This window comes from Oncorhynchus clarkii, chromosome 17, assembly GCF_045791955.1.
Source record: "Oncorhynchus clarkii lewisi isolate Uvic-CL-2024 chromosome 17, UVic_Ocla_1.0, whole genome shotgun sequence".
In the NCBI taxonomy this organism is placed as follows: domain Eukaryota; kingdom Metazoa; phylum Chordata; class Actinopteri; order Salmoniformes; family Salmonidae; genus Oncorhynchus; species Oncorhynchus clarkii.
This window is the reverse complement of record NC_092163.1, coordinates 11,225,487-11,369,665: the sequence shown is the minus strand read 5'-3', so window position 1 is coordinate 11,369,665 and position 144,179 is coordinate 11,225,487. Positions and strand designations below refer to the sequence as shown.

The 144,179-nt window shown below is 44.0% G+C and overlaps 3 protein-coding genes across 8 annotated transcripts in view; all 3 read right to left on the bottom strand.

The window, feature by feature from the left end:
* LOC139369571 (glutamate receptor ionotropic, NMDA 2B-like) overlaps positions 1 to 8,758 on the bottom strand; it is a 103,488-nt gene extending 94,730 nt beyond the window's left edge. Inside the window, exon 1 of the mRNA XM_071108821.1 lies at positions 8,433 to 8,758. Within this exon, the coding sequence (XP_070964922.1) occupies positions 8,433 to 8,627 (195 nt within the window). The 5' untranslated portion in view covers positions 8,628 to 8,758. The remainder of the gene's footprint in view (positions 1 to 8,432) is intronic.
* Positions 8,759 to 40,923: 32,165 nt separating this feature from the next.
* On the bottom strand, positions 40,924 to 97,520 carry LOC139370264 (activating transcription factor 7-interacting protein 1-like). 3 transcript variants are annotated; one of them, XM_071109632.1, is made up of 14 exons: positions 97,262 to 97,520; positions 65,441 to 65,486; positions 63,962 to 64,507; positions 63,253 to 63,763; positions 62,788 to 62,975; positions 62,480 to 62,617; positions 62,205 to 62,276; positions 61,630 to 61,688; positions 59,278 to 59,336; positions 58,482 to 59,102; positions 57,431 to 57,535; positions 57,146 to 57,241; positions 48,785 to 48,858; positions 40,924 to 41,941 (listed from the first exon to the last, which is right to left on the bottom strand). In XM_071109632.1, the coding sequence occupies exons 2-14, from the start codon at positions 65,456 to 65,458 to the stop codon at positions 41,459 to 41,461; spliced, it is 2,970 nt and encodes a 989-aa protein (XP_070965733.1). In that variant the 5' UTR covers positions 65,459 to 65,486; positions 97,262 to 97,520; the 3' UTR covers positions 40,924 to 41,458. The 3 variants fall into 3 exon arrangements, with proteins under 3 accessions (XP_070965733.1, XP_070965736.1, XP_070965734.1); XM_071109635.1 differs by lacking the exon at positions 63,962 to 64,507 and having other exon boundaries at positions 97,262 to 97,483; XM_071109633.1 differs by lacking the exons at positions 65,441 to 65,486; positions 97,262 to 97,520 and adding an exon at positions 64,600 to 65,056.
* A 46,415-nt stretch (positions 97,521 to 143,935) lies between these two features.
* LOC139370263 (neuronal-specific septin-3-like) overlaps positions 143,936 to 144,179 on the bottom strand; it is a 23,639-nt gene continuing 23,395 nt past the window's right edge. For all 4 annotated transcript variants that reach the window (XM_071109628.1, XM_071109630.1, XM_071109631.1 and 1 more), the window contains exon 10: positions 143,936 to 144,179. This exon is cut by the window's right edge and continues 1,720 nt beyond it. The gene's annotated coding sequence lies outside the window, so the exon portion shown is untranslated.

The following is a 144,179-nucleotide window of genomic DNA, read 5'->3' as shown; positions in this document are numbered from 1 at the left end:
TTTTCATATTTACATATCTGGTGCAGTAATGTGCACCAAATCCCTTATTTCCAAAACATCTATCACAATAACTTCTCATCTATTCTCCATCAGTCCCCCATCCCTCCATCTCTCTTTCTCCATCCCTCCCTCCATCTCTCCAGTCAGTTCCATCCCCCCATCCCTGTGTTCCAGGTTTAGCCTGTACACAACCTCACAATACCTACCCCCATGACCAGAGCGTTTTGGCTTCATCCGTCTATTCTATCCCTTCCCTTTTTTCAGGGGCTCAGAAAATAAACATGCCTACCTCCCTCTGTAGTTGTCCTTATATATATATAGAAATGTATAAGCATGGGGTTTCCATGCCAACCGTATCAGCCTCATTCAGACTACAGTTCTGTGTTCACTGTGTGTGTGTGTGTGTGGTGGGGGGGGGGGGCAAGTGAGAAGTAATTACTAAGAAAAGAGAGAAAACAGTCCTATATGTCTTCAGTTTTCATCTCTTCACATCTCTCTCTCTCTCTCTCTCTCTCTCTCTCTCTCTCTCTCTCTCTCTCTCTCTCTCTCTCTCTCTCTCTCTCTCTCTCTCTCTCTCTCTCTCTCTCTCTCTCTCTCGCTCTCTCGCTCTCTCTCTCTCTCTCGCTCTCTCTCTCTCTCCTTCCCTCTCTCTCCTTCCCTCTCTCTAATAGGCCTTTAACATGTATTTTTCCCCTCCTGACTTGTATTGTTGTCCTGGGCATGTGTCTCATCGTCCCTGTCAGTCCCTGTCAGTTCCTGTCAGTCTCAGTGTTGGTGCCCTCTGTCTATCTGTCAGTTTTTAAATAGGGTAATTATATGTTGAGTAGAATCCTCTTCCTCCCTCACACCCACACACATATTCTGGATAATTTCATAACCCTATCTCTCTGTGTGTTACACATTCTCTCTCGCCATCTTTCTATTTCTGACTCTCTATTCCTCTCTGCCTCTATTTACTATATTTTCTGTGGTTCTTTTTGAAGTGTGCCTATTGCTGTGGTCTTGCCTTTCTCTCTTTTTCAGAGAACCATTTTCAGTGAATTACCTTTTTTTTTCTCTCTCTCTCAGTTTCTCTCCCTTTCCTCTGAGAGGCTTGTTTCTCAGATTAATGTCTGTTTGCAAACCCCAAGCTGACCTTTGCTAACAGCCTCAGACCTTTGTAAAAGACCATCTCACAGTCAGTGGTTGTTTGAATTCAATCCTGTTGGATTCTAGTTGTTTTCATGTGATCCATTAAACCGAGTTCAGGGGGTTCACAGAGACACAGATGTATTGTAGTCTCCCTCTGATTTTGGTCACAGTACCAAACAGGTACATAGAAGACATCGATATCTTCTAAGGACGTTTGAAGTCTTCAAAACTGTTTTTAATTGTTACCTGACTAAATCCATCATGTAACAATGAACTCATTTTTAAATTTTTATTTTATTTTACCTTTATTTATACAGGTTTTTTCTCATTGAGATAACATCTCTTTTCCAACTCATTAGGATCTGAGAGAGAGGTTCTTTAAAGAGTTATCATCTCCCGAATTAAACTCTAAAAGGTCTTTACCAATCACATTTGTATAAACAGTCAACTTATTAATCATAACCTTGTATTATATCAACATTGTGAACAGTCGTAACCTCCTTGCATCTGCAAAAACCTGGACCTGACTTATGATTCAATACTTCACAAATTGGTTTAATTATTTATTTACTAGCTAATTAAATGGGAACACAGAATAAACATACACGCTTTGCACCGGTTATTGACTGGAGACGTAATACGCTGAAAACAGCTCCCTAGCGGAACGTCAACAACATTGATGCTTGTTAAAGAAGAGATGGAGAGGGAGAGAGAGAGGGACAGTGTCACATTCTTATCTGTTTCACGTGTCTTTGTGCTTGTCTCCTATTTCCCCCCATTATCCCTTGTGTATTTTTTACCTGCCTTTTCTGTTTGTCTGTTGCCAGTTTGTCTTGTCCCGCCAAGTCCTACCAGTGTGTTCCCTGTGCTCTAGTTTTGTTTTTCCTAGTCTTCTCAGTTCTGACTTTTCTGCCTGTCTTGACCCTGATCCTGCCCGCCGTCCTGTACCTGCCTGTTTCTGACTTGGATTCTGACTCTTTGCCTGCCTTGACTTCCGTTTTGCCTGCCGCATGTACTATAATAAACTCTGAGACTCGTACTATCTCGTACTGAGACTCGTACGCCTCCTGTGTCTGCATCTGGGTCTTAGCCTGAGCCGTGATAGTACGAACTGGCCATGACTGACCCAGCAGGCTCGGACCAGCTCCGCAAGGCTCTCTACTTCCAAGGAGCCACCATTGGAAGACATGGGGAGTTGCAATGCCTTATGGATAGACTCCATACCATGGCAGAACACCATGACCATGTGTTCGACACATTGCTGGAGCACTGCAGATTCCCAACTAGGCAGCAAGTCACTACAGTAATTCCCCAGACTCTGAGCAACCCCGCCACCAGCGGCATTTCTTCCCAGCCTACCCCGGTGTCCCAAGAACCTCGCTTACCTCCTCCAGAGGCACTACACTGGAGATTCTGGAACCTGCCGTGCGTTTCTCTCCCAGTGCTCCCTCATCTTCAACCCGCAGCCTTCTTCGTTCCCCTCGGACCGCTCAAAGACAGTATATTTGATAACGCTGATGTCCGGGAGGGCACACGCCTGGGCTAAGTCGGTGTGGTAGTAACAGTCCACCATTTGCCTCAGTCTGGAGGAGTTTGTGGCGGAGGTAGGTGAATTGTTCAATTCTCCGATGTCCGGGAGAGAGGCTGCTCGTAAGCTGCTCCAACTACGGCAAGACTCCGCAGTGGATTTTTGCAAGTTGGCGGCTGAGATTCCCTCAAACCCGGGAGCCCTGCTAGACGAGTTCCTTCAAAGATTATCAGTGATTAATGACAAGCTTGCTGCCCGGGAGCTGCCCATGGACCTAGACTCCCTCATCTCCTTGACCAGAGCCCAAGCTACTGGGAAAGGCTAGATTGTCTCCAGATGAAAGTTTATGCAGGTTGAGCACCAGGAGCTGTATGTATTGCGAGACTACAGAACACAATATTTCCACCTGTCCATTAAAAAGACCCGGCTCATCAGTAAGTACGAGTTCTCTGGTGAGCCATACAGGGATTTTCCAATCTCCCATCACTCGTACGCATCTCCATACCACCCTGTTATGGGGTGACCAGGCCAAATCTTTCCAGGTGCTCATTAGCACTGTGGCCGACGAGAGCTTTATCGACACTCCCTTGGTGTCAGAGCTGGGAATATCCAATCAACTCCTCTCAATTCCCATGGACTTCAGAGCGCTGGATGGGCGCTCTATTGGCAGAGTTACCCGCAATACAGTTCTTATCAACCTACGAGTATCAGGAAATGTATACAGTTCCTGCTCATAGAATCTGTTGACGTGGTTTTGGGGTATTCGTGGCTCCAGAAGCACAATCCCCTGATCGACTGTGCTACTGGGTCTATCGTTGTTTGGAGCCGGTTCTGCCATGCACAGTATCTTAAGTTGGCAAAGTCTGCCCCGGGACGTCTTCCTGCAGGCTTGGGAGAAGCCTTGGATATCTCAGCCATTCCTGCAGAGTACTTGGAGTACCTGGTCCGGGAGGTCTTCAACAAGGACCGCGCTACGTCTCTCCCCCACATTGACCCTATGACCGTGCCATTGACCTTCTCCCAGGCACTACACTACCTCGGGGATGGCTTTACTCCCTGTCGAGTCCGGAGACCATGGAGACCATGGCTATGGAGGAGTACATTGAGGACTCTCTCACTGCAGAGGGTATTTGTCCATCTGCCTCACCCGCAGCCCGTGTATCAACGACCGGGGCATAAATGACATTGTGGTTAAAAACCGTTACCCTCACTCATCTCCTCGGCTTTCAAACCTCTTCAGGGAGCGACCATCTTCTCTAAGTTGGACCTTCAGAACGCCTACTATATGGTTTGCATACACGAAGGAAATGAGTGGAAGACTGCAATTAACATGGCTAGCGGGCACTATGAGTACTCGGTTGTGCCATTCGGACAAACCAACGCTCACCCTGTGTTCCAGGCCCTGGTCAACGATGTGCTCCGGAACATGCAGAACCGGTTCGTGTCTGTCTACGACATCCTTGTCTTTTCCCATTCAGCTCAAGAGCATGTCCTCCACATCCGACAGGTCCTTCAGCGTCTCCTGGAGAACCAGCTTTTCGTTAGAGCAGAGAAGTGTGAATTCCATTGCTCCACCATTTCCTTCCTAGGATATGTCAGCGCTGCAGGACATATACAGATGGACGCAGACAAGGTAAGAGCAGTGGATTGGCCTCAACCACATCCAGAGTGCATCAGCAATGTTTCCTGGGGTTTGCAAACTTCTACCGCCGCTTCATCTGTGGTTACAGCACCCTGGCTTCCCCCCTCTCAACACTCACCTCTCCCAAGGTTCCATTCATGTGGTCTCCAGCAGCTGACCGGGCTTTCTCAGACCTCAAACATCGATTCACCACAGCCCCCATCTTAATCCATCTGGACCCGTCCTGTCAGTTTGTGGTGGAGTTCGACGCCTCGGATGTCGGGGTGGGGGCCGTCCTGTCCCTCGCGTTCTGACCAAGACCAAATTCTGCACCCCTGCGCTTTTGTCTCCCATTGTCTTACCCCTGCTGATAGGAACTATGATGTGGAAAATCGAGAACTCCTCGCCTTCAAGATGGTGTTGGAAGAGTGGAGGTATTGGTTGGAGGGCGCAAAATATTATATCAGAATGTCTGATGCACTCTCACATTTGTATAGCTCTGCTGCTACTCCGTCTGACCCCGAGTCCATACTCCCTATCTCCTGTCTAACGCCTGCAGTCATCTGACGTATAGAGAGCCTTGTCCGTAAGGCACAGCATTCCCAGGGGGGTCCGGCTAACTGGATGTTTGTCCCAGACTCTGCTGTTCCCCAGTCCTGGAGTGGGCACATTCCTTGAGACTGACCTGCCACCCAGGCTCCCGTCGGACCCTGGCTTTCATCCGACTACGCTTTTGGTGGCCTTCCATGGTTCCTGATGTCTCCGCATTTGTTGCCGCCTGCACTGTCTGTGCACAAAATAAGACTCCGCAGTAAGCTCCAGCTGGCCTTCTTCAACCACTCCCTGTTCCTCACTGCCCCTGCTCCCATATATCCCTGGACTTTGTTAGTGGTCTTCCTCCGTCAGATGGCAACACCACGATCCTGACAGGGGTGGATAGGTTTTCTAAAGCCGCCCATTTTATTCCCCTTCCCAAGTTTCCCTCAGTCAAGGAGACGGCTCAGCTCATGGTACAGCACGTCTTCCGGATCCATGGACTTCCTGTCAACATGGTCTCCGATCGTGGTCCTCAGTTCTCGTCCCGGTTCTGGAATGCGTTCTGCACCCTCATTCAGTCGTCGGCCAGCCTGTCCTTTTTACCCCAAATCTAATGGCCAGTCGGAGCGAGCCAATCAGGACCTTGAGGTGGCTCTTCGTTGCCTCATCCCTGCCAATCCCACCACCTGGAGCCAGCAAATCATGTGGGTGTAATACACCTTTAACACCCTTCCCTGCTCGGCCACTGGGATATCAGCCCCTGGAAGAAGTCAGAATACCCTCTGCCCAGACATTCATTGGCCTCTGTCGCGGTACCTGAGCCTCTCTTCTGAAGACCACATCCAAGTATCGGCGACAGGCGGATTGCCACCGGACCCTGATCCCTGCTGTCGGCTCGGTCAGAGGGTATGGCTTTCCACTCGGGACCTGCTCCTTAGCCCCTCTGCTGTTCATCTTTTGTTGCCCCGCACCCTCCATATACATCTCACTTTTCATGTGTCTCAGATGAAACTTCTGTCTCATAGCCCTTTGTCTCCTGTTTCATTCTTAACCCATCATTTATACAGCTTGCTCAAAAGGGGCAGTTCCGGCAGGCTGGCTGTATGTTAGATCGTTCCAGTATTCGTTTGGGAACGTGTTAGAGTTTCAGCGGGGAAAAGTCTGTTGAAACAGAGCATTCATTTGGTGAATCTTGAGAGCGCAGACCTTGTTAACACCAGGGTGAGAAGGGGTCTGATTGAAGTCATTCATTGCAAACCTGATCTGACCTATTTGGATTTTCATGGACGGTCATGACACTGTCCAACTAACTCACACAACCCAGACAGAAAAGCCACTGCCTCGGTGGCGCCATTTTGATGCTGAAGTAAACAAAGTAGATGAGAACTGATGCAGACTCTCCAAAAGCAAGTCAAAACATCCTGAAAGAAAGACAAATCACCCCCTAACACTCAGAGACTTCTACAAGACTTCCCATTATGTTCAGTGGCCTAATCTCATCAATAATTTCTAAGCCTGGATAGATAAATCACATTCACTAAAGTATTTATATGGTTCATTGGTCTGTTATTACTGGGTACGTTACAATTCAAAAGTAGGTTTCACCACATCATCAAAATACATAATTACAGCTGGTATGATGCATTTAGCTTCATATTATGCAAAACGCAGCATCATATGATAAAAAAAATTTAACGATGTGTGCTATAGTTGCGAAGTAAGTTCAGGGAGTGAGTGTTTTAATAAATAAACAGAATATAATACAAAACAAGACACACAAACACAGACATGAAACAGAAAGAGAAACAATGACGCCTGGGGAAGAAACCAAAGGGAGTGACATATATAGGGCAGGTAATCAAGAAGGTGATGGAGTCCAGGTGAGTCTGATGACGCACAGGTGCGCGTAACGATGGGGACAGGTGTGCGCCATAACGAGCAGCCTGGTAACCTAGAGGCCGGAGAGGGAGCACACGTGACAAAAATGCATCCTACCAGCTGTATTTATCTATTTAGAAAGTTATATATCTTGAAAACTTGACTGCTGACATGCAAAACATTTTGGGACTAAATCAACAATGGACTAATAAAACAAATGCCAAAATATAGTTTTAGGTGGAGTTTTCCTTTAAGTCACATCTGACAAAGCTCTTATTTGACTTGCCAAACCTCTCATTGTCTCAAACAGCGAGTCTTTTCAAGGTTGAGTAGCCTCGCTGTCACCCTATTCCCTATGTCGTCCACTACCTCTGACCAGGGCCCATAGGGCACTATCTAGGGAATGGTTCCATTTGAGAAGCAGCCATGGACGTGACGTCAGATTCATACGCTGTAGGAGGCCAATTAACAGCTGAATCAATCATTGAGAGACGGGCCTGGAATAAGATGCTGTAGCGTTCACAGTCGGACCCAGTGCCGCTCAGAATAGAGGGGCTAAAACATGTTTTTTAATGGATCTACTGTACCTATTGAATATTGAAAGTAACACTGCCTTGATCGGTTGTACAGCATAACAACGCAGCTTGAGGAAGACTTATTGAGTTGAAACATGTTGCAGTTATGCGCCCTGGTGTATTGTAATGTGTAGGCTGATGTGCTCCTACTTACATGTGTTTGTCACTTGTAAATCGTCTCTCTAACGTTTTTGCAACGCGTTGGCCGCCTACTTGTCTTCTTTTCTGCGTCTGTATAGCTGCCATTCGATAGAAACATTCTGTGTCCTTCTATTTCTGTGGTCTTGCCCAGCTGTGCCTTAATGCGCTTCAGGAGGTTGGTCGCCCCTCATACAGGAACATAGATATAGATAGATATAGATATAGATATAGATAGCATAGATATAGTACAGTATGCCTGTTGCTAGGTGATGAGAAACCTTGTTTGAGATATACAAAAGTCAACTAGTTGATGAGAAACCTTGTTTGAGATATACAATAGTCAACTAGTTGATGAGAAACCTTGTTTGAGATATACAATAGTCAACTAGTTGATGAGAAACCTTGTTTGAGATATACAAAAGTCAACTAGTTGATGAGAAACCTTGTTTGAGATATACAATAGTCAACTAGTTGATGAGAAACCTTGTTTGAGATATAGAAAAGTCAACTAGTTGATGAAAAACCTTGTTTGAGACATACAATAGTCAACTAGTTGATGAGAAACCTTGTTTGAGATATACAAAAGTCAACTATCAACCTTGGACCAGGAGCTAGCTTTCAGTCGAGTAGTTGGTGTGACTAAAAACCAGGGCTCAACACCAGCACTTGGCTAGAGAATGCATGCATGTACCCAATGTATAGAGAACTATAACAACTAGTGTCAGGACCCTGAGCATTTAGTGAGCTTCACAGAGTTATTTCTACCTACTGTCCTGCATTGTACTAGTGGTGGTGTCATCATATCAAATCAAAGTTGATTTGTCATATGCTCCAAATACAAAGAGAAATGCTGACTTACAAGCCCTTAACCAACAGTGCATTTTGTCATTACACTGTATACATGTGTATCCAACCAGCTGTAACTATTATATGAACGGCATCACACTATTCAATAGATAGGTGTCTGAGGTTGTGTGTACCACAGTGGAAATAGATGTGCATTAAAGGTGGTGTTCCATACCTTGGCAGCCATGACCATGGAGGAGCCTCCTCGGATGCCCAGGATGGGGATGTGTGTCTGGGCAGAGATGAAGTCCAGGATCTGGGCGATGGCCTCCTGGTCCGTGTCGTCCCCGAACACCACCCCCTGCAGCCAGGTGTTGGTCATCAGGGTGCAGATGCGGTTGATGATACTCTTGGGGTCCGTGTCGTTCATGGTCTCCAGTTGGACTTTGGTAGGGTGGGGAACATGGAGGAACTCCTCTTTCTCCACGTAGGTGGACGACACCTCGCTAGAGTTGCCCACCAGGATGACGGCGATGCTAAGAGAGGAGGCCACTTTGGGAGGTAAGGGGGGTGCAGGGGGCCGGGCGGGGGATACTGGGGGGTAGTAAGGGGAGTAGTGAGGGGGGATGAGGTTTGTGCCCCTCTGGCCTCCTTTCTCGCCTCCTGCTCCTCCCGTCCCGGGTGCACCTCCTGGTGCTCCTCCGCCCTGTCCAGCTCCGCCCCTCCCAGGCGACCGCGCAGACTCGCAGATGGGCAGAAGGAATAGGGAGAGGAGGAGGAGAGAGAGAGAGAGAGGGAGGGAGAGGGAGGGAAGGGCCAGGCGAGGTTGCTGATGAGGGGAAGAGCTGTGTTCGGGAGGCGGAGGGGGGAAGGAGGAGGTGACACGCCTGTCCTGGAGTGAGGAGGGGGAGAGGAGGCTGACAAGCATCGTGGAGGAGTGTAAATGCAGTACCTGGAGGGAGGGAGGTAGGGAGGGAGAGAGAGAGGATTAATACCATGTACAGTAAATATGATAATACCAGCAGGAGATGGGACTGAAAAGAGGTACTGTATCATAATAGTAGCATGACTGCTACAACCGCACACAAAGAAAACAGGATCAAATGACGCACATAGAGTATTGTTCACATGGTGAAATGGTATAAATTTAGATAAAATGTCTAGTGACGCTCAACAATGCTTAATCCACCACTCTATTCTAGTGATTTCCTTAGAGGGACCTTGTGGCAGACATCAAAGACAGTTTGGAGTGTGTGTGTGTGTGTGTGTGTGTGTGTGTGTGTGTGTGTGTGTGTGTGTGTGTGTGTGTGTGTGTGTGTGTGTGTGTGTGTGTGTGTGTGTGTGTGTGTGTGTGTGTGTGTGTGTGTGTGTGTGTGTGTGTGTGTGTGTGTGTGTGTGTGTGCGTGAGTGCGTGCGTGCGTGCGTGCGTGTTTGTGTGTGTGTGTGTGTGTGTGTGTGTGTGTGTGTGTGGTGAGGAGACCGACAGCGCCGGGTGTGTTTTGACAGATTGACGGGTTCTGAGCTTCATGGACTGGCTGCCAGGTTAAGTGACCATCAGACACTCACAGACTGAGACTGATGCTTATTCTCACCCCTGTGCTCTCTAGCTCTCTCCATCTCTCCTTCTGTCTCTCTCAGTCTATCACTCTCTCTCTTTCTCTCCTGCTCTCTTTCTCTTCCGCTCTCTCCCTCTTTCTATCTATCTATCTCTATATCTTTCTTTTTTTTTGTTCCTTTGAGCAGTATCTGCCTCTCATTGCCATTAACCCCTCTTCCCACCAGTCTTATTCCCTCCCTCCCTCCCTCCCTCCCTCCCTCCCTCCCTCCCTCCCTCCCATCCCCCTTTAGCCTCTTTGAAGTCAATTGCAGACCTATTATTTCCTGCTCCTTTTATTAACAGCAATGCAGAGAGAAATAGGGAGAGAGAGAATAGAAAGAGAGGGAGGGGACAGTCAGGGAGAAACACAATTAGTCACAGCTTGATGTGAAACATTTGGTTTCTGACTCTGTGTGTGTGTGTGTGTGTGTGTGTGTGTGTGTGTGTGTGTGTGTGTGTGTGTGTGTGTGTGTGTGTGTGTGTGTGTGTGTGTGTGTGTGTGTGTGTGTGGATGGATGGGAAGAAGTTAAATGGCAACGACAGAGCATTTTCGTTTATATAAAGATAGAAATGGGTATCCTTAATGTAGCTATACTTTAATGCTTTTTAAGAGGCAGATGGAGAGAGGAGGAGAGAAACACAAAGAGAAAGAAAGAGAGATAGGGATTGGGAGACAAAGAGATAGAGAGACAGAGAGAGTTAGGGACTGGGAGACAAAGAGATAGAGAGACAGAGAGAGATAGGGACTGGGAGACAAAGAGATAGAGATAGAGAGACAGAGAGAGATAGGGACTGGGAGACAAAGAGATAGAGAGACAGAGAGAGATAGGGACTGGGAGACAAAGAGATATAGATAGAGAGACAGAGAGAGATAGGGACTGGGAGACAAAGAGATAGAGATAGAGAGACAGAGAGAGATAGGGACTGGGAGACAAAGAGATAGAGAGACAGAGAGAGATAGGGACTGGGAGACAAAGAGATAGAGAGACAGAGAGAGATAGGGACTGGGAGACAAAGAGATAGAGAGACAGAGAGAGATAGGGACTGGGAGACAAAGAGATAGAGAGACAGAGAGAGGGACATGCAAAGGGGGGCACAGAAGAGGGAGATGAGAGTGAAAACAGGGAGAAAACAACTAGGGAGAAGTAAGGGAGTAGAAAGCAGAGAAAGGAGGAATGAACATGGAGAGCGAGAAAGACGAGAAAAACCGGGGAGAAAGGGAGGAGAGAGAAAACAGAGAAATGGGGAGAGAAATAGGCAAAGAGATATCAAAGGGGCCAGAGGGAGAGCAAAGCAGAGGGGTGGAGGGAGAAGTAGCAGAGGAAAAGGGGGTAGCTAATGTAGTCTGTTACTACAAATGTCCCATCTAAAAGCATAATTAGTGGAGGTTTGTCAGGCCTAATTGCAGGTACACATGCTAATTGTAAACGGGCTCAATCCTCAGTGAGGTTGGACACTGCTGGGAGGAGAGGAGAGGGGGAGGAGGAGGAAGAGAGTGGGAGGAAAGCAGAGAGAGGAGAGGGGGAGGAGGGAGAGGAGGAGGAGGAGGAGGAGAGTGGGGGGAAAGCAGAGATAGGAGAGGAGGAGGAGGAAGAGAGTGGGATGAAAGCAGAGAAAGGAGAAGGGAGGAGGAGAGTGGGATGAAAGCAGAGAGGGGAGGAGGAGGAGTAGAGTGGGATGAAAGCAGAGGAAGGAGAAGGGAGGAGGAGAGTGGGACGAGAGCAGGGAGAGGAGAAGGGGAGGAGGAGAGTGGGATGAAAGCAGAGAGGGGAGGAGGAGGAGGAGAGTGGGATGAAACAGAGAGAGGGGAGGAGGAGGAGAGTGGGATGAAAGCAGAGAAAGGAGAGGAGGAGGAGGAGAGTGGGACGAAAGCAGGGAGAGGAGAAGGGGAGGAGGAGAGTGGGATGAAAGCAGAGAGGGGAGGAGGAGGAGGAGAGTGGGATGAAACAGAGAGAGGAGAGGGGGAGGAGAGTGGGATGAAAGCAGAGAGAGGAGAGGAGGAGTAGAGTGGGATGAAAACAGAAGCGAGAGGAGGAGGAGGATGAGAATGGGATGAAAGCAGAGAGAGGAGAGGAGGAGAGTGGGATGAAAGCAGAGAGAGGATGAGGGGGAGTAGAGTGGGATGAAAGCAGAGAGAGGAGAGGAGGAGTAGAGTGGGATGAAAACAGAGAGAGGAGAGTGGAGGAGTAGAGTGGGATGAAAGCAGAGAGAGGAGAGGGGGAGTAGAGTGGGATGAAAGCAGAGAGAGGAGGAGGAGGAGTAGAGTGGGATGAAAACAGAGAGAGGAGAGTGGAGGAGTAGAGTGGGATGAAAGCAGAGAGAGGAGAGGAGGAGTAGAGTGGGATGAAAGCAGAGAGATGAGAGGGGGAGGAATGTAGAGAGAGGTGTGGAAGGGGGGGAAGAGAGTGGGATGAAAGCAGAGAGAGGAGGAGGAGGAAGAGAGTGGGAGGAAAGCAGAGAAAGGAGGAAGAGAGTGGGAGGACCGTAGAGAGAGGTGAGGAAGAGCAGGAAGAGAGTGGGAGGAAAGCAGAGAGAGGAGGAGGAGGAAGAGAGTGGGAGGAAATCAGAGAGGGGAGGAGCAGTAAGAGAGTGGGAGGAATGTAGAGAGAGGTGAGGAGGAGGAGGAAGAGAGTGGGATGAACATATAGAGAGGTGAGGAGGAGGAGGAAGAGAGTGGGAGGAAAGCAGAGAGAGGAGGAGGAAGGAGAGAGTGGGAGGAACGTAGAGAGAGGAGGAGGAAGAAGAGAGTGGGAGGAACATAAAGAGAGGAGGAGGAAGAAGATAGTGGGAGGAGCGTAGAGAGAGGAGGAGGAAGAATATAGTGGGAGGAACGTAGAGAGAAGAGGAGGAAAAAGATAGTGGGAGGAACGTAGAGAGAAGAGGAGGAAGAGAGTGGGAGGAAAGTAGATAGAAGAGGAGGAAGAGAGTGGGAGGAACTTAGAGAGAGGAGGAAGAAGAGAGTGGAAGAGAGTGGGAGGAACATAGAGAGAAGAGGAGGAAGAAGATAGTGTGAGGAATGTAGAGAGAGGAGGAGGAAGAGAGTGGGAGGAACGTAGAGAGAGGAGGAGGAAGAGAGTGTGAGGAACGTAGAGAGAGGTGAGGAGGAGGAGGAAGAGAGTGGGAGGAAAGCATAGAGAGGAGGAGGAAGGAGAGAGTGGGAGGAACGTAGAGAGAGGAGGAGGAAGAAGATAGTGGGAGGAGCGTAGAGAGAGGAGGAGGAAGAAGATAGTGGGAGGAACGTAGAGAGAAGAGGAGGAAGAAGATAGTGGGAGGAACGTAGAGAGAAGAGGAGGAAGAGAGTGGGAGGAACTTAGAGAGAGGAGGAGGAAGAGAGTGGAAGAGAGTGGGAGGAACATAGAGAGAAGAGGAGGAAGAAGATAGTGTGAGGAATGTAGAGAGAGGAGGAGGAAGAGAGTGGGAGGAACGTAGAGAGAGGAGGAGGAAGAGATTGTGAGGAACGTAGAGAGAGGAGGAGGAAGAGAGTGGAAGAGAGTGGGAGGAACGTAGAGAGAGGAGGAGGAAGAGGAGGAAGAGAGTGGGAGGAACGTAGAGAGAGGAGGAGGAAGAGGAGGAAGAGAGTGGGAGGAATGTAGAGAGAGGAGGAGGAAGAGGAGGAATGTAGAGAGAGGAGGAGGAGGGACGTAGAGAGAGGAGGAGGAGGAAGAGGATGGGAGGGAAAATAAATGGAGGTATACACAACACAGATGGAGCTGGTTGGAGGAAGAAGAACAGCAGCAACAAGAAGATATCCAGCGAGGGGGAGGAGGATGGGTGCTGAGAAGATGGAAGGATGATTAGGATGATAAAAGAAGAGCTGAAGATGAAGGGAGAAGAAGAAAGAGTGATGAAGCACACAATGAGAAGGAAGGTTAGAGAAGATGGCCAGTGAGAGAAGTCGGAGAGGAAAGTATGGGAGAAAAGAGTGAGATAGTGAGAATGACAGAGACAGAGGCAGGGCAAGGATGAAGAAAGAGGGAGATAGAGAGATAGGGAGAGGGAGAGAGAGAGAGAGTCAGAGAGGGAGAGACAGAGAGAGAGTTTCCATGGCAACAATTCAAATATGCCTCCATGTAGCACCCTGATGGACAAGGAGATACACACAATGTTCGCTTCGTACGCTGATACACACACACTATACACACACACACTGATACACACAGCGTTCAAATACATGTGTATTTTATCATTAGTCATTTAAATACTTATTTTCTGTGTATTTGAGTATTTTTAAATAATGTGGCCAGAATCAACTACTTACTGTATATTGGACGTATTTGAAAGTATTCCCAATTAAATTCCTAGCTTACTATTTGAAAGTACTTTAATTAAATACGTATTTCAAATAATATACATAATATACATGCTAATACTTTCCAAGTGCATTTCCAAATGCATTCCAATATTCAACAACAGGACTTGTCTTTTCAAATACAAAATATTTGAATACTTACTTCAAAATGTATGTGAAGGTAATTGAGATATTTGAAATAGTATTGTAACCCAGGTCTGCACACACACGCGCGCACACGCACGCGCGCACACACACACACACACACAAAAATTTACTTGACACTCTGGCGGAGAGAGATGAACCAATGCTTCTACCTGACCTTAAAACTAAGCGCTATAAAAAGGCTGAAGCAGGGAAAACAACAACAACACACACACACACACACACACACACACACACACACACACACACACAGAGCAACCAGTTTGACTAAGAGAGAGAGAAGAGAGAACTACCCTGCCATTTAGGGTAATCAGCCCTACACAAAAGCTCAACCGTCATTAATAACTCCAAATTAATTACAAGAAACGGAGAATGTCAAGAGCCATCCAACGCAATGGATCATTTGCTTTCCTCACAGACTGCAGACAAATCTAGACTGAGCACTTAAATATGCTGTCGTATGTCCTTTACATACTACTTAACACTGCAATTACAGTAACAGAGACATTAACGTGGAAGGACAACTGTTTACGTGATTGTTCCATCCACATCCATTCCCACACAGAGGATTTAACACACAAAGATACACACAGACATACACACAGCAAGGCTTGTACACGTATGAACACAAAGGTACTCAGGTATTCGGTAGCATGTATTTAGTACACAGCATGGACAGGTCCAGTGATGCTTAGCTATAGAGCATCAGTCTCCACCACACACACGTCTACACTGAGCCCCTCTGTAAATCAGCTCCCTGACTCTCTGCCCAATGAGATGGCACACACTCATGAGCGCCAACACACATACACACACACACACACAAAGATAGAGAGAGAGAGAGAGAGAGAGAGAGAGAGACATGTTTCATTGGGCGTGTAGTCACAGTGCAGGGCCTTGGGGTGAACTGGCCCGTGTCAATAAGACTAGCGGCCGCGGCGTGTTTGCTCGGACTCGCCTGTTACTGTCATCACACTTAACATTTACAAAGAGCATTGATCGAGGAACTCACCCCGCCTCAAACAGCCCAAACGACCAGAAGATTTACCAGGACCCCGCCCCCTCCCCCTCGTCTCTCCCATGTGCCAATAGACGTTCTTTGTGATCAGTCAAGACATTCAACCCCTATTGGGTATTTGTGCTCTCTCAGAGCTCAGGCCCCACCGGTCTCTTGTTCACACTGTAATGAGTGTGTTCGTGTGTGTGTGTGTGTGTGTGTGTGTGTGTGTGTGTGTGTGTGTGTGTGTGTGTGTGTGTGTGTGTGTGTGTGTGCGTGCGTGTGAATGGTGGTTAGATAGAGACAGTGTTGTGTAAGGTATGTTAAATACACACTGCTTGTCCTGAATACTGGGGGGATTAGGAGTTTGTATGTTGCAGTCTCTGGAGCTCAGCTTCAGGAAGGAAGGAGGGCTAGCTGCTCCGCGGTGAATGCAACAGTCTCTTTATACAATCAGAAACACATCCGTTTCCACAGTAACCAGAACACATGCTGGAGTCATACAGCACATTAGCTGCAATCAGAAACACATCCGTGTAACGGTATAGACAGAAACCTTCCTGAAAGACATTGCATAAGTAGTCAAAACCGACATTTCCACACAAACATCCCCAGAATCACGCAACATTTGAAAGACATTGAGGATGACATACTGAAAGCTGATATATTTCCCATCATGATTTACAGGTAGTAGCCAAGGAACCCAACAGATATTTTTGAGAGCATTACTCCTACACGGTGCATTTTCTACATGCAAATCATTCAGAGGCACACGCATAATTCATAGGTATCTTTTTATGTAAATGGTTGGACATCAATGGCTCTTCACCAGCATGCGGATGGGCAATGACATCCACTTCAGTCATTGTTCTCAGTGGCATCTTGATCTCTGGGTTCAGAGATGCATCTCTTTATCTCTGCATGTCGCTATTGTGCTGTTGTCATCAGATAATCAGACTTCAAGCTGTTTTAATTAGCCTCATGCAGGAGCGTCATGACATAGGTTGTTATTCTTTTCAGCATTATCCAGTAATTAATTAATTCTATCCCTCCAGGGGAAATGTCAGTTAATTCACTGATGTCACTGATGTCTTGCAATGTATTGTATTGCACGCTGATTCGGATTGTATTTGCATATCGTTGGACAGTCAAGGATTGGTTAGCGAGCGTCTTCTTATCCATATGTCTACAATTTATGACTGTAAATGGTAGTAATCCATGTCCTTCGAGAAGGAGCAGCACACACATTATGAGAATAAATGGAATTTGCTTTAGCCTGACAGTAATGTTGAGTAGATGGTGATGTCCCTATTTAAATCACAGCCATGCAGCCGAATGCTCTGGATACTCTATGATTTTAATTAACATTGAGAAATGGAAAGAGAGAGAGATGGAGGGGAGAGGTAGAGAGAGAGAGAGACAGAGAGAGAGAGAGAGAGAGAGAGATGGAGGGAAGGAGAGGTAACGAGAGAGAGAGAGAGAGAGAGAGAGAGAGAGAGAAGAGAGAGAGAGAGAGAGAGATGGAGGGAAGGAGAGGTAGAGAGAGAGAGAGAGATAGTGAGTGAGTGAGTGAAAGCAGAGGCAGAGAGAGAGAGAGAGAGAGAGAGAAAGCGAAAGAGAGAGAGAGAAAGCGAGAGAAAGAGAGAGAGAGAAAGAGAGAGAGAGAGAGAGAGAGAGAGAGAGATGGAGGGAAGGAGAGGTAGAGAGAGAGAGAGAGAGAGAGAGAGAGAGAGAGAGAGAGAGAGAGAGAGAGAGAGAGAGAGAGATGGAGGGAAGGAGAGGTAGAGAGAGAGAGAGAGAAATAGCAAAAGAGAGAGAGAGATAGTGAGTGAGTGAAAGCAGAGGCAGAGAGAGAGAGAGAGAGAGAAAGCGAAAGAGAGAGAGAAAGAGAGAGAAAGAGAGTGAGAAAGAGAGAGAGAGAGTGAAAGAGAGAGAAAGAGAGAGTGAAAGGGAGAGAGAGAGAGAGAGAGGTGGAGAGAGAGAGAGAGAGGTGGAGAGAGAGAGAGAGAGAGAGAGAGGCGGAGAGAGAGAAAGGGAACGAGAGAGAGCGAGAAAGATAGAGATGGAAAGAGCGTTGGGAGCATCTGGGCATGAGGCAGTGAAGAAGGGAGACAGTTGGTTGAAATAGGGAGGCAGATACAGAGAAGCTGAACATGAACAGTGGGAATAAGAGAGAAGAGAGGAGATAAAGGGGTAGAGGAAGTGACCATGTCTGGAGGAGACAGTCTCATCACCCTATTCATCCCCAGAAGTGGGGCCAAGATGATGTAATCATCAGTATGAGGCACTTGAGCTATCAGTGGTGAGTAGTAGTCATCAATCTGTTGCTTCTCTATGGCCTAAAAAGGGAAGGAAAGTCACTATTTTACAGAAGAGGGTCTTAGGTGTTTGAATAAGTGTGCTTGAGCTCAGTCGAGAGGCTTTTCAATGTTAATTGTGCTTAAGTGCCACAGACATGCATGCCTGCATACACACACACACATTCCCAGCCTGAAACACACACACACCAAGCCCTAAAAAAAACTACTGATAGTAGGAGGGTTCCTCTATCCCCTGGGTCTGCATTACCTCATTGAAGCCATTTCTTCCATATCTCCAGGATTTGATTGACCACGCTCCTCTGGCTGCTCCTTACGGCAGCAGTACACAGCAGAGTAGAAGGGTCTCTATGTGGGCTGGAGTCTGTGGCCCGCTTCACAGTGACTGAACATCCACTGGATTAGAGCTGGATGGCCTCTATGACTGGACCACCACTGGATTGGAGATAGATGGCATCTATGACTGGACCACCACTGGATTAGAACTATAAAGCCTCTACGACTGGACCACCACTGGATTAGAACTATAAAGCCTCTACGACTGGACCACCACTGGATTAGAACTATAAAGCCTCTATGACTGGACCACCACTGGATTAGAACTATAAAGCCTCTACGACTGGACCACCACTGGATTAGAACTATAAAGCCTCTACGACTGGACCACCACTGGATTAGAACTATAAAGCCTCTACGACTGGACCACCACTGGATTAGAACTATAAAGCCTCTATGACTGGACCACCACTGGATTAGAACTATAAAGCCTCTACGACTGGACCACCACTGGATTAGAACTATAAAGCCTCTACGACTGGACCACCACTGGATTAGAACTATAAAGCCTCTATGACTGGACCACCACTGGATTAGAACTATAAAGCCTCTACGACTGGACCACCACTGGATTAGAACTATAAAGCCTCTATGACTGGACCACCACTGGATTAGAACTATAAAGCCTCTATGACTGGACCACCACTGGATTAAAACTATAAATCCTCTATGACTGGACCACCACTGGATTAGAACTATAAAGCCTCTATGTCTGGACCACCACTGGATTAGAACTATAAAGCCTCTATGACTGGACCACCACTGGATTAGAACTATAAAGCCTCTATGACTGGACCACCACTGGATTAGAACTATAAAGCCTCTATGACTGGACCACCACTGGATTAAAACTATAAATCCTCTATGACTGGACCACCACTGGATTAGAACTATAAAGCCTCTATGTCTGGACCACCACTGGATTAGAACTATAAAGCCTCTATGACTGGACCACCACTGGATTAGAACTATAAAGCCTCTATGACTGGACCTCCACTGGATTAGAACTATAAAGCCTCTATGACTGGACCACCACTGGATTAGAACTATAAAGCCTCTATGACTGGACCACCACTGGATTAGAACTATAAAGCCTCTATGACTGGACCACCACTGGATTAGAACTATAAAGCCTCTATGACTGGACCACCACTGGATTAGAACTATAAAGCCTCTATGACTGGACCACCACTGGATTAGAACTAAAAAGCCTCTATGACTGGACCACCACTGGATTAGAACTATAAAGCCTCTATGACTGGACAACCACTGGATTAGAACTATAAAGCCTCTATGACTGGACCACCACTGGATTAGAACTATAAAGCCTCTATGACTGGACCACCACTGGATTAGAACTATAAAGCCTCTATGACTGGACCACCACTGGATTAGAACTATAAAGCCTCTATGACTGGACCACCACTGGATTAAAACTATAAAGCCTCTATGACTGGACCACCACTGGATTAGAACTATAAAGCCTCTATGACTGGACCACCACTGGATTAAAACTATAAAGCCTCTATGACTGGACCACCACTGGATTAGAACTATAAAGCCTCTATGACTGGACCACCACTGGATTAAAACTATAAAGCCTCTATGACTGGACCACCACTGGATTAGAACTATAAAGCCTCTATGTCTGGACCACCACTGGATTAGAACTATAAAGCCTCTATGTCTGGACCTCCACTGGATTAGAACTATAAAGCCTCTATGACTGGACCACCACTGGATTAGAACTATAAAGCCTCTATGTCTGGACCACCACTGGATTAGAACTATAAAGCCTCTATGACTGGACCACCACTGGATTAGAACTATAAAGCCTCTATGTCTGGACCACCACTGGATTAGAACTATAAAGCCTCTATGACTGGACCACCACTGGATTAGAACTATAAAGCCTCTATGACTGGACCACCACTGGATTAGAACTATAAAGCCTCTATGACTGGACCACCACTGGATTAGAACTATAAAGCCTCTATGACTGGACCACCACTGGATTAGAACTATAAAGCCTCTACGACTGGACCTCCACTGGATTAGAACTATAAAGCCTCTATGACTGGACCACCACTGGATTAGAACTATAAAGCCTCTATGACTGGACCACCACTGGATTAAAACTATAAAGCCTCTATGACTGGACCACCACTGGATAGCCATGAGGTTATATGTTCTATACAGTCTGGCACCTCCTGGTCATCACTCATTTCTATACTGCACCTATATATCTCTGTCTATGTATTCTCAGTTTGACAGCTAATGTTAACAGCCATGCAAAAAACAACACTTGATACAGATAACTTTTCCTCATTCAAACCCAGAGACAGACTGTACTACTTTTGTCTGGCAAGATGTCTTTCTGGCAAGGTGGAGGGATGGGGGGGTGATTAATTTTAGCCTACCCCCTGAGGACACTAGTTATGACCTGCTTCCCCCTCACCACCACCCTCCCAGTCTCGTTACCCTCCAACCCCACCCAACCCCTCCCCACCTCAGTGGTCATGGGTAATTAATTAGCAAGCTGTTCCCAGCAGAGGGCCAAATGAAAGCAAGCTCAGTGATACAGTCAGGGGGGGGACACTCAGACTCAGGAGGCAGGTTCACTTCACACAGTAGTTAGGGACACTCAGACTCAGGAGTCTCCTGCACTGTGAGCCGCAATAATATTTTAGCCCACTGAGCTAAATCCTTGGAATTAGCATGGGGGATCGATCCAAATGTTCAGGTTTCAACCAAAGGGACTTATCACACAAGCCAGCTCTGATACACTAATTACAATATTATCTTTCTGGAAACAAATGTATTTTTTATCCATGAAGACCAGGAAAGTATTTCAAAAACAAGGGTTAGAACTGGTTCAGGGAACAGAACCGAAAACCGTAAAATAACCAAATCATTTGAAGAGCAGAACCCATACCGAAAAAGAAAGTGATCTATAGTGTTGGGGACCGGTTAATAACGTTCTTTCATGTTCCAGGTATTTTTTACCCGTCCCCAAAAATCACAACAAAGCGCCTATGCAAAGCCCTCACTCTCACTCAGAAACCTATTCCAGTGTCTGCCTGCCAGCTGATTTTTTTTTTACAGTGGGTGTGTATGTAGGCTACCTGCCCCTCCCTTCTGAAGCATAGGTTACTGTAGCCTTCTGATGACGTTACATAGGTTACTGTAGTCTAGTGACAACATTACATAGGTTACTGTAGTCTACTGACAACATTACATAGGTTACTGTAGTCTACTGACGACATTACATAGGTTACTGTATTCTACTGACAACATTACATAGGTTACTGTAGCCTACTGACAACATTACATAGGTTACTGTAGCCTACTGACATAGTTACATAGATCACTGTAGCCTACTGACGACATTACAAGCGTAATTCAGAAATTAGGGAGAGATGGTTAATTAGAGAAGAATGGATGGATTTTTCAATGCCAGTTAAGGATACAATAGTTATCACTTTTCACGTTGGATTTAGTAAATACAATAGATATGACGTGTTTTTAATTCTAGTGCTGCTCTGAACACACAAGCTTCAAGGCAAGCTTCCTACATCCTCCTTCCTCACCCTGAAAACGTCAGTTGCATCTCCCGCCCTACACTGTGACTGGCAGCACAGTGTGTGTTCGTCTTTCATTATGATTTAACCATACTGTTACGGCAAAATACAATTTGTTATTGACGACTTTCCTATACAGATGTAATCGCCTACCCGCTCCACAGCAAGCTATTCTATATGCACTGATTGGTGAAGTAATATAATGTCGAGCTAAATGTAAAATAAAATGGATGATTCAGAGGTTTAAAAAGGAACCGAAAGGAACAATATAAACCGTTGCTTTTTGGGGGTTCAAACTGGTTCAGAACTTTATTTTGCTAGTGGGAACAGTGGAACAGAATGAACAAATAATGGTTCTGTTCACAACAAAACAATTGAAAAATAACTTTGGTTCCAACCCCTGATTTCAAGTGTTTTATAAATTAGCGATACTCCTGGTTTGGTTAGTAAACCTCTTGTATATGGTCACCACAGTGCACTGCTAACTTGAATACAATGGAATCACCCACAGCATACTAACGGTCACATTGGTTCTTTGTGTTCTTTTCTGGATAGGTCCCTTGGGGAAAGAGTTTGTCACGGAGGTTTGAAACTACAAAGGAGTATCATGCTTTATCTTCATGGCATGTACTCTACTGTAGCCTGGTTAGATCACACTCCATCTACGAATCTCTTTCACCCTCTTTATCTCCTACGTTAAATGTATCATTATCCTCTCACTATCGTTCCTTCTCTGAAGAGTCACCTGCACAACACATGATGATCCCAATTCTTCTCTTTTCTCTCTCTCTCATTTGTAATTCATCAAATGTTACTTCCCTTATTCCTTCAACCTGTTCTGGTATCATAACCTCCCTCCGTCACTCTTTCTCTCTCATCTCCATACCGCCACCCCTCTCTCGACGAGCCACACTCCCCTTGTGTTCTGCCTCCCTGTCTCTGAAAAACCTGACTCTCTCTACCCCCTCTCCATTTCTCTTTCTCTCCCTCTTCACCTCTCTCTCTCCCTTCTCTTTCTCTCTCTCTCTCCCTTCTCTTTCTCTCCCTCTTCACCTCTCTCTCTCCCAGCTCTTTCTCTCTCTCTCCCTTCTCGCTGTAACTCTGTCTGCCTGTCAAAAAGCGGCTTCAAAAGAGGTTCCGTCGGCGTGACAGGGAACAGTGACAACTTCAACAACAAGAAATGTTCGCACAGCATCTACACATTCTGATCATATAACCAACGAGACTCTCAGTGTGCTGCATTGACTCAAGTCAAAAGAAGCCAAGATATTTCAATGGAGACATTTCTCTATTCAAAAGCAGTATACACCCTAGCCTATCAATTTTATCCAAGCACCTAGACTAGGGTTGTGTCTCAAATGACACCATATTCCCTGTTTAGTGCACTTCCTTTTGGTCAAAAGTAGTGCATTACATAGGGAATAGAATGCCATTTGGAACACGGTGGAGGATGAGGATATCAGGTAGCCTATTAAGGGGAATAGGTATCGAAGGGGCAATTCAAGGCATGCTGATGAGTTGAGCTGATATGGCACTCTAAGAATCTACGACGACCAAGACATTCCGATCATGTCATTTACAGAACAAACCGCCAAAGAGAGGGGATCAGTAACCAACCGATTAGACTCTCACTGTGCTGCATTGACTCAAGTCAAAAGAAGTGGTCCTCTGTAGCACAGTTGGTAGAGCATGGACAGTGGGTTCGATTCCCAGGGCCACCTGTACGTAAAATGTATGCAAGCATGACTAAGTCGCTTTGGATAAACGTGTCTGCTAAACGGCATATATTATTATATTAAGAAGCCAGGATATTTCAGTGAAGATGCATTTTTTTCTATTCAAAGTCCCTATCCTATAAATTGTATCAAAACACCTACACTAGAAGTATATTCGGTTGCCTGTTAAGAGGGATACGTGTTGAAGGAATGCTGATATGAGTGAGAGCGTGAGAAAGAATGGCCCTCTAAGAAGCTACAGTATGTGGGCTGCAGCAGTATCACAGTGATGGGGACCATCCATGCTATTCTTAGACCTTCCATCCTACCTTCAAAGACAGTCACACATGACTGGCAGTGGTGGTGGGGAAAAAAAGAGAGAGAGGTAGAAAAAGAGAGACATTTGGAATGCTTATTTTCATCACAGAGAAGCAAACGGTGGGTGGGTGGGAGTCAGATGATTGTCACTTATTAGAGCGACAGTTAGTGAGGGCATACATTTTCGTCATCGACGATGGGTCAGTACACTGATGGTCGTTCGGGAAAAGTCTATACTTGGGAGATGGTGATGCATTACAGGTTCAACGAGGAATGAGAAGAGGACCAGAAAAAGTCTAGAGTAAGAAAATAACTATTTAAATGTTTTTAACTTTGACCACAAGGAATACTGTACATCTCTCTCTCTCTCTCACAAACAAACCGACACGCACACTGTCCGATACATTCAGTACGCACAAAAACCTGTCAGCCTGCACTTCGAGTCCCCTTAATCCTTTAATGACTCCATCAATATTTGTAAAGCCAGTCAAATGAAGCCAGAAGCCAATAGAGTTGCCTGCCAGGTCGTCAGTCTGTGGCCATGATGCACTGCTACCACTCTCTCAACAAACACACACGCACGCACACACACACACACACACGCACGCACGCATGCACACACGCACACACACACTCTGGTCACAATCTACTGCTCACAGAAGGGGGCTGCCACACCACTAAGCCCGGCAAGAGAACAAGAGAACACGTAATCCACCACAAACCAAACCAGCTCCACAAACAAGCTCCTTCTGGGTCGCAGCTCCCGTTCCCAATCTATCTGTCTGTGTCCCAAATGGCACCCTATTCCCTATTTAGTGCAATATTTTTGCCCCATAGGGCTCTGGTCAAAAGAGGTGCCCATTATAAGGACTAGGATGTCATTTGAGACGTAACCTCTGTCTGAGATCTCCATCCTCAGTCAGATAAATGACCCTTTCACTCGCTCTGGGTTTCATTCAGTCTGTCTGTCTCTCCCTGCCCCTCTCAAGTCAAGGGCTTCATTGGCATGGGAAACATACTGTATGTTAACATTGCCAAAGCATGTGAACTAGATAATAAACAAAAGTGAAATAAACAACAAAAATGAACATTAAACAGTTCCAAAAGTTCCAAAAGACATTTCAAATGAATTCATATTATGTCTATATATAGTGTTGTAACGATGTGCAAATGGTTAAAGTACAAAAGGGAAAATAAATAAACATAAATATGGGTTGTATTTACAATGGTGTTGGCTCTTCACTGGTTGCCCTTTTCTTGTGGCAACAGGTCACAAATCTTGCTGCTGTGATGGCACACTGTGGAATTTCACCCAGTAGATATCAGAGTTGATCAAAATTGGGCCTCTCTCTCTCTCTCTCTCTCTCTCTCTCTCTCTCTCTCTCTCTCTCTCTTTGCCTGTCTGTCTGTCTGTCTGTCTGTCTGTCTGTCTGTCTGTCTGTCTGTCTGTGTCTGTCTGTCTGTCTGTCTGTCTGTCTGTCTGTCTGTCTGTCTGTGTCTGTCTCTCTGTGTCTGTCTCTCTGTGTCTGTCTCTCTGTCTGTCTGTCTGTCTGTCTGTCTGTCTGATTACCTTTCTGCTTCCCTGTCCATCTCTCTCCTGCGCTCTGTCTCACTTCCAGTCTCTACATCCACTATTAGATAAACCTGTCTCTGTGTCTCACTTCCAGTCTCTACATCCACTATTAGATAAACCTGTCTCTGTGTCTCACTTCCAGTCTCTACATCCACTATTAGATAAACCTGTCTCTGTGTCTCACTTCCAGTCTCTACATCCACTATTAGATAAACCTGTCTCTGTGTCTCACCTCCAGTCTCTACATCCACTATTAGATACACCTGTCTCTCTGTCTCACTTTCAGTCTCTACATCCACTATTAGATAAACCTGTCTCTGTGTCTCACTTCCAGTCTCTACATCCACTATTAGATAAACCTGTCTCTGTGTCTCACTTCCAGTCTCTACATCCACTATTAGATAAACCTGTCTCTGTGTCTCACTTCCAGTCTCTACATCCACTATTAGATACACCTGTCTCTCTGTCTCACTTCCAGTCTCTACATCCACTATTAGATAAACCTGTCTCTGTGTCTCACCCCCCCCAGCTCCCTTTCACTTCCAGTTTTCCATCCACTTTTAGTTCCCTCTACGCCCCCCCCAGGGAGAGAGAGAGGAAGACAATTAGTCCTTTCTTCCTCTACGCTCTCCTAACTCTTTCTTCCTTCATCCTCCATTCTCACCCTTTATCCGTTTCTAGTTTCATTCTCTATTTCATGTTTTTCTCTCGATCTCGCTGGTACTGAAAACAAATGGTTCTCGATTTAAATAACAAACCCGAAAATGTGCAATGACTGTCTGTGCGTACTAAATGGAGTACAAAAAGGAACAACATTGGTTACTAACGGCCAAAAGAGGGGACTTTGGTTTTACTGGTCACATTAGATCATTACTGTTCACAAAAGACATGTAAAGAAGCCCTTTCAAAGGCAGACAGTTACACATTCAGCCTCATGTGGATATTGTATCACACATAAAGAAACGGAAGGCTTTTCAATCGAACCTGCATTGTGATATTTAGGCAGTAGCTCTTTTTCTTCAAAAACCCCCACTACTACCAGGTACATTCCGCTCATGGGTGGATGCGTCCAGTTCTCACAATAACAAGTGTGTACGTTCACGGATAATAGTTTATTATCGAAAACACTTCACATGTGTTTTTATTTGTTTTAAAATGCATTTTTGTGAACTAACACTCGCACTTGGCTTTTTCTCCTCCCCCTTGCCAGCTGACTTTGCTGATCGCTACTTTATAGGGCGGAAATGTACTGGTTGTCCCACCTAGCTAGCTTAAGATGAATGGATAAGAGCATCTGCCAAATGACTACAATGTACATGTAATAAATATTGCAGGTTTGATTGAATTTGGGGCCTAAGACTGATGGACTGCATCTGTGAAACAGAGAGAAAAGGTCAAGCGTAAAAGGCCTTGGGGGTCCTACCTTGTACATTGCCAGCCCAGATCTCCTCTCTACTCTTCAGAACTGGCATGGTGGTGTGGTCTGGGACCCAACTACTCCTCTCATAGCACCGGGTGGAGGGAAGGATGAACAGATGAAGCCGTGCAGAGAGGAGTAGACGTGAAGAGGGCTTATGGAGTGAGGGATGAGCACCGGGATTGAACAAGTGTGCGTGTGTCAAGTTTGAGTGTGTAAGGAGAACTCAAAAAATAAATGGATAAATGACGAATGGAGAAAGAGATGGAGAGGGGCGAGGCGCTCTCTCAATCGTCTCTTGTCGTCTGACTCATCCTCCCGTCTTCTTCCACTGGATGATACAGCGCGACGAGGTTTCCTCTGACAACTCCGTGTGTGTGTGAACAACGGTTGCCGTGGCAATGCGGAGATTAGAGCGTGTCTTCCTCCTTCCCTTCTTCTGTTTCTTCTGTCGCTCCCCTCGTTTATTTAGTCACCATCATCGGTCTGTACGTTGGGTCTTTGTCAAGACTGGGGGAGAGAGGAGAGGAGGGAGACAGAGAGATGGTCAATAACCAGACATGATCTGTTAGGGCGAATGTTTCTCTGCTTAATGGTGAATGCTTTTGTGTCGTTTGTATACACAAGTCAATTGCTTCAGAGGTTCAAGGCTTTTAACACAGCTTTTCACCTTTCACTTCACAATCTGAATTCAAATCCATTCTGACTTATGGATTGGCTCTTGGCCAACACACAATTATGCAGTGTGACTTATCTCCTTATCACATATCATAAAAGTTCCATATTATACATTGACAGACAGTACAAAATGTGTGCAACAGAAAAATGGTAGTTCATTTTGTCTGGTAGTTGGATTCAACTCTGGCCTAACATTAAATACCACTTTTTAAAATCATATTTCAGAAAATATCCCATATCTTACATTGACAGACATACGAAATGTGTAAAACATATAGTAACCACTTTGCCAATGTTGACATTAAAGGCCCAGTGAAGTCAAAAACTTGATTATCCTGTGTTTTATGTATATTTCCACAGTATGAGGTTGGAATAACACTGAGAAATTGTGACAATTACAATACTGCCCTTTAAGTGTAAGAGCTTTTTGAAAGGCCGTCTGTTTTGGTGGGATGGAGTTTTGGCCTGCCTATCACCAGGCAGTAAATTAGTTATTAGACAAATAAGAAAAATTGTTCCAAACCTCTCTGCCAATAACAGTCCTAGCAAAATTCTTGCTTGAGAAATGTATATTTGCTAAAAAGCTATTTTTGTTTAGTTTTTTGCTATTTTAATTCATAACAATCACAGTAAGGTACTAGATTGCTACGAATAAATGATTTAATATTGAAAAACAAACGGCTGCTTTCGACCTTTGAGTATTCAAGGTTTGTAATGGGTAGGTTTAACTTGAGCCTAACATTCAATACATTCAACATTAGATTTCTGGAAAAAGTTCCATACATAATAGACATATAAAATGGGTTAAACAAATAGGAAGCACTTTGCCAGTTTTGATAAGTATTCAAGAAGTAACTTTGGCCTAACACCCACTAGTCTCTGATCTTGTCCGTGTAATATATGCATCATTCTCTCATGTTCTCTTCCTGCCTTCATCCCTTCCCACTTTTGTTGATGGGTTGTGTCCTGCATTTCCCCGCTGAATTTTACCATGTTGCCCTCTAGGAAGTGTGTGTGTGTGTGCATGTGTGTGTGTGTACACACATTTTAGCCCTGGGAAAAATGTCAAAGGATATCACTGTGTAAGGAATTTTTATCCTGTCTGGCAGAGTGATAAATTATGTATTCAACACATTTTATTTCCAAAACCCATCTTTCGCTCGGACTCTTTCCAACTGTAATTATCTCAAACTCCTTCAGTAGTATTTAAATTACATTAATAGTGCAAATGATGTATTGGGCTCAAGGAAACATACACACACTTCGGCAATTAAATACTGTACCACATGCAAGTAAGCCGGCCAGCCCCAGCCTCACTACAATCAAACAACTATAGCCTACATATAGTAAATGCAAGCCATTATCATGTCTTTACAGAATTGACCAAAAATGTCACAAATTGAACATATAGGCTAGGCTAGCCATGTCTCTCAAATGCAGCAACATAATCTCACCATGCGTCACGGCTTTGATATAGCATTAATCCTTTGGAACTGAGATGGAGGGCTGGATGGATGCCCTTTGTGAGTTAGAGACAGGAAGACATTGTCTGAGTCCCGAATGGCACCATATCACCTATACAGTGTACTACTTTCGGCCAAACCCCTGTGGGCCCTCGTCAGAGGTAGTGTACTATATAGGGAACAGGGTGCCATTTGAGACGGAGACATTGTCAAAAAATGTACCTGGGAGGAACATTGTGTATTATAAATAGTAATAAGAGCTCACTCTCCAAGCGTAGTGACATCCCTCCTCACTGTGCTGGGTTAAAAGCCTACCTAAATCATTCAGACTGCTTGGGTCTACAGTACACTATACTCAATTAACATCAACGCACTGTAACTTTGAGAGACTACTTGTACTCTAATGATTGAGATGGAGGACTAGGAAGGAGAATTGGTTCAAAAAGCTTCATCCAAGGCCTTCGTAAAGGAAAGTGTAGACTTAAAATGATATCTCACATCTGACATTGACTTAAACTTTGCAACTGATTGACTTCAACCTCTTAAGATAAGAATCAGATATGACATTTTGTAGAATTGTAGATAACTTGAAAGTTAGTTGATCAATACTTAGGTCTTGGGTAATGACTAAGTAGGAGCTGTGGTAGTTATATATGCTGCCTCTAATATCAAAATAAACAAAAGCAAGCCAAGAATTTCACATTTTGGGGGAATATGAATTACATTCACAAGCACAGTTTTCACCATGCACCAACCTCCATTTTAGACCCCATCTCCATTAGAAGCTAAAGTGAATTTCTCCGAAATGACTAATAGGCATATGGGGTAGTGCCTGTCATCTTTCTATGGAAAAGAAAAACAACAAACGGCATTAGGACACTCAAGCCTGCAGTGAACCACCACGGGAATCCTATGATGCAGCCTGAAATCAACACTTCAGGGGGCCTCAAAGAGGACCAAGCATGCCCTGGCTGGTGTACGATTCACTGTATCACTCATTTAAACAGATTCATCACACAGACAGTTGAATGTAAGGGGAAACATGGGAGGAAATATAGCTAAGTATCTGAAAATATCATAATAAGATAGAGATACTGAATTAAAACCAAATCGAAACAAGCCATAATGCAGCCACAACGGACACAATTGCAAAAGGACAGTCAAATGACCTGTACACTCTGTATTGTACATAACAGATATAGGCTAGGCTATATGGGCCCGATTCCAACTTAGGAAATGACGTATTCGTTAAGCACGCCTTTCCTATGCACTTGGTATTCAGACTTACCTTATGAAGGTGCGTAACGGGCTTTGCAAGCGTGGTTCCCTTGCGCACACTCAATAAATGTAATTCAACTGCTGAAAACCCTCCCACTTGCTGGCCAACAGAGTTTCTTGTATAGTTTTTATTCAATAGGGTTGTCAGTACCTTTATCTTAAGCCTTTAAATACGGCGTGGCTTTAAGTTAGAATTTTGTTGACGGACACAACAGAATATATTGAACGGGTTTAGAATATTAGGGATCAATGAAGGAAAGCCATCTGAATATATGCAATTTGTAGATTTAAAAATGCTCTGATATTGTATATTATTTAACTTAAGAAAGTATTTATGAATCATTCAAAAAAATGGTTTGGAGAGCCTTCATGAGCGAAAGAAAGAAAACGGTGGTTGGATTCATTCTGAAAATTGTCACATTCAGTTCTTCAACCCATGGTAATGTTGGAAGATTACTGTACATAGAATTATAATAGGGAGAACACTGCACAATAGTAGGTTATACCCTCATCTACTGCCTGCACTAACCATGGAACTGTGTGATGACAATGCGTCGGGTTCAAAATGTCGAGGCTTGGTCTGCCCGCTCCATAACGATTTAATTAGCCTACATGTCATTTATTATATACAGAACCAGTCAAAAGTTTGGACACACCTACTCATTCAAGGGTTTTTCTTTATTTTTACTATTTTCTACATTGTAGAATAATAGTGAAGACATCAAACTATGAAATAATACATATGGAATCATGTAGTAACCAAAAAAGTGTTAAACAATTCAAAATAGATTTAATATTTAAGATTCTTCAAAGTAGCCATCCTTTGCCTTGATGACAACTTTGCACACTCCTTGCATTATTTTGGGGCTCCCGAGTGGCACAGCGGTCTAAGGCACTGCATCTCAGTGTTTGAGGCGTCACTACAGACGTCCTGGTTCAAATCCAGGCTGTATCACAACCGGCCGTGATTGGGAGACCCATAGAGCGGCACACAATTGTCCCCAACGTCGTCTGGGTTTGGCCGGTGTAGGCCGTCAATGTAAATAAGAATTTGTTCTTAACTGACTTGCCTAGTTAAATAAAGGCACCATTTTCTCAACCAGCATCACCTGGAATGCTTTTCCAAAAGTCTTGAAGGAGTTCCCATATATGTTAAGTACTTGTTTGCTGCTTTTCCTTCACTCTGCAGTCCAACTCATCCCAAACCAACCAATGTTATTTCATAGTTTTGATGTCTTCACTATTATTCTACAATGTAGAAAATAGTCAAAATAAAGGAAAACCCTTGAATGAGTAGGTGTGTCCAAACTTTTGACTGGTACTAATATATATATATATATATATATATATATATATATATATATATATTATTAACTTAACTTTACAGAGGATTCAAATGTAGGTAAACAAAACAATGTAATTAAATGGAATGATAATGTAGTCTATACCATCAGAAGGGAACTAACACTAAATTGGCAGTTGAATATGTGTTGTTATTCGGCTTACAGAAAGTTGATAATGATAGTGGCTAATATTTTACATTATAAAAATATGGGCATATATTTAAGACTTTGTCTTAATTATAGGCCTAAAAATGTATCAGTCAGACTCCTTGACTTTTTACACATTGAGTTATTTATTTTATTGAAACCTATATTTAACTAGGCAAGTAAGTTACTATGACGGCCTACCAAAAGGCAAAAGGCCTCCAGCGGGGACGGGGGCTAGGATAAAAAAAAATTAAAAACACACATCACGACAAGAGAGACAACACAACACTACATAAAGAGAGACCCAAGACAACAACATAGCATGGCAGCAACACAACATGACAACAACATGGTAGCAACACAACCTGGCAGCAACACAACATGGCAGCAGCACAACATGACAACAACATGGTAGCAACACAACATGGCAGCAGCACAACATGACAACAACATGGTAGCAACACAACATGGCAGCAGCACAACATGACAACAACATGGTAGCAACACAACATGGCAGCAGCACAACATGGTAGCAGCACAGTTACGTTACAGCCTTATTTTCTTTATTCTTGTTATTCTAAAAAACAGTTTTGCAATGTCATTATGCGGTATTGTGTGTAGATTGATGAGGGGGGAAAACAACTCTATCCATTTTAGAATAAGGCTGTAATTTAACAAAATGTGGAAAAAGTCAAGGTGCTTTTTTTGTTTGTTACCTTTATTTAACTATTCAAGTCAGTTAAGAACAAATTCTTATTTACAATGACGGCCTGCACCACGCCCTGACCCGGACGATGCTGGGCCAATTTTGTGCAGCACTATGGGACTCCCAATCACGGCCTTTTGTTATACAGACTGGAATTGAACCAGGGTCTGTAGTGACGCCTCTATCACTGAGATGCAGTGCCTTAGACCGCTGCGCCACTCGGGAGCCCCCCAAATGTACTGTACATAGCTCTTATCAATAGATTTGATCAAATTGTAAATTACAGTGCATGAAGAATGGTGTTATTTCTATCGGGGGGGAAATGAAGTAGATGCTTTTTCCACTTGGAACCGATAGGTTCGCTAGACCTTATTCATGGTTTCCTTATGCGTAAAGGTGGTGGAATTATTAGGGAATTAAATCAAGGTCAGAATACGGTGTATCTGTAGACACCTTCCATCTCCATCCAAAATGAACAGCAGGTAAACAGCACACTATTCTCATGCTTAATAGAGAGAAAGGTACATAAAAATGGAATTACGTTAATTTACACGCACTTAACTCGGGTGAAGATGAAGATACATAGATCAAACCAACAAGACAATGCAGCCATACTAGACCAGGGATCTTAATTTGACCTATATTGCCACAGCAAAATAATCCTACAGCAACAGGATTTGAACGTTTAGTCCATAATGTTGCTTGACCGGTGGTTAGGCTATTAAACTGGCCAAAAGCAGGCTACATGAAAAGTACAATAGCACAAAAGTATATAACTTTGTGTTAGTGTGGGTTATCAGTGAATTGATGTAAATCACAGAGCTCAATACTTCTCAGCAACAAAAGTGATCAAATTAGGATCCTACATCTAAACATGAACAGTATCACTCTGTATTGTAGCCTACTGTGCATGTGACCAATAACATTTGATTTGATGTACAATTGAGTGAGTTATATATAGACACAAAACAATGTGTTTAGATGGAGAGAGGAGAGGAGAGGAGGGGCAGGCCTAAAGACCACATCAGTGATCATCAACTAGATCCAGCCGTGGGACGATTCTTGAGCGGATGGCATAATTACAAATCATTCCTAGACAGCAAATTGACCGCAAGAAGCTCAAACAGATATAATATTTGACTAAAACATAATATTTTCAAACCTTGCTTACATTTATATATGATCACGTGTCTCTCTATGCGTGGGAAATGCGTTCCAAAATACTGTTTTTACAGTCTTTTATGTGTTTTTGCTCAAATCAAACCACTTGGGAGGCCAAACTTGGGAGGCCAAATTCGGCCTGCAGGCTACCAATTGGGCAACCCTGGACGACACAATGAGCTGTTCTATACAGTACAGTTCATGTAGAGGGTAAATGTATAGAACACTTATTAAGATCAGAAGCTGTGATAAGACAGTGTGGTGAGGATAGATCTAAAAGGGAGATCTAGATACTGTACACCCCGTTAGAACGCAACCTACTAATCAAAGTTCATCCGGAATACACACACAGACAACCCTGCATGCTAGTGCGCACATGCGCACGCACACACACACACGCACACACGCACACACACACACGCACACACGCACACACACACACACACACACACACACACACACACACACACACACACTTATACTCTCTCTCACACGCCTGCAAGCACACACACTTATACTATTTCTCACATGCATGCAAGCACACGCACCATACATGCAAGCAGAGGCACGTACACACACAGTTCAAGCCACTACTCACCTATTTAACTCTTGTCTGTAACTCATTATTAATTTAGTGGTGATCAGAGGAGTGAGACAACAGTAAAGACAGAGCTGCCACTTGAAAACACAAAATGTGGTGTGGGTTCCTTAGTCCTTCATGGTGAAATCCCGCTCAAAGCAATAAACATGGGGTGTTTGTTTGAATTGAACCCCCTTTTCAATCCACAAGAAGAAGAAAAAAGACAAAAGTTGAAAATGTAAATGCTATTAATTGAAATTGTTTGTCATAAACTGTGTGTGTGTGTGTGTGTGTGTGTGTGTGTGTGTGTGTGTGTGTGTGTGTGTGTGTGTGTGTTTCCTATGGACACACAAGGGCTACATTAATAACTTATTTTGGATGAACTGGTGATGTTGATGATTGAAAAGGGATCTCCCATAAGCCATACAACTCAGATGCTGAGAAGAACCATCATAAAAAAAGAGGGGAATTTGACAGAGAGAGATGGAGAGCAGAGATGAACAACATTCTTCTCCTACTGATTTCTATTCTTATCTGTCTATCAGTCTGTCACTATTTCAAACCTACACACACACTGTGAACAGTGTTCTTCAGATGTGTCGCAAGCCAAGGCTTTACAAGCTTTTTAATCTACTTTTCAACAACTAAGCCCGGAAGTCTTTCCTGATTTACGTGCCTTTTGAGATACAGGAGAGGTGAAATACAAGGAAGGGGAAGAAACAGCTCCAGAGACAATTCATGGAGAATTGTCCATTCTAGTTGAAAAAACATCAAACCGAAATAATTAGGGGGCCGCTAAATGAAAGATGCAGAAACAAATGGAATTGAAATTGGTATGGGACGTTTATTACTTTTGGGTAATGTGTGCGTGTCAATAATTCATGGAGAGAGAGAGAGAAGGGGAGAGAGAGAGAGAGAGAGAGAGAGAGAGAGAGAGAGAGAGAGAGAGAGAGAGAGAGAGAGAGAGAGAGAGAAGGAGAGAGAGAGAGAGAGAGAGAGAGAGAGAAGGAGAGAGAGAGAGAGAGAGAGAGAGAGGGGGGGGGGCAAGTGGGTGGGTGGGTGGGTGGGTGGGTGGGCGAGAAAGCTAAATACAGGTGATGGACCAGCTGAATGAAAGAAATGGATACCTTACCCAACACTGGCAGTTTTCAAGTTTACTGTTCAAATACACAGTTTGCTAAATCACAAGTCAAAACTTCAGGCAAAACGTAATCATTTTGTGCTAATGTTCCAATTAAGTCTCAAAATGGCATCAGGTACATATGAGAAATGCAATGTATAAGGCGAGACAGAGAAAACGCCAAGATAGATAACTGTATTCCTCAAAGACAACAATTAAAAATGGATGAAGTTTGACTGAACTGACACGGCGAAAGAATGGGCATGGGAGAATTGTGAGACCAACATCAACTGACTATGAGTACCAGATATAATCTCTCTCCTTTTCGCCATAGTTTAGTGTGTGAGTGTGTGTGTATGTGTGTTTTATGTATACGTAAAGCACACACAAATACACACACAGACAGACAGATAGACAGACACTAAACAATAGTAAACCTACCTAGAGTTACCAATTTAAGAACCCCGCAAAATTGTGATGCATAGGATGTGGGTGAGGAAGGACCAGAGGAGGAAGAGAAGGAAAATGGGGGAAAAGGAGTCATTGAAGAAGAGTTGTTGTTTAGTTGTCTCTTTCTTTAAAAAAAATTCAGTCCAAGTTAATTTACATCTGAGTTTAAAGACAGAGAAAGAGAGGGAGAGGAAAGTGCTCTGGAGAACTGGTGGAAAAGGGTAGAGGAGAGAAGGAAAGGAATAAGCATGGAAAGGGATGGAATGGTGAGGAGGGAGAGAGGAAAGAGACAAGGGAAAGAAAAAAAGTCTCAAATAGAAAATAAAAACTCCCCCTCCTCTCTCTCTCACTCATAAATAGAGGAAATTGTACAGCAGGTAGATGGAGAAATAAATGAGGAGGCAAATGATGGAGAGAGCGAATATATGAATAGATGAAGCACCTCCCAGCACCACGATAAGGAAGAGAAAAAACATACAACGAAAAAAAAAATTAAATACTCCAAAGCCTTCCGTTTCGGCAGTTTGTGTGAGCTGAGAGGAGGGTTATCAGTAAATTCTCCAACTGTTACAAATCTCCTTCATCTCTTCCTTTTCCGCCAAAAACCAGGAGCCTTCCAGTTATTTAAGATGTAAAGCCTTCTCCGGAACAACTGTTAAACGTGTCAAACAGGCGGCATGCTGAGGTACTACCCAGAGCTAGAGACAACGTACAACTGGCACCTCCATCTGCCTTAGAATGTAGAACTCAAAGTGCGCTGACTCTCTGTCCACCCCCTCCTCTACCAGAGAGGGGGAGAGGGAGAGGGAGGGAGGGATGGAGGGGGGGAGAGAGAGAGAGAGAGAGAGAGAGAGAGAGAGAGAGAGAGAGAGAGAGAGAGAGAGAGAGAGAGAGAGAGAGAGAGAGACAGAGAGAGAGAGAGAGAGAGAGAGAGGTATGTGGAGGTGGGTCCCTCTATAGGATTTTGAATTTAAGGGATGCAGGTTCTCATTTGCAACAAATGTCTATGAAAATCGAATATAATAAGGAGAATGGCTCCCCCTATTGTCAATAATGAACACATGCTACCTGACATTTTTTTTAGCTAACATCGTGTTCAGGGGTGTCATGCACCCCTAAAAATCTGTGTGGGCACGAAGTACGTGAGGAAGGCTGTTTCTCACACCTGAAAAAGCATTTTCCTGCAATCTAGAGTTCTAATCATGATGCTTAATTCTATGTGAAAAAAACATGTACACTGCTCAAAAAAATAAAGGGAACACTAAATTAACACATCCTAGATCTGAATGGATGAAATATTCTTATTAAATACTTTTATCTTTATATAGTTGAATGTGCTGACAACAAAATCACACAAAAATGATCAATGGAAATCAAATTTATCAACCCATGGAGGTCTGGATTTGGAGTCACACTCAAAATTAAAGTGGAAAACCACACTACAGGCTGATCCAACTTTGATGTAATGTCCTTAAAACAAGTCAAAATGAGGCTCAGTAGTGTGTGTGGCCTCCACGTGCCTACAACGCCTGGGCATGCTCCTGATGAGGTGGCGGATGGTCTCTTGAGGGATCTCCTCCCAGACCTGGACTAAAGCATCCGCCAACTCCTGGACAGTCTGTGGTGCATGATGTCCCAGATGTGCTCAATTGGATTCAGGTCTGGGGAACGGGCGGGCCAGTCCATAGCATCAATGCCTTCCTCTTGCAGGAACTGCTGACACACTCAAGCCACATGAGGTGTAGCATTGTCTTGCATTAGGAGGAACCCAGGGCCAACCGCACCAGCATATGGTCTCACAAGGGGTCTGAGGATCTCATCTCGGTACCTAATGGCAGTCAGGCTACCTCTGGCAAGCACATGGAGGGCTGTGCGGCCCCCCAAAGAAATGCCACCCCACACCATGACTGACCCACCGCCAAACCGGTCATGCTGGAGGATGTTGCAGGCAGCAGAACGTTCTCCACGGCGTCTCCAGACTGTCACGTGCTCAGTGTGAACCTGCTTTCAACTGTGAAGAGCACAGGGCGCCAGTGGCGAATTTGCCAATCTTGGTGTTCTCTGGCAAATGCCAAACGTCCTGCACGATGTTGGGCTGTAAGCACAACCCCCACCTGTGGACGTCGGGCCCTCATACCACCCTCATGGAGTCTGTTTCTGACCGTTTGAGCAGACACATGCACATTTGTGGCCTGCTGGAGGTCATTTTGCAGGGATCTGGCAGGGCTCCTCCTGCTCCTCCTTGCACAAAGGCGGAGGTAGCGGTCCTGCTGCTGGGTTGTTGCCCTCCTACGGCCTCCTCCACGTCTCCTGATGTACTGCCTGTCTCCTGGTAGCGCCTCCATGCTCTGGACACTACGCTGACAGACACAGCAAACCTTCTTGCCACAGCTCGCATTGATGTGCCATCCTGGATGAGCTGCACTACCTGAGCCACTTGTGTGGGTTGTAGACTCCGTCTCATGCTACCACTAGAGTGAAAGCACCGCCAGCATTCAAAAGTGACCAAAACATCAGCCAGGAAGCATAGGAACTGAGAAGTGGTCTGTGGTTACCACCTGCAGAACCACTCCTTTATTGGGGGTGTCTTGCTAATTGCCTATAATTTCCACCTATTGTCTATTCCATTTGTACAATAGCATGTGACATTTATTGTCAATCAGTGTTGCTTCCTAAGTGGACACAGAAGTGTGATTGACTTGGAGTTACATTGTGTTGTCTAAGTGTTCCCTTTATTTTTTTTAGCAGTGTATATTTTTCTGTATATCTAAGCATAACTCCTGAGCTGTCTGATACTCCTGACTGGTGGTGATTTTTTTTTTTAAAGAAACTAAATATGCTTTTCTGCATCTCTGATAAAATCTGCATAAAAGATTGAGTCTTATTCAGTACATTTAGTAATTGCTTGCTTTTCTAAAGTCTACCAAACTTGCCAGCGGGCTTGCCAGCTAAGATAGTTAGACAAGCTAGTTACTCTAACTCGATTGATAGCCTGAAATGGCTTCTTGGTAGCTGGTTATGAGGTTGAGAGATTGAGAGATTTTGGATTTATCTGGGCTAGATAAAGCCATCTTCATAAAATTGCTAGGTGGCTGGCAGTATTACAGAGAAACAACACCAACGAAATAAACAAAAACATATTTGTATAAATGTTTTTATTGAAACGTTTTAAAACAGGACAAATCTGAGGGGGCACGTGCCCCTGTGCCCTCTATGGGCATGACGCCTCAGTTTCAATAAATAAATAAAACATTTGATGAACAACACTGACGATCTGGAGTGAGATAAGTGGACATGGCAAAGTAGCCTATGGGCCTAAATGGTGAGAACTCACCATCATTTGAGGACTGTCTCTCTTGGAAATAAAAGTCAAACCACAAAGTAAAAACAACAATAGGCTTTACTACAACATCCGTAAGCTCCCAAGCACAATTTTGCAGCAGAAACGTCTGTGGGATCAATCTAAAAGTGCTTTGTGCTTTTGCTGTTTGACTTAGTAGGCTCATCATGGCAGGAATTCTGACAGTTAAGCTTAGAAGAAGTTGATGAGAAGATTTTCCTATGTAATTGACTCATTTTTCCTCTTGCCAATTTAAGATGGATCTCCATCTATGGCTGCCTTTACACAGGCAGCCCAATTCTGATCTTTTGACACTAATTGGTCTTTTGACCAATCAGATCACATATTTTGCCAGTAATTGGGCAAAATATCAGAATTGGGCTTCCTGTGTAAATATAGCCTATGCTACCTTTATTTGCCATATTATCCCAGCTGAGCTTAGTCATATGCTATGGACTGTGATTGTGTAGGCTAACTAACCTATGGTTGGACTCCAGACATAAAAGCTGTGACAAGGGGGTAAATGCCCATAGAGAAAGATAGAGGTCTCTAGTGGCCAAAAGGCCATTTTAGCATCGGCACCGCCATTGAGGGCTTCCGACTTCTTAAAGTAGTCAAAGTAGTCAACTGGGTGGGGATTCCTATGAGTTGTAGCCTCAATGGCTCTGCCCATGCTGTCACAGATGCTATAATGGCACAGATATAAAGATGAGTCCTCTATCTATCTCTATGTTAAATACCTACTAGACAGCTAGGCTTACAAATATAAAACCTAATTAACACCTTATTCCTGACCTCTCTACTTCACAGCTTGTCTGAGAATTCTTTGAGCACTCCAAAGCACCAGCTGTGGAATCTTATCATGCCTCTGGAATAGAACATCCTCATGTTGTGCAGTGCTTTATTCATAGAACATGTTCATATACAGGACAATAGGGGGGAAACACACAAGTGTCAGCCTTTCATACCTTAAGTGCCACTCTTGTAGATCATGTGTGGAGAGGGATGGTCATGGAAGCTGGTGTCAGTGTTGGATAATGACAGCTTTATTGGTGCATATCTGAATGGCTGCCACCCTCCGGATCTCTTCAGCTGCTGACAGGAAACTTCTATAAAAGTGCCTCCAGGTGCCATAAGAAAGCCTAATGTCAGATTGTTGGCTGGAGAGAAAGAAACATGAATATTGGTCTGCAATGCAAGTAATTCCTTGCAACATTGACTAATACTGAATCAATTTACTGCATAACGGTATGTAATAAAAGCAATCAATGACAACTTCAGTACACTACATAAAGCTATGACACGAAGGCTGTGTTTTAACAGCCACTCTAAAAACCCAAATCTGACTTTCCTTCTACATCCAATCATTTTTATTTTTTTGTTTACTCAGTTTTACGTGACCCACATCCGATTTGCACGTTCAAACTGATGTAGCCTCTTAAGGATCCCGGATAGCACACAGATGCAATGCTCATTTCCTGTCACTGTTCCTTTACATTTTTGGGGTGGTTGTCATGATAATGGCAGGTCATGTGCAAAAAATAACACTTCAGATCAAAAGAATCTGAGCCTCCAGACAGAGGTCGCATATGGAGGATATGGTTTGTATCAGGATTGAGATCCACATATAGGTGGTATAAATTGGAAGTCAAAAGATCAGATTCCATGGCTGCGTTTACACAGGCAGACCAATTCTGATATTTTTCCACTAATTGTTTTTTTAAAAAACAGCTTTTTTGACCAGATCAGCTTTTTTGCAAATAATTGACACAATTGGGCTGCCTGTGTAAACACAGGCATGAAATCTGCCTCGTTTACACAGCACAACAAATTCTTATGTATGGGCATATCCGATTCATATCTGACCTTTTCCCGATTGTGTAAACATCAGCAAAAACATGGAATCTGTTCAGATTCTTACCATATTCGTATGTGATTCTCAATTCATATACAATTTCTATGCTGACAAGACAATCACCCAAAAATGTAAAGGAACTGTAGCAGTAAATGAGCATTGCGTCTGCGGGCTATTTCAGAGGCTACATCAGTGAAAACGAGCAAATATGATATGGGTCACATGTAAAACAGACAACAAGATTGGCTATGGGGACAGCTGTGTAAACTCAGGCTAACAAAATGAATCTCAACACTTGTAAACTTTCCAATAAAACGTTTTATTGAATTTGTCATTCCTATTAAGTCTGGTTACCAGACAATACATACAAAATTACTATCATCGTTCTAACATCATTTAAGTTCTAACACCGATTTTGCATTCCTGTGCAATTTCTGTGAACGTTAAAATGTATTTTCTTTCACTTATTTTTTAGAAAGCCAAAAAAAAAAAAAAATTATAATAAAAACATCTGGACAAGGGTAACAGAAGTCAACATATAAATATCTGACCTGCCATGGGGAACAATTCACTTATGTACAATAGCTTAACTCACAAAGAATATACAACGATAGGCACAACGATAACCGTTGCCATATCCTTTCTTCAATCAGAGTAGTCTGGAGTCCAACAGTGTACATTTAGATGTTTTCTCATAGTGTGTGTTTGTGTACGTTCACAAGTGTTAACACTAAAGCAATCTCAGTCAGGGTCCTCCAGATCACCTTAAAAAATAAGCAGGTGGAATGCTATCAACTTCCTGTTACATGAAATGCCTTTTCCATTCCTGGTTGGCTCAGCTAGGAGTCGTCGCGCTGATGACGTCAGTGCACTGCGGCTCACAGAAAGTCCCGAAGCGCCCGTACACATCCCGGGCCCGGACAGCAAAGTAATACGTAGATCCAGAAACAAATTGGGTGAGGGTACAGGCCATGGGCAGTGGCAGTGCCTTCACCTCCCCAATCTTCTTCCAGTGCTGCCCCGCTCCAGGGCCATTCCCGGCCGACCCAGCGTTGTCCTGGTGGTACGCGTACAGGTGGTAGCTTTCCACCGCTGCACAGGTCAGGTCAGTCTCTGCCACGCACCAGGACAGGACGATGCCATTCTGGTTTTGCACCCTGGCCAACTTCAGTTGGGGCTGCTGTGGTGGTGTGGTCTGGTTGGCCTCCATGGGTAGCCGGCCAGGAGGCAAGGGAGCCAAGGGTAACGGGGGCAGGGTGACAGGGGGGGGCTTGGTTGGAGTGGTATTGTTTCCCATGCGTGCTTTGGATGGGGAGTCCTGGGAGGGAAACGAGAGGAGATGGAAATAAATTAGGGCAAGAAATATGCAGAAAAACACGTATAGCTTTCAAAAAATAAAAATATATAGGTCAAAGACTTAAGGTTTTCAAAGTAGGAAAAAAATATATATATATCCATGCTTAGGCTGGCAGAAATATAACTACCCAGAAAAAATGACATTCTTTTATTTTGAATACCACATATTTGATGTGTCACAGGTACAACTCAATTTGTTGAAGGTTTTTTCTACAAAACCTCCTGCCTTACACTGAAATAAATGCTAAAATCTATGAACATATCTTTCGCTTCATCCTTTGAGATTTGTTTTTGTCTGTCTGAGTCAACAAAAGCAAGTTATTGTATTTGAATAAAAACTGGTGTTATACTGTATGACAATATTTTGTTACCCTGAATGACATCACTACGGCTCACAAATATTGATTAAATGTGATCCTTAAGCAACAAAAATAATGATCCTATGAACTATTATTAGTATCAGAAATACATTTTTTATTTTAGCTATTTTTTGTTGTTATAAAACTGAGTAAAAAACAGGATAAGATGTTTAAAATGTGCAGGCTAGCTGAACTTAAATCTCTTCCATACTAGAGAGAGAGAGAGAAATTACCCATACGCCACACACACAAAGAACCTGGGTTTTACTACACAACATAGTTTAACTGACACGAGGTACAATTTAATTCACATAGGATTAAATCAGCATTGAGCATTTCAAACAAAGCATTAATTAAAAAACATTCCATAAACATTGGGCAAAAAAATGTAGTTTTGCTTGAAATCATCACGAAATAGTGGATATCTTTCTCAAAGTAATGTCATGACATTACATCAGGCATTTGAAAGAAAATACATAAACAATTATTCCACCAACATCAAAACAAAACATTTCTGTATTCTGAACATCAGAATATTAACCAAATCCATTGTTTGAACATCAAATGGAACACATCGACGTTCTCAAACTGAACCCATCATTCAATAACATCTTTAAAACATGGATTTCTTTTTAGATTGCTTGTGTATGTCGTTTTCTTGTGTAGGCCTATGTAGTATTCTGTAGCCTAACTGGTGTGTAACTTGGAATTTGGACTAATGAAGCTCTGTATACTTTTCCCAGTCCGAGTTGCAGAGTTTTGAAATCCTTCGTTTTGTAGTACACGGCTCTGGTTCGGAGATCACTGCTTGGACATCCGACTTGAAGTAGTATGTGATGTCCTTAACTTGGGGCCACGCAAATTAATTATTTATTTCAACTGCTTGTTGCATGCAACTGATTTCCATCTACTCTCCTACAACCGTCAAAACTTGGCCAACAAATGGCTGGTAATCGTAATTGACTATTATGAACTTTCCTTTTAAGTCCTCTGGTGGTTTCACCATTGGGGACAGGTTGTCTTCTGCTTCTGCATTTTGGTTCTGAAAGTCCACCTCTGTTAGAGCATTGCACTCACAGGGGATACCTGCTTGGGAGCAGAAGCAGGACACCTCCCGATGGTGAATCTTTCCAGGTTCCTTTGCGATCATCTGGTGGATTTTTAAGGTTCATTTGACAGCTGGCAACTCATTTGGAACTGCTTCATCAAAATCGTTTAATCTCATCCTCAGCAATCCAGAAGTACTTTACGCTTGACTGCATTTTCTCCAGCATGGTGTAGAGCTCCTTTGGGCTCTGGAGGTCACCGCCCTTTTTGACAAACTCATCTGCACAACGTTTAACCAAACCACCAACCCCATCGAGTGCACCTTTTCCGTGGGACTTCTCAGAAAAATTACCTCTTTGAACTCATGAGAAATGACACCGTGCTCAGGAGGTAGAAATTATTTTTATTTCTATATTGCGTGACGGGGCCATCACTCATGCATGTAGTGTGGTCGGGGATGTTTTTTTCCCTTCCTATCATCCAAGACAGGCTTCAGATGAGCCCACACGGCACGCTCGTCATGCCGGAGGGACTCTGATATGGAGGCATAGGATTGGCATGTACACAACACTTGTGTAAGTAGTTGCCTTCTTACGGCCGCCCCCAAAATGAAAAGCCTGAACCTCTTTATGCAGCTGACATGCAAAATTTTCAGAAAAATCCATGTGGATTATAACCTTGTGTTCTTTAAGTGTGTCTTTTAAGTTTCAGCACTGCTCAACTTGGTGCAGCCAGTTAAACTGGTGCCTCGCAATAGCATCCAGTTTCTTGTTTAAGTTTTTAACCAGATCGAGCCCCATGCCCATCTGTTTTTTTTCTCACAAAATTTGAGAAGGACCTTTCTCCATTGCTCGATTTCTCCCTTTGCCACTGTTGCCAGGAAATTTGTGCATTCTCTTGAGGTAGGGCCAGCTCTATTTCATCATAGCATAACTTTGCACAAACATTGCTTGTTCTTGTGATCACAGACATTGGAAGACAGTAACTCAGAAACTCTTGAGGTTTTCAGCAACCCGCTTTGGCTCAACCTGTCAACTAGAAGTTTCACATTCTCGTGATTAAGACACGCACAGGTGTTGAGGTCATGTGCCTTCGGCTCTGTAATGTAAAATGGCCACAGTCGTAAAAACGTTCTGAATGACAGCGAAAGTGTCCCATCCACCTCTGAATTGTACTCTGCATGGAGTTATTTTAGAGATTTCATGAGTATGCGCCTCTGAATCTTCTTTTGCATGACCGTGTCTTTCTTCCCTGAGAAAAGGCCACTATTTTCATCTCTATTGAGAAATGCAATGACCAGTGTTTTCCTCACTGAAGACATTTTCTTTTTCCCTCGTGGCCTGTATTTTTCAGTTAGATTGCATTTGAATTTATTTGACCTTTGCATGCCCTTTCGTAATTTGTCACTTTTTTGTAGCGATCGTTTTAGTTGCATTTCCAGTTGGAGAATTTTCTTCATTAGTTCTCGTTTTTCCTTTTGCAGCCGCTTGCAATGCTATGATATCCTTTTCACTTTTTCTGGAGTAGAGGAAGCAAGTGGTTGCTCCAGTGTTTGAGATTGAGGCTCAAGGTTCTGGAGTCAAGGATGGTTGTTCCAGCTCTGGAGGTGCAGGTTCATGTTGTTCAGGGGGCTGCTCAAAATAGTTTCCTTCAGTGGACACTGAAGTTAAATTCATCACCACAATAATTTGTTCTATTTTTTTCACGCCGCCTCCTCTGATTTAATCTCCATTTTCCCCTCTTTTTTTCAGCATCAGATTGTGTCATTGTATGGATCGGTGGATGATCAGGATTGACATCCTTCTTTCTTCTCTGATAGCTAAAAAACGAAAATGTTATAGTTATGACACTGGCGCAGAATAGGATTCACATCCATTAAATATTATTAGTAGTCTATTAATAGTAGGCTATACAATGATAACACTTAATCAAAGTTTAAAAGTTAAATCAACTTCCTCTCCCAAACATGTTTTGTTACCATTTCACTGTTAATGTTAATAATAATCACTTTACTATAATTTGTGCCTGCGGCAAACACTTTACATTGCATTTGGTTGCATTATTACATGATAGTTAAGTATTATGCATTGTTACACTGTAACTGGTAAATGTATATTCAATGCAGGTACACAAATGTAATTTCAACATACCTACACAAAATAGATAGATAAAATGACCATCAAACTACTTCAATTCAAACTTGTACAGTCTCAATTTTTCATAAAGTTCCAAATGTGAAGCAGCATTTAACTAATATAATTGATTATCCATATTTGTGTGTGTGTGTGTGTGCAATATTATATTAACTAATATAATTCATCAGTTATACCTTAACTGCAGTGCAATAAGACATTAACTACAGTGTAATAATGCAACTTAATGTTAAGTGTTACCCACCCAGCTTTATATCCTATTATATCCTATTCTGTTGCTGACAGTAGCATGAAGCCATGAAAACAATACCTTGCTTTTCTTCTGGCTAGTCTTTCCTCCCTAGCAACTGGATCTGCGTTAATCTTTTGTCTGTGCCGTGCAGCCCTCTCCTTATTAGACAATGGCATCTACAGTATAAAGATAATGTTCCTTGAAATACCTTAAATTGCCATGAAATAGTTTACAATTATAATATTCAGTATTCATACAACAAGTAAATATGAATTGCATGATTACATTTTGTAAACTAGTGAAAACATGGGATAACAAAACTACTGTCATTCAGCATAATGGGTGACATTGTGGTATAACATGAAACTTTTGTTGTGCCAAAGGACAAAAAAAGCGTGACACTGAAGGACGGATTTCATACATAAACCTATATGGGTCAAAGACGAGACGTGTAAATTTGGTGTTCGAAGGCCATTCATTTTACATAAGATAAATATGTATAAATATAATATTAAAATCACTCAACTCTTACCCTTCTTTTGACCCAGAAATATTTGTGTTGCAAACTATTAAATTAAGGGAGTTATTGAGCTCTAAAGTGTCAAAATGTCCTTCAGTGTAACTGTCCGAGTTAAAATTCTAATGACAAAAGTGATTTTAAAATATAGAAATTAATCGTAAAAATATAAATGAACACCCATAGCATAATTCAAATCAAATCAGGTCACATACACATGGTTAGCAGATGTTAATGCGAGTGTAGCAAAATGCTTGTGCTTCTAGTTCCGACAGTGCAGTAATATCTAACAAGTAATATAACAAATTCACAACAACTACCTTATACACACAAATGTAAAGGGATGGAATATGAATCTGGGCCAGCAGCCTTGCGAGGGTTAACACATTTAAATGTCTTACGTCAGCCATGGAGAAGGAGAGGGGGGCCCGCAGTCCTTGGTAGCGGGCTGAGTTGGTGGCACTATATTATCCTCAAAGCAAGCAAAGGTGTTTAGCTTGTCTGGAAGCAAGACATCGGTGTCCGTGACGTGGCTGGTTTTCTTTTTGTAGTCTAATTGCCTGTAGACCCTGCTACATACGTCTCGTGTCTGGGCCGTTGAACTGCGACTCCATTTTGTCCCTATGCCGACATTTCGCATGTTTAATTGCCTTGTGGAGGGAAAAAATAGACTGTTTATATTCGGCCATATTCCCCGACCTCTTTCCATGGTTGAATGCGGTGGTTTGTGCTTTAAGTTTTGTGCGATTGCTGCCATCTATCCACGGTTTCTGGTTGGGGTAGGTTTTAATAGTCACAGTGCGTACAACATCACCAATGCACTTCCTAATAAATTTGCTCACCGAGTCGGCATGTAAATATTTGTTATTGTCTGAGGCTTCCCGGAACATTTTCCAGCCCACTCTTGAAGTGTGGATTCCGATTGGTCAGACCAGCGTTGAATGGTTCTCGTCACCCTATTTGAGGTTCTGCCTATTGGACGGTACGAGCAAGATGGAGTCATAGTTGGATTTGCCGAAGGGAGGACGGGGGAGGGCCTTGTATGCATCATGGAAGTTAGAATAGCAGTGGTCCAGTGTTTTGCTCGAGCGGGTGCTAAAGTCAATGTGCTGGTAGAATTTAGATAGCCTTGTTCTCAAATTAGCTTTGTTAAAATCCCCAGCTATGTGGTTTCCAGTTTACATAGAGTCCAGTGAAGTTCTTTCAGGGCCTTCGAGGTATCTGCTTGGGGGGGGATATACACGGCTGTGACTATAATCGAAGAGAATTCTCTTGGGAGATAACGCAGTCGGCATTTGATTGTAAGGAATTCTAGTTCAGGTGAACAAAAGGACTTGAGTTACTGTGTGTTGTTATTGTTACACCATGAGTCGTTAATCATGAGGCATACATCCCCGCCCTTCTTCTTACCAGAGAGATGTTTGTTTCCGTTGGCGTGATGCACGAAGAAACCTGGTGGCTGTATCGACTCTGACAACATATCCCGAGAGAGCCATGTTTCTGTGAAACAGAGAATGTTAAAATCTCTGATGTCTCTCTGGAAGGCAACTCATGCCCTAATTCTGTCCACATTGTTGTCTAGAGACTGGACATTGGCGACTAATATGCTCGGAAGCGGTGGGTGGTGTGCTCGCCATTCTAAGTCTAACCAGGAGGCCGCTCCATCTGCCTCTCCTGTAGTGACGATGTTGTTTTGGGTTGGCCTCTGGGATTATATCCAATGGGTGGAGGTCCGAACAAAGGATTTGCTTCGGGAAAGGCGTATTGCTGGTCGTCATGTTGGTAAATTGACGTCGCTCTTATATCCAATAGTTCTCCCCGGCTATATGTAATAAGACTTGAGATTTTCTGGGCTAACAATGTAAGAATTAATACATAAAAAACAAAATTACTGCAGTTTCCTAAGGACTTGAAGCAAGGCGGCCATCTCCGTCGGCGCCATCTTATTTCCTGTGTGTTAGTGTTTGCAGAAATATATAGAGTAATGGGCGACATACCGTTTCAAAATAATAAAACGTGAATAACTTTTGTCCGGACTTTAGCGCTTCAATGTCATTCAGGTAAAAAGCCATTTTAAAGCACAACACATGATGGTAATCATGTGACAGTGTGTGACATCACAAAGAAGACCCATTGAAGATAATCTATCAATGTGATGAGGTGAGTAAATCTCTCTGAAATATTTGATGATTTCACCTTTCACCCTCTAGTAACCTTTGTAACAAAAACACATGTCCTTCAGTACAACAGAAAATATACTTTTGTTCTTTTACAAAATCTATATTAAATATGAAAAGTAAGGATAATCTTTAAAGGTCAAGGTCATTACTTTATATAGGTGGCCAAGGAGCTGCCTATTTGTATTTCATTGTGTTGTGTTTGTTTCGTATTCATTAAAATGTTGAGAAATTAATGCATTAAAATAATCTTATAGGAACTCAAATTAATCAAATAAAAATATGAACATGTGAAATAGATTCAGGGGTAACAAACTCACCAGAGGGGGGCGGTAGTGAACTGTCAGATGAGGACCACCAACTGACTGTTGAGGAGATGCTCTTGATGTTGTGCCTGTAAAGAGAGGACAATATGTCAAATTAGATAACATAATAAGCATCCCCTCCTCAAATCTGCGTTGATCACAAGATTCTTTGAGTAAAGAAACTATATGCAAACTTTTACTCAGAACCACTTTTACAGAGCAAATAGACATAGAGCTGACTTATAACACATTGAATAACAGGCATGGCTAGGCTAATAGATATCCTTGGAATTATATTAAATTGTGTCAACTGACTGACCACAATCATAAAACATCCAGCAATTAAGATTAGAATCTAATGATTCTAATTGTATTAAAAAGTGTGATTAAAATAGATTTCATTGTCATTTTTTTGTCAACAAACTACACAAAATACTAAATGTGAAAGTAAAATTCTAATATTTGTAATAAAAAATATGAAAAATAAAACATTTCTTGATTAGAGTATTCAACCCCCTGAGCCAATTACCTTTGGCAGAGATTACAGCTGTGACTATTTCTGGGTAAGTCTAAGAGCTTTGCACATCATTTTATTATTACAATTCTTTAAGCTCTGTCAAGTTGGTTGTTGATTATTGCTAGACAGCCATTTTCAAGTCCTGCCATAGATATTCAAGCCGATTTAAGTCAAAACTGAAACTAGACCACTCAGGAACATTCAACGTTGTCTTGGTAAGCAACTCCAGTGTATATTTGGCCTTGTTTTAGGTTATTGTCCTGCTGAAAGGTGAGTCTCCCAGTGTCTGTTGGAAAGCAGACTGGAAAAGGTTTTCCTCTAAGGATTTTTAAAAATTCTGTTTCGTTTTACCATAAAAAATTCCCTAGTCCTTGCCAATGACAAGCATACTCATAGCATGATGCAGCCAGCCCCACCACTATGCTTGCTTATGACCCTGTCAAGGAGCATTATGACCATCATAATCATATACAGAAAAATATATAAAAACGCAACTTGTAAAGTGTTAGTCCCATGGTTCATGAGTGGAAATAAAAGAGCCCAAAAATTTCCCATTCACGCAATGTGCAGTTTTGTCACAAAACACAATGTCACAGATGTCTCAAGTTGAGGGAGTGTGCAATTGGCATGCTGCCTGCAGGAATGTCCACCAGAACTGTTGCCAGAGAATGTAATGGTAATTTCTCTCATCGTCGTTTTAGAGATTTTGCAGTATGTCCTACCGGCCTCACAACCGCAGACCATGTTTATGGCGTTGTGTGGGCGAGCTGTTTGCTCATGTCAATGTTGTGAACAGAGTGCCCCATGGTGGCAGTGGGGATATGATATGGGCAGGCATAAGCTACGGACAACGAACACAATTACATTTTATTTATGGTAATTTGAATGCACAGTAATACTGTGAAGAGATCCTGAGACCCACTGTGAAGGTATCTGTGACCAACAGATGCATATCTGTATTTCCAGCATGTGAAATCCATAGATTAAGGCCTAATGAATTTATTTCAATTGACTGATTTCCTCATATGAACTGTAACTCCACAAAATCTTAAATTGTTGCATTTATATTTTTGTTCAGTATATGAAAAGTGGTACTCAGTGTTATGTTGTGTTGGATTTGCCCCCAAAATAACACTTTGTATTCAGGAAATAAAGTTAATTTCTTTGCCACATTTTTTGCAGTTTTAATTGCAAACAGGATGCATGTTTTGGAATATGTTTATTCTGTACAGGCTTCCTTCTTTTCACTAGGTTAGTATTGTGAAGTAACTACAATGTTGTTGATCCATCCTAAGTTTTCTCCTATCACAGCCATTAAACTAACTGTTTTAAAGTCACCATTGGCCCCATGGTGAAATCGCTGAGAGGTTTCCTTTCTCTCCGGCAACTGTGTTAGGAAGGACATCTGTATCTTCGTAGTGACGGTGTATTTATACACCATCCAAAGTGCAATTAATAACTTCACCATGCTCAAAGGTATATTCAATGTCTGATTTTTTCCCATCTACCGATAGATGGCCTTCTTTGCAGTGCATTGGAAAACCTCCCTGGTCTTTGTGGTTGTACTTGTGTTTGAAATTCGACTGAGGGACCTTACAAATCATTGTATTTGTGAGGTACAGAGATGAGGTAGTCAATAAAAAATAATGTTAAACACTATTACTGTCCATGCAACTTCTTATTTGACTTAAGCACATTTTTACTCCTGAACTTAATTAGGCTTGCCGTAACAAAGGGGTTGAATACTTACTGACTCGAGACATTTTAGCTTTACATTTTGTATTAATTTGTAAACATACCAAAAAATGACACTCTGACATTATGAGGTCTTGTGTGTAGGCCAGTGACGAAACATCTCAATTTAATACATTTTAAATTCAGGCTGAAACACAACAAAATGTGGAAAAAGTCAAGGGGTCTAACTAAAAACTTTCTGAAGGCAACCGATGGGATTTCATAAAAGAACTTTGCCAATAGAGAGATATTTTAAACCTCCAAATTCAAGGTTTACATTTGTTCCGCATGGTCTGTAACAAGCATATTGTCAATATCGGATGAAATCATTGTATCAAAAAAAAAATCAGATAGTGAAGAAGAAGAAAAAATCTACGTCAGTAAACAATTTCTATTTTACAACAAAAAAATGTTGAATGGAGTTACAATTTTTGCACACATTATATGTGGAGGTAAGTTGTTCTTATCATTGAATAGAACGGGAAATATGACTTTTGAGACATTGGAATAATTTAAATGACAACATCACAATATCTCTTAAAGTGCATGTTATGGTGAATGTGTACAAAAGATTTCCACCAAGTGTGATGTTGAATTTTTTACTCAAAGTATAAGTATTAAAACAGTCAGTATCAACATTTCACTATCAATCATGTTACAAGTATGGAAATATCATCAAGGCACATTTCAGCAAGGAATTTAACATCAAATCAAGGTAGGTATTCCAGTAAGAATCATGTAAGTAATAAATAATCAAAGAAATCATGTTAGTGTGAACACCTGGCGGGACTGAAGAGGGACTGAAGAGTTTCCCATCCTCCTCACATTGACAGCTGTAGCTCTGACACGGACTGGAAAACAGGCTCCAGGTACTGCTTAGAGGAGGATGACGTGCAGTAGTGTGATGGTACTATCAGTAAGTCGCACAGAAATGGTGTCATCGTTTTGTGCCTCATTCCTCACAGGTGTTAATCTGATGGTCTCCTCAAGCTCCTTCGCTTGCACCCAGTGTAGCATAGACCATTCAGCCAACAAGTGTTCACATACTCTCTTCTTCTCACCATAAACTTCAAGATGGTATGCCAATGTGGGTGTCCTTCTAGGGCTCATATTCTCAGACCTGCATCGCTGCACTGCACTGCACTGCAGTGCAGTCAACAAAACCACACACATACACTTTCCTCTCATTCCAGTCTAACGTTTGCCAGAAGTACTGGAAAATCTTCGCTCTGTCCTCATCACAGATTGCATCGCAGAAGCGCTTGGAAGACCTTCGACATCCCTCTGACACACATCCTGGTCCCATATTGCATGGCTTTCTCTTCACCTCCCCTTCTGTTGTTGACCTTCCTCTGTCCTGCCAACCCTTGATTGGTAGCAATTGATTGGTCTGCCGTTGTTTGCTCTGCTCTTTGATGCGTGTTGTCTTAAACATTTCAAATACAATAATTTGAAATATATTAGCTACATCATTCAGCGTAGAATGTTCAGCAGATTTCAGTATTTTAGCATTGCCATTTTCCTAAAAACAATGTACATTTAGATAGCTATTATTATAGGTAAAAGGTATGCTTTTTCAAAGAAATCCTAAAGGTGTCACTGGCATTTTCCTCATGATCACTTTCCTCGTCTGAGCTATCGCTAGCAATCTCCATCTCTGACTGCAAAACTCTGGCCTCTTCAAAAGGGACATTCACCATGGCACACAGCTCCTCCAATGAAAAAGACATGACAAATAAGTTTGGCTCATTCTCAAAAACAATGGATTAATGTTAGCCTGATTGTATATCATTCAGTCAAGTATTAATCACAATGTAGACCTAATGTTAGCTATTGAAATAGGTATGAATCAATCTGAGGTGAAGTCTAGCAAGCTACATGGCTAACACTGGAGCTAGCTTAGCTAGCCAGTTTAGCTTGATAATTTGATAGTAGTTAGCTATTGCCACACACATCTGATCAATCTGTTCGCTCTTTATGCTATTGACTAGGTGGCTATCTAGATAGCCAACAATAAATAATTTATGGGAAGCTGAAACTTTGTCTGTCACATTCAATGACAATGGAATGGGTTAGCCAAAGCCAGACAGTTAGCTAGCTACCTTGCCATTTCATTTGCACTCTCCCTCAAAACACAATCTCAACAGCAGGTTTTTATCTGAGAAATACTTATTCCGGGAACGATATAATATTACAAAAGGCAGAAGGTAATTAAAGTGCAACTTACCTCTGATCACATCTGGCTAGGCACCCACAAACACGAACAAAATCTCCTCAGAAAAGTGAAGACATGAGCTCCTTTCAAGCAATAATATCCATCTGCGGACTGCAGTAACTACACGCTGTACCCACTGCCATTGAGGGTACTTGTAACAGTACAACAACCATTAGCATTAAGTCATTACATGCTGCGTCCACTAGCATTACGTCACTATATGCACACTAGCTAGCAGAGAAAAAGTTTATGGTAATATTTTTTAATTTCACCTTTATTTAAAAAGGTAGGCAAGTTGAGAACAAGTTCTCATTTACAACTGCGACCTGGCCAAGAATAAAGCAAGGCAGTTCAACACATACAACAACAGAGAGTTACACATGGAATAAACAAACATACAGTCAATAATACTGTCAAAAAGACTATATACAGTGTGTGCAAATGAGGTAAGATAAGGGAGGTAGGGCAATAAATAAGTCATGTTGGCAAAGTGATTACAATATACAAATTAAACACTAGAGTGATGCACTATGTGCAGAAGATGAATGTGCAAGTAGAGATACTGGGGTGCAAAGGAGCAAGATAAATAAATACAGTATGGGGTGAGGTAGTTGGATGGGCTATTTACAGATGGGCTATGTACTGGTGCAGTGATCTCTGAGCTGCTCTGACAGCTGGTGCTTAAAACTAGTGAGGGAGATATGAGTCTCCAGTAGAGGTTGACCGATTAATCGTAATGGCCGATTAATTAGGGCCGATTTCAAGTTTTCATAACAATCTGTAAATCTGCATTTTTGGACACCTGCATTGCACTACACGAGGAGACTGCGTGGCAGACTGACCACCTGTTATGCGAGTGCAGCAAGGAGACAAAGTAAGGTGCTAGCTAGCAGTAAAATGATCTTGGTTGATGATATTACTAGTTTATCTAGCTTGTCCTGCGGTGCATATAATCGATGCAGTGTCTGTTAATTTATCGTTGAATCACAGCCTACTTCGCCAAACGGGTGATATAACAAGCGCATTCGTGAAAAAAGCACTGTCGTTGCACCAATGTGTACCTAACCATAAAGATCAGTGCCTTTCTTAAAATCAATACACAAGTATATATTTTTAAATCTGCATACTTAGTTAATATTGCCTGCTAACATTAATTTCTTTTAACTATGGAAATTGTGTCACTTCTCTTGCGTTCTGTGCAAGCAGAGTCAGGGTATATGCAGCAGTTTGGGCCGCCTGGCTCGTTGCGAACTGTGTGAAGACCATATCTTCCTAACAAAGACCGTAACTAATTTGCCAGAATGTTACATAATTATGACATAACATTGAAGGTTGTGCAATGTAACAGCAATATTTAGTCTTATGGATGCCACCCATTAGATAAAATACGGAACGGTTCGGAATACGGAATAAACGTTTTGTTTTCGAAATGATAGTTTCCGGATTTGACCATAGTATTGACCTAAGGTTCGTATTTTTGTGTGTTATTATATCATAATTAAGTCTATGATTTGATAGAGCAGTCTGACTGAGCGGTGGTAGGCAGCAGCAGGCTCGTAAGCATTCATTCAAACAGCACTTTCCTGCATTTGCCAGCAGCTCTTCGCTGTGCTTCAAGCATTTCGCTGTTTATGACTTCAAGTCTATCAACTCCCGAGATTAGGCTGGAAATACTAAAGTACCTATTAGAACATCCAATAGTCAAAGGTAAATGAAATACAAATGGTATAGAGAGAAATAGTCCTATAATAACTACAACCTAAAACTTCTTACCTGGGAATATTGAAGACTCATGTTAAAAGGAACCACCAGCTTTCATATGTGCTCATGTTCTGAGCAAGAAACTTAAACGTTAGCTTTTTTACATGGCACATATTGCACTTTTACTTCTCCAACACTTTGTTTTTGTATTATTTAAACCAAAATAAACATGTTTCATTATTTATTTGAGACTAAATATATTTTATTGATGAAAGTGTTCATAAGTGTTCATTCAGTATTGTTGTAATTGTCATCATTACAAATATATATATAAAAATCGTCCGATTAATCGTTATAGGATTTTTTGGTCCTCCAAAAAATCAGTATTGGTATTGAAAAATCATAAATCGGTAGACCTCCAGTCTCCAGCTTCAGTGATTTTTGCTGTTCGTTACGGTCATTGGCAGCAGAGAACTGGAAGTAAAGACGGCCAAAGGAGGAATTGGCTTTGGGGGCGAACAGTGAGATATACCTGCTGGGGCGCGTGCTACGGTTGGGTGCTGCTATGGTGACCAGTGAGCTGAGATAAGGCAGGGCTTTACCTAGCAGAAACTTGTAGATGACCTGGAGCCAGTGAGTTTGGCGTTGAGTATGAAGCCAGGGCCAGCCAATGAGAGCGTACAGGTCGCAATGGTGGGTGGTGTATGGGGCTTTGGTGACAAAACGGATGTCACTGTGATAGACTGCATCCAATTTGTTGAGTAAAGTGTTGGAGGCTATTTTGTAAATGACATCTCCGAAGTCGAGGATCGGTAGGATGGTCAGTTTTACGAGGGTATGTTTGGCAGCATAAGTGAAGGATGCTTTGTTTCGAAATAGGAAGCCGATTCTAGATTTATTTTTGGATTGGAGATGCTTAATGTGAGTCTGAAAGCAGAGTTTACAGTCTAACCAGACACCTAGGATTTTTTGTAGTTGTCCACATATTCTAAGTCAGAACCGCCCAGAGTAGTGATGCTGGACGGGCGGGCAGCGATCGGTTGAAGAGTATGCATTTGGTTTTACTTGCATTTAAGAGCAGTTGGAGGCAACAGAAGGAGAGTTGTACGGCATCAAAGCTCGTCTGGAGGTTAGTTAACACAGTGTCCAAAGAAGGGCCAGAAGATACATAATGGTGTCGTCTGCGTAGAAGTGGATCAGAGAATCACAAGCAGCAAGAGCGACATCATTGATGTATACAGAGAAGAGTCGGCCCGAGACTTGAGCCCTGTGGCACCCCCATAGAGACTGCCAGAGGTCCGGATAACAAGACCTCCGATTTGACACACTGCACAGAGAAGTAGTTGGTAAACAAGGCGAGGCAGTCATTTGAGAAACCAAGGCTGTTTAGTCTGCCGATAAGAATGTGGTGATTGACAGAGTCGAAAGCCTTGGCCAGGTCGATGAATATGGCTGCACAGTAATGTCTCTTATCGATGGCGGTTATGATATTGTTTAGGACCTTGAGCATGGCTGAGGTGCACCCATGACCAGCTCTGAAACCAGATTGCATAGCGGAGAAGGTACGGTGGGATTCGATATGGTCGATAAGCTGTTTGTTAACTTGGCTTTCGAAGACTTTAGAAAGGCAGAGTAGGATAGATATAGGTCTGTAGCAGTTTGGGTCTAGAGTGTCTCCCCCTTTGAAGAGGGGGATGATCGCGGCAGCTTTCCAATCTTTGGGAATCTCAGACGATACGAAAGAGAGGTTGAACAGGCTAGTAATAGGGGTTGCAACAATTTCGGGAGATCATTTTAGAAAGAGAGGGTCCAGATTGTCTAGCCCGGCTGATTTGTAGGGGTCCAGATTCTGCAGCTCTTTCAGAACATCAGCTATCTGGATTTGGGTGAAGAAGGAATCGGAGAGGCTTGGGCGGGCAGTTAACCGGGGTAGGGGTAGCCAGGTGGAAAGCATGGCCAGCCGTAGAAAAATACTTATTGAAATGCTCAATTATAGTGGATTTATCAGTGGTGACAATGCTTCCTAGCCTCAGTGCAGTGGGCAGCTGGGAGGAGGTGCTCTTATTCTCCATGGACTTTACAGTGTCCCAGAACTTTTTTGAGTTTGTGCTACAGGATGCAAATTTCTGTTTGAAAAAGATAGCCTTAGCTTTCCTAACTGCCTGTGTATATTGTCAATATCAATGATTATGTAACATGCAGGTCTCACCACTAGGAGTGCTGATCAGCGGAGGAGGTCCAGTAGATCGCTGGGTAACTGAAGAGGACGATACCGCAGTCGTAATGGCCTTCCTCACACCAGTCACTGCAGAATTAAAGAGAAGGATTAAAGAAGAGGACAGAAGAGGGAATTCAATTAATATTTATTTATCCAGAATCGTTCACATCATTAGCAACATAGGTCACTGTTTTATAGGACATAAATCAATCATTTATTGGACCTCTCTGGAGTTGAGAGGGAGGAATTTGGAGATGTTTTGGGATTCATTCTCACCTAGCACATCATCATCCTCCTCCTCCTCCTCCTCAGTGAGGTCTATGAAGGAGCCTTTGGGTCGAGCCCCCGTTTTGGTTGGAGTAGAGCTTGTTGCTTGGTTATCTGAAAGGGATGGAACAGACATATGAGAGAAAACAGTTAGATAATATTCTCTTTTACAACAGGTTTTTGATCGATTTAATTGTATTGCTTTTCTGATTTCCGTGACAAGGTTGCCTGCTGCTAGCAAGGCATAATGCTATGCTAGGCTATGATAAACTTACACAAATGCTTGTCTAGCGTTGGCTGCAAAGCATATTTTGAAAATCTGAGATGACAGGGTGATTAACAAAAGGCTAAGCTGTGTTCCAATATATTTCACTTGTGATTTTCATGAATAGGAATATTTTCTAGGAAGATTTATGTCCGTTGCGTTATGCTAATTAGTGTCAGATGATGACAACGGTCCCGTTCACGGGATGGGGTGTCACAACAGGTTAAGGACAACAAAGTCAAGGTATTGGGGTGGCCATCACAAAGCCCTGACCTCAATCCTATAGAAAATTTGTGGACAGAACTGAAAAAGCGTGTGCAAGCAAGGAGGCCTACAAACCTGACTCAGTTACACCAGTTCTGTCAGGAGGAATGGGCCAAAATTGGGAGGAGGAATGGGCCAAAAACTTATTGTCGGAAGCTTGTGGAAGGCTACCCGAAACGTTTGACCCAAGTTAAACAATTTAAAAGCAATGCTACCAAATACTAATTGAGTGTATGTAAACCTCTGACCCACTGGGAATGTGATTAAATAAATAAATGCTGAAATAAATCATTATCTCTACTATTATTCTGACATTGCACATTCATAAAATGAAGTGGTGATCCTAACTGACCTAAGACAGGGAATTTTTACTAGGATTAAATGTCAGGAATTGTGAAAAACTGAGTTTAAATGTATTTGGCTAAAGTTTATGTAAACTTCCGACTTCAACTATATATATAAATGCAATTATTATTCTTGTCCACATACAGTATAGGATGTTGTTATCAGGCCTGTTGCTAGAAAACTCACCTGTCTTTGACGTCATAGCCGTCCCCGAAGGAGGTCCTGGAGCTGCCGAGCCCGTAGCGGCTGGACCAGAGGACGCCTGAACAGGCACCCTGGCTGTGGTCACTGACATCCCAGCACTGGGCGTACTGATCCCCCCAGTGCCCCCCTGGTACACAGCCCGAGCCAGGGTCATCTGGGCTGGGGACATGGCTGGGGAGAGCTGTGTGGTGGAGGAGATGGGCTGCAAGGCCATGGTGGAGGTGGTGGGGCCGGCCATGGTGGAGGTGGTGGGGCCGGCCTTGAGGATATAGGTAGTGGTGGGAGTAGTGGTCTTGGCCTTGTTGAGCGAGTTGGCTGCGGCGAAGGAGGACACAGGGATGTTGACCAGGGTTCCCGCCCCGCCGTTGGCCATGGCAGAGAGAGGCAGCTGGATGAGGAGCGGCTGGCCATTCTGGCCCACCACGTTGGAGCCCGAGGTGGTCTTGAGGAGCAGGGTGCCGGTGGGGCCGCTCTGGGAGGTGACGGTGCACAGGGAGGCGGAGCTAGAGGAGGTGGGGATCAGCTGCAGAATGGAGCCCTGTGTTACCATGGCAGTGGCCGTAGTGGTAGTGGGGACAGGTTTGGCCTGCTTCACCGGAGAAACTGGAAAGACAACAGGAGAGAGGAAAGGAATGGTGAGTTTATTCCTGACTGGTCAGAACGCAGTTGGTGTCGTTCTTTATCTTATAACTTGATCTCAGGGTCGTTCAATCCCCATGATAAGTGAAACATCCTATTGACAGGTAAGGGAGAAGGTGAAGAAGAAGGGAGATCTTACCTGTAAGGTTGGTAGAGACTGGGCTGGTCATGGGCTGCTTTACGACAGCTGCTACTGGCCTGTTGGAAAAGATGTGTGTTTGCATTGAGTTTAATAAAAAAATAAAAAAAAGGTAATTGAAAGAGATGTGATTTGCATTCAGTTGGCTTGTTTAAAAATAGGTCAGAGATCATATTGAGACGGACCAGAGAAAAAGTCTTCCTGTAATTTGGCAACCTCTTTGCCACACTTTACTTTGCCAGTTTACTATTATTCTGTCTTCTGGCTCGGTCTTCTTCTGTTTCCCCCCTGTGTTTTTAACATTGAGTTTACTGATTTTTTTTAATTTAAATTGGGTGTTTGTTATGTGTATTTTGCTGTTTGTTCTTCTTTGCATTGAATTTGACGAATTCAACCCCCAAAAAAATCGACACATTTAAAAAAAATCTTTATCACAAAAAAGGGGGTAAAAAGTGTTGATTCCTTTAGGACTTGTTTAGTGTATAGGTATCATTCTTGAGTTGTTTATGGTATTCTGTCATGAAAATCATGAAGTGTTTGCAGGTCGTTTAACATTTTTGGTACTGTACATTAAATAAAACATTTTGGTATACATTTGTGTTGTAATGATATATAACATGTTTTTTTTATATAGTAATCCAGACCTTTATTTAGTACAGTACATTAGGAACTGGGAATATTATGAACAAATAAAATGTTTCATGGGGGCAAGAATGCAATTATATTACTGTTAACGTTGGTCAAATAAAAATAAAAGTGACGATTGCAACTATCTCAAGACTATGTTGTTTCCATAATACCATACAAAACATAAAAGTGCAACACGACTACTGTGGAAAATGGCACCTTCCCAATCAAACATGTTAAGTCAAATTAAAGTCTGATTCAAAGAAGAACTGTAGTCTCTTCACTCTCAGGATCTCATTGATGGAGTCCCTGATCTTTTTCCAGTCTCTGGCATACAGTTTGTTGAACCTTTGTTCCAAATATTTCTTCATGGTTTCGCGCAGGTTAACAGGCAGCGCATCTTTGCCCAACGTTCCGACGTAGTTCACCGTGGTGACCCACTTCACGTAGTTCTCGTACGAGACCAGGTTCCGGAACAGGAATACTGCGTAACGATCGGATCTGGCCTTCCTTGCAGCATTCTTAGAACGCAGGTAAAGCTGTCTCTCCTTGTCCGTGGAGATGGGACGCAGCATTATGTCTGAACGAACCCTAGTTCCTCCGCTCGGTTGCTGTGGTGACTGCTGCTGTGACCCATCTCTTCTAGCAGGCTGGTTTCTTAGGTTGAATGAAGGCTTCTCAAATTCTTCTTCCTCAGATATCTCTTCATACTCTTCTTCGGATTCTTCATCCTCCGTCACTTCCTTCTTAATCCAACCAATAGAGGTCGCCAGCTCCCCTCTCTGCCATGCCCCCTCTTCAGACTGCAGCTCCAGCTTTGGATGCATTCGGAGCACGCTGTTGAGAGGAGAGGTGCAGTTGGATCGGGTGCTGTGAACACTGTCTGCACAGCTTTTAAAAGCTTGTTTTCTTAAGCTTTGGCGCATTGTATAACGTCACAAGACTCAGGACCTGGAACCATGGTGGTGTGCAAAAGAAAAAAGACGCAAAAACCCGAACCGCTGTTTGTTTGTTTAATCCAAAACAAAATGATGATTGATTTCATGTGGGGATTTTGGTTTGAAAATGCCTGACGGGTAGGCACTAAGCGATCAAAAGAGAAGTCAGTCTTGTACATCAGAGAATACCCTCGAAAGGTATCATCTTTGTTTCCCGTTATTATGGTTTTTAGCGGATGTTGTTGCTTTTTAATCCAATCTCCCCGAGAATTTTATCCAGCCTCAGTATTATTGACAACGATCCTGTGCAGAGTCACCACACATTCAATCACACGTTGTGATTGACTCCACGTGTGGCATTCATTGGCTTCAGGCCGGTATTGTCACGTTGATACAAAGGCACAATGATAGCTAGTATAGCCCCATGCAATGACTAATACACAGCTTTCCTTCTGCATGATTTGAATTACAAATCCATAAAATACATTTTTATGCTGGAAAATACAAGCAATGGGAATGTGCTGTCACAAGAGATGGAAAAAAAGGAAACTATGGAATATGTGAAAGTTTTGGAATTGTCATCCATGATTGCCAATGGTGATTAACACAAGACTGCAAACAAACTAAAATAATGATTGAATCCAACATCTTCATAAGACTAGAGGCAATGCAATCCCCTGTTTGCGATTACTGTTCACCTGTGATTCACAGGAGGAAATGCATTCAAATGACTAAAAGCTTTTCTAAATGAGGAAGTAGTACATTGGCAGTAGGACCGAACTCTTACCGTTGTGTCGGAATGGTGTTTGTAGCAGGTGCAGTCTTGGCAACAGGGGACGTTAGCGCCTGCGAACACACGCCATGGTGACACCTTTTAGCCAACACCCTCAGCAATTTTTATTTAATTGTCTATTTGATGTTAAATGTGCAATATGCAGAATTCGTTCCGCCATTTCCTGGTTGCTAAAATTCTAATTGTTCACCTAATTTTAGTGTATGTGACAAAACAAGCAAGTATAGTGTAGAGAATCATTGTACCATTTTCAGCTATGGAAAAATATTTTCCATAGCCAAAAATATTGTATTTTCAGCTGTTTGAAGCTGGTGTATAAAACCGAAAGCAAAAGACGCAAAACAAATATTTAGAGCGGGAAGTATAGAAATAAACAGAACTACCGCTTCTTAGACTTGTTTTCAATGAGAATGACAGATCTCTCTCTATAACTCACAATTTTATGTGAATTTGGTCAGGTCACCCAAAAAGTTACATATTGCAGCTTTAACTAATATCGATGAGTAGTAGATGACTTACAAAAATATATCTGAGACACTGGGGTCCCATAAATTAACAACATTTCTTACCTCCTGTTTTCTTTTGTTCTCCGAGGCCTGGTTGGCTTCTCCGAATTTCTTTGCTAATCTAGCAATCTTGGCCTGAAAAAGGGTAAGAAACAGTGAGAACCTGTGAGACTTTCCATTTGTAAGGATTTTAATTAGCATTGCTTAATTTTGTGACTATTGAAAACTATGACTATTGCTGCCTATAACCATTGACGACTATTTCTGACTGTTGTGACTATTGTCAAGTCGACTTGTAACAGACCCGTTGCTAGTAGTTTAACATGTAGCTAGTTTACCTGTAGTGTGTTAAGGGTGCTCTGGTGTTTTGTGGCACAATCAATCTTTTCTACCCGGTCTTTTAGCTCCTGTAAACCTTGGTCGAAGACGGTGAGCTGCAGCGCCCTCAACCGCTCCTCAACCATTTTCTGCAGAACCTGAGAAGAAGAGAAACGTAGGATGAGTTCAAGATGCAATTTAGGGCTAGATAGTGTGGGGCAATATTGTTTGAGAGTTACTTTATACCTGACTAGGGGTAAAGTCTTAAACCTGTGGGTAAAATGCTAATACATGAGAACAGGTATCATACAATTCATGCCAGACCAACCTTTTCAAGTTTTAGGCGACTGCCACCTTTCGCAGTGATTTTCAACTCGAGCTGAGCTTCCAACTCCACGCCCTGCACCTTCTGCCTCTTCCCGTCTCTTTCAACCTTCCCTCCATCCTTCTCGTCACCTTCCAACAGGGGACGCTTCTGTCCAGAAGAGGAGCTCTTTTCCTCCTTCACCTTCACCCCTGTTGAGACAAAGTGTTCTGGTTTAGTTTAATCAGATTATTTTGGTTAATGGTCATGTGATATAATTTCCTGTGCAGTATGCTTGTGTGTATGTTATTCATTTTAGATTTTTTTCCTGTGTTGTTTTATTTGTAAAATACAAGTATTCCCAGATTATATATTTAGTTATAAATCCCCAAAAGGTTGAAAATGAAACATAGCTGGCATAGTAGTGCCTACTACTATCAGTCAACTCAGGATGATTTTTCAGGTCTTGCAGATTCTATCATTTCATACCTTTGTCACTTGTGGATGTAGAGGTGGAGGAGGCAAGAGATGAGGTAGAACACCCGGCAACATTCTGTTTCTCCTTTTTCACCTCCTTTTTCACAGAAACTACCTCCATCTTTTCCTCCTTCATTACTCCTTCCTTCTCTTTCTGACTATTGTCTTTCTTCTTCTCTCCCTTCTTCACCACCTCTTCTTTGATGTCCTGATCCGGCTCAGGGGCAGCAGAGGGGGAGGGGGTGCGGACAGGGGAGGCCATGGTAGCGGCCTTGGGGGAGGAAGGTCTCTCTTCCGTGGAAGTGGAGGTCTCAGAGGCCTTGGTCTCTGTATGGTCCTTGTCTGTATCCGTTTCCGTTTCCGTTTCCATGGCCACGGTGTCTTCTTTCTGCTCTGTCCTCTTTTCCTTCCCAGACTCTTTGTCAGACGTGGCGAGCGAGACGGGAGAGAACGGAGAGTCCAGAGGATACTGATCCATAGGGGCTTGGTCCTCATGGCTCTTTCCAGTTGTAGTGCAGGTCTCCTGGAGAAGAGGTAAGTTTGTATTTTAGCCGCCAAACTCAACAAACACATGGAGAAAAAAAATAAATCCTACTTGCGGTGCTTGGACCCCTAACAATGCCAACTTCAACACTTTCCAACTATAACCCCCATTTTCCTTAACTTCCAATGTTTCCCATTTATCCATATTTCAGCTCCTCTCACTCGTTCTCATACAAACCTCTTTCTCTGTCTCAGGTGCTTTCTCTTCTTTCTCGTCCGTCTTTGCCACCTCCATCTCTGTATCCTTTCCTTCCTTGTCCTTATTGGAAGGGGACGTGGAACACTCCTTTTTCTTTCCCTCTTCCTCCATCTTTTTCAGCACGTCGTTAAGGTTGTGGAATGGCGATGAGGGGGAGGGAGTGGCATCTTCCTTGGCTTTGGGGCTTTCGGAGGTTGGTGGGGAGGGAGACAACGATAGGGACAGAGCAAGGGGAGGGGATGGAGAGGTCAGGGAGGTAGGGGGGACTGGGGTTGTGGAACGAGACGTCACCGCAGCGTCGTTTTGCTCTCTGTCTGCCCCCCTCTGTGCATCCTCTGTGTGCGTACCGTTCGTCAGTGGGCTACGGGGAGGGGGAGAGCTGGAATTGGAATTGGACAGGGGCGGGACGGGGGACGACAATGTGCTGTGGAGAGACTCCAGTTGCTGGCGGTCGCTTATCTTCATGGTTTTCCTGGCTCGGAATATCTTCTTCTTCTCTTCTGCCACAGCAACTTCCATTTTAACCTGAGGAGTGACAAGGAGGGATGGGGATGTTAGTTGGAACGGGTCACGAAAGAATCCTCCTCGGGAATGCTAACAGCGCCTGCGCCACCCACCTAGCTTCTACCCACTACAATGGGTACAGATGAGCTATCTTTAAGGCCAAACCGATGCAGTGTTCTGGGACACCACTAGGGGTCACTGTAGAACCCTGTTGGTATGTTTTTCCCCTCTTTGTTCTATTCTAGAAGGTTCTTTTTCCCTGTGAGCTCAGCATACAGAACCATTCTATACAAGAGTCAATTTCAGCAGAAAGAGTGACTCAGCAGAAGTCTATCAAAATGATCTCAAGTCCAGCTTCCTCTCCACTGAAGTTTAGTCCTGCATGTTCGCTCACAACTTTTTGTCCTCAGGATTGCGAACTTGAGATGCCATGTGGTCCAGGGGTGATGAACACACTAACATGACATAAGACTATACTTTTCACTGTAAGAACACTATCCCTCTCTTCAATTGGCTGACAAGCTTTTGCGTTGTCAATTCCAACACAGCCGGTCCAGTCTGCATGGATATGACATTATCCCAGAGGATGGCAGCAACATTACTTGCTTTTGTCCCTCCCCTTCGCTCTTATTGGTCCTTTTCCTCAGCCAATCAGGGCCCCTAGATACAGGCTCCGTTGGCAACAGGGAGGAAGGGTTATGCAAGGACTGCATGATTTACCTTATACAGTTCCAATTGTCGAACGCATTCCAGCGTCGGGGCTAGGTTCCAATTTGTGCTTATGGAGTTTATATTTCGCTGACAGTCATTTTCTCATAGTAACAGTGACATTGACACAATCTTTAAGAACCAATATACAAAATATGACATTCATATGGATTTTTGTATTTAGCCAAATGTGACCTAGGGGTGTCAGTGGTCCTATATTATATTAGATTTAAAATAATATCTCACCTGGAGGTTTCCGATCATGGATTTGACACCAAAAGGATCCAATAACCTAGAGGGGGAGGGGGAAAATGTATTTATTATTAATTCAATGTAACGACTTAGAGCACATTTCAGCAACATATAGAGCCTTTCATTAATAAGTACATCATAAAAAAACAAGTTGCAGACATGTTTTACTAGTCAGGAGATGGTGGCCGTAATAATTAATAATAGAACAGGCCGCGGGTGTTGCAAAGCTCCTGACAGTTTGACGTTTTACAAGTAGGATATTTCACAATGGCCAAAAACCAGCCAAAAAGGGTAGGCTAGTCTTCACGAATGAGATTTACTATCATTACTTAGGCTTCTGTGCTTCAAGATACACCTTGAAATGTCCAGATCATTTTTTCACAATTTTCTAGAACAACCACCAAAACACACAGAAAAACTTGCACAACAGGCTTCACACAGAGGATGACGACAAAATGAAGCATTGAAAGTACATTTTCGGTACATAACTGATCAGTTTGTGCAGAAGGCTCCATAGGATCAATACAGAGATAAAAACATAAAAATAATGAATTCCAAGCTAAAGGCACAGACAAACTAGTGTGAATAATGGAAGATGATTAGCCATCTGCCTCGCCTGAACACTCCAAATATGAACAGAAACTACAGACAGCAGTCAGAGAAACTGTAAAATACTATAAAAAGTATACATAAAAAGAAAAACGAACTAATACTATACAAAAATATTCAAACTATTTGGTCATAGCAACCTACACATGGAGCAATAGGCCTTTAGCCTTGTTACGATACACCATTCTAGTTGACGTAGTGAAACCGTTACCTAGCATTGCTGTCTGATCCCTAGTGACATTTTACTTTCCATAGGGACAGGTTACGCACGTCACTGAATGACATTACCACTCATCAAAATGCAGTGGTTTCCAAATAACAAACACATCTGCGAAACAACAAAATATCCATGATATTGTTGAGGTGAGGAGTAGGTTATTTTTTCTAATTGTTTCTCAGAAATTGGCAGATACTGCTATCCGAACCAATTGATTTTCACCCAGCATATTAAATTGAGCTAGGTCGTCAGGTGCTTTAGTTTGGCCCTGTAAACTCAATCAATTCCAGGCCCAAGAAACTGCATTATTGTATCAGTTCCAGGTACAACAGTCTACTGCATTGTTGCTGCATTGCTGCCTAGACAGACTGCAGTAGACTGCTTACAGCTATATAAATAGGCCACGTTGCTGGTGGCCCCACCCCATGTGCCTTTAACTTCAATGTGCAGCCTGGTATCACATGACAAACAGTCACAGAAATTTTACAACTTCCGTTAAGCAACCTACACACAGAGAGAGCACGTCCTTTACAGAGACTGTGCAAAAAGTTACAGCTCTAGGCAGACAGAGCTGCAGGCTACGCTAGCCTACATACCAATGACACTCTGTTACAACTAAGCGCACAGCTACCCCTCATATCAATACAGATAAGGGGGGTTTTCGAGTTCTATTTTGAGTTTGATCATTTATCAAACATTTTTATTATGTCCTTCGACTTAAAAAATGGCTTTAGAATGGATGATGAAAAATAATACGTTCCATAACATTTTGCCTCATTCATTTACTATATAAACTATTATCATATGATTTTCTCACCCCTGATATGAACTTCCTTGATATAAAACTAATAAGGTGAAATCACATTCTATTATGTTACAACGACTCACATTCCAATGTTATTGCACACTGCGCAGTCTTCCCCTCCCCCACTCTTTCATTACCCGCGTTCTGGATTCACAGCAGAAAAAACAAAATGGCCACCAGCTCTGATGTGTGCGCAGCCAGACAAGCTGAGTCCTCACACGCTGCTACCTGAACACGCATCCAATCCACAGTAGTACAATAGTGTATCAAGTCACATCCATGTTAATAATAAGGTTTCGTAAATTATTTGTATAAAGGGTTAGTTTAAGATTGAAAAAAATAATAATTTAGTAAAAAACTATGTAGTTATGATGTACTTCCTCATCAATCCCACATCATTTTGTGTTAATTTATGCTGATCAATTATGCTGATCAATAAAATGTATATCGTTTGGATATATTTTCTCCTGAAGCTCCCATGATGGGATTCAAGCTAGTCCTCCGCTGTACTATATACCTCAGCAATTACTGATTGATGTGGGCCATAGATGATTGGTTTCTGGTCTGCAATAGGTGTAAACTATCCACTGTATACCTTCAAACTGGAGGGGAAAAAAACACTCTTCATCACCATCTTGTCCTTGCTTCTATTCCTTTGGTAATGTTTGTCTCCTCTGACCAACACTAGTGATTTACTAGGCTAGTAGTACTTGACTAGTACTCTGTGTTCTGTTCATAGCTCTCAACAATTCCAGATGTGGAATTGTATGTGGACACCTGCTTGTCAAACATCTCATTCCAAAATGATCCCCCCTTTGCTGCTAAACCAGCCTACACTCTTCTGGGAAGGCTTTACACTAGATGCTGGAACATTGCTGCGGGAACTTGCTTTCATTCAGCCACAAGCCACAAGAGCATTAGTGAGGTCAGGCACTGATGTTGGGCGATTAGGCCTGGCTCGTAGTTGGCGTTCCAAAACACTCCAAAGGTGTTTTATGGGGTTGAGGTTAGGGCTCTGTGCAGGCCAGTCAAGTTCTTCCACACCAATCTCTACAAACCATTTCTGTATAAACCTTGCTTTGTACACAGGGGCATTGCCATGCTGAAATAGGAAAGGGCCTTCCCCAAACTGTTGCCACAAAGTTGGAAGCACAGAATCGTCTGGAATGTAATTGTATGCTGTAGCATTAAGATTTCCTTTCACTGGAACTAAGGGGCCAAGCCCGAACCATGAACAGCCCCAGACCATTATTCCTCCACCAAACTTGAGTTGAAACTATGCATTCAGGCAGGTAGCGTTCTCCTGGCATCCACCAAGCCCAGATTCATCCGTCAGACTGCCAGATGGTGAAATGTGATTTGTCACTCCAGAGAATGCGTTTTCACTGCTCCAGAGTCCAATGGTGGCGAGCTTTACACCACTCCAGCCGATGCTTGGCATTGCTTATGGTGATCTTAAGCTTGTGTGCGGATGCTCGGCCATGGAAACCCATTTCATGCCGCTCCCGGCGAACAGTTCTTGTGCTGAAGTTGCTTCCATAGCTTCCAAGTTGCTTCCATAAGCAGTTTGAAACTCGGAAGTGAGTGTTGCAACGGAGGACAGACAATTTTTACATGCTACGTGCTTCAGCACTCGGCGGTCACACATTCTGTGGCCTATCACTTCGCGGCTGGGGCCATTGTTGCTCCTAGACGTTTCCACTTCCACTTCACAATAACAGCACTTACAGTTGACTGGGGCAGCTCTAGCAGGGCAGACATTTTACCAACATTTTACCAACTGATTTGTTGGAAAGGTGGCATCCTATGACTGTGCCAAGATGAAAGTCACTGAGAGCTTCAGTAAGGCCCTTCTACTGCCAATGTTTGTCTATGGAGATTGCATGGCTGCATTTAAAAATTATGCAGGTATACTGACCTAGGTGGTCTGCAGAAATCTTCAAGAATTCCTCAACTTACTTTTCACTGCCTCAAAGACTAATGACAGCCTCAGAATAATGAGACGCTTGTTAACTGGACTCGATCCAAGATGATCTGTACCTTTCATACCCCATGTGTGTTTTCAATCAGTAGCAAGGCGGGAGGAGTCATGCAACATGAGTTTTGATTAGCGTTGATCAGACCTAGTTCGGATATTTGTCACATTTACAGTTTTATTTTCTAAGATCCCAATAGAACTCCATTTGCCAGGAAACCAATAGGAGAACATTTTGGTGGATATGAAGATATCACCTTCCTGTTTAAGCTTCTGTTCTTGTTCCGGTGCCAATGATTATTCAATACAGTTTTCACTTGTCAGACAAAAGTTTTTTACATATTCGGACTGATTGCAAAGCATTGCTGCTAACATAATGCTTAAGGCTTCCAGCATTCTCTCCAAACTGTTCTGACCCTCTCACTTCCTCTCACAAATAGCAGGGCATGAAAATCTAAATGCCAAAAATGCTACTTTACAAATACAGAAAATATATACAAATATTTATCCTAATACAAAACAAACAGCCCCATTGCACAAAATAGTATTTAAAAGTAACACACAAAAAAAACGTATATTATCTACGTTTCGGAATCGTGGTTACTGTAGCACTCTTTAGCAAAAAAAAACTAATTTCAACAGTAGCCAAGTTAAATTCTGAAATGTAGTCCAAGATACTAGTCAGAATAGAGCAACATGGGTATAGATGTACAAGATTCTTTAAAATCTAAAATTCAAGTAAACCTTGAACAGGAGTAGTCTGGAGAAGTAGGCCTTCCGTTGGACAGAGGTCTTGCGCGCTATTTTTTCGGCTGTGTTGATTGAGGGAACTAGCAACAGCAGAGGGAGGAAGAAAAGAAGCAGGAGGGTGAGGGGGACTAAGGTTGGACTGTTCCATCTGTTTCAGCATAGAATGTTCTTGTGCAAGGCTGTGCACACAGTGAAACCGTCATAGTCTCAGCCTCATGGCTCAAACCAGGAAAAACTGACCGAGCACAGGCTGACAAACTACACAATGTAACACCTTCAGAACAAAAGGATGGAAACAAAATGATTCTCCCCTTTAGGATTTACATCAGAGTGGCCATACTAACACCTAGTAAAACAAATGCAAAATATACCTTTTTGGTAACTTTGGCAGAAGCATGCAGCACAGAGACTGCTTTTTGCCGCAAAAAAACTCAGGCTAGAAGCGCAGTCAGTACTAGAGTGCACAAGCCTGACACACTTAGTACCACCCATCCCCCACACTAGCACAGTTTAACACTGCATGGAAAATTACAGCCTAGCTAGGACTAAACCATTCTGAAAGAAGTAGGGGGGAAATATTTGTTTCTAACTAGAGAGGGTGGTAGAGAGATAGAACTGTTGAATTAACCATCAGAAATCTAGACTACTTCTGTCCTCAAATAAGAATGCAAATGAAAATATGGACCTTTCACTGTAATGATTTTAAAAATCCTGAGAGAGTACATAACCGTAGACACCATAATCAAATGTAGCAAGGTTTACGAGTTGTACAATTTGACAAATATCAATCGATTAGGGATCAATCATGTTCCTTGTACCTGAACACCAGTATGGAATATTAGGGCAGCGGAGCACACTATACACTGCCTTCGGAAAGTATTCAGACCCCTTGACTTGTTCCACATTACAGCCTTATTCTAAAATGGATTATATAACAAATCCTCAGCAATCTACAAACAATACCCCATAATGACAAAGCGAAAACAGGTTTAGATTTTTTGCGTACAGAAATACCTTAGTTACATAAGTATTCAGAGCATTTGCTATGAGACTCAACATTTAACTCCGGTGCATCCTGTTTCAGTGATCATCCTTGAGATGTTTCTACAACTTGGAGTACACCTGTGGTAAATTCAATTGATTGGACATGATTTGGAAAGGCACATACCTGTCTATATAAGGTCCCACAGTTGGCAGCGCATGTTAGAGTAAAAACCAAGCCATGAGGTCGAAGGAATTGTACGTAGAGCTCTGAAACAGGATTGTGTCGGGGCACAGATCTGGGGAAAGGAACCAAAACATTTCTGCAGCACTGAAGGTCCTCAAGAACAAAGTGGCCTCCATCATTATTAAATGGAAGAAGTTGGAACCACCAAGACTCTTCCAAGAGCTGAACGCCCGGGCAAACTGAGCAATCGGGGGAGAAAGGCTTTGGTCAGGGAGGTGACCAAGAACCCGATGGTGACTCTGACAGAGCTCCAGATTCCTCTGTGGAGATGGGAGAACCTTCCAGAAGGACCACCATCTCTGCAGCACTCCACCAATCAGGACTTTATGGTAGAGTGGCCAGACCGAAGCCACTCCACAGTAAAAGACACATGACAGCCCACTTGGAGTTTGCCAAAAGGCACCTAAAGGACTCACAGACCATGAAAAACAAGATTCCCTGGTAGGATGAAACCAAGATTGAATTATTCGGCCTGAATGCCACTGTCACATCTGAAGGAAACCTTGCACCATTTCTACGGTGAAGCATGGTGGTAGCAGCATCATGCTGTGGGGATGTTTTTCCAGCACCAGGGACTGGGAGAGTAGTCAGCATCAAGGGAAATATGAATGGAGCAAATTACAGAGATCCTTGATGAAAACCTGCTGCAGAGTGCTCAGGACCTCAGAGTGGGGGCGAAGGTTCACCTTCCAACAGGACAACAACCCTAAGCACAGAGCGCAGGAGTGGCTTCGGGACAAGTCTCTGAATGTCCTTGAGTGGCCCAGCCAGAGCCCGGAACTGAACCCGATCGAACATCTTTGGAGAGAACTGAAAATAGCTGTGCAGCGACGCTCCCCATCCAACCTCACAGAGCTTGAGAAGTTCTGCAGAGAAGAACGGGAGAAACTCCCCAAATACAGGTGTGTCAAGCTCATAGCGTCATACCCAATAAGACTCGAGGCTGTAATTGCTACTAAAGGTGCTTCAACAAAGCACTGAGTAAAGGCTCGGAATACTTATGTACATGTGGGAAAAAAAATCTAATAACCTGTTTTTGCTTTGTCATTACGGGGTATTGTGTGTAGATTCATGAAGAGAAAAAACAATTTAATCCATTTTAGAATAAGGCTGTAACCTAAATACTTTCCGAAAGCACCGTAGATAGAAAAGATACAAAGATAACACATGTGAAAACATACCATTTCTGAGAAGTGTGATAAAATTGTTTAGAAATAAGGATTTTGCTTAACAGACCTATAATCACTAATGGCAATAGCAATACAATGATAAAGTGAACATGTACAGAAAAAGATGGTTGTTAATTGTTTTTTACTCATTGTTGAGAGTCAGGACTAAACTGTTTTATGTGCTTGGATGACATGATGTGCTTGGATTACATGTTCTTGGATTACATGATGAAACCAAAAATAGATCATTTAAAAATGCTGCTGATATTACAGTTATTCAGTCGAACACTAGCCAGCTAATAGCTCACTGCGTAGTATGCCCATCCCCCACTCCCTTCCTCTTTCATAGACTGCGTGAGGAACTGCCGGGAGAAACTCAAAATGTCCACCAGTTCTGCTGCTGTGCACAGCCAGGCTTAGCACTTGGCAGCTGTTGGCTGAAACATTCACTTGTGCAGGAGGACGAGAGTTTAAACTCCTCCTACTTTTAGGTATAATTTTACTCTAAACTTAATTATACACTTAACAAAAACAAGCAAAAAATGTCAAAGATTTTACTGAGTTACAGTTCATATAAGGAAATGAGTCAATTGAAATAAATTAATTGGGCCCTAATCTATGGATTTCACATGACAGGGAATACGGATATGCATCTGAAACCTTTAAAAAAAAAAAAGAGGCAGGGGCATAGATCAGAAAACCAGTCTGCATCTGGTGTGACCACCATTTGCCTCATGCAGCGCAACATCTCCTTCGCATAAAGGTTATCAGGCTGTTGATTGTGGCCTGTGGGATCTGGATCACGCGGTCGTACACATCGATCCAGAGCATCCCAAACATGTGGGTGACCTGTCTGGTGAGTATACAGGCCATGGAAGAACTGGGGCTGTGCATTATCATGCTGAAACAAGACGTGATGCCGGCAGATATTCGTGCATTCAAATCGCAAACGATAAAATGCAATTGTGTTCATAGCTTATGTCTGCTCATAACATAACCCCAACGCCACCATTGGGCACTCTGTTCATAACGTTGACATCAGCAAACCACTCGCCCACACATACACGCTACACCGCCTGCCATCTGTCCGGTACAGTTGAAATCGTGGTTCATCCGTGAAGAGCACACTTCTGCAGCGTGCCAGTGGCCATCGAAGGGAGGCTTTTCCCACTGAAATCCGTTATGACGCAAAACTGCAGTCAGGTCAAGACCCTGGTAAGGACAACGAGCATGCAGATGAGCTTCCCGAGACTGTTTCTGACAGTTTGTGCAGAAATTCTTTGGTTGTGCAAACCCACAGTTTCATCAGCTGTCCGGGTGGCTGGTCTCATCGAGGATCCCACAGGTGAAGAAGCCGGATGTGGAGGTCCTAGGCTGGCGTGGTTACACGTGGACTGCGGTTGTGATGCCGGTTGGACGTACTACAATCTAAAACAATGTTGGAAACGGCTTATGGTAAAAAACAAAAATGTATATTAAATTCTCTGGCAACAGCTCTGGTGGACATTCCAGCAGTCAGCATGCCAATTGCACACTCCCTCAAAACTGGAGACACATGACATTGGTGTTGTGTGACAAAAATGCACATTTTAGAGTGGCCTGTTAATGATCATGCTGTTTAATCAGCTTCTTGATATGCCACACCTGTCAGGTGGATGGATTATCTTGGCAAAAGAGAAATGCTCACTAACAGGTATGTAAACAAATTTGTGCACAAAATTAGAGAAATAAGCTTTTTGTGCATATGGAAAATGTCTGGGATCTATTATTTTAGCTCAGGAAACATGTGACCAACACCTTACATGTTGTGTTCATATTTTTCTTCAGTATACATACAATGGGGATTGTACCGAAATATCGCAATTTGTAACATTATTTCTCTCATGTATTGAATCCTATTAGTAACAAAGAAACCAAAAGATCACTGACTCTGATGGAAATACTGATTTGACCAAAATGTCCTCCGAATGGATGATGAAAAACAATATGTTCAGTAACATTTTTCCTCATAACTTTACAATACAAATGATTAACATGTTATTTTCTAATTTTAGTTTCCTTGTTAAAAAAACTAAAAAAGGTGAAATCACATCCTGTTATGTTACAACAGCGCTGTTCACATTCCAATGTTATTGCACAGTGCTCGTAGTCCTCCCCTCCCCCACTCTTTCATTACCCGTGTTCTGGATTCACTGCAGAAAAAACAAAATGGCCACCAGCTCTGCTGTGTGCACAGCCGTTCAGGCTGAGCCCTCACGGGCTACTAACTGAACACATATTCAATCCACTGTATCAAGTTACATCACCTCCATGTTAATAAAGTATTTGCTCTGTATGCCAATTTTGCATAGTCGTTTTCATTTGTTATGTATTTGTATAAAAAGTAGGTTAAGTTTGCTTTGTACAAAAAAAAAAAAAAAATTCAAAGTAGTTATTATGTACTTCCTCCTCCATTCCACACCATTTTCTGTTTGGTTATGCTGATCAATTAGGTTAAATGTACACTGATCAAAAAAATAAAGGGAACACTTAAACAACACAATGTAACTCCAAGTCAATCACACTTCTGTTAAATCAAACTGTCCACTTAGGAAGCAACACTGATTGACAATACATTTCACATGCTGTTGTGCAAATGGAATAGACAACAGGTGGAAATTATAGGCAATTAGCAAGACACCCCCAATAAAGGAGAGGTTCTGCGGGTGGTGACCACAAACCACTTCTCAGCACCTATGCTTCCTGGCTGATGTTTTGGTCACTTTTGAATGCTGGCGGTGCTTTCACTCTAGTGGTAGCATGAGACGGAGTCTACAACCCACACAAGTGGCTCAGGTAGTGCAGCTCATCCAGGATGGCACATCAATGCGAGCTGTGGCAAGAAGGTTTGCTGTGTCTGTCAGCGTAGTGTCCAGAGCATGGAGGCGCTACCAGGAGACAGGCCAGTACATCAGGAGACGTGGAGGAGGCCGTAGGAGGGCAACAACCCAGCAGCAGGACCGCAACCTCTACCTGTGCAAGGAGGAGCAGGAGGAGCACTGCCAGAGCCCTGCAAAATGACCTCCAGCAGGCCACAAATGTGCATGTGTCTGCTCAAACGGTCAGAAACAGACTCCATTAGTGTGGTATGAGGGCCCGACTCCCACAGGTGGGGGTTGTGCTTACAGCTCAACACCGTGCAGGACTTTTGGCATTTGCCAGAGAACACCAAGATTGGCAAATTCGCCACTGGCGCCCTGTGCTCTTCACAGATGAAAGCAGGTTCACACTGAGCACATGTGACAGACGTGACAGAGTCTGGAGACGCCATGGAGAACGCTCTGCTGCCTGCAGCATCCCCGAGCATGACCGGTTTGGCGGTGGGTCAGTAATGGTGTGGGGTGGCATTTCTTTGGGGGGCCAGGTAGCCTGACTGCCATTAGGTACTGAGATGAGATCCTCAGACCCTTTGTGAGACCATATGCTGGTGCGGTTGGCCCTGGGTTCCTCCTAATGCAAGACAATGCTAGACCTCATGTGGCTGGAGTGTGTCAGCAGTTCCTGCAAGAGGAAGGCATTGATGCTATGGACTGCCCGCCTGTTCCCCAGACCTGAATCCAATTGAGCACATCTGGGACATCATGTCTCGCTCCATCCATCTGTTGCACCACATACTGTCCAGGAGTTGGCGGATGCTTTAGTCCAGGTCTGGGAGGAGATCCTTCAGGAGACCATCCGCCACCTCATCAGGAGCATGCCCAGGCGTTGTAGGGAGGTCATACAGGCCCGTGGAGACCACACACACTACTGAGCCTCATTTTGACTTGTTTTAAGGACATTACATTACAGTTGGATCAGCCTGTAGTGTGGTTTTCCACTTTAATTTTGAGTGTGACTCCAAATCCAGACCTCCATGGGTTGATAAATTTGATTTCCATTGATCATTTTTGTGTGATTTTGTTGTCAGCACATTCAACTTTGTAAAGAAAAAAGTATTTAATAAGAATATTTCATTCATTAAGATCTAGGATGTGTTATTTTAGTGTTCCCGTTTGGGTATATTTTCTCCTGAAGCTCCCATGATGGGATTCAAGCTAGTCCTCCGCTGTACTATATACTGCAGCAATTACTGATTGATGTGGGCCATAGATGATTGGTTTCTGGTCTGCAATAGGTGTAAACTATCCACTGTATACCTCCAAACTGGAGGGGGAAAAAAACACTCCTCATCACCATCTTGTCCTTGCTTCTATTCCTTTGGTAATGTTTGTCTCCTCTGACCAACACTAGTGATTTACTAGGCTAGTAGTACTTGACTAGTACTCTGTGTTCTGTTCATAGCTCTCAACAATTCCAGAGGGATGTGGCCAAACAGCAGCAAAACAATTCAGATGTGTAAAATCAAGGAAAGACTTGACAATTTATCAGCATATCTCTGATTGCAGCGCATTATAAATATCTTTCCAGTAATCTGCCCATTCCTGAATTAATCCGTATGACAACTCAGGCACCGGCTAACATCTTAAAATTACTTTTAAAAACTTTTTGGTTATTCAGGAAGGCAATTCTTCTCATTTGTCATTATAAAACACTGCTGATCTTTAAAATCATTAGCATCGGGCAATACGAAGAAAAAAGCCTGCCTTGCAGGTTTGGTTAAACCCTCACTTCCTTGTCCACAAATAGCAGGGCATGGACAATGTCAAAGCTACTACTCTTTTACTACAGAAAATAGATAAAAATACATTTTCCTAATACAAACATAAATACAGCGCTATTGTAAAAAATATTTAAAAAATAACACTTCATAAAAAACATCTACATTTCGGAATTGGGGTTAGCACAGCACTCCTTCACGGAACAAAAAAATAGAACAATGTCCAAGTTCAATACTAAAATGTCGCCCAAGATACTAGTCAGAATAGAGCAACACCATTATAGGTGTACAACATTCTTCAAAAAAATTAAGAAATTCAAGTAAACCTTGAACCGGAGAAGTCTGGAGAAGGCCTTCCGTTGGACAGAAATCGTACACGTGATTCATTTGGCTGTGTTCATTGAGCGAACTAGCAACAGCAGAGGGAGGAAGAAACAAAGCAGGAGGGTGAGGGGGGCTAAGGTTGGACTGTTCCATCTGTTTCAGCATAGAGTGTCCTTGTGCAAAGTTGTGCGCACTGTGAAACCGCCGTAGTCTCAGCCTCATGGCTCAAAACAGGCAACACTGACCCAGCACAGGCCGACAAACTGCACAATGTAACACCCTCAGAACAAAACATATAGAAACAAAAGGATTTTCTCCCTTTGGGATTTACCTCAGGGTAGCCATATTAAAAGCCACAACAATAAATGTAAATATTTTTAGTAAATTTAGCAGAAGTATGCAGCACTGACATATTTTTGCCTGCAAAAAAACAAGGTTAGCAACACAGTCAGTACTAAAGTGCACAGCCTGACACTTAGTACCACCCCTCCCCCACCCTAGCAGTCTGCAGCTGCATGGAAAACTACAGCCTAGCTAGGACTAAACCATTCAGGTAGAAGTAGGGGGAGGATTTTTTTTATAACTGGAGAGGGAGGTAGAGAGAGAGAACCGTTTGTTTAATTAACCACCAGAAATCTAAACTACTTCTGTCCTAAAATAAGGACGCAAATGAATATAAGATCCTTTGGTGTAATGTAAATTATTATTTTTTTAAACACATAATCTTAGACACCATAGTTAACTGTATTAATGTTAACGAGTTGTAAAACTTCAATCAATACAGGGATCAATCATGTTCCTTGTACCTGAACACCATTATGGAATATAGATAGAAAAGGTACAAAAGTAACACAGGTGTAACACAATTTCTGAGAAGTGTGATAATTGTTTAAAAATAAGTATTTTTATTAATTAAAAAGGCCGAATATCACTAATGGCAATAGCAATACAATGATAAAGCAAACAGGCATAAAAAAGATGGTAGTTGATAGTTTACTCCTTCATGAAAGTCAGGACTGTGTTTTCTGTTTCTTGCATAGTTCTTGGATCACAAGGTGAAACCAAAAATAGATAATTAAAAAATGCTGCTGATATTAGTTATTCAGTCGAACACTAGCCAGCTAATAGCTCACTGCGTAGTATGCCCATCCCCCACTCCCTTCCTCTTTCATAGACTGCGTGAGGACTGCCAGCAGAAACTCAAAATGTCCACCAGTTCTGCTGCTGTGCGCAGCCAGGCTTAGCACTTGGCAGCTGTTGGCTGAAACATTCACTTGTGCAGGAGGACGAGAGTTTAAACTCCTCCTACTTTTTCGTATCATTTTACACTTCACATAATTATACACAACAAAAACAAGCAAAAATTTCAAAGATTTAATTTGAGTTACATTTCATATAAGTAAATGAGTCAATTTTATTTAATTATTTAGGCCCTCGTCTATGGATTTTACATGACTGGGAATACAGATATGCATCTGTTGGTCACATATTTCTTTTTAAAAAAAGAGGTAGGGGCATTGATCAGAAAACCAGTCAGTATCTGGTGTGAACACCAATTAGCCTCATGCAGTGCGACATCTCCTTCGCATAGAGATGATCAGGCTGTTGATTGTGGCCTGTGGAATGTTGTCCCACTCCTTTTCAATGGCTGTGCGAAGTTGCTGGATATCGGAGGGATGTGGACCACGCTGTCGTACACATTGGTCCAGAGCATCCCAAACATGCTCAATTGGTGACATGTCTTGTGAGTATGCAGGCCATGGAAGAACTGGGACATTTTCAGCTTCCAGAAATTGTGTACAGATCTTTGAGACACGGGGCTGTGCATTATCATGCTGAAACATGAGGTGATGGCGGCAGATCTTTGTGCATTCAAATCGCAAATTATAAAATGCAATTGTGTTCGTTGTGTGTAGCTTATGCCTGCCCATACCATAACCCCAATGGCACCCTGGGGCACTCTGTTCACAACGTTGACATCAGCAAACCGCTCGCCCAAACGACGCCATACACTCTACGCTCTCTGCCATCTGTCCAATACAGTTGAAATCGGGATTAATCCGTGAAGAGCACACTTCTGCAGCGTGCCAGTGGCCATCGAATGGAGCCTTTTCCCACTGAAATCAGTTACGACGCAAAACTGCAGTCAGGTCAAGACACGGGTGAAGACAACGAGCACGCAGATGAGCTTCCCGAGACTGTTTCTGGCAGTTTGTGCAGAAATTCTTTGGTTGTGCAAACCCACAGTTTCATCAGCTGTCCGGGTGGCTGGTCTCATCGACGATCTCACAGGTGAAGAAGCCGGATGTGGAGGTCCTGGGCTGGCATGGTTAAAAGTGGTCTGCGGCTGTGAGACCAGTTGGATGTACTGCCAAATTCTCTAAAACGATGCCGGAGCGGCTTATGGTAGAGAAATTAATATTCAATTTTCTGGCAACATCTCTGTTGGACATTCCTGCAGTCAGCATGCCAATTGCACACTCCCTCAAAACTTGAGACATGTGGCATTGTGTTGTGTCAAAAATGCACATTTTAGAGTGGCATTTTATTGTCCCCAGCAGAAGGTGCACCTGTGTAATGAGCATGATGTTTAATCAGCTTCTTGATATGCCACACCTGTCAGGTGGATGGATTATCTTGACAAAGGAGAAATGCTCACTAACAGGGATGTAAACAAATTGATCAACAAGATGAGAAAAATAAGCTTTTAGTGCATATGGAACATTTCTGGGATCTTTTAGTTCAGCTCATGAAACATGAGACCAACACTTAATATGTTGCATTCATATTTTTTATTCTACCGAAAGATTGATAATTATAACATTATTTGTCTCTTGTATGGACTCCTATTACTAACAAATAAACCAAACGGTTGCTGACTCTGATTGCAATACTGATTTTACCCAAATGTCTTCGAATGGATGATGAAAAATTGTTTAGTCACATTTTTCCTAAACTTTACAATAAGAATTATTAACATGTTATTTTCTAATCTCTGATGAGTTTCCGTGATATAAAAAGAATAAGGTGAAATCACATCCTGTTATGTTACAATGGCGCTATTCACATTCCAATGTTATTGCACAGTGCGCGTCGTTTCCCCTCCCCACTCCTCTTTCATTCACTGCAGAAAAAACTGGATTCACTGCAGAAAAAAACAAAATGTCCGCCAGTTCTGCTGTGTGCACTGCCAGGCTGAGCCCTCACACGCTACTAACTGAACACATATCCAATCCACTGGAGTACAACAGTGCATCAACTTACATCACCTTCATGTTAAATGATTTGCTCTGTATGCCAATTTGACATAGATGGTTTCATTCGTTTTTATTTGTATAAAAAGTGGGTTAAGTTTGGTTTCGTTCGTTTTTATTTGTATGAAAAGTAGGTTAAGTTTGCTTTTTAGGTTAAGGTTAAGTTTAGGTTAAGGTTTAGGTTAAGTTTGCTTTTTACTTCCTCATCCATCCCACACCATTTTCTGTTTGGTTATGCCGATCAATTAGGTTAAATGTATTTCGTTTGGGTATATTTTCTCCTGAAGCTCCCATTATGCGGTTCAAGCTAATCCTCTGCTATATACTACAGCATTTACTGATTGATGTGGGCCATAGATGATTGGTTTCTGGTCTGCAATAGCTGTAAACTGTCCACTGTATACCTCCAAACTGGAGTAAAAAAGACTCCTCATCACCATTTTGTCCTTGCTTCTATTCCTCTGGTAATGTTTGTCTCCTCTGACCAACCTTAGTGATTTACTAGGCTAGTAGTACTTGACTAGTACTGTGTTCTGTTCATAGCTCACAACAATTCCAGATGGATATGTGGCTACACAGCAGCACAATAATTCACAGATGTGTAAAATCAGGGAAAGGCTTGAAAATTCATGGGCACATCTGTGATTGGAGCGCATTATAAATATATTTCCAGCGATCTGCCCATTCCTGAATTCATCCGTATGAAAACACAGGCACTGGCAAACATCTGAAAATTACTTTAAAAAACTATGCAGGTATACAGGAAGGCAAGTCCTCTCATTTGTCATTGTAAAATACTGCTGATCTGTCAATCATTAGCATTAGCATAGGGCAATACGAAGCAAAAAGTGAATAAATACAACTCGCCTGTCTTGCTACACAGCAGTGAGAGGATATGGTCAAACCAAAAAGTTAGCAGAGACGGGCTGGGCTTCAAGCCTAGTCCAAGATACAGTTTTATTTAGTGAATGTTCTCTCCTGTTAAATAAGGCCCTGATCCAAGTGCAGAGTGCTCTAATGTTCTGTTGCTAGACCTATGTGAGCTGCATCCTCTGGCTGCCGGCATACATTTCAGAAACTCCTTTCAGATTACAATTTCTGTGAAAATTCCCTCCCCTTTTAGACCTCTCCCAATACACAAGGTAGGCGATCAGTCTCAGCAATGTTGAGTAAACATTGTACGTTGAATTTTTACATTCACAACTGATTTGGCTGAGGTGGGTGGTCTGCAGAAATCTTAAAGAATTTCTCCACTTACTTTTCACTGCCTCGACAAGGACAAATGACTTGACAGCCTCTGAATAATTAGACTTTTGTTAATTGGACTAGATCCAAGATGATCTCTACCTTTCAATCCTCAGGTGTGTTTTTCAATTAGTGGCAAGGCGGGAGGAGCCACACAACATGAGCTTTGATCAGTGTTCATATCCCAGTGTTGATCAAAGACAGTTTGTGGTTTTGTCGCCTTTTACAGTTCATTTTCCAAGATCCTCATTTGACTCAATTAGCCGGGAAACTAAGGAGAAAATATTGGTAGATATGAAGGTATCACTTTCCTGTTCAAGCTCCTGTTCTTGTGCCAACGATGATTCAATACCTTTTTCACTTGTCAGACAAAATTGTGGCAAAGCATTGCTGCTATCACAATACTTAAGGTTTCTAGTATTGTCCCCCAACTGTTCAGACCCTCTCACCTCTATCACACAAATAGCTGGACATGAATATCTAAATGCCAAAAATTTGCATATTTTCTTATACAAAAAAATAAATACAAATGTTCCTAAGACAAAACACACAATGACCAAATAAAACGGCATTAGTGTTACATAAATACGTATTTTTTTTAAACGCATTATCTACGTTTTGGAAGCACTGTTAACGTAGCACTCTTTAGCCAACAAACAAACAAATAGAACAGTAGCTAAGTTAAATACTGAAGTGTAGATACTAGTCAGAATAGTGTAACTTGGGTATAGGTGTTTTAAAAATATATATATAAGAAATTCAAGTAAACCTTGAAAAGGAATAGTCTGGAGAAGTAGGCCTTCCGTTGGACAGAGGTCGTACGCGTGATTAGTTTGGCGTGATTAGTTTGTGTTGAGGGAACTAGCAACAGCAGAGGAAGGAAGAAAAAAGCAGGAGGGTGAGGGTGGGCTGAGGTCGGACTGTGCCATCTGTTTCAGCATAGTGTGTTCTTTTGCAAGGTTGTGCACATGTGCGCACAGTGAAACCATCACAGTCTCAGCCTCATCGCTAAACATGACCAGCACAGGCAATACTGACCCAGCACAGGCTGACTAACTGCACAATGTAACACCCTCAGAACAAAAGGATGGAAACAAAATAATTTTCTGCCTTTAGGATTTACCTCAGAATGGCCATCTTAAAAGTTACTACAAAAGCAAAATAGACTACTTATTTAGTAACTTTGGCAGAAGCATGCAGCACAGAGACTTCTTTTTGCCCGCAAAAAAACAGGCTAACAGCACAGTCAGTGCTAAAGCGCACAGCCTGACAAGCTTAGCGGCCACCCCTCACCCACCCTAGCAGCCTGCAGCAGCATGGAAAATTACAGCCTAGCTAGGACTAAACCATTCTGACAGAGGTAGGGGGAGGTTTTTTTTTTTTACAACTAGAGAGGGAGTTGGAGAGATAAAACCGTTTAATTAAAACACTAGAAATCTAGACTACTTCTGTCCTAAAATGAGAACGCTAATGAAAGTAATGACCTTTAACTGTTATGTTCAAAAAAGCCCAAGAGTATATAACCTTAGACACCATAGTCGAATGTATCAATGTTTACGAGTTGTAAAATTGGACAGATATCAATCATTACAGGGATCAATTATTCTCTATGTGCCTTTACACCAGGTGGGCTCGACATGAACTTTTTTAGCCATTTTTTACTTACTTACTTACTCAAACACTTGTTCCAAAAAAAAGGTCTGTGACACAATTTTTACATCATTGTATGATGCAAGGAACCTTTTTTTACCATAGAGAATCAGACAAAAATGTTGGCCACACTCAGCCTAATGGCTTCTTTGCACATTCAAGCCTGTCTCAAAATACAACTTTAAGGCTCTTCCGGAGGATGGTTGGCCATTTTCCGTAGCCAATAAAATATTGCAACATTACAATTACAACCAAATACTTTTTATGTCTTTAGAAAATAATTGCCTCCAAGGCTCGTACTGTCGTCCCTCTCGTACTGTCGACCGACTCTGCTCAGATTCAAGGTGTGTGATCTGGCACCCGGCACTGTCCTTCACTCTCCGATTTTGTGACCATTTAATCTGAACAAACCCTGCCTCGTGTAGCCTATGTCAACAGAATCAAGCCTTTAGATGTTAATGTTAGGCTAATAATCCTTCAAAATATTTGTCAAACTAGACGGCCACTTAGCCTATATTTATGCAATTAAAAGTCTCATTAAAACTTTGCTACATTTTCTGGCGTCTCCCTCATGTCAGCATAGGTTTGGACACAAGGCTGTAGCCAATGTGCATATCACCTACCCTATGACATGTAGTCTTTATTATTTATGTACATGAAAAATTGTCTATTGAATATTGTATCAGGGCCCTCCTTGTTTGATATTGTGAATTTATTGTGATTTGTTTTACTTGTCCATTCGGACAACTTAAATCTATATTCTTCTTGTCCGACAATTTAAAAAAAACTTTTCCTGGACAAGAGGACAAGCATTTATGTCGAGCCCTGACCAGTATGGAATATTAGGGCAGCTGAGCACACTATAGACAGAAAAGAAACACAGGAGTACATGTCCTGGTAATCCGTCTGGCCCTGCGGCCTTGTGAATGTTAACCTGTTGTGTGTTTTTCATCTGCGTTAACAAGCATGCGCTGACCAACTGGCAAATGTCTTCACTGACATTTTCAACCTGTCCCTGACCGTCTGTAATGCAAACATATTGCAAACAGATCATAGTCCATGTTACCAAGAACACTAAGGTAACATGCCTAAATGACTACCGACCTGTAGCACTCACGTCTGTAGGCATGACGTGATTTGAAAGGCTAGTCATGGCTCACATCAACACCATTATTCCAGAAACCTAGACCGACTCCAATTTGCATACCGCCCCAACAGATGACGCAAACTCTATTGCACTCAACACTATCCTTTCCCACCTGGACAAAAGGAACACCTAGGTGAGAATGCTATTCATTGACTACAGCTCAGCGTTCAATACCATAGTACCTTCAAAGCTCATCACTAAGCGAAGGACCCTGGGACTAAACACCTCCCTCTGCAACTGGATCCTGGACTTCCTGGTGGGCTGCCCCACGTGGTAAGGGTAGGTAACAACACATCTGCCATGCTGATCCTCAACTCGGGGGCCCCACAGGGGTGCGTGCTTAGTCCCCTCCTGTACTCCCTGTTCACTAATGACTGCACGGCAAGGCACAACTCCAACACCATCATTAAGTTTGCAGACAACACAACAGTGTTGATCACTGGCAACGATGAGACAGCCTATAGGGAGGAGGTCAAAGACCTGGCCGTGTGGTGCCAGGACAACAATCTCTCATTCAACGTGATCAAGACAAAGGAGATGATTGTGGACTACAGGAAAAGGAGGACCGAGCATTCCCCCATTCTCATCGACAGGGCTGTAGTGGAGCAGGTTGAAAGCTTCAAGTTCCTTGGCGTCCACATCACCAACAAACTATCATGGTCTAAACACACTAAGACAGTCGTGAAGAGGGCACGACAAAACCTATTCCCCCTCAGGAGACTGAAAAGATTTGGCATGGGTCCTCAAACTCAAAACGTTCTACAGCTGCACCATCGAGAGCATGGTTGCGTCACTGCCTGGTATGGCAACTGCTCGGTCTCCGACCTGCAAGACACTACAGAGGGTAGTGCGTACGGCACAGTACATCACTGGGGCCAAGCTTCCTGCCATCCAGGACCTCTATACCAGGCGGTGTCTGAGGGAGGCCCTAAAAATTGTCAAAGACTCCAGCCACCCTAGTTATAGACTGTTCTCTCTGCAACCGCACAGCAAACGGTAACGGAGCGCCAAGTCTTGGTGCAAAACGCTTCTTAACAGCTTCTACCCCCAAGCCATAAGACTCCTGAACAGCTAATGAAAGCGCTACCCAGACCCCTCTTTTACACTGCTGCTACTACTACTACTACTACTACTACTACTACTACTACTACTACTACTACTACTACTACTACTACTACCACCTGTTTATTATCAATGCAGTCACTTTAATGCTACCTACATGTACATATTACCTCGACTAGCCGGTGCCCCCGCACATTGACTCTGTACTGGTACCCCCTGTATATAGCCTCGCTATTGTTATTTTACTGCTGCTGTTTAATTATTTGTTACTTATATTTTACATTTTTTACTTAATCCTTATTTTTCTTAAAACTTCTTAAAGCATTGTTGGTTAAGGGCTTGTAAGTAAGCATTTCACTGTAAGGTATACACCTGGTGTATTCGGTGCATGTGACAAATAAAATGTGATTTGAATTTGAATTTCTGAGAAGAAAGTGAGATGATAATTGTTTAGAAATAAGTATTTTTAATTAGTTAATAGGCCTATAATCACTAATGGCAATGTCAATACTATGATAAAGTAAACACCAATAAAAACATCATTCTTGAGAGGCAGGTCTAACCTGTTTTCTGTATCTTTCATAGTGCCTGGATTATGAGACGAAACCAAAATTAGATAATTTTAAAATGCTGCTGATATTACAGTTATTCAGTAGAACACTAGCCAGCTAATAGCTCACTGCGTAGTATGCCCATCCCCCACCCCCTTCCTCTTTCATAGATTGTGTGAGGACTGCCTGCAGAAACTCAAAATGTCTGCCAGTGCTGGTGCAGTGGACAATCAGGTTTAGCACTTGGCAGCTGTTGACTGAAACATCAACTTGAGCAAGAGGACGAGAGTTTAAACTCCTCCTACTTTTAGGTATCATTTTACTCTTCGCATAATTATACATACAATAGGGAATGTATCGAACGATCGCAATTTATGACATTCTTTGTCTGTTCTATGGACTCCTATTGCGAACAAAGAAATCAAAAGAACGCTGACACTTTGATTGAGATACTTATTTGACCAAAATGTCCTTTGAATGGAAGATGAAAAATAATATGTTCGGTAACATTTTGCCTCATAACTTTACTATAATAATTATTAACATGTTATTTTTTCATCTCTGATACGAGTTTCCTTGATACAAAACAAATAAAATCACTGCTATGTTACAACAGCTCTGTTAACATTCCAATGTTACTGAAAACTGTGCGTAGGCTTTCCCTCACCATTCCTCTTTCATTACACGCGTTCCGGATTCACTGCAGAAAAAACAAAATGTCCGCCAACTCTGCTGTTTGAACAGCCAGCTAGACTGAGCCATCACACACTGCTAACTGAACACTTATCCAATCCACTGTAGTACAACAGTGTATCAAGTTACATCAACTATATGTTAATATGTTATCTGCTCTGTTTGCCAATTTTGCACAGGCTGTTTCATTCATTATTATTATTATTATGTATAAAAAGTAGGTTAAGTTTCTTTTTCAAAGTAGTTATGATCTACTTCCTCATCCATCCCACATCATTTTGTGTTAATTTATGCTGATCAATTAGGTTAAATGTATTTAGTTTGGGTATATTTTCTCCTGAAGCTACCATGATGCGGTTCAAGCTAGTCCTCCACTGTACTATATACTACAGCATTTACTGATTGATGTGGGCCATAGATGATTGGTTTCTGGTCTGGGATTTGAACCAGCAACCTTTCAGTTACTGACCCAACACCCTAACCACGAGGCTACCTGCCGCCCCTATACCTTTCAAACCCTTTGACACTTTGATCAGTGTTCATATCTCAGTATTGATCAGAGCCAGTTTGTGGTCTGGTCGCTTTTTTTTTTTTTATAGATTCCCATAAGAATCCATTGGCCCAAAAAACAATATGAGAAAATATTGGTAGATATAAAGATATTACCTCCCTGTTAAAGCTCCTGTTCTTATTCCGGTGCCAATGATGATTCAAGACCTTTTTCACTTGTCAGACAAAGATTTTTACACATTCGGACTGGTTGCAAAGCATTGCTGCTAATACAATACTTAAGGCTTCTAGCATTCACCCCCAACCCTCTCATGTTCTCACACGTAAATAGCAGGGCATGACAATCTAAATGCCAAAAATTATACTTTTTTACTACAGTAAATATATACAAATATTTTCTACTAATACAAAACACAAATACAGCACTTCTGTAAACAGAACTTATATTATCTACGTTTCGGAATCGTGGTTAGCATAACACTACTTAACGTTAAAAAAAATAGGCCAAAAATCATAGTCAGAACCGAGCAACATCATTGTAGCTGTACAACAGTCTTTAAAAAAATTAAGAAATTCAAGTAAACCTTGAACAGGAGTAGTATGGAGAAGAAGGCCTTCCGTTGGACAGTGGTCGTACGCGTGATTCGATTGGCTGTGTTGATTGTACTAGCAACAGCAGAGGGAGGAAGAAAAAAGCAGGAGGGTGAGGGGGACTAAGGTTGGACTGTTCCATCTGTTTCAGCATAGAGTGAGTGTTCTTGTGCAAGGCTGTGCATACAGTGAAACCATCAACCTCAGCCTCGTGGCTCAAGACAGCCAGCACAGGAAACACTGACCCAGCACAGGCTGAGAAACTGCACAGTGTAACACCCTCAGAACAAAAGGATGGAAACAAAAGGATTTTCTCCCTTTGGGATTTACCCCAGGGTGGCCATCTTAAGTTATTAAAACAAAAGTAAATATATATTTTTTTGTAACTTTGGCAGAAGCATGCAGCACAGAGCTTGGTTTTTGGCACGCAAAAAAACAGGCTAGCAGCGCAGTCAGTACTAGAGTGCACAGCCTGACACACTTAGCACCACCCCTCCCCCACACTAGCAGTCTGTAGCTACATGGAAAATTACAGCCTAGCTAGGACTAAACCATTCTGACAGAGGAAGGGGGAGAAGATTTTTCTCCAACTAGAGAGGGTGCTAGAGAGGACTGTTTAATTAACCACTAGATATCTAGACTACTTCTGTCCTAAAATAAGAACGCAAATGAAAATAAGGACCTTTAACTGTTATGTTCAAAAAAAGCCTGAGAGAGTACATAACCTTAGACACCATAATCAAATGTATCAATGTTTGCGAGTTGTACAATTTGACAAATATCAATCAATACAGGGATCAATCATGTTCCTTGTACCTGAACACCAGTATGGAATATTATGGCAGCTGAGCATACTATAGATAGAAAAGATACACAAGTAACACAGGTGAAAACACAATCTGAGAAGTGATAAGTATAAAAATATAGAAATAACTTTTACTTAATTAAAAAGGCCTATAAATCACTAATAGCAATACAATGATAAAGCGAACATGCATAAAAAAATTATGATAGTCCTGACTCTCAAGAAGGAGTAAACTATGTTTTCTGTTTCTTGCATATTTATTGGATTACAAGATGAAACCTAAAAATAGATCATTTAAAAATGCTGCTGATATTACAGTTATTCAGTAGAACACTAGCCAGCTAATAGCTCACTGCGTAGTATGCCCATCCCCCACTCCCTTCCTCTTTCATAGACTGCGTGAGGACTGCCAGCAGAAACTCAAAATGTCTGCCAGTGCTGCTGCTGTGCGCAGCCAGGTTTAGCACTTGGCAGCTGTTGGCTGAAACATTCACTTGTGCAGGAGGACTAGAGATTAAACTCCTCCTACTTTAAGGTATCATTTTATTCTTACCATAATTATACATACAATGGGGATTGTACCGAAAGATCGCAATTCATAACCTATCGCTAACAATGAAACCGAAAGATCGCTGACTCTTTGGTTGAGATACTGATTTGAACAGAGACGTTCCATGCTTTTTCAGCTCTCATGCAGTTTACAGACCTACTCCAGTATCTTACTCACTGAGCTTTGTGTCCTCTTTTTCACCATTAGGGTTCTCCTTAGAACTTGACCATTGACCTCAGAGTGCCTCTAGAATTCAGTCAAGCTTGGAATTGTTACTCTATATTCTAGTAGTTAAAGAAGGGCTAAATTAATGACAGCTGTCCGAATTGTTCACACAATAAGATTGTTCACAAATTCTGGGTTTGTAGGAAAGCCCAAGTCTTTGGCGTCCATCCCACTTCCAATTGTTACCCTGTCGGTCTAATGTTCCCTCTGATTAGGTGCTTTGTGACAAAGACAATACTCAATGCTGTGCTTTATCTTGGCCAGGTCGCAGTTGTAAATGAGAACTTGTTCTCAACTGGCCTACCTGGTTAAATTAAGAATTAAATTCAATAAAAAATGCAATTGAGAGCTGTCCAAAAGGCTGGGTGACCTTAAGTGAATGTTCAACCAGATGGGAGTTGCATTTGGGTTTTTTTAACCTTTATTTAACTAGGCAAGTCAGTTAGGAACAAATTCTTATTTTCAATTGACGGATTAACTGCCTTGTTCAGGGTCAGAACGGTGGGGCGGCAGATAGCTTAGTGGTTAGAACGTTGGACTAGTAACCGAAAGGTTGCAAGATCGAATCCCATCGGCATGACACACCATGCGTGGATCTGCACAGGCTTCTGTTTCCCGTGTGCGGCACTGCCAGAAATACTGTGTGCAAGTACGAAATACTGAGTGCAAGAGGGAAGCTTAGCGAGAACATTGGCCACATCTAGCAACACATTTTTGACGCATGGCACCCTGTGGATCACTGTTTTTGTTTTAACATAAAGCTGACAACATAACTAGGTCTCATCTAGTCTTGTCTGAACCAATACAAACAACTGACCTATATTGTCATAAAAAATGCCTTGGGCTTGATTTATTTCAGTCTCCCTCTTGTCTATCGTGGATTTTAAAAAACAACGAGAGTTCCTCAAGTATCTTCAAGGCAAATAAGATTGATGTGTAATCTTGTCGCAAATTAGATTTTGTGATGTGTAATTTAGATCTATAACCCTGCCAAACCCCCAAAAATCCCTGGCATCTTTATCCACAAGGTTGTTCTATTCCAAGTTGAACTACCCAATCTGTCTAAAATTCCTTGCTAACCAGCTACCACAAAAACAATATGTCGAAGTAGCCTACAGACATAGGGCACTATAAAATATGTTTTATTTTTTTCCCGATTCATTTAGTTTTTTCCCAAATTCAGTTTCCCCCCCACGGGGATTATCCAGGTTTTCGCTCTCAAAAATCACACATTTATTTATAGAAAAACAAAAAATTGGATATTCTAAGTCCACAATTATGCTTAAACCTCATCAGGAGACCACTCGAGGTCTGAGAAAAATAGAAGACATTTTGATTTTGGGGTGTAGTTACCCATTAATGCACCAGCAAGAGACCTTTGTTTGGTTAGCAATATTTCTCTAGCACTTTGCAGTGCGTGCAAAACAAAATGGCCACTGGATTGATGCAAATAATCATGATATCATTCTGCCAGGTAGGCATATTACTTTGTAGTTAACATTTAGTTTTTTTTTTTAGGAAAGCCTTTCCATCGCTATCAGAAGAAGGTTATCATTAGCATCATCGCTAATTGCAACACAAAGTGTAGACATATGCACGCACCACACACACACATACAGAGGGGCATTCCTGTATCTTTTCAGAAAGTACAGGAAATGTTTTATGATTAATTTGGGCAATTTAATGGATTTTCTAATAAGTTCAATACATTTAGTTGATTTCCTACTAAGTTCAATATATTTTTGAGTATTGATAAATTCTGTTTTAATATCTGGATTCCGTGATTCTGTCCTTGTTCTCCTCAATGCAGATTCTATAGGGCCCTATACTAGTAACTGATAGTGGTGCAATCATTAGACCCGAGCAACACAGTACATATACCGCTACATTACACCCTGGGGGTTCTGTGAACACTTTTATTATAGACACTTATTATAGATCTGCAAGACTGTACATAATATTCTTTACAGGTCTAATGAGTGCCATGAAGTATTTTATTCAATAGCAGTGCATGGCTTTATGTGAATGACTCCTGTGATAAGCAGAATAATAATTGTTGTAATTATAATTAGACCTGATTGTCGTCCATAATGTAGGTTGGTTCATGCGTTCCTCGCTGACAATAAACACATAATTTCTCTCAAGTTTGTACATCAGACATTTTGACACACACATACATAAAAATGTTTTAAGTATTTAAATAACCACCTGTTTAAATGACCTTGGGATATAAAACAATAAATTATTCATGAAATGTCCAAAGCACCAAAGACTAACATAAATATTGACTCAAGACCACATTGGGAACACGTTCCTCCCCCTGCTCTCTCAATCAGGTCGTTAGCCAATCCAGAGGCAGTGTAAAAGGAACCAGCTAGAACCTGCTGAAACCAGTTTAAGCAATGTTATTTAGACAAGGGAAGAATCATTCAATACTCTACTTCCTACTTTACAGTGTTAACTCCGACCTTCAGTTTTGAAGAACTCTGGCATGAATAGCCCCGGGGATCCAGAACAAGGAGATATATATGGCATACGTTTCCTACATTAGCCTACATGCATATTAGATAAATATATGTAAGTGACTAGCCTACATTGCTAACTGACCACAAATGGGATTAGGCTAGTACAAGACGTTATGCTGGTGTTAGGTCTATATTTCTGTTATGTAAAGTACCATTAAAGATGTCTATCACATGAACGGGTAAAACGTTCAAGGGTGGGGTGGAGTGGCTGCACCTTATAGTTCTGTTATAGACTTGACCTGTAGGCCTTCACACAAATGTTACTCCACAAATCCTGTTAAGTGTAGGCTATCTTGAGTGAAATGTTGCTCTCGTTTTTTATGCTGCCCATCCCCCACACAACAGTTCTGTAGCGACTCACAGCAACAGTCACAACGTAGAAGCAGTCTTCAAGTGGTCCAACCTCACTCACTAGCCTAAATATTTCCGGATTGAGATGAAGTACATAACACATATTTTCAAATACTACGCACACAACTGGTATTCTGAGCTTTCATACTTCTGAATTAAATACCTTCCACGATGCAAAAAAACTAATGGAATCACAGAATACAGGCATCTGAATGGTATTCCGATTATTGTAATGTCTGTAAAATTTGAAGGCCTTAACTGTACAACAAAGCACTGATGAAGTGAGTATCTGGAGACTGTTTTCCTCCCAGGCCAGACAGGGGTTCCTTGCTTTGCTACTGATTGCCCACACAGAACTGATTGCACATTTCTCATATTTGTGCTGCATTGGTGTCAGTCCCTCCCTTGGGTTATGTTCTGCCAGCGATTATCTCCAGCTGATCTCTATAGTTCATCCATAGACTGACTGGCTGTTCGATTCTGAAACTGGTTGATCAAGGAGTGTCGCAGGGTTGTGGGTTTGATTCCCTCTAGGGCCATCCACATTAAAATGTATGCACACACTGATGTAAATCGCTTTGGATAAAAGTCTGCTAAATGGTATATATTATTATAAGGCTAGATCATACGCTGGATCCCGAGACAGGTTGGGTATGACTGATCAGGGTTGGTGAGGTACCTTGAGGCAGACATCTTGGTTTGACAGAAGGTGAAAGAGGGATTGTTTCGAACCAGTTACAGTCCAATACTACCACAAACAGTTAACTGTCTTGTTGAACCAGATTGAAAAATTAACCAAAATAAACTCAACAACGCCTTCGTTAACCAAATTCTAAATAGTGTCTATGTGGAGAAACTCGCCATGCTATCGTTATATATGAAAAACTTACAACAGTCATTTCTACAAAGTTATTTATCTGAAACTAGGATGACACGACAATGTCTCTTCTTGACACAAGAACGCTTACCTGTTTTTTCTTACAAAAATGTGCATATGGTTTATTAACATTAGGTAATTATTCAACAATGATGTATTATAACAAAGGTAGTTCATCTAGCAATAGGGCGATTCCACATCAGCGAAAAATATTTTGGGGACATTAGATTTTTCTGGTAATTCTCACATAGAACTTCATTGGGATTAAAGATGTTTGAAAATACTTTTAACATTTGTATCACTAACCATTTTTGAGAAAAATCATGATTAAAGTGGCCAATTTAGGCCCTTTTTAGACCGATACACGCCTCCTGCAAGACACGATGATTTGTGAACCGTGCATGATCCAGACAACATCTTCCTCCTTATATTGTTCTCTCAAATATGGAGTATGTGTACATTCCGAAATATCATGTATGGTTCATAGATCATAGTCTTACAGGAAGCATGTATAGGTCTAAAAAAAAAAGGCCTTAAATGTACACTTTCACCATATGATTTGTGATACAAATGTAAAAAAACATGTCAAACATCCTTCCTCCCAATGAAGTTTCTATGTGAGCATTGCCAAAACAATCGGAGAAAACAAAAATATTTTTCTCTCCCGCTGGCATGGAATCGCCTAATCATCTATTAGTCAATATAAAATATTAACATAGTCTATGACAACCGCAAGGACAGGTAGGCTAAGCCTAGCTTTTGTCCTGAGTTCTGCCTCCTTTTCAGCTAGCCCCGAAACCGCAGGCATATGGAAGCCTGGAAAAGCAATGCGGGAGGGATAACTGTCTGCAGGACTGTACCATCTTCCTCAGAGGGGAGACTAAAGTGGATGAGGGGGCACACACACTTGGTGTGAACAAACTGGAACTACTGGTACTCATATTTACAATGAAACGTTCAAGGTAATAAAACTACTTTACACTAGGGAACTGAAAAACCCCCAGAACAAATGCAATCTCAGTTTCTACACAAATTAACATGAACTAACTCACCAGTGTGCCTGAAATAACTTATTTTTAAAGCCCAAATTTGCCTAAAACACACACGCAGAAAGTTGCACCAATAGATCAAATATACAAAACAAAAACGCACACCTATCCGGTAAACGATTGGTCTACACAGGAGAAGTTGCAACACCCCTCCCCCTCACTAACACAGTCACTCACAGACAGACTGTGTACTGAGTGGAAAAGTACAGCAAACCAGGGCCGTACCACTTTAAGAAGCCAGGGGGGGTTGAGATCAAATAACAAGACAAGAGGGGAGAGTAATGCTAGAACATTAAAAACATGTTTTTTTACGTTCAAAAAGAAAAAAATATATAAGAAACTAAACCAATAATAGGTGTTTCAATATTTATCAAAAACAACTTGAAATAGTTCACGTTAAAGGAGATTGCCTATTAATTCTGTAATTCTACGTACGCTTTACGTTACACTAGTAGACAGACTACCTCAAAACCAATGTGGTTCCAAACTCATTACAATTTGCGTAAAAAACATCTAGCCCGACCAGAAACGATGCTTCCAGGGGTGCACTAGGTTTCTTCAAGCATGAACAGCCTTTCACGTATGCTAGTAAATACAGTGAGACGAGCATTCCAATTCCAGCGCAAAATATGTCCCCAAGAGAGATGTCTGCCCTCTATGTAAGTCACAGTTTACAAAACTGTTCATTTTAGGACTGTGTGGAAACAGAAGGAGAAAAGCTAATTCTAGGCCTATGCCCACATCTAATCTGATAATAATCTTTCCAATGTAATGAAAACGCGTTACGGAAAGTAATTGTGTCTGTTCACCATCATTTCTATTTCCGTAGACCTGAGACGAAATAATGTTCCAATTGCAATAGAGAGCACATTGGGAGAAGATATTGAAAATGCCTTATACACAGCCAACAAGAACAAAAATGGCAGTATTCTTCAAAGACCCAAGACTTTGAAAGTAACAGATTGTCTAAAATGTTTTCATGTAGTTATGTTCATAATTATTGTGTATTTCCTGGGAGGCTAATGCAGCTAGCTGAGTGCTGACTATTCACTATCCCTTCCCCTCCCCCACACACAAACACTGCGCTGCCACATTTTCTGACGGTGCCACTTATTATTGCAGCAACTCAAAATGGCCACCATAGTTGCTGTTAGCTAGGTTTTTTCCATGTGCTTGATCCCCAATTTGTAACAATGTCAGGAAATACTTTGCAGTCACATTAAGGTTGTTTCCTAAAGTTCCTACTGGTGCTGAATTAGACATATGCTAAATGTATTTATGCCCTACTCATACATTAGACATGTTATTGCTGATGTTAGAGCGAGACTCCTCATACAGTGGCTCTAAAGAAAAGATCCTGACCAGTCTTGTCCATTTCTTCCCTTTTGTCATTCAATGTTGTGTCTGTGTTTCCATAGTGTGTGTACCAACACGTTGTCTCAATATCTCATGGTACATTACTAGCTCTTTGTTTGGAGGCTAGTTTTGAAACTGAAATGGTTGATGGCTAGTTACAAACTTGACAATATTTGCAAATATTCTGATCTTGAAAAGAGGCTATCAGTCTGATTACTAAAATGATTTAAGCCAGATAACCCCTTTTGTCGTAATACTGCAACATCTCATCTGACACCCTCCAGCATCACCCAATCCTACATAGGCTTCTTCCATGCTTCCCTGCAAACATTTTATACATCTTTTAATTTACTATCATTGACAATTCCTTTTGAAACAAATTCCTTGCTTCATTTATATAGCAAGAAGCAACATTTATTGTTATAGCCCCAGTGACTCGCACTCACAACTTTGTCAATGTTTGGTGGCCGTCATGGTTATAAAGAAGTTGTCAAGGTTGAAGGGGATCACATCATCTCAACCAATGGGGTTGTCTAGATTCTGAGTGCATCGACATAGGCTGAATCAGTGGTTCTCAACTGTTTTTTCCCCAGGACGGTTGTCTCAGTTGGGATCCAATATTCGCATTGCCAAAACACAATCTGAAAAATAATTTTGTACGCTATATTGATAGTAAATGCAGTAATTATATGACAAGGAAAAAACATTCCCACCGCTTTCATTTTCAATAATACAACTTTGCCAATGTCCTTGATTAAGAATGTTAACAAACTCACTGGCTTTAGATCACAAAATCAACCAAAATAGTGTTGCTATACTACACATGTTCTACCTGGTTTAAGTCAAGAGGTGTTTTTTTTTTTTATACTCCAGACATCCGCGACCCACTCAAAACCTCCTTGGGTCACGACCTATCAATTGAGAATCACTGGGCTAGGTTATGATGGACTATAACCTGTAGATGGCGTGTGCATTTCCAAATTTTGACACCAAATAATATAAAGTATGGTAGTTAACGTGCCAACAAGCTACGCTGTGAAACAAACCGCTTTAGCTGCCTAGGCTTGCAACATTCACTTGTACTTGATACATGTTTTTCAATGAAAGCACATTTTTGTCTTCAAAGAAACATAACATTTTGGGCAACAACAAAAAAATGTACAGCCAAATACAAAGCTATACAAAGATATATGTGTATATATGTATGTGTGTTTATATATCTACCAAAATATATATATATATATTAAAAATGTGTGCGTGTGTGTATATAAACACACACACATTTTTTAAAATATATATATTTTGGTAGATATATAAACACACATACATATATACACATATATCTTTAAATATATATATAAACAAACAATTGTAGTTCTCTACTCAATAGGCAAAAATCTAAAATGATTTTGCTAACAGTTAACGTTAGCTAGCTAGCGCCCCCCTTCACCCCACCTCAATTTTTTTTCTAGTCCATGTCCCTGCCAAGACCAGTCTACATCGCAAGCTAATGTTTTACACTTACTCGTTCAAGAACATGACAGAAAAAAAATGAAACGTCTATTTTATAGAGAAAGTGACACATTTTAAATAGACAAAAACAAAACTGTTGGAATGATCTGTAAAAACAGTTAAGACAGCTAGCATGCTAGCTAACTCACCGATGCTTCTGAATTCTGCCTGTTTCCCGCGAAATATAGCCGGTATCCGCACGAGCCGAATGTGCTCCTCGCTCACAATATCGGTTTATAATGTGCAGAGGATCGCAAACTGAACCAAGGGAAAAAACGTAAATATGAGCGTGATGGTGACGCGGACACACTGGCTAGAAACAACACCAAAACAAAACCTGTGCATGCAGACTGTTCTCAGCGACAACAGTCAGTCATCCACCACTGTGTTGCCAGCTCCTCCTCCTTCGTAGTCAAGGGGAGGGGGTTGAGTGCGTGAGAGCAGTCTAGGCACCTCCTACTAGATGTCGTCCATGACAGAAAACAACGTGAAAGCTGGTAGGAGTAGCTTTTTAAAAAAAAATCAGGTACAGTATGAATACTGTCATCTATGAAGTTTTTAAAAAATTAAACAAGGTAAGTAGAAGTTGAAGGAAATTATATATGTTGAAGAGAGAACAGAACCAGGTCTAACGTGATTTTCTTAGATATGTGAGGGTAAGAAAGTCACAGACTACCTGATCACATGAGGGTATGAAAGACTTGTGTAGACTTTCACAGACTACCTGCTCTACTAGGAGAATAGACAGTATTAGTCACAAGACTGCCATAGTGGAAGAGCTAAAGACTGTTTTCTGACATGGCAAGAAGAGGGGGATGGGGTGTGGTCTTTTCTGATGGGGGAAGGGTGAGGGAAGTATGAAGGGAGCAGGGGTGGAATTCATAAGTGGGAGGAGTCTGTTTAAGAACAGTGGCAACACAAGTATACTTATAACAGCTTATAATTATAGTAAAGTATTACATCTTTGGTGGAAATTATGTATTGTACTTTTTTTTTTAATTCATCCCACGTCCTAGAAAAGTTTCATCTGAAACTCCAGTGCTTGTGATTTGTGGGCTCTCTTGGTAGCTGTTAAGCATTTAAACTGTTCAAAAGCTATAATTGTTCATAGTAGCATAGCAACATAAGTGTCTAAAAATCGAAATGTCTATAGACAGTGGTGATTTGTTAGTTTTGTGGCTTCAAATTTAGGATCTAAATCGTAAAGGTAAGGCTCGTTTTAGGCCAGACTGAACAAAAAAGATGCTCAACTGCTTCAAGTGCTAAATTGTTCTGGTCATAGGTTAAAGTGATTTAGTAGGACTATATGTACAATGTAGTTGATCAATAAACACATCCAGAGCCAAAATAACATATGCAAACTTATTCATCATTGAGAAAAATTAAATTTACTGACATTTACTTATTTTCGCACATCCTATGAGCTATTTTCAGGTCGGCCATTTTGACTCACTGGCCCCTCTGCAGGCAAACTCTCAATTAAAATGTCTGTTTGTGCCACTGTAGTTCCACCAATGACCAATAGAGGTCTTTAAAAATATATATGTGATTAAAATGTTTATGCCTGAAATGTCTGGAATTTTATTTATCATATTAACACGTTTTATTGTGTAGCCACTGTATTTAATTTGTTTGGTTAATCTCCTGGTTTGTGCGTTTTTCTGGAATTGATTATATTCACTTTCCATAGCGAACCACTTAATTTTTTTGGGGGGGGGGGTGATTTATTTGATTGAATCACCATGTTAAAAATCTGTCTCGCACATTCAATTCATTGTTTATAAGCCCCCCCCCCCCCCCCCCCAATTGGGAAAACCCAATCAGGACTAAACTGCCTATTCTTTATAATTGTTTTCCCCCTCACTGCTAAAACTTACTGCATCACAGTTAACTTGGAGAAAAGTGTACACGCATACACAGTCAAACACACACACAAGCAAACATCAGTGAGAGAGTCACTGTAGTATGCTCCTCCCCTTTCTCCACAAAGGGAGGGGGTGCTTCCAGCCCTAGCCAGCTGTGTGACAAGCTTAAAATTAAGCAGAACTGGCATTGAAAAACAGACAAACAATGGGCACCTTCAAGCCATAGAGATAGATAGAGGACTCATCTTTATCTTTGCCATCTTAGCGTCTGTGACTGCATTGGGAGCGCCATTGAGGCAATCTCCATTTTGAAGTAGTACATTTTGTTCTTCTTCAGGAGGGATCAGCCAATGAAGTTGGAAGTCCCACCCAGTTGACTACATTAAGATGGTGGAAGCTCTCAATGGTGCTTCCCATGCTAACACAGACTTTTGGCCACTAGAGGCCTCTATCATTCTCTATGGTTCGAGCAGCTCAAGTGTGTTGCATTATGGAGACAAAAATTGTCAGACTTGCGCCTACATGTGGACTGCATGAACTTTACAAAAACCATGTGATCAAAGGGCATGCTGTTAATGGGCTTGTTTAACATTGCAGCCGACAGTGCAGGCGAATGCCGACTGACCGATCTACAAAGAACCTTGTTTAATAAATAACTACTCATTATTATTTGTAGATTAGTCAGTCACAATTTACCCATGATACATTACAGTTTTGATCCTCTTTAACAGTCTTTAATGAAGTTGCCTTCAAGTCGGTGCAGTTGCTTCAAACCAACCGCACCATGCAGCCATCACCTGCATTGAGGCACTATTTGTCAACCAATCATTCGGGTGTTTTTGGTTGACTCATGCAAACTTGACCAAAGACGTTACTGAAACAAGAACTAACTTTAACACGATTCTAAAGCTACAGGAGATACAAATTAAAGTGATATTTAAGATCTCTAACCAATTTTTTGCAAACAAGTTAAATCAAATACATTTTTATTCCTCACATGCTTTGTAAACGGCAGGTAGCCTAGTGGTTATAGCATTGGGCCAATAACCCGAAAGGTTGCTAGATCAATCAATCCCCAAGCTGTCAAGGTAAAAATCTGTCTTTCTGCCCCTGAAAAAGGCACTTAACTCACTGTTCCTAGGCTGTCATTGTAAATATGAATTTACTTGCCTAGTTAAATAAACAACAGGTGTAGACTAAAACTGAAACACTTACTTACGGGCCATTCCCGTAAAAGAAAATTGATAAATAATAGAAATGTAAAAGTAAATACACAATAAGTAACAATAACTTGATTATATATATGAGGTATCAAGTCGATGTGCAGGGAACGAGGTAATTGAGGTAGATATGTACATAAAGTGGGGCAAAAAAGTATTTAGTCAGCCACCCATTGTGCAAGTTCTCCCACTTAAAAAGATGAGAGAGGCCTGTAATTTTCATCATAGGTACACTTCAACTATGACAGACAAAATGAGGGAAAAAAATCCAGAAAATCACATTGTAGGAAAATTATGGTGGAAAATAAATATTTGGTCACCTACAAACAAGCAAGATTTCTGGCTCTCACAGATGTGTTGGAACTCATCCTCTAATAGTTTACAGTCATCGTCACATGGGTTTACAGTTCATTCAGTGACAAATCTGTGGATGGATAACAATAAGTAAGTGAAGAACAAAATAAAAAAAACAAAATGGAGAGAATATAGAATACAAATATGTATCTATTTGATACAGAGGTTGGAACTGTTTCAGGGAACAGAACTGAAAACACTTTTTTTTCATGATGCTCAATGCTTCAAGGGAAGCCTCCATGTCCACCCCTCTCTCTCTCTCACTCTATCCCCACCTGTGAAATTTTAGTAGCTTCTGTGGCCTGCGCTTATCTGTCCATCAAACATGTAAACAACTCGTTTATCTGTTCCATAGCAAGCTGCTCTATCTACCCTAGTTGGTGGAGTAAATCAGGTTGCGTTTAAACGCAGCCCAATTCTGATATTTTTTCCACTAATTGGTCTTTTGACCAATCACATCAGATCCTTTCATGTCAGCTCTTTTCAGGGTGGATCTGATTGGTCAAAAGACCAGTTAGTGAAAAAAAATATCAGAATTGGGCTGCCTGTGTGAATGCAGCCTTAATGAGCTAAATGTAAAAACTGTTGATTTCACGCAGTACAAATGAACGAAAAGGAACTATACTAAAGAGTATGGATATACTGACAAGATGCATGTCTCTGCCCTAACAATGGGAGTCATTGTCCACAAAGCGGCACGGCTGGCTGTCTAGCTTCCGCTTATCCTTTCTTTGGGTTGGTGGATACATGAACACCTTATTATAATACTTTTTTGAATATTCGATGAGGGTTGTTGACATCAACAGTCTGTATTCAATGGAGAGAGATGCTATGCTACTAGCCTCATGCCATGAATATGTGTAGTAATCTCTAGACATCTCCGTTAGGGTTTTTTTCTCAAAATTGCCAGGATGTCACGTGTCCTACTTATATCAGTACACTCATAACAAGTTAAGCATTATGAAACTTCTATTAGATCAAATAAACCTCACGTAGCAAATTTTTGTTAACCAAATTAGACAATATTTTATTGACTTCCACCCAAAAACTCTTTGCTTAGTGGGGGAAAATACGGGGGGAAAACGCCACCTGCTGGAGAGAGACAGATTTTCCGGCGAGTTGGGCCTCTCGCTTCCTCTCTGTTTAAACGAACAGTTACTTTTTGGGGGTTAGAACTGATTCAGAACTTTGCTATCCTGGTCAAAACACGAACGGAACAAAATAATATATATATATATTCTGATCGGAATGAAACGATTGGAAAATAATTTAGGTTCCATTCCCTGATTTGATCTTCCCTTTTGGACGTTTGTCTGCATAGAGTGTCATAATTCACCATAGGGTAGAATAAGGTGCAATTGCTGGTTTTGACTCATTTAGTTTGTGAGCATAAAGTGTGACCAGAGAAGTATTCAACACTATTCATGCAGATTATAGGGTTTGAGTTTGACCTGGATAATATACATTGTGTTCCATCGCCGCTACTTGCTATACCAGGCATTCAACAAAATAAATCTGGTGTATATCAAACAGTGGATTCAGCTGAGGGGAGAACGGTGCATAATAATGTCTGGAGCAGAGTAAATTGAATGGCATCAAACACCTGGAAACAATGTATTTGATACCATTCCAACCATTACCACGAGCCCGCTCTCTCCAATTCAGGTGCCAACAACCTCCTATGATAACAAACATTAGGAACACCTTCCTAATATTGAGTTGCAACCCCTTTTGCCCTCAGAACAGCCTCAAGTCGCCAGGGCATGGTCTCTACATGGTGTTGAAAGCGTTCCACAGGGATGCTGTCCCATGTTGGCGCCAATGCTTCCTACGGTTGTGTCAAGTTGGCTAAATGTCCTTTGGGTGGTGGACCATTCTTGATAAACACAGGAAACTGTTGAGTGTGAAAACTCCAGCAGCGTTACAGTTCTTAAAAAACAAACCAATGCACCTGGCATTTACTACCGTACCCCGTTCAAAGTCCCACAGTTGACAGTGCACGTCAGAGCAAAAACCAAGCCATGAGGTCGAAGGAATTGTTGTAGAGCCCCGAGACAGGATTGTTTCGAGGCACAAATCTGTGGAAGGGTACCAAAAATGTTCTGCAGCCTTGAAGGTCCCCAAGAACACAGTGGCCTCCATCATTCTTAAATGGAAGTTGTTTGGAAACATCAACACTCTTCCTAGAGCTGGCTGCCTGGCCAAACTGAGCAATCGGGGGAGAAGGGCCTTGGTCAGGGAGGTGACCATGAAACCAATGGTGACTCTGACAGAGCTCCAGAGTATCTCTGTGGAGATGTGAAAACCTTCCAGAATGTCAACTATCTCTCCAGCCCTCCACCAATCAGGCCTTTATGGTAGGGTGGCCAGACTGAAGCCACACCTCAGTAAATGGCACAAGACAGCCTGCTTAGAGTTTGCCAAAAGGCACTTAAAGGACTCTCAGTGTCAGAGTCTATCTAGAGGATAGCGAAGGAGTCAGGCGCAGGACACAGGTAAGATTAAAAACCACTGTATTTACTTCATCCGAGAACGGAACAAAAATCCTGTTATAAAACAAAGACAAAACAGGATACGAACTACAGCACACGAAAGACAATCACGCACAAAACAGAAAGGGAAACCAGAGGGTTAAATAAGGAACATAATCATGAGATGGGAACCAGGTGTGTAAAACAGACAAAACAAAAGGAAAATTGAAACATGGATCGGTGGCAGCTAGAAAGCCGGTGACGTCGACCGCCGAACACCGCCCGAACAAGGAGAGGGAACAACTTCGGTGGAAGTCGTGACAGTACTCCCTCCTCGGGGACGACCCGGGGGACGAGACGCAGGGCGATCCGGATGGAGTTGGTGAAATTCCTGGAGTAACGATGGGTCCAGGATGTCCCCCACCGGTACCCAGCATCTCTCCTCCGGGCCGTACCCCTCCCACTCCACAAGGTACTGAAGGGCTTTCGCCCGACGTATTGAGTCCATGATGGCTCGTACTGTATACGCCGGAGCCCCCTCGATGTCCAGAGGGGGCGGAGGAACCTCCCGCACCTTAGACTGCTGGAGTGGACCAGCCACCACCGGCCTGAGTAGAGACACATGGAACGAGGGGTTAATACGGTAATCAGGGGGGAGTTGTAACCTATAGCAAACCTCGTTCAGTCTCCTCAGGACTTGGAATGGCCCCACAAACCGCGGATCCAGCTTCCGGCAGGGCAGGTGAAGGGGCAGGTGAAGGGTCGAGAGCCAGACCCGATCCCCCGGTGCATACACCGGGGCCTCACTGCGGTGGCGGTCGGCACTCATCTTCTCCCGCCTGATGGCCCTTTGCAGACGCACATGGGCAGTGTCCCATGTCTCCTCCGAGTGCAGAAACCAATCATCCACTGCAGGAGCCTCAATCTGGCTCTGATGCCATGGTGCCAGGACCGGCTGGTAACCTAGCACACACTGAAAAGGTGACAGGTTAGTGGAGGAGTGGCGGAGGGAGTTTTGAGCCATCTCTGCCCAGCTCACTCCCCCGGCCGGTCCTGGCAATAGGACCGCAGAAACCTACCCACCTCCTGGTTGACTCTCTCCACCTGCCTGTTGCTCTCAGAGTGAAAACCTGAGGTAAGGCTGACCGAGACCCCCAGGCGCTCTATAAACGCCCTCAAGACTTTAGACGTGAATTGGGGACCCCGATCAGAAACTATATCCTCAGGCACCCCGCAGTGCCGGAAGACATGGGTGAACAGGGCCTCCGCAGTCTGTAGGGCCGAAGGGAGACCGGGCAAAGGAAGGAGACAGCAGGACTTAGAAAACTGATCCACAACGACTAGGATCGTGGTGTTACCCTGCAAGGGTGGAAGATCCATCAGGAAATGGTGTGACCACGGTCATTGTGGAACGGAAGGGGTTGTAATTTCCCTCTGGGCAGGTGTCTAGGTGCCTTGCACTGTGTGCACACCGAACAGGAGGACACATAAACCCCCACGTCCTTGGTTAACGTGGGCCACCAGTACTTCCCAGCAAGACAGCGCACTGTCCGACCGATGCCAGGATGACCAGAGGAGGGTGAGGTGTGGGCCCAACAGATCAAGCGATCGCGGACATCAAACGGAACATACCTACGCTCAACCGGACACTGGGTAGGAGTGGGCTCTGAACGTGACGCCCGTTCGATGTCTGCGTCCACCTCCCACACCACTGGTGCCACCAGGCAAGAAGCTGTAATAATGGGAGCGGGATCTGCGGCCCACTCCTCTGTGTCATACATCCGGGACAGTGCATCTGCCTTAACATTCTGGGAACCTGGTCTGTAGGAGAGGGTGAAAGAAAAGCGGGTGAAAAACATGGCCCACCTTGCCTGGCAAGGGTTCAGTCTCCTCGCTGCTCGAATGTACTCCAGATTGCGGTGGTCAGTCCAAATTAGAAAAGGGTGCCTGGCCCCCTCAAGCCAATGTCTCCACGCTTTCAGAGCCTTGACTACCGCCAACAACTCCCAGTCCCCCACATCATAGTTTCGATCCGCCGGGCTGAGCTTCTTCGAAAAGTATGCACGGGGCGGAGCTTTAGTGGCGTACCCGAGCTCTGAGACAGCACAGCCCCTATCCCTGCCTCGGATGCGTCCACCTCAACTATGAACGCTAAGGAGGGATCAGGATGAGCCAGCACGGGAGCCGAGGTAAACAGAGCCTTCAGGTGACCAAAAGCCCTGTCCGCCCCAGCTGACCACTGCAGTCGCACCGGTCCCCCCTTCAGCAGTGAGGTAATGGGAGCCGCTACCTGACCAAAACCCTGGATAAACCCCCGGTAGTAGTTGGCAAACCCTAAAAACCGCTGCACCTCCTTTACTGTGGTTGGAGTCGACCAATTACGCACGGCTGAAATGCGGTCATTCACCATCTCTACCCCTGACGCGGAAAAGCGTTACCCTAGGAAGGAGACGGGTTTCTCAGCCTTGACGTACAGATCATGTTCCAACAGTCGACCAAGCACCCTGCATACCAGGGACACATGCTCGGCGCGTGTAGCGGAGTATATTAGAATGTCATCTATATACACCACTACACCCTGCCCGTACAAGTCCCTGAAAATCTCATCTACAAAGGATTGGAAGACTGATGGAGCATTCATTAACCCTTACGGCATGACAAAGTACTCATAATGCCCAGAAGTGGTGCTAAATGCTGTCTTCCACTCATCTCCTGCCCGGATACGCACCAGGTTGTAAGCGCTCCTGAGGTCCAATTTTGTGAAGAAGCGCGCCTCGTGTAATGACTCGGTCATACTGGCTATGAGCGATAGCGGGTAACTGTATTTTACCGTGGTCTTATAAAAACTTCGATAATCAATACACGGGCGCAAACCTCCATCCTTCTTCTTCACAAAAAAGAAACTTGAGGAGACAGGTGAGATGGAAGGCCGAATTTATCCCTGTCCCAGAGATTCGGTGACACATTTCTCCATAGCCGCCATCTCCTTCTGTGACAGAGGATACACGTGACTCCTGGGAAGTGCAGCTTCTACCAAGAGATCTATCGCACAATCCCCCTGTCGATTGGGTGGTAATTGAGTTGCCTTCTTTTTACAGAAGGCGAGTGCCAAATTGGCATATTCGGGGGGAATGTGCATCGTGGAGACCTGGTTTGGACTTTCCACGGTAGGGGCACCTAAGGAAACACCTACACACCTCCCTGAGCATTGACGGTACCATCCCTTGAGAGCCTCTGTTGCCACGAAATAGTGGAATCATGCGAAGCCAACCAGGGAATCCCCAACACAACAGGGAACGCAGGAGAGTCAATGAAGAAGAGACTAATTCGCTCCCTATGATTCTCCTGCGTTATCATAGTGAGCGGAGCTGTGACCTCCCTAATTAGCCCCGACCCCAAAGGACGACTGTCTAAGGCATGTATAGGGAAGGGAACATCAACAGACACAATAGGGATCCCTAATCGCATAGAAAAGGAACGGTTGGTTCAAGTTCCCAGCTGCGCCTGAATCTACTAGCGCCTTATGCTGGGAACGCGGGGAGAACTCGGGAAATTCAATCGACAACCACATGTGTGCAACAGGGAGCTCTGTGTGAGTGGTGTGCCTACTCACCTGGGATGACCCACCCGCCTGCTACCTCTACCTCTGCGGCCACAGTTGGTGCAGGGAATGATCCCCCTCCAGTCCCCCTCGTTGCAGCGCCACCCAACTCCATAGGGATGGAACTGACGGACCCCGATCAGGACGTTCGCGGGAGGCCAACAGGTTGTCCAACCGGATCGATAAGTCCACCAGCTGATCCAGTGTAAGGGTGGTGTCCCTGCAGGCTAACTCCCGACAAACATCCTCTCGTAAGCTACTCCTGTAGTGATCGATCAGGGCCCGCTCATTCCATCCCGCGCCGGCCGCCAGAGTTCTAAAGTTCAGTGCAAAATCTTGAGCTCTCCTCATCCCCTGACATAGATGAAATAGGCGTTCCCCCGCCGCTCTCCCCTCCGGGGGATGTTTGAATACCACCCGGAAACGGCGGGCGAACTCCTCATAATCATCCAACGTCTGACCTTCCCTGCCCCAGATGGCGTTGGCCCATTCCAGGGCTTTATCGGTCAGACAGGAGATAAGGGCGCTCACTATCTCGCGTCCCGAAGGAGCTGGCCGGACAGATGCCAGGTAGAGCTCCAGCTGGAGTAGGGACCCCTGACACCCGGCAACTGTCCCATCATACGCCCTCGGGAGCGAGAGCTGAATCCCACCGGATCCTGATGATGAAGGGGCGGACATCACGGTAGGTAGTGGTGGAACCTGAGAAGACGACACAGGGTTCACAGGAAAAACCCCTCTCTCCCATCGGTCCATGGTTTGCAGCACGCAATCCATGGCTGTACCCAGACTCTGCAGCATGGTCGCGTGCTGCTGAACGCGCTCCTCCATTTGAAGCGGAGGGCTGGCTACACCTGTTGACTCCATGTATTTTTGTGCGTGATTCTGTCAGAGTCTATCTAGAGGATAGCGAAGGAGTCAAGCACAGGACACAGGTAAGAGTAAAAACCACTGTATGTACTCCATCCGAGAACGGAACAAAAATCCCGTTATAAAACAAAGACAAAACAGGATACGAACTCCAACACACGAAAGACAATCACGCACAAAACAGAAAGGAAAACCAGAGGGTTAAATAAGGAACATAATCATGAGATGGGAACCAGGTGTGTAAAACAGACAAAACAAAAGGAAAAATGAAACATGGATCGGTGGCAGCTAGAAAGCCGGTGACGTCGACCGCTGAACACGCTCGAACAAGGAGAGGGAACAACTTTGGTGGAAGTCGTGACACTCAGACCATGGGATACAAGAGTCTCTGGTCTTATGAAACCATGATTGAGCTCTTTGGCCTGAATGCCAAGCGTCACGTAAGGAGGAATCCTTGCACCATCCCTATGGTGAAGCATGGTGGTGCCAGCATCAGGCTGTGGGGATGTTTTTCAGCGGCAGGGTCTGGGAGACTAGTCAGGATTGAGAGAAAGATGAACGGAGCAAAGTACAGAGAGATCCTTGATGAAAACCTGCTCCAGAGTGCTCAGGAACTCTGACTGGGCAGAAGGTTCACCTTCCAACAGAACAACGACCATAAACACAACCAAGACAACGTAGGAGTGGCTTCAGGACAAGTCTCTGAATGTCCTTGAGTGGCCCAGCCAGAGCCCGGACTTGAACCCGATCGAACATCTCTAGATAGACCTGAAAATAGCTGTGCAGTGACGCTCCCCATCCAACCGGACAGAGTTTGAGAGGATCTGCAGAGAATGATGGGAGAAATTCTCCAAGTACAGGTGTGCAAAGTTTGTAGCGTCATACCTAAGAAGATTCCAGGCTGTAATCTTTGCCAAAGGTGCTTCAACAAAAATGCTGAGTAAAGGGTCTGAATACTTATGTAAATGTGATATTTGATTTAATACATTTGCTAAAATTTCGAAACCTGTTTTTACTTTGTCATTATGGGGTATTGTGTGTAGATTGATCAGGGGGGAAACTGTTTAATCCATTATTAGAACAAGGCTGTAACATAACAAGTCTGACTACTTTCCGAATGCACTGTTTACACACACTACATGATAAAAGTATGTGAACACCTGCCCGTCGAACATCTCATTCCAAAATAATGGGTATTAATGTGGAGTTGGTCCTCACTTTGCTTCTAAACCAGCCTCCACTCTTCTGGGAAGGCTTCACACTGGATGTTGGAACATTGCTGCGGGGACTTGCTCGCAGTCAGCATTCCAATTCATCCCAAAGGTTTTTGATAGGCTTGAGTTCAGGACTCTGTGCAGGCCAGTCAAGCTCTTCCACATCGATCTCGACAAACTATTTCTGTATGGACCTTGCTTTGTGCACGGGGGCATTGTGATGCTGAAACAGGAAAGGGCCTTCCCCAAACTGAGAGCAAGAGCAAAAATGTTAGTTGCTATAGACAATTTCTAAAGCCAAAACCTTCAAGTGTAGTTGTTCAAACTCTCTCGATCTGGTCAGAGCTTCCATGGATGTCATCCTCAGGGAAGGTGTAGAGTCTGGAAAACCATGAACATTTCCAACTTATCACTAATCATGATATTGAGCTGTTGGAATCTCAGCTGGTGGTAGGTCGGCTGCACGACTTGCTTGGGCTGCTGGTAGGTCGGCTACTGGTAGGTTGGCTGCTTGGGCTGCTGGTTGCTTGGCTGCTTGTAGGTTGACTGCTTGGACTGCTGGGAGCTTGGCTACTGGTAAGTCGGCTGCCTGCTGAATCTACGGGCCAAAAACTGCTTCCCTTTTCAGAGCCCATGTTCCACATGACCCCTTTGCTCTGTGTAACAGCATGATTTATATTAGCTTGCTTGAGTTCATACCAGGGCTGCTGCTGGACCACTGGCTTGGGCTGAACTGTCTGGGACTGTAAACCTTGGGTTACCGCATGTAACCCCAGTTCTCTGGAGGAGAATCACACCTAGCAGGCCAATCAGAGCTTTGTGGGTGTACACCCCGTGTGGCTATATAGCACTTGCAATGCTCTGGTTTCCTAATTCTAGAGTCGTACAAGAGGGGCAATCTGGTGAGATGGCTCCCCCCTCTCCTTCAGAGAACTGGGGTTACATACTGTAACCCAAAGTTATCTTTCAGTCGACTCGGTTCGACATCTCACTATGGGACACTTGCAAAATGCCCTGATTGCCAATACCCCATTTCCTGAGAAGCCTGTTTTGGTACATGGTAATGTGCCTGATTCATCCTACTCAGCTCCAGCATCGAGGACTTTGTGTGCCAGAGAAGGTGCATTGACATCCAGATGACAGAACCTAACAAAAGTGTGAGGAAAAGCGCAAAAATCTCAGAGAGATGGCCCTGAACAGTGCCCATGATGTAGCAAATCCTCCGGGGGAATGCGCCTGGACACCCAGGGGAGACTGCAACCCCCTACAACTGTATGCCTTGGCAATAGCCCTCACTACCTGTTCTTTGGACAAAGCCCTACCCTGAGCAGGGTTGGGAAACCAAACAAATGGTCACAGCTCCGGAACAGCCTAGGGGGATAGACTGTTCGCTGTCACTCGTGAGTGGGGGGGAAGGATCAGGCCCAAGGAGGGAAGCGCGTTTGGCCACTTGTGGGCCCAGTGTGTCCACGCTTAGCGTTGTGGTCTCTCATTGCACGTTGTCTGACTCCAGTCCTGCCGTAACGTCCCCACACCTCCTCGATGACTTTGGGATGAGCCAGGTAGGTGGTTCCCCCATGACAGTAGATCCACACCTGAGTTCAGTCTGCTTGGCACGTGTTGCTCTGAGAGACGACAGATGTTCGCTGTTAATGGGTTAGGCCAACATCGGCCAACCGGGTACCTTAGTGGCCAAAGCGGCCTACCAAGCGGCCACCCCGGCACACCAAGCGGCCACCCCGGCATACCAAGCGGCCACACTGGCATTAACCCAGGCCATCCAGGCCTCATCCCAGGCCACTCAAGCCTCAACCCAGGGCATCCTGGCCTCAACCCAGGGCATCCAGGCCTCAACCTAACCCAGGCCATTCCACCCTCCCCAGATGATCACATAAGCCCCATAGACCAGTTTTCACCCAGAGTGGGGGTAGATTAAACCAATCTTATAGATAAGATACCACAATCTCTCAATCCCATGGATCCCAGCCCAGCAGCCTACAGGCTCCACCCATCATCCGCTACCTTACCAACTGATCCGACCCAGGGGCTGCAGTACAGGACACAGAGTCAAGCCTACATATACTGGACAGACCCACGACTTCAATGGTATTCTAGAACCCAGTCGGCCTCTGACCTTCCTTGGGCACTACTACCCCAGCCCTACCAGTCTCCAGCCCAGCCCTACTACCCCAGCCATACCAGGCTCCAGCCCAGGCCCCTGCTCATTCCTACTAGCCCCTAGTCCAGCCATACCAGGTTCCAGCCCAGAACCCAGCTCAGCAACCAGCTCAGCAACCAGCTCAGCCCCATCAGCCTCCGGCCCAGCCATACCAGTCTCAAGGCTAGGCCACCGCTCAACCACAACAACCATACCAAACCTATCAGCAGCCGCAGCTACCAGTCCATCTCTACCAGGCCCCAGCTCAGCTACGAATCCCGCCCTACCAGGCCCCGGCTCAGCTATTAGCCCAACCTTACTTAGCGCCAAGCCCAGTGGCTGCAGCTCAGCAATGAGCTCATGCTTACTAGGCCCAAGTCCAACAACCAGCTCAGACTTACCAGGCTCCCTATGCCTACCCTGAATAGACAGCCAGCTACCCCCATCCCCAGCCAAGATGGAATGGATACCAGACCCCTTGTCACAAACCCGAAGTGCCACCCATCCAGAGTTCCCCCTTCAGTGTTCCCCCTCCCCCCAGTGGTTAAAATCCCCAGAGTGCTACCCCTTCAGTGGCTAGTGTGCCACGCCCCCAAGGTGCCACCCTCCCAGTGGTCAGTGTACCACTACCCCAGAGCGCTCCCCTTCCAGTGGTCAGTGTACCACAACCCCAGAGCGATCCCTACAAGGACCAGTGTCATTCCCCCTGAACACTCACTGCCCAGTGGCCTTTACAGCACCCCCCCCCCCCTCCCAGAGTCCAGCACCCCCTGCCAGAGTCACCCCACGTGGCGTTCCATGCCTACACCCTCCTATGGGGCGGCCATTGGCTCCACATCCACTTCCTGTTAAACGCGGAATGAGGGAGAGCTCGGTTTGTTGTTTTGGAAAGTTTTGAAAAGGTTTGATTACTAGCTAGCTAGCTACCTTTTTGAGTTTGGATCCTGGAACAAGGTTGGCATCAGTTGCTGGGACCGCTGCTATCTGTCCAGGGATCCTGCCGACCAAGGGTCTGAGGAGCCGCTTGGCATAGCAGCTAGCCGCTAGTTGCTTATCAAGCTATCAGGGTTTTCTTGAGGGCTTGAATCCAGACCGCGACACGGTTAGCCCTTGTGGCTGGGATCACGGATTGTCCCGGTCTTGTGGCTGTCTAGATCCCTGCTATTTGTTGCTGTTTCCATCTTCCCTGTGACTTTCCCTGTCTGAAACTGCAAGCAGTAACAGTGTAGCTTACATTGCGACCATGACAAAAACCAAAGCCGTTGGGAGTAGCGTTGAGGACAGTGATGTCTATTATTACAGATGAAGGATCTTTCAAATGAACAAAAGTAGTTCTACAAGCAGTTGTTACAACAGCCACAAAATATCTTCAAGTGTTGCATTCAAATACTGAGTCAACTAAAAAAATAATGGATGACCTGACCTGAAGAACAGTTTGCAGTTCTCCCAGTGTCAGCTCGACAAGTTTAAACAGGAGAACGGCAAGATGACCGCAACCTGTAAGTCATTAATAGAGGACGTCAGTTATGTATGTGAATGCATGATAGAAATTGAGAAATAAAATCTATATCGAGGGAAAATCAAGGCAGAACAACATTGTTGTGGACAGAATTGCAGAATCTCCACGAGACCTGGACGGAGTCAAACCAAATCAAATGTATTGGTCACATACACATATTTAACAGATGTTATTGCGGGTGTAGCAAAATGCTTGTGTTCCTAGCTCCAACAGTGCAGTAGTATCTAATAATTCACAGCAATACACACAAATCTAAAAGTAAAAGAATGGAATATTTGGACGAGCAATGTCGGAGCGGCATTGACTAAAATACAGTAGAATAGAATACAATATATACATATGAGATGAGTAAAGCAATATGTAAACATTATTAAAGTGGCCAGTGTTTCCATGTCTTTGTACATTTGAAGTCAGGAATTTACATACACCTTAGACAAATACATTTAAACTCAGTTTTTCACAATTCCTGACATTTAATCCGAGTAAAAATTCCCTGTCTTAGGTCTGTAAGGATCACCACTTTATTTTAAGAATTGGAACTGTCAGAATAATAGTAGAGTGATTTATTTCAGCTTTTATTTCTTTCATCACATTCCCAGTGGGTCAGAAGTTTACATACACTCAATTAGTATTTGGTAGCATTGCCTTTCAATTGTTTAACTTGGGTCAAATGTTTCAGGTAGCCTTCCACAAGCTTCACACAATAAGTTGGGGGAATTTTGACCCATTCCTCTTGACAGAGCTGGTGTAACTGAGTCAGGTTTGTAGGCCTCTTTGCTCGCAAACGCTTTTTCAGTTCTGCCCACAAATTTTCTATAGGATTGAGGTCAGGGCTTTGTGATGGCCACTCCAATACCTTGACGTTGTTGTCCTTAAGCCATTTTGCCACAACTTTGGAAGTATGCTTGGGGTCATTGCCCATTTGGAAGACCCATTTGCAACCAAACTTTAACTTCCTGACTGATGTCTTGAGATGTTGCTTCAATATGTTTTCTTCCTCATGATGCCATCTATTTTGTGAAGTACACCAGTCCCTCCTGCAGCAAAGCACTCCCACAACATGATGCTGCCACTCCCGTACTTCACGGTTGGGATGGTGTTCTTCGGGTTGCAAGCCTCCCCTTTTCCTCCAAACATAACGATGGTCATTGTGGCCAAACAGTTCTATTTTTGTAGAACCAGACCTGTGGAGGTCTACAATTTTTTTTCTAAGGTCTTGGCTGATTTCCTTTGCTTTTCCCATGATGTCAAGCAATGAGGCACTGAGTTTGAAGGTATGCCTTGAAATACATCCAATTGACTTAAATGATGTCAATTAGCCTATCAGAAGCTTCTAAAACCATGACATAATTTTCTGGAATTTTCCAAGCTGTTTGAAGGCACAGTCAAGTTAGTGCATGTAAACTTCAGCTCCTTTGGAATTGTGATACAGTAAATTATAAGTGAAATAATCTGTCTGTAAACAATTGTTGGAAAGATTACTTGTGTCATGCACAAAGTACATGTCCTCACCGACTTGCCAAAACTATAGTTTAACAAAAAATGTGTGTAGTGGTTGAAAAAACAAGTTTTAATGACTCAAACCTAAGTGTATGTAAACTTCCGACTTCAACTGTCTATAGGGCAGCAGCCTCTAAGGTGCAGGGTTGAGTAACTGGGTGGTAGCCGGCTAGTGATGGCTATTTAACCCTCTGATGGCCTTGAGATAGAAGCTGTTTTTCAGTCTCTCGGTCCCAGCTTTGATGCACCTGTACTGACCTCGAGCAGGCCGTGGCTCGGGTGGTTGATGTCCTTGATGATATTATTGGCCTTCCTGTGACATCGGGTGCTGTAAGTGTCCTGGAGGGCAGACAGTGTGCTCCCTGTGATGCGTTGGGCAGACAGCACCCCCCTCTGGAAATCCCTGCGGTTGCGAGCAGTGCAGTTGCCGTACCAGGCGGTGATACAGCACGACAGGATGCTCTCAATTGTACTTCTGTAAAAGTTTGTGAGGGTCTTATGGGCCAAACCGAAACTCTTCAGCCTCCTGAGGTTGAAGAGAAGCTATTGAGCCTTCTTCACCACGCTGTATGTGTGGGTGGACCATTTCAGATTGTCAGTGATATGTACGCCGAGAAACTTGAAGCTTTCCACCTTCTCCACTGCGGTCCCGTCAATGTGGATAGGGGCGTGCTCCCTCTGCTGTTTCCTGAAGTCCACGATCAGCTCCTTTGTTTTGTTGACGTTGAGGGAGAGATCATTTTCCTGGCACCACACTCCGCCAGGGCCCTCACGTCCTCCCTGTGTGCTATCTCGTCATTGTTGGTAATCAGGTCTACTACTGTTGTCATCTGCAAACTTGATGATTGAGTTGGAGGCGTGCGTGGCCACGCAGTCGTGGGTGAACAGGGAGTACAGGAGAGGGCTCAGAACGCACCCTTGTGGGCGCCCAGTGTTGAGGATCAGCGGGGTGGAGATGTTGTTACCTAACCTCACCACATGGGGGCGGCCCGTCAGGAAGTCCAGTACCCAGTTGCACAGGGCGGGGTCGAGACCCAGGGTCTCGAGCTTGATGACGAGTTTGGAGGGTACTATATGGTGTTAAATGCTGAGCTGTAGTCGATGAACAGCATTCTCACATAGGTATTCCTCTTGTCCAGATGGGTTAGGGCAGTGTGCAGTGTGGTTGAGATTGCATCGTCTGTGGACCTATTTGGGCGGTAAGCAAATTGGAGTGGGTCTAGGGTGTCAGGTAGGGTGGAGGTGATATGGTCCTTGACTAGTCTCTCAAAGCACTTCATGATGACGAAAGTGAGTGCTACGGGGCGGTAGTCGTTTAGCTCAGTTACCTTAGCTTTCTTTGGAACAGGGACAATGGTGACCCTCTTGAAGCATGTGGGAACAGCAGACTGGGATAAGGATTGATTGAATATGTCCGTAAACACACCAGCCAGCTGGTCTGCGCATGCTCTAAGGACGCGGCTGGGGATGCCGTCTGGGCCTGCAGCCTTGCGAGGGTTAACACGTTTAAATGTTTTACTCACGTCGGCAGCAGTGAAGGAGAGTCCGCAGGTTTTGGTAGCGGGCCGTGTCAGTGGCACTGTATTGTCCTCAAAGCAGGCAAAAAAGTTATTTAGTCTGCCTGGGAGCAAGACATCCTGGTCCGAGACGGGGCTGGTCTTCTTTTTGTAATCCGTTATTGACTGTAGACCCTGCCACATACCTCTTGTGTCTGAGCCATTGAATTGTGACTTTGTGTCTATACTGACGCTTAGCTTGTTTGATTGCCTTGCGGAGGGAATAGCTACACTGTTTGTATTCGGTCATGTTTCCAGTCAGCTTTCCCTGGTTAAAAGCAGTGGTTCGCGCTTTCAGTTTCACGTGAATGCTGCCATCAATCCACGTTTTCTGGTTTGAGAATGTTTTAATCGTTGCTATGGGAACGACATCGTCAATGCACTTTCTGATGAACTCGCTCACCGAATCAGCGTATTAGTCAATGTTGTTGTTGGAAGCAATGCAGAACATATCCCAGTCCACGTGACCGAAGCAGTCTTGAAGCGTGGAATCAGATTGGTCGGACCAGCGTTGAACAGACCTGAGCACGGGAGCTTCTTGTTTTAGTTTCTGTCTGTATGCAGGGAGCAACAAAATGGAGTCACGGTCAGCTTTTCCGAAAGGAGGGCGGGGGAGGGCCTTATATGCGTCGCGGAAGTTAGAATAGCAATGATCCAAGTTTTTACAAGCCCTGGTTGCGCAATCGATATGCTGATACAATTTAGGGAGTCTTGTTTTCAGATTAGCCTTGTTAAAATCCCCAGCTACAATGAAGGCAGCCTCAGGATATGTGGTTTCCAGTTTGCAAAGAGTCAAATAAAGTTTGTTTAGGGCCATCGATGTGTCTGCTTGGGGGGGAATATATACGGCTGTGATTATAATCGAAGAGAATTCCCTTGGTAGATAATGCGGTCGACATTTGATTGTGAGGAATTCTAAATCAGGTGAACAGAAGGACTTGAGTTCCTGTATGTTGTTGTGATCACACCACGTCTCGTTAATCATAAGGCATACGCCCCCGCCCCTCTTCTTACCAGAAAGATGTTTGTTTCTGTCGGCGCAATGCGTGAAGAAACCAGCTGGCTGCACCGATTCCGTTAGCGTCTCTCGAGTGAGCCATGTTTCCGTGAAGCAAAGAACGTTACAGTCTATGATGTCCCTCTGGAATGCTACCCTTGCTCGGATTCATCAACCTTGTTGTCAAAAGACTGGACATTGGCGAGTAGTATGCTAGGGAGTGGTGTGCGATGTGCCCGTCTCTGGAGCCTGACCAGAAGACCGCTTCGTTTCCCTCTTTTACGACGTCATTGTTTTGGGTCGCAGGCTGGGATCCATTCCGTTGTCCTGGGTGGAAGGCAGAACACAGGATCCGCTTCGGGAAAGTCATATTCCTGGTCGTACTGATGGTGAGCTGACGTTGCTCTTATATTCAGTAGTTCTTCCCGACTGTATGTAATGAAACCTAAGATTACCTGGGGTACCAATGAAAGAAATAACACGTAAAAAAACAAAATACTGCATAGTTTCCTAGGAACGCGAAGCGAGGTGGACATCTCTGTCAGCGCCGGAAGTAGTACTAACCAGCTTAGAGAGGACCTCATGTTAAACACTGTCGAAGTAATATGACTCATCTGACCTCACCTTAAGCCCATTCTGTTGGGAAGCTGCTATTGACCGCCAAGTGCTTGTTACTTCAACTCCCGCTCCGGCGCTTGACGTCATCGGTCTACTAACCACCGGTCCTGACAACCCATCTTTACGCACACCTAGCAACCAACATTACGCACACATGCTCACCATCATCAGTCACACCTATATTTCATTACTACCTTCATTACTTACCATTTATCTAGCACTCTGTTTTGACAGTCATCAGGTAGTATTGTTTATGTCTCCATGTCAGACGCTTCTCTTGTTTTGTATCATTACATGTTCATTATCATTAAACTCACTAACTGCTTCCTGACTCCCTGCGTCTGCGTTACAGAATACTACCTCAACAAATGGAAGCAGCAGTTAATCAAGATATCTCCCAGATGGTCGGTGAACATGAACAGGGACACCTACTTCATCAACACCATGACCGGCTGGCTTATTTGGGAATGGATGAGGTCCTACTCGTTCTTCAACTAGGGGCATCATCTCCAAACAGCGGAGGATTCTCTACCACAAGTCGACCGATTGAGTCAGTACCCCAGCCCATCCAGCAGTCCGTCCTGGTCAGCGATGCCCGATTGTCCCTCCCGGACAAATATGACGGAACTCAATCGAAATGCCGTGGCTTCCTACTCCAGTGCTCCCTCTATTTTCACTCATCAGATGGGAGCCCCCACCACCAAGAGGTCTAGGGTTTCCACTGTTATTTCTCTGCTGACCGGACAGGCGTTGGAATTGGCCATGGCCGTCTGGGAGAGACGAGAAGAGGATCTGGGTTCCTATGTGGGGTTCATAGCTCTATTCAGGGGGGTCTTCGACCATCCACCAGAGAGGGGGGTGAGCACCTACTCCAACTACAGCAGGATGGCCAGACCGCGTTGGAGTACGTGCTCACCTTTCGGACAGTGGCAGCATCCAGCGGATGGAATGAACCAGTGCTCAGCAGCCTATTCAGAAGAGGATTGTGTGGAGAAGTCCAGACGTAGTTGGCGTGCCGAGACGATAACCTATCCTTGGACGCCCTCATCACAATGGCCATCCGTCTAGATAACCTGCTTCTGGAGCGTCGGTACCCCCATCGCCTCTCTCCCTCCTCTGGGACAGCCACATGATAATCCGTCTGCTGGGTTAGGATTCCATCATCATCATTTCCCGCCAAACCTTTCCTAGTATCAATTTCACTGGCTGGCTGTCCTTCATGTTTTGTCTCTACAGCTCTAGTGAACTCCGGTGCCACAGGGAATTGTATTGACCAGGCCCTCGCCTCCTTCCTTAACATCACCTCATACCCGCACTTCTCTCGTTGTCCTGTTTAAGCACTGGTTAGTCAACAACTAGGATCCGGGACAATCCCACACATCACAGCACCACTCACCCTCACCGTGGAATCAATATATCAAGAAAGCCTTCCGTCCCTCAACATCAGTGTACATGTACACAAGATCATCCTTGGCCTCCCATGTTTTCAACGTCATAACCCCCCCATCTCATGGCCAGGATGAAAATCACAGACTGGGGACCCGAATGCCGGAAGACCTGCTTTTCCATTCCCTGTGGAAAGTCCTGTGGGTGCCCTTAAGCCCAACATCCCGGAGGTATACCAGAAACTTTGGGACTTTTTTTCCAAGACCTGTGCCATCTGTCTCCCTCTTCATCACCCCCAGGACTGTGCCATCGACCTGCTTGCAGGCTCTGCGCCTCCATGCGGCCGCATCTACTCTCTGTTGATGGCTGAAACCAAGGCTATGGAGGAGTACATCCAGGAGGTGCTCCAGCAGGGTTTCATTTGCACGTTCACCTCCGCTGCGTCGTCAGGCTTCTTCTTCATGGACAACAAGGATGGAGGGTTGCGCCTGTGCATCGATTACAGAAATGTTAATTCCATCACCACAAAGTCCCGCTGCCCTCTCCCGTTGGTGCCGGCCACGAGTGAACAACTCCGCAGGGCCTGTTTTTTTTACCAAGTTGGAACTGTGGTGTGCCAACAATTTGATCCGCATCCGGGAGGGGGATGAATGGAAGTGTAACGATCTTCTTCATCTGATGAGGAGTATGGAAGATCGGACCAAAACGCAGCGTGGTAAGTGTCCATTTTTATAAAATATAACTGAACACTGAATACAAAATAACCAAAGTGAAACAATGAAAATCAAAACAGTTCTGTATGGGGAAACACAGACACGGAAAACAACTACCCACAACCCATAGTGGGAAAACAGGCTGCCTAAGTATGGTTCTCAATCAGAGACAACGATTGACAGCTGCCTCTGATTGGGAACCATACCAGGCCAAACACATATAACTATAACACATAGAACAAAAACATAGAATGCCCACCCCAACTCACACCCTGACCAAACTAAAATAGAGACATAAAAAAGGAACTAAGGTCAGGATGTGACAGTACCCCCCCCCCCCCCCCCCCCAAAGGGGCCGCAAAACCTAAACCCATAGGGGAGGGTCTGTGTGGGGATCTGTTCGCGGTGGCGGGTCCGGCGCGGGACGTGGACCCCACTCCACCATAGTCTTGGCCCACTTAGGTGGCGCCTTTGGAGCGGCGACCCTCACCGCCGACCCCGGATTGGGGACCCTTACAGCGGGCCCCGGACAGGCGGGAGACTCCGGCAGCGCCGGACAGGCGGGAGGGTCCGGCAGCTCCTGACTGACGGGCGGCTCCGGCAGCTCCTGACTGACGGCCGGCTCTGGCGGCTCCGGACAGGAGGGAGACTCTGAAAGCGCTGGACAGGCAGGAGAACCTGTAGGGAGGAGGAGACGGAGAGACAGCCTGGTGCGTGGGGCTGCCACAGGACCCACCAGTCTGGGGAGACCTACAGGAGGCCTGGTGCATGGAGGAGTCACTGGATGGACCGGGCTGTGGGGGAGCACTGGAGCTCTTGGCAGCTCCAGGCTGGATGACCACTTTAGCCTGGACCCTCCAGAGTGCAGGCACAGGTTGAACCGGGCTGTGGGGGAGCACTGGAGATCTGGTGCATACCACTCGCACCTCTCCCTTAGGCTCAATGCCCACATTCGCCTGGCACGGGCAGAGCGCAGGCATAGGGCGAACTGCACCCTCCCAGCGCCCCGGAGACACAGCACGCAGCGTCGGCGCAGGATACCCTGGGCCGAAACGGGCCGAAATATTCCCCAGCCTGTGCCCAGGGTCCCTTACCGTCTAGTATCTCCTCACAAGTCCAGGAGTCTAGAACCCTCTGCTCCCTGTTACCACGCTGCTTGGTCCTTTTTTGGTGGGTAGTTCTGTAACAATCTTCTTCATCTGATGAGGAGCATGAAAGATCGGACCAAAACGCAGCGTGGTAAGTGTCCATTTTAATAATATATAACTGAACACTGAATACAGTGAATATGTTCCTACCAGCTTTCTCGGGGTGGAGGGCCCTGAACTGTCAAATGAGGTCAGGGTCCAGTATATCTTTGGCAGGAACCCAGGAGTGCTCCTCTGTACCGTAGCCTTCCCAGTCCACCAGATACTGCCAGGACCGCTGCACCCGGCGGGAATCCAGTATCCGATGGACGGTATAAGCCGGCTGGCCTCCGATGACACGGGGCGGAGGGGGAGGTCTGCCTGCCGGGACAAGGGGAGAAAAAACAACAGGTTTTAATAAGGAAATGTGAAACGTGGGATTAATCTTAAGGGATCTGGGTAAGTGCAGGCGATATGTAACTGTGTTCACTCTCCTGGCAACCTTAAAGGGACCGCTTGCGTATTTCTGGGGCAGCTTGCGAGACTCCACCTGTAGCGGTAAGTTTTTTGTGGAGAGCCAGTATTACCATGGGAAGGAGGAAGGCCAGTAATAAAGTCCAACGAGATATGGGACCAGGGTCGGTGGGGAATAGTTAAAGGGTGAAGGAGTCCTTGAGGGCGGAGGAGAGAAGATTTGCCCTGGCAGCACACGGGACAGGCCTTGACGAAAGTGGCAACGTCTTCTTTTATGGTGGGCCACCAGAACTTTCACTGGATTAACTCCCAAGGTGCGGCCTACGTCCGGGTGACAGGTGAGGCGAGAGGAGTGCCCCCACAGAAGGACCTGGATCCTCGCTGCCTTGGGGACAAACAACCGATTGGCAGGACCTCCTTTCGGACCCGGTTCGATAGCTTGAGCTCGTCTCACGGTATCCTCAACTTGCCACGAGATCGGGGCCACGATCTTAGCGGCAGGAAGGACAGGCATGTCAGTATCTTCTCGAATGGCAGGAGCGTAGACTCGGGACAAGGTGTTCGGTTTGAGATTCTTCTACCCGGGCCGATAGGTGAGGATAAACTGGAATCGATTGAAGAAAAGAGACCATCGAGCTTGTCTGGAGTTCAACCGCTTCGCCTGCTGGATATACTCCAGAGTTTTGTGGTCCGTAAGCACTTGAAACGGTTGAGAAGCCCCCTCGAGCCCCTTCTTGTCTTCACCCCTCTGAGACAGGACAGCTCCAACACCAACCTCTGATGCGTCTTCCTCCACCACAAAAGGTTCATCCGCAGTCGGTATTGTCAGGATGGGAGCAAAGAGGATGCACTGCTTGAGTCCTTGGAAGGCCATCTCAGCTTCTTTTCCCCACAGAAACCTTGCGTTGCCACCCTTGGTTAAATGCTGAGAGAGGGGCTGCCACCAAGCTGAAGTTCTTGATGAACTTGCGGCAAAAGTTTGTGAAGCCCAGGAAACGCTGAACTTCCTTAACGGACTTGGGGGTGGGCCAATCCGCTACCGCCCCTACCTTCCTGGAGTCCATTTGTACTCGACCGGGTTCCACTACAAATCCCAAGAATTGTACTCGGGAGGAATGGAATTCACATTTTTCCGTCTTAACGTACAAATGGCTGTCTAGGAGGCATTTGAGTACTTGTCTGACATGCTTTGTGTGTTCTTGAAGGGAGCTCAAAAAGATGAGGATGTCATCCAAGTAAACAAACACGAAGATGTTAAGCATATCCCTAAGCACATTGTTTATGAACGCTTGGCCGAAGGGCATCACCAAGTATTTGTAGTGACGTGTAGGTGTGTTGAAAATGGTCTTCCACTCGTCACCTTGTCTGATCCGCACAAGATGGTATGCGTTCCGCAGGTCAAGCTTAGTGAAGGCAACTGCTTCCTGGAGCAGCTCAAATGCTGTGGCCATAAGGGGTAGCGGGTAGCGGTTACGGACGGTTATGGCATTGAGTCCCCGGAAGTCGATGCAAGGACGTAATCCATCGTCTTTTTTGGCCAGAAAGAAAAACCCTGCTCCTGCGGGCGAGATGGACGGACGAATGGACGAATGAGGGCTGCTGCCAGAGCGTCCTTGATGTAGGTATCCATAGCAGCTCGTTCGGGAGGAGATAGGGAAAAGATCCAACCCCTGGGGGGGCAGGTGCCCGGAAACAGGTCGATGGGGCAATCGTAAGGTCTATGGGGTGGTAGCATGGTGGCCCTCTGTTTGCTAAATACCGGTTTGAGGTCATGGTAACACTCGGGAACTCGGGACAGGTCGATGGATTCTAGAGACTCGGGAGGAGAACTCGGGGAACTCGGGAAGATACAAGTGGCTTGGCATGTAGGACCCCACTGCTTGACAGTGCCCACAAACCAGTCGATGTGAGGGTTATGGCTGTGAAGCCAGGGGTAGCCAAGGACAGGGGATCAAACGAAAGTTCATCACTTCCTGGTGTTGGGAAACTGAAAGTCGCAAGGGGGTCCCTTAGAGGTTCAGAGGGGACGCCATTCTCCTTCGCCCAGATACCATCCATGAAGTTTCCTGCGGCTCCAGAGTCTACCAAGGCTTTAAGGGGAAGCAGCCAGGAGTTGGACGGATGGGAGGAGGTTATGTTTCCCGTTACAGTCCCCCCAGGCCTGCATGGGACAGTGCATTTCCCTGGAGCCTGGGACACGTGGGGCGGAAATGGCCCGGTTTGCCGCAATATAGACAGCATCGCTCCCTCATCCAGCGGTCTCTCTCAGCCTGGGAGATGCGTCCAATCTGCATGGGTTCCGGTGGAGCCAGCGAGGATAAAGGTGGGGACTCGGAGCTGGGACCGATAGGAGCTAGGGCGAGAGGTCTACGGTTGAGTTCTCTCTTTCTCAGACGCTGGTCAATGCGCGAAGGCCAACTTGATCAGGGACTCGAGGTTGTTCGGTGGTTCCCGAGTGGCCAGTTCATCTTGGATGGTGTCGGAAAGACCCTTCAGAAAGCACACTGTGAGCACCTCGTCGTTCCTGCCACTCGTTGCTGCCACCGTGCGGAACTGGATGGCATAGTCCGTCACGCTGCGCCGATCTTGGCAGAGAGTCAGGAGCTGTTTGGCTGAGTCAGGGCCGCTGGTAGGACCTTGAAACACTCACTTGAATTCCTCAGCAAAGACAGAGTAGCTGGCATAGCATGGACTTTTGGCATCCCACACAGCAGTAGCCCAGGCCAGGGCTTTTTCTGACAGCAGGGTGATGATATATGCAATCTTGGATCGGTCGGTGGGAAACGACGAGGGATGCAGCTCGAAGGAGAGAGAACATTGGGTGAAAAACCCCTTACAAGCACTCGGATCACCTGAGAACCGTTGGGGAGGCGGAAGACGAGGTTCAGCCAGGGGGTTAACTGCCACGGGCACTTGAATCTGAGGTACTGGGGTGGGAGCGGTTGCCGGGGGAAGAAGATCAGATATCTGCTTTATGAATGTAAGGGAACACCCTTATGCAATATGATTTCATAGGAAGTCAAAAGTGGAAAATGTTAAAGTTTTTGAAAAACTTTTCACCCCCGTAAAAAAGTGCTTTCTGGACCGTTTTTCGAAATTCTTTTTTTTTAATTTTATTTTATTTCACCTTTATTTAACCAGGTAGGCTAGTTGAGAACAAGTTCTCATTTGCAACTGCGACCTGGCCAAGATAAGGCATAGCAGTGTGAACAGACAACACAGAGTTACACATGGAGTAAACAATTAACAAGTCAATAACACAGTAGAAAAAAGGGGAATCTATATACATTGTGTGCAAAAGGCATGAGAAGGTAGGCGAATAATTACAATTATGCAGATTAGCACTGGAGTCATAAATGATCAGATGGTTATGTACAGGTAGAGATATTGGTGTGCAAAAGAGCAGAAAAATAAATAAATAAAAACAGTATGGGGATGAGGTAGGTGAAAATGGGTGGGCTATTTACCAATAGACTATGTACAGCTGCAGCGATCGGTTAGCTGCTCAGATAGCAGATGTTTGAAGTTGGTGAGGGAGATAAAAGTCTCCAACTTCAGCGATTTTTGCAATTCGTTCCAGTCACAGGCAGCAGAGAACTGGAACGAAAGGCGGCCAAATGAGGTGTTGGCTTTAGGGATGATCAGTGAGATACACCTGCTGGAGCGCGTGCTACGGATGGGTGTTGCCATCGTAACCAGTGAACTGAGATAAGGCGGAGCTTTACCTAGCATGGACTTGTAGATGACCTGGAGCCAGTGGGTCTGGCGACGAATATGTAGCGAGGGCCAGCCGACTAGAGCATACAAGTCGCAGTGGTGGGTGGTATAAGGTGCTTTAGTGACAAAACGGATGGCACTGTGATAAACTGCATCCAGTTTGCTGAGTAGAGTGTTGGAAGCAATTTTGTAGATGACATCGCCGAAGTCGAGGATCGGTAGGATAGTCAGTTTTACTAGGGTAAGTTTGGCGGCGTGAGTGAAGGAGGCTTTGTTGCGGAATAGAAAGCCGACTCTTGATTTGATTTTCGATTGGAGATGTTTGATATGGAACTGGAAGGAGAGTTTAGAGTCTAGCCAGACACCTAGGTACTTATAGATGTCCACATATTCAAGGTCGGAACCATCCAGGGTGGTGATGCTGGTCAGGCGTGCGGGTGCAGGCAGCGAACGGTTGAAAAGCATGCATTTGGTTTTACTAGCGTTTAAGAGCAGTTGGAGGCCACGGAAGGAGTGCTGTATGGCATTGAAGCTCGTTTGGAGGTTAGATAGCACAGTGTCCAAGGACGGGCCGGAAGTATATAGAATGGTGTTTTTGATTTTTTTGTCAATTAATCATGTGTAAGAACTGTATGAATATACTTTTGTAAAACTTTATTATCATCATTTTTTATTTTTTTTACTTGTGCATAAGGAATATGTTTTGTCCATTTGCAATATGATTTCATAGGAAGTCAAAAGTCAAAGTCAAAAGTCAATCTTTTTGGGGCCAAATGCCATAAGAAATTTGACATGCTCAAAAATACTGCAGAAATGCAAAATTGACTGGCCTGATGAACTCGGGATGGACGGGCAGTGATAGTTGTTCCTTTCCATCGCTCGTTGTGTTGATTTCATCATGTTCATTTGGTGATGTTTTTTTCACTATAGAATCATATTGCAAATGCACGTGCCTTTGCAATATGTTTCAATGGGCATTTACCATCACGAATTTGTCATGCTCAAAAATCCTGCAGGAATGCAAAATTGACTGGCTTGATGAACACAGGATGGCCGGGCAGTGATAGTTGCTCCTTTCCATCGCTCGTTGTGTTGATTTCATCATGTCCATTTGGTGATGTTTTTTTCACTATTGAATCATATTGCAAATGCACATGCATTGTACCATCATGAATTTGGCATGCTCAAAAGTCAAACTATACTTTGCTCAAACTATACTTTTGTCAACTTTTATTATCATAATTTTTTTTAAACTTGTGCATAAGGCATATGTTTTGTCCATTTGCAATATGATTTCATAGGAAGTCAAAAGTCATAGTCAAAAGTCACTTTTTTTTGCCAAATGCCATAAGAAATTTGAAGTGCTCAAAAATCCTGCAGAAATGCAAAATTGACTGGCCTGATGAACACAGGATGGTCGGGCAGTGATAGTTGTTCCTTTCCATCACTCGTTGTGTTGATTTCATCATGTCCATTTGGCGATGGTACCTCACTGTTTAAATATATTGCAAATGGACAAGAGTCACCAGCAAGTCACCGTCCATCAGTCAATTAGATATCATTCTGACACCAAACTGATACAAATTGACGCCAAACCCACTTTTTCCAACTCGTTTAGTAGCCAACTATCACATACTTCAGAGCTGGCCCAAAATTTATGACGCCTTCTGTTCAAACCATAATAAAAATGTAAAACACATAGTTACAGTCTAGCTGCGGGTCCAGTTCTGGTGTTATGTGTAGGCCTAGCTGAGGTGACCCCGAATCCGAAGTTTCGGCTCGATAGGTCATTTGGTGCCCCTAGACCCTAATTGGTGCTGAAAATCCATTTTTTTCCATGACTTGCTACGGGGTCCTTGAATGAGCTATCGGACAGAAACGTTGGGGTCCGTCTATATGGGCCGAGGCGGTCGCAATGCACCTAGTCTTGCGACTCTGGGACATTTCTAAATGCCGTCATTTTCGTGATGCAAAAATGAATTCAAGTCATTGCAAATGTACGAGGCTGTTTCTCGGTCCGAGAACCTTCTAGAGCCACATAACTGACCACGCACTATCGACCTGAGGTCTAGAACAGGTTTCTAAAGTTTTGGAACTCTAGGTCTGACAGTTCTTTAAAAGTTCCAACAAGGTAAACTAATGCAGGCTGTGTATGTCTCTACACCCCAATGTGTCCCTCCTTCCAAGCTGTGTGTGTGATTTCGTTTTTCTTTGAAATTTTATGGGAGAAATGACTGATTTACAGTTCAGATGGGTTGCCTAATCACACACATGAAGTTTTGGAAAGATCTGACTTTTTTAACCCTTCGAAACAACCCCTGAGACACTAATTATGGCACTTCCGGTTGGCACAGGAAGCTAAAGTAAGCTAAGTAAACACATATCCTCAATGGGGTATGCTTTTACAGAATCCTGAGTTTTAAGTCTTTACGTTAAGAACTGACTGATTTACACAGGGTTGAATGCACTATTTCTATCAAACTGCAGGCAGGGTATGGATATACACTTTTTGGGTGATTTTTAACCACTTCCGGTTGGTCCAGGAAGCTTAGAATCAACACAGGTAGACCTCATAGTGGCCTGATGGACTGTCATCGAAGACAGGTTCATACGCATAACCCACATAGGCTTCAGGTTGAATTTAGGGGTGCAGGCAATGTATTCCTATGGGGAAAGAAGTCAATGCAAACTGTTTGATTTAAACACCTTCTTTTAACTGTTAAGAGTTAATGCCACATGGTCAAGGTTAGGCTTGCACGGATCGGGAGGACCTTGGGAACATACCTGAGGTCGAATTGTGCTTCTCACCCTAACGGTTCTCTCACTTTCACCCAAAAGCAAATGACGTTGAGGGGCAGGCTTAATTTTGGGCCTACTTTTCTCATGGTCGCTGCGCTCAGACCGAGCGAGCTACGGTCAAGTGGGATATCTCGTTGAACTCGGCACGGCCTAGATATTATGGTAATGCCATTGCCTGCTTTCTGTGTCTTTAAGCACCGTACTTTGTCACTCCATCCTTGCTGTGTGTGTGTGTGTGTGTGCGTGAGAGTTTTTCTTTGACATCTGTTGGGAGAAATGACTGATTTACAGTTCAGGAGGGTTACCTAGTCACACATATGACGTTTTGGAGAGATGTGACTTTTTTAACCCTTCAAAACAGACAGTGTGACCCAATTAAAGGCACTTTCGGTTGGCACAGGAAGCTATAAGTAAACACATGTCTTGATTGAGGTAGCCTCTTACAGAATCCTGAGTTTTAAGTCTTTAAGTTAAGAATTGACTGATCAACACAGGTTTGAATGCAGTGATTTTCATAATGACAGGTTATGTGTTTCAAAACACTTTTAGGGTGAATTTAACCACTTCCGGTTGCTCCAGGAAGCTTAGAATCAACACAGGTAGACCTCATAGTGGCCTGATGGACTGTCATCGAAGAGAGGTTCATACGCATAACCCACATAGGCTTCAGGTTGAATTTAGGGGTGCAGGCAATGTATTCCTATGGGGAGAGAAGTCAATGCAAACTGTTTGATTTAAACACCTTCTTTTAACTGTTAAGAGTTAATGCCACACGGTCAAGGTTAGGCTTGCACGGATCAGGAGGACCTCAGGAACGTACCTGAGGTCGAATTGTGCTTCTCACCTTAACGGTTATCTCACTGTCACCCAAAAGCAAATTACATTTAGGGCCAGGCTTCATTTTGGGCCTTCTGTTTTTCACGGTCGCTGCACTCAGAGCGAGCTACGGTCAAGCAGGGCATCTCGTTGAACTCGGCACAGTCTGGAGACTATGGTGATACCATTTTTTGTGTTGATTTAAGAATGCTATTTTGGTGATGGTCCCTCTCAGTTTAAACATATTGCAAATGTACAAAAGTCAACTAGCAAGTCAGTGTCCACTCAGAGCGAGCTACGGTCAAACGGGGCATCTCGTTAAACTCGGCACGGCCTAGAGAATATGGAAATGCCATTGCAGGCTCTGTGTGTCTTTAAGCACCGCACTTTGTCACTCCATCCTTGCTGTGTGTGTGTGTGTGTGTGTGTGTGAGAGAGAGCTTTTCTTAGAACATCTGTTGGGAGAAATGACTGACTTACAGTTCATGGGAGTTGCCTAATCACACATATAAAGTTTTGAAAAGATCTGACCTTTTTAACCCTCCGAAACAGCACTTATGACACCATTTTAAGGCACTTCCGGTTTACACAGGAAGCTGAAAGTGAACACATATCCCCCTTGGGGTAGGCAATTATAGAATTTTGAGTTTTAAGTCTTTATGTTAAGAACTGACTTATTTACGGAGTGTTTAGTGAGTGTGTGTTATTTCAGAAAATCACAGATATCTCGCAGAGCTCCGAAGCACACTTTAAAAAGATTTGTATGAACACGCTGCAACTGGATCTGTAACTGTTTTTTTTAAAACACCTATTTTTGAACATCACCAATTTGACATTGTACGATTTCTCTTAAATGACGATAGATAAATGGCTGGTTCTTTTTTTATTGACACCGGAGGCTCCTTGACTTTGACGTGAAGCGGAAAAATTATTGCTCTATTTTCATTTTGGACCTTTAATCCCCGAAAAATGGCCATAACTCAAAAACCGTTGAGGCCTAGATGCCATCTTGTTCGGGGCCAACTGGCCATTATGCCAAACTTACGCTCACCAAGTTTCGGCTTCAAAATATTTTCCATTTAGGAGATAAGGCCACGTCGTGATTCGTGATGTTTTGTACATTTGCAATATGATTGCTTATGCCCTCTTGTGGGATTTACCGGGACAGCGGAAAAATGACCAAAATGTGATTATTTTATAAAACGGAAACTGAATGTCTGAGAGAGTTCGTTTGATGACTTCCCGGTAGATCCGGTCCTGCCGCACGGCCCGACGCCGTCCGCAAATTTTACAAACGTTTTCAGATGTCTGGTAAGGTACCGTACATTTGCAATATGAACTTTCTCACTAACCATATGGCGAATGTCAAAATGTTCCCTTAAGGTATGTCAGCATCTCTGACAGAAGTTGAGAATGTCTAGCCATTAAGGCCTCTTGCTGAACCAGAGCGACTTTGTGGCGTTGGACAGTCCCCTCGTGGTGGGACAGCATGGCAAAAAGGTCCTGGGAACTGGCTGCCTCTGGGTTCATTTTGGCTCTGTGTTTCTGTCAGGACCCGTTTACAAACAGCCACTTAGCAAACTGAGCCACTAATAGTCGGCAGAACCCAGAAGATGAGGCAGACACAGCAGTTCTTGAGACGGTGTTTTAATAAAGTAAAAAGGAAGGTTCTTCAGGCAAAAATATAAATCCACAATGTCAAAAGAAATTCCAAGAGAAAAAGTTCATCCTCTAAGTCAAAAGGTACATCCACAAGGTGGTAGGTACAGCAGGAAAAAGGCTCTAAAGATAATCAAAAATAAATAAACAAGAACAAACACAGAGTACCACAAGAGAGTCCAACTGGAGTAACAAATGTTCACAGCATCGCTGGGGCTGGGTGCTAACATTCAAACACAGAGCAAAGAACTGAGGAAAACTAAGGGTTTAAATACGTTCAAGGGAAACGAGGCACAGGTGCAAATAATAACTGGAAACAAGGGAAAACAAAAGTGTCAAAAAAGCACAATGGGGGCATCTAGTGGACAAAACCGGAACAATCCTGGCCAAATCCTGACAGATCGCCTGTCCTCTCACTTCTCTCCTCAAGGGTGGTCCTCAGGAAGTTGGGGTGGAATCCTGCAGCTAATAAAGCCTTCTTCCTACTGAAGGGACATTTCACCTCCGTCCCGTTGCTCAAACATCCAGATCCTACTTTTTGAAGTAATATGCACATGGATACCATTTCCGTGGATTACCTTGATGTTGGGACAGGACAGCCCCCACACCTACTTCTGAAGCATCCACCTCCATCATAAAGGGCAGCCCTTTATGATGGAGGTGGATGCTTCAGAAGTAGGTGTGGGGGCTGTCCTGTCCCAACATCAGGACCCATTTATCATCCTCACCTACCATAGGAACCTACCATTGGAACTTGGAGTACATACGGACAGTGAGGCGACTGAACCCGCACAAAGGCCAGGTGGGTCATTTTCTTCACCACATTCGATTTCCCGCTGACATATTGCCCAGGGTCAAAAAAACATTAAAGCCGATGACCTGTCCCATCTCTATGATTCAGGAGAGGTTCCTATCTTGAGTGCACCCATAATTTCACCCTCTCGAGTCTTAGCCCCTGTGCTCTGGGATGCTGATGTGGACATTTGCCAGTCCCTGGAGAGGGAACCCGCACCTGCTAGCCTGTCCTCCTGAATGCACCTACATTCCCACAGGGATAAGGGATCGGTTGTTGACCTGTGTGCACACAGTTTTACCACAATTTTTGTGATAGTGGACAGATTCTCAAAATCATGCTGTTTCATCCCTCTCTCTGGTCTCCCTACTGCTATTCAGGTTGCTGAGGCACTGTTCCAGCAGGTCTTCCAGCACTATGGCCTTCCGGAGAATATCATCTCCGATCGTGGCCCCCAATTCACATCACGTGTATGGAAGGCCATGGAAAAGCTGGGGGTCAAGGTCAGCCTCACTTCCAGGTCCCGGCCTCAGTCTAGTGGACAGGTGGAGAGGATGACCCAGGAGCTGGGAAGTTTTCTAAGAAGCCACTGCAAGGACCGACAGGGGATGAATACGCCCAGAATTCATTACGACACTCCTCCACCGGGCTGACTCCCTTCCAGTGTGTTCTGGGTTATCATCCAGCCCCTGGCTGTGTGAACTTCGAGCCAGACCGAAGCTCCTGGGGTGGACAAGTGGTTCAGGCACGCAGAAGAGGTATGGAACGATGCCCACGTGAGACTCCAGCACGTCGTCCAGTGTCAGAAAGAGCAGGCGGATTGCCACCGCAGTGAGGCTCCCGTGTTCCATCCTGGTGATCGTGTCTGGCTCTCCACTAGGAACCTTCCGTTCCGCCTGCCCTGTAAGAAGCTGAATCCCTCGTTTGTGGGGCCATTCAAGTTTCGGAGGGTCAATGAGGTAACTTACTGATTACAACTCCATACTAACTACCAGATCTCACCATCTTTTCATGTTTCCCTTCTCAGGACCGTGGTTCATGGTTCCCTTGCTGATGCTGTCCCACACAACACCCCTCCACCTCCCTTGGACATCGAGGGGTGCACGTCCTGTGCCATCAGCAGATCCCTCCTAGACCCCCGACATCTTGGGGGTTGGCTCCAGTACCTGGTGGACTGGGAGAGGTATGGTCTAGAGGATCTGTGTTGTGTTCCGGTAGCAAAACGCTAGATCCCAACATCATCTGAGATTTCCACCTTTGTTGTCTGGACCAGCCCGCTACTCGCCCTTGGGTCCGTTCCCCTGGCCGGTGTAGTCCGTCGGGAGTAGGGGGGGGGGGGGGCGGGGGGGTACTGTTACATCTGCTCCGGCGCTCGAAGTCTCAGGTCTACTAACCAACGAACCTGGCAACCTGCGCCCCATCATCAGTCACACCTGAACTTCATAACTACCTTCATTACTTACTAAACTCAGCAACAACAACAAAAAATCCCTTTTTCAGGACCCTGTCTTTCAAAGATAATTCGTAAAAATCCGAGCACAGATCTTCATTGTAAAGGGTTTAAACACTTTTTCCCATGCTTGTTCAATGAACCATAAACAATTAATGAACATGCACCCGTGGAACGGTTGTTAAGACACTAACAGCTTACAGACGGTAAGCAATTAAGGTCACAGTTATGAAAACTTAGGACACTAAAGAGGCCTTTCTACTGACTCTGAAAAACACCAAAAGAAAGATGAGTCTGCTCATCTGCTTGAACATGCCTTAGGCATGCTGCAAGGAGACATGAGGACTGCAGATATGGCCAGGGCAATAAATTGCAATGTCCGTACTGTGAGACGCCTAAGACAGCGCTACAGGGAGACAGGATGGACAGCTGATTGTCATCGCAGTGGCAGACCACGTGTAACAACACCAGCACAGGATCGGTACATCCGAACATCACACCTGCGGGACAGGTACAGGATGGCAACAACAACTACCAGAGTTACACCAGGAACACACAATCCCTCCATCAGTTCTCAGACTGTCCGCAATAGGCTGAGAGAGGCTGGGCTGAAGGCTTGTAGGCCTGTTGTAGTAAGGCAGGTCCTCACCAGACATCACTGGCCACAACATCACCTATGGGCACAAACTCACCGTTGCTGGACCAGACAGGACTGGCAAAAAGTGTTCTTCACTGACGAGTCGCAGTTTTGTCTCACCAGTGGTGATGGTCAGATTCGTGTTTATCATCGAAGGAATGAGCGTTACACTGAGGCCTGTACTCTGGAGCGGGATCATTTTGGAGGTGGAGGGTCCGTCATGGTCTGGGGCGGTGTGTCACAGCATCATCAGACTGAGCTTGTTGTCATTGCAGGCAATATCAACACTGTGCGTTGCAGGGAAGACATCCTCCTCCCTCATGTGGTACCCTTCCCCCAAGGTCATCCTGACATGACCCTCCAGCATGACAATGCCACCAGTCATACTGCTAGTTTTGTGCGTGATTTCCTGCAAGACAGGAATTTTAGAGTTCCGCCATGGCCAGCGAAGAACCCGGATCTCAATCCCATTGAGCACGTCTGGGACCTGTTGGATCGGAGGGTGAGGGCTAGGGCTAGGACCATTCCCCCCAGAAATGTCCGGGAACTTGCAGGTAACTTGGTGGAAGAGTAGGGTAACATCTCACAGCAAGAACTGGCAAATCTGGTGCAGTCCATGAGGAGGAGATGCACTGCAGTACTTAATGCAGCTGGTGGCCACACCAGATACTGACTGTTACTTTTTTTTGACCCTCCCTTTGTTCAGGGACACATTATTCAATTTCTATGAGTCACATGCCTGTGAGTCACATGCCTGTGAGTCACATGCCTGCACCCGCAGCGCGTTGACCCCGGCCTCGAGGGCGACCCAGAGGGCGAGGCGCAGGGCGATCCGGGTGGAGGCGGTGGAAGTCCTTCAAGAGAGAAGGATTCAAAATGTCCCCCACCGGTGCCCAGCACCTCTCCTCCGCACCGTACCCCTCCCAGTCCACAAGGTACTGCAGGCCCCTCACCCGGCGTCTCGAGTCCAGAATAGCTCGTACCGTGTATGCCGGGGACCCATCGATGTCCAGAGGGGGCGGAGGGACCTCCGGCACCTCACCATCTTGTAGGGGATCAGCTACCACCGGCCTGAGGAGAGACGCATGAAACAAGGGGTTAATGCGATAGTAAGAGGGAAGTTGTAATCTATAACACACCTCGTTTATCCTCCTCAGGACTTTAAATGGCCCCACACACTGCGGCCCCAGCTTCCGGCAGGGCAGGCGGAGGGGCAGGTTTCGGGTCGAGAGCCAGACCTTGTCCCCTGTCCCACCGGCCTGCTTGAGAGCGTCCTGGACTGCCCGCCAGGTCTCCCTAGAGTGCTGTACCCACTCCTCCACCGCAGGAGCTTCGGTCTGACTCTGATGCCACGGAGCCAGGACCGGCTGGTAGCCCAGCACGCATTGGAATGGCAACACGTCGATCAGATACGATGTCCTCCGGCACCCCGTAGTGTCGGAAGACGTGGGTAAATAGAGCCTCTGCAGTCTGTAGGGCCGTAGGGAGACCAGGCAATGGGAGGAGACGTCAGGACTTAGAGAACCGATCCACAATGACCAGAATGGTAGTGTTCCCCTGAGACGGGGGAAGATCAGTAAGAAAGTCCACCGACAGATGAGACCACGGCCGTTGTGGAACCGGGAGGGGCAGTAACTTCCCTCTAGGCAGGTGCCTAGGAGCCTTACTCTGGGCGCACACCGAACAGGAGGAGACATAGAGCTTCACGTCCTTGGCTAAGGTAGGCCACCAGTATTTCCCCCTAAGACCCCGCACTGTCCTCGCAATCCCCGGATGACCTGAAGAAGGTAGTGTGTGAGCCCACCGAATCAATTGATCACAGACACCAAGAAGTACCTGAGACCGGTAGGACACTGTGAAGGCACAGGTTCCAACCGCAACGCCCGCTCGATGTCCGCGTCCACCTCCCATACCACCGGAGCCACCAGCCTAGAAGCTGGAAGGATGAGAGTAGGATCGATGGACCGGTCCTCAGTGTCATAGAGACGGGACAGCGCGTCGGCGTTAGTGTTGAGGGAACCTTGTCTATTAGAGATCGTAAATCTAAATCGGGTAAAGAACATGGCCTACCTAGCCTGACGAGGATTCAGTCTCCTTGCCGCCCGGATATACTCCAGATTGCGGTGGTCAGTCCAGATGAGGAAAGGGTACTTAGCCCCCCTTAAGCCAGTGTCTCCACACCTTCAGGGCTTTTACCATAGCTAACAACTCCCGGTCCCCCACATCATAGTTCCGCTCCGCCGGACCCAGCTTCTTAGAAAGGAAAGCACAGGGGCGGAGCTTCAGTGGCGTGCCCGAGCGCTGTTACAGCATGGCTCCTACCCCAGCCTCGGACGCATCCATCTCCACTATGAACGCTAACGAAGGGTCCGGATGCGCCAACACGGGCGCGTCAGTAAACAGCGCCTTCAACTGGTTGAAAGCTCCATCTGCCTCGGCCGACCACCGTAAACGCACCGGCCCCCCCTTCAGCAGTGAGGTAATAGGCGCCGCCACTTGGCCAAAACCCCGGATAAACCTCCGGTAGTAATTGGCAAACCCTAAAAACCGCTGCACCTCCTTTACCGTGGTCGGAGTCGGCCAATTACACACGGCGTTAACACGGTCACACTCCATCACCACCCCCGAGGTGGAAATGCGTTAACCCAGGATGGAAACAGCTCGTTTGGAGAACACACATTTCTCAGCCTTGACATATAGGTCATGCTCCAGCAGTCGCCCAAGTACCTTGCGTAGCAGGGAGACATGTGCGGCGCGTGTGGCAGAATAGCGATGAGAGGTAGCGGATAACTAAATCCCACTGTGATCGAATTTAGACCTTGTTCATCAATGCACGGACGCAGTCCTCCCTCCCTTTTTTTTCACAAAAAAAGAAACTCGAGGAGACGGGTGACATGGAGCGCCGAATGTACCCCTGTCTCAGAGATTTCGTGACATGTGTCTCCATAGCCAACGTCTCCTCCTGTGACAATGGGTACACGTGACTCCTGGGAAGTGCAGAGTTCTCCTGGAGGTTTATCACGCAATCCCCCCGTCGATGGGGTGGTAATTTGGTCGCCTTTTTTTTTACAAAAAGCGATAGCCAAATTGGCATATTCTGGGGGAATGCGCACAGTGGAAACCTGGTCTGGACTCTCCACCGACGTGGCACAGATGGAAGCTCCTATACACCTACCTGAACACTCCTCTGACCACCACTGAAGAGCCCCCTGTCTCCAGGAAATTAGGGGATTGTGAATAGCCAGCCAGGGAATCGCCAACACCACTGGAAACGCAGGTGAATTGATAAGGTAGAAACTGATCCGCTCCCTATGATCTCCCTGCGTTACCAAGTCCAGCGGAACCGTGGCCTCCCTGACCAGCCCTGACCCTAACGCTCAGCTATCTAAGGAGTGCACGGGGAAGGGTGGGTCTATCTGCACCAATGGAATCACCAACTTACGGGCGAGTCCACGATCCATAAAACTCCCAGCTGCGCCTGAATCGACTAGCGCCTTATGCTGGAGAGAGGGAAAAAACCTAGGGAAAAAATCAAATAAAAACATGTGACCAACAGGAAGCTCTGGGTGAGTTTGGTGCCTACTCACCTGGGGTGGCCGAGAAGTGTTCCCCCTGCCATCTTGACTCCCAGACGGACTCCTCCTGCACCGGTCCGAAGTGTGTCCTCTCCGGCCGCAGTAGGTGCAGGAGGAGCCTCCTCCACCGGTCCCCCTAGATGCAGCTTCTCCCAACTCCATCAGAGATGGAGCGGGAGGGCTGGGAGGTGGAACTGACAGGACCCCCTCTGAACGCCCGTGGGCAGCTAGCAGGTTGCCCAGTCGGATCGACATGTCTATAAGCTCGTCGAGGGAGAATGTGGTGTCCCGACAAGCTAGCTCCCTGCGGACGTCCTCCCGTACGCTGCATCGGTAGTGGTCCATCAGGGCCCTGTCATTCCACCCCGCACCAGCAGCCAAGGTCCGGAACTCCAAGGCGAAGTCTTGCGCGCTCCTCGTCTCCTGTCTGAGGTGAAACAGTCGCTCACGGGTGAACTCCGGGTAGTGGTCCCGAGCAGAGTCTGGGCCGTTCCAGACAGGGTTGGCCCATTCCAGGGCTCTACCCGTCAAACAGGAGACGAGGAGGCACACACTCTCTTCACCCGAGGGAGTCGAACGAACGGTAGCCAGGTAGAGCTCAAGCTGGAGCAAAAAACCCTGGCACCCAGCCGCAGCTCCATCGCTGAACCGATCCGATGGAGGACGGCTGTATGATGGAGGACACGGTCCTCCATCGATGGAAGAGAGGCGGTCGCTGCTCCTGCTGACTCCATTAAATAGGGTGTGTGCTTCTGTCGTTTACTTCTAGAAGTAGTGGGTGGAGGAGTCAGGCGCAGAGAGCAGGGTAGTTCATATGTGGAATGTTTATTCCCAAAACAACAGTGTCGGTCAACGCCACACACACGGGTGCAATAAGACCCAGTCCAAAGCAACAGGATGAAACGGTTTGAGAACAAAATACTTCCACAGAAATCACACACATCAAATAACAGAAAACAAGCCCACACAAAAGCCGGCGGGCCTACCGGGTTTAAATAACCCAAACCCACAACCTTCAGAAGTCACATAATTAGTTAAATAAGGTCCACTTGTGTGCAATATAAGTGTCACATAATCTGTCTCATGATCTCCATATACAGTGCCTTGCGAAAGTATTCGGCCCCCTTGAACTTTGCGACCTTTTGCCACATTTCAGGCTTCAAACATAAAGATATAAAACTGTATTTTTTTGTGAAGAATCAACAACAAGTGGGACACAATCATGAAGTGGAACGACATTTATTGGATATTTCAAACTTTTTTAACAAATCAAAAACTGAAAAATTGGGCGTGCAAAATTATTCAGCCCCCTTAAGTTAATACTTTGTAGCGCCACCTTTTGCTGCGATTACAGCTGTAAGTCGCTTGGGGTATGTCTCTATCAATTTTGCACATCGAGAGACTGACATTTTTTCCCATTCCTCCTTGCAAAACAGCTCGAGCTCAGTGAGGTTGGATGGAGAGCATTTGTGAACAGCAGTTCAGTTCTTTCCACAGATTCTCGATTGGATTCAGGTCTGGACTTTGACTTGGCCATTCTAACACCTGGATATGTTTATTTTTGAACCATTCCATTGTAGATTTTGCTTTATGTTTTGGATCATTGTCTTGTTGGAAGACAAATCTCCGTCCCAGTCTCAGGTCTTTTGCAGACTCCATCAGGTTTTCTTCCAGAATGGTCCTGTATTTGGCTCCATCCATCTTCCCATAATTTTTAACCATCTTCCGTGTCCCTGCTGAAGAAAAGCAGGCCCAAACCATGATGCTGCCACCACCATGTTTGACAGTGGGGATGGTGTGTTCAGCTGTGTTGCTTTTACGCCAAACATAACGTTTGCATTGTTGCCAAAAAGTTCAATTTTGGTTTCATCTGACCAGAGCACCTTCTTCCACATGTTTGGTGTGTCTCCCAGGTGGCTTGTGGCAAACTTTAAACAACACTTTTTATGGATATCTTTAAGAAATGGCTTTCTTCTTGCCACTCTTCCATAAAGGCCAGATTTGTGCAATATACGACTGATTGTTGTCCTATGGACAGAGTCTCCCACCTCAGCTGTAGATCTCTGCAGTTCATCCAGAGTGATCATGGGCCTCTTGGCTGCATCTCTGATCAGTCTTCTCCTTGTATGAGCTGAAAGTTTAGAGGGACGGCCAGGTCTTGGTAGATTTGCAGTGGTCTGATACTCCTTCCATTTCAATATTATCGCTTGCACAGTTCTCCTTGGGATGTTTAAAGCTTGGGAAATCTTTTTGTATCCAAATCCGGCTTTAAACTTCTTCACAACAGTATCTCGGACCTGCCTGGTGTGTTCCTCGTTCTTCATGATGCTCTCTGCGCTTTTAACAGACCTCTGAGACTATCACAGTGCAGGTGCATTTATACGGAGACTTGATTACACACAGGTGGATTGTATTTATCCTCATTAGTCATTTAGGTCAACATTGGATCATTCAGAGATCCTCACTGAACTTCTGGAGAGAGTTTGCTGCACTGAAAGTAAAGGGGCTGAATAATTTTGCACGCCCAATTTTTCAGTTTTTGATTTGTTAAAAAAGTTTGAAATATCCAATAAATGTCGTTCCACTTCATGATTGTGTCCCACTTGTTGTTGATTCTTCACAAAAAAATACAGTTTTATATCTTTATGTTTGAAGCCTGAAATGTGGCAAAAGGTCGCAAAGTTCAAGGGGGCCGAATACTTTCGCAAGGCACTGTATATACACCTGTTCTGAAAGACCCCAGAGTCTGCAACACCACTAAGCAAGGGGCACAACCAAGCAAGCAGCACTATGAAGACCACGGAGCTCGCCAAACAGGTCAGGGACAAAGTTCTGGAGAAGTACAGATCATGGTTGGGTTATAAAAAAATATCTGAAACTTTGAACATCCCACGGAGCACCATAAAATCCGTTATAAAAAAATTGAAAGAGTATGGCACCACAACAAACCTGCCAAGAGAGGGCCGCCCACCTAACCCTGAAGGAGCTGCAAAGCTCCGCAGTGGAGATTGGAGTATCTGTCCATAGGACCACTTTAAGCAGTACACTCCACAGAGCTGGGCTTTACGGAAGAGTGGCCAGAAAAAAAGCCATTGCTTAAAGAAAAAATAAATAAGCAAACATTTTTGGTGTTAGCCAAAAGGCATGTGGGAGACTCCCCAAACATATGGAAGAAGGTACTCTGGCCAGATGAAAACTAAAATTGAGTTTTTTGGCCATCAAGGAAAATGCTATGTCTGGTGCAAACCCAACACCTCTCGTCACCCCGAGAACATCATCCCCACAGTGCCACATCCCCATGGTGGTGGCAGCATGCTGTGGGGATGTTTTTCATCGGCAGGGACTGGGAAACTGGTCAGAATTGAAGGAATGATGGATGGCACTAAATACAGGGAAATTCTTGAGGGAAACCTGTTTCAGTCGTCTAGAGATGTGAGACTGGGATGGAGGTTCACCTTCCAGCAGGACCATGAACCTAAGCATACTGCTAATGCAACACCCGAGTGGTTTAAGGGGAAACATTGAAATGTCTTGGAATGGCCCAGTAAAAGCCCAGACCTCAATCCAATTGAGAATCTGTGGTATGAAGTAAAGATTGCTGTACACCAGCAGAACCCATCAAACTTGAAGGAGCTGGAGCGGTTTTGCCTTGAAGAATGAGCAAAAAGCTCAGTGGCTAGATGTGGCAAGCTTATAGAGACATACTCCAAGAGAATTGCAGCTGTAATTGCTGCAAAAGGTGACTCTTCAAAGTATTGCAATTGGAGGGTGAATAGTTATGCTCTCAATTGTTCCGTTTTTTTATTTTTATTATTCTTGTTTATTTCGCAATAAAAAAATATTTTGCGTAAAATTTTGTGTAAATCAAATGTGTAAAAAAATCTATTGGAATTCCAGGTTGTAAGGCAACAAAATAGGAAAAATGCCAAGGGGGGTGAATACTTTCGCAAGCCACTGTATGTTTATTTTCTGGGTGATTTAACTATTGAATGGCTTTCATTCAGGCTGCCCAGTTACTCCCAGTTACTAGTAAACATGCACCCATTAAGAAAATTACTATAAAAACTGTTAAATCCCTGTGGACTGATGAGGAATTGAAAAATTGTATGGTTGAGAGGGATGACGCAAATGGAAAGGCAAATAAGTCTGTCTGCACAACCAATTGGTAAACATTCTATAAATTGAGAAATCATGTGACTAAACTCAAGAAAAATAAACTACACGATGAAACAAAGATAAATTAATGACATTTTGGGCAAAAGGGCAAACTCAGATCCATAATTGATTGAATCAGATGGCTCATTCATCACAAAACCCACTGATATTGCCAACTACTGGTCTTTTACCAAATAAGGCTATCTTCTGTATATCACCCCTACCTTGTCACAACATTGGCTTAAATGCATTAAGAAGGAAAGAAATTCCACAAGTTTACTTTTAACAAGGCACACCTGTTAATTGAAATGCATTCCAGGTGACTACCTCATGAAGCTGATTGATTGAATCTTAAGAGTGTGCAAAGCTATCATAAAGGCAAAGGGTGGCTACTTTGAAAAATCTAAAATCTATTTAGATTTGTTTAACAATTGTTTGGTTACTACATGATTCCATATGTGTTATTTCATAGTTTTGATGTCTTCACTATTATTCTACAATGTAGAAAATATTTTTAAAAATAAAGAAAACCCCTTGAATGAGTAGGTGTCCAAACTTTTGACTGGTACTGTATATCTGACCAAATTATGAAAGACAAGAATTGTAATTTTGAATTCCGTAAAATTAGTGTGGAAGAGGTGAAAAAATTGTTGTCTGTCAACAATGACAAGCCACGGTGGTCTGACAACTTGGAAAATTACTGAGGATAATACCAGATGATATTGCCACTCCTTTTGCCATATCTTCAATTTAAGCCTACTAGAAGGTGTGTGCCCTCAGGCCTGGGGGGAAGCAAAAGTCATTCCGTTACTTAAGAATAGTAAAGCCCCCTTTACTGGCTCAAATAGTTGACAAATTAGCCTGTTACCAAAAAAAATGGTGTTTGACCAGATACAATGTTATTTTACAGTAAACAAATTGACAACAGACTTTCATCACACTTATACGGAAGAACGTTCAACAAACACAGCACTTGATTGGCTGAGAGAAATTGATGATAAACAGATTGTGGGGGCTGTTTTGTTAGACTTCAGTGCGGCTTTTGACATTATAGATCATAGTCTGCTGCTGGAAAAACATATGTGTTATGGCTTTACACCCCCTGCTATATTGTGGAGAAAGAGTTACCTGTCTAACAGAGCCTGTTAAATGGAAGCCTCCCCAACATAATCCAGGAAGAATCAGGAATTCCCCAGGGCAGCTGTCTAGGCCCCTTTACTTTTTTCAATCTTTACTAATGGCGTGCCACTGGCTTTGAGTAAAGTCAATGTGTCTATGTATGCTGATAACTCAACACTATACACTTCAACTACTACAGCGACTGAATTTACTGCAACACTTAACAAAGGGGTGCAGTTAGTTTCAGAATGGGTGGCAAGGAATAGGTTAGTCCTAAATATTTCAAAAACTAAAAGCATTATATTTGGGACAAATCATTCACTAAACTCTAAACCTCAACTAAATCTTGTATTGAATAATGTGGAAATTGAGCAAGTTGAGCAAGTTGGGGTGACTAAACTGCTTGGAGTAACCCTGGATTGTAAACTTTGGATTGTAAAACATATTGATACCACAGTAGCTAAGATGGGGAGAAGTCTGTCCATAATAAAGCGCAGCTCTGCCTTCTTAACAGCACTATCAACAAGGCAGGTCCTACAGAACCTAGTTTTGTCGCACCTGGACTACTGTTCAGTCGTGTGTTCAGTCGTAAGGCTGTTACGTTACAGCCTTATTCTAAAATGTATTTTTTTTAAATCCTCATCAATCTAGGTATATGCAATACCCCATAATGTCAATGTGAAAACAGGTTTTACGAAATGTTTGCAAATGTATTAAAAATAAGAAACAGAAATATCTTATTTACATGTATTCAGACCTTTTGCTATGAGACTCGAAATTGAGCTCAGGTGCATCCTGTTTCCATTGAGATTTTTCTTCAACTTGATTGGAGTCCACCTGTGGTAAATTTGGAAAGGCACACACCTGTCCATATGAGATCCCACAGTTGACAGTACATGTCAGAGCAAATACCAAGCCATGAGGTCAAAGGAATACGAGACAGGATTGTGTCGAGGCATAGAGCTGGGGAAGGGTACCAAAATACTTCTGAAGCATTGAAGGTCGCCAAGAAAACAGTGACCTACATAATTCTTAAATGGAAGAAGTTTGAAACCACCAAGGCTCTTTCTAGAGCTGGCTGCCTGGCCAAACTGAGCAAATCGGGGGAGAAGGGCCTTGGTCAGGGAGGTGACCAAGAACCTGATGGTCACTCTGACAGAGCTCCAGAGTTCCTAAGTGGAGATGGAAGAGCCTGCTAGAAGGACAATCATCTCTGCAGCACTCCACCAATCAGGCCTTATGGTAGAGTGGCCAGATAGAAACCACTCCTCAGTAAAAGGCATATGACAGCTCACTTGGAGTTTGCCAAAAGACACGTAAAGGACTCTCAGACAATGAGAAGCAAGATTCTCTGGTCTGATGAAACCAAGATTGAACTCTTTGGCCTGAATACCAAGCGTTACATCTGGAGGAAACCTGGCACCATCCCTAAAGTGAAGCATGGTGGTGGCAGCATCATGCTGTGGGGATGTTTTTCAGCGGCAGAGACTGGGAGTCAGGATTGAGGGAAAGATAAACGTAGCAAAGTACAGAGATCCTTGATGAAAACCTGCTCCAGAGCGCTCAGAACCTCAGACTGGGTCGAAGGTTCAACTTTCAACAGGACAACGACCCCAAGCACACAGACAAGACTATGCAGCAGTAGCTTCTGGACAAGTCTTGAGTAGCCCATCCAGAGCCCGGACTTGAACCCGATCTAACATCTCTGGAGAGACCTGAAAATAGCTGTGCAGCAACGCTCCCAGTCCAACCTGACAAAGCTTGAGAGGATCTGCAGAGAAAGGGAGAAACGCACCAAATACAGGTGTGCCAAACTTGTAGTGTGCTACCCAAGACTCAAGGCTGTAATCACTGCCAAAGGTGCTCAACAAAGTACTGAGTATTGGGTCTGAATACTTATGTAAATGTAATATTTCAGTTTTGTATTTTTAATAGGTTAGAAAAAAATCTGAAAACCTGTTTTTCCTTTGTCATTATGGGCTATTGTGTGTACATTTGAGGGAAAACCCCCAAATATAATACATTTTAGAATAAGGCTGTAAAGTAACAAAATGTGAAAAAAGTACTTTCCGAATGCACTGAATGGAGTAAAAAGTACATTATTTTCTTTAGGAATGTAGTAGAGTAAAAGTAAAAGTTGTAAAAAATATAAATAGTAAAGTACAGATACCCCCTAAAAATACTTAAGAAGTACTTTAAAGTAGTTTTACTTCAGTACTCTACACCACTGATTAATTTACAAGCATAATTGTCTCCATAGTTCCTGGGAGGGGGAAATGTACCCATTTGTGATTCAGACATTGAAATTGTATTGAAACAGGAGGACCAGTAGGGCACCCTTCCCTCTCTGTATGTAAATACAAAATGTACGGTATTTCCAAATGTGAACTATTGTCAAGTAGAGGCAATACAGAGATAATAAAGAATTAATTAAGATAAGAAAATGAGTCAATACACTACTCAAGAGATGGCAAAATTATTTTTTATTAAATAAACAATAAATTACTATAAATAATACATGAATATATAAATAATGAATGCCATACTGAAATGACATCTCAGCATATCAGAACAACTTTGAAGAAAAATGGGTTTTAAATTAAACGATAACAGGAAATTCACAGCCAAAGGTTTCACTGCTGTTTTTAAGAGATGTGGAATGATTTGAGTTACTGGAGTTTTAGTGATGCATTGTTATTCGCGG

What these genes read in the sequence shown, in the direction of transcription:
- LOC139370264 (XM_071109632.1), bottom strand. An exon ending in GCTGATCAGCACTCCTAGTG is followed by an intron (nt 48,859 to 57,145) that starts GTGAGACCTGCA and finishes CTCTCTTTACAG; the next exon opens with GCACAACATCAAGAGCATCT. An exon ending in TTCACTACCGCCCCCCTCTG is followed by an intron (nt 41,942 to 48,784) that starts GTGAGTTTGTTA and finishes TTTCCCTCCCAG; the next exon opens with GACTCCCCATCCAAAGCACG.